At 46.0% G+C, this 144,179-nt stretch overlaps 1 protein-coding gene and 1 pseudogene across 7 annotated transcripts; one reads left to right on the top strand and one right to left on the bottom strand.

Annotated features, from left to right (window-relative positions):
• Positions 1–53,411: 53,411 nt before the first annotated feature.
• STARD8 (StAR related lipid transfer domain containing 8) lies at positions 53,412–137,078 on the bottom strand. Of its 6 annotated transcripts, none has more exons than XM_079765062.1 (15): positions 137,001–137,078; positions 114,259–114,292; positions 66,327–66,398; positions 63,901–63,982; positions 62,868–62,931; positions 60,233–61,623; positions 59,405–59,578; positions 58,271–58,430; positions 57,609–57,807; positions 57,113–57,323; positions 56,705–56,819; positions 56,210–56,434; positions 55,051–55,268; positions 54,774–54,950; positions 53,412–54,623 (listed from the first exon to the last, which is right to left on the bottom strand). In XM_079765062.1, the coding sequence occupies exons 1-15, from the start codon at positions 137,043–137,045 to the stop codon at positions 54,506–54,508; spliced, it is 3,285 nt and encodes a 1,094-aa protein (XP_079621188.1). In that variant the 5' UTR covers positions 137,046–137,078; the 3' UTR covers positions 53,412–54,505. The 6 variants fall into 6 exon arrangements, with proteins under 6 accessions (XP_079621188.1, XP_079621189.1, XP_079621192.1 ...); XM_079765063.1 differs by lacking the exons at positions 114,259–114,292; positions 137,001–137,078 and adding exons at positions 66,929–67,074; positions 86,194–86,218; XM_079765066.1 differs by lacking the exons at positions 114,259–114,292; positions 137,001–137,078 and adding an exon at positions 86,194–86,372.
• LOC307096001 (ribosome production factor 1-like) lies at positions 120,562–128,742 on the top strand (annotated as a pseudogene). The gene is made up of 3 exons: positions 120,562–120,592; positions 127,564–128,157; positions 128,362–128,742. The product of its transcript is annotated as a ribosome production factor 1-like (transcript).
• Positions 137,079–144,179: the final 7,101 nt, after the last annotated feature.

The following is a 144,179-nucleotide window of genomic DNA, read 5'->3' as shown; positions in this document are numbered from 1 at the left end:
ATGCATTCTCACTGAAGTGAATATCACCTAACAAGTGATAAGTAAGCTATTGGGAGCAGCCCATGGGAGGAAAATGGAGACAGGTGTCTTCTATCCCAACAGTATCCCATTTGAGCAGAGATGTAGGTACCTTATCAGCCAGTCCAGAGATCATTCAGGGAAACACCCTTGTTCAAACAGTAGCTGCTGATAGCTGGGAGCTCAGTGGAGAACAATAAAGGTTAATTACCCACAAGGACCAGGGTCCATCCCTTCCAGTTTCTCCCTAGGGAGAAAAAAGACTTCACTACTGAACTGGGGGACCCTCTGGGAACTCCAACCCACTTGTGGCCTTTCTGAGACATGAAATCTGTGCCAGGGTAATACAACTGACATAGACTCACCCATAATTATAACCTAGGGGCAGGAGACCTGGAGTCAAATCTCTCCTCCACTACTTAGTAGCTGTGTGATCTAGGGCACATTACTTAATATTTCTAAGACCCAATTGCCAATTATAAAAAAAGGAGATAATTAGTATCCACCTCACAGTGTTAAGTGTGAACATGAAAGAGCTCTACAAACTGTAAGTCATTACACAAATAGGAAGAAGTTTTATGCCAGGAATTTTCCCTTCTATCTGATCAGCATTTCCATCTCTACCATGGACTCCTCTTGTTGTAGTTTCAGCCCACACCCTCTCGTTAGTCCTCTTTTTCCAGGTGGAGTGAGATGTCCTCCAAACACAACTGCTTTCCTGAATCTTGTGGAGGCCTACTCTCTTTTTACTTAGAAGTAGAAACTCCAGGGGACATGGTCTCTAACTTCAGACCTTGGAGGTATTGTCACAAGCATAGGTTGAAAATGGGATCTGGGTGGTTCCTGGGGCAGGAGACTAAGGCTTTGTGCTCAAAATGTTTTCCTTCTCCCAGCCGCCCCTCTTCCAATAGCAGACAACCAGCCCCATGAAACCACCTCAGAAGTCTGCATTTTTCACATGCATCCAAGATGATTCCAGTGAAGAGTTCCTCAACCCAGGCTTTGGGGGTAGCTGTCTTAATTCATCAACATGGCCAGGGCCAGTAGACTTCTTGGGTTCATTGCAATTTAGCACAAGGCAATAACTTATCCCAAATGGTGGCAGTGAGACACTGTGAGTGACAGGTGAGAGTGACAGTTGGAATCCAGCCTCTCCACTTCTCTCATATGGTACTTCATTTGTGTGACCACAAGGGCCCATAAGTGCCAATATGTTTTAATCTGCTCACAAGTGAGCATCCTTTGCCCCAGCTTCTGCTACAATCTAGCCGGGGAGTGGGCGGGGGGGGGGCGTGAACTGTGACCACCATAAGAACAACACATAGTGGAGAGGCAAAGAGCCAATTTTCTTGAGTCTGAGAAGAAAACACACAGTGGGTTGATGAAGGAAGACAACAGGGAGCTCCTTTCAGAAAGGACACAAGAGGAGGAAAGGAGATGAAGTCATCGAGGGAGATGGTCAGAGGGATTCTGAGCCCTGGAAGCATGTTCAGGGAGGCATCTTTAAGGGGATACCAATGGGAACACTGCAAAGAGGACTATATAGGGGAGGATGATTATAGAGTTTCCAAACAGCCTGAGAGGAAAGTTGCTCAGTTCCTTCCCTCCATGACTATATAAGTGACAGCAGAAATGGGCCCTGCATGGTACCAATGTCACCAGATGCACACCTGAGGAGTAGGCAAGAATCCCAGGTCTGATTACCACCCCATACTATAGATTCACTAGGGGTGAGAAGAGGGGAGGTATCTATGAACAAGTTTCAGCTCTGCTTTTACAATTAGTGCTGGGACCTGCAGAAGGGCTGGATATTACTTGGCAGATATGCTGCACAGAAGACCACAGCACAAAATAAGGGTGGAACCGGAAAACTTTAGAGTATCTCTCATACCTGGGTGTCTGTTTCTGTATCTTTGTTTAATCCAATCAAGTTTGAGAATATTTTTCTGGTGGGAAATAAAAGTAATAAATATAACATTGATTGAATACACTATTACATGCCTCAAACTGCTCTAAATCCCTTATTCCTTATATCCATAGAAGGTTGGGACTTGTATGACCCCAGTTTTACAGATGAGGAAACTGAGGTACAAAGAGGTTAAATAACTTGCCTGTGATTCCTGTTTTAGGCAGCACAGGCCTGGTTATGCTACCATAATAAACATCACCTAAATCTCAGTGAGTTTACTTTTCTCATATTATATGCCCATTGAGGGTCAGCAGAATGGTTCTAGGACCCTGGTTGGGACAGCAGCCACCATCTTATGACAATGACACCACCACCTCACCTTGGGCTTCCATCATCACCAAAACTGTGAAATAGACTGACAAGTCTCAGAGGGAAGGAGGTGGGAAGAGTAATGAAAGAACTCATATACAAAATGCATAATCCATGGACACAGATAATAGTGCAGTGAAGGCCTGGGAAGGGGGTAGGAGCAGGGTGAAGGGAGTCAATGGAGTGGGGGAAAGGAACATCTGTAATACTTTCAACAATAAAGATAAACATTTTTTAAAACTGTGGAAGAGAAAGGTGGAGAGTTGAGGATCTGCAATTAAATGCTTAGGTCCAGATGTGACCCCTGTCACTTCTACCTCACTTCTTTGTCCAGAACTAATCACTAAAGACTGGACACATATAATCCTTTGTGTACCTGGAAGTGCAGAGAGCCTGCATTTGATGAATGTTGGTGGTGCCTACCACAATCCCACAGCTGGCAAAGACTCAGCCCCAGGCTGCCCAGTTCCCAGCCTCTGCTCTCTATCACTGTTTCACTACTCTTTTCCTGTTCCCCATACCCCCTTGTCCCAAGAGGAATGGTAGACACCTCCTCCTGTGAGAGAGCTAGCAATTGGAATGGCTTGGGGAGCTTGTGGTGGTGATGAAAGATTGGGGCCTTTCCCTGCCAAATCAGTGTCGCTCCTATGACTCTTGCGCTTCCGGTGAGCCTCACCTCACATAACCTTCCATTGAGCCTCACCTCACTCTGCCCTTGCCACTAGCTCAGGCTCACATAAATACTTTTCTGGTGAGTTTTGAGTGCTGGTAGATAGAGCAGTAGAGAGAAAAAAGCCAGAGGCAATTGGAAATACTTGGTCCTGGTGAGCAGAGAACATTAGCAGTTCAACCTGATGTCTCATGCTGCTATTACAGCCTGCCAAGGTGATGTCAGGAAAATGAGGGAGGGCTGGTGTAAAAGAGTCTGGGATGACATCATCTTGGATTGCTGCAGGAAAGAGTAAAGTTAGACGGAGGTTAGATTCCTGATGATAAAGTTAGATTCCTGATAATAAAGGTCATTGTTTTCTATGCTTGTCTCCCCAGTCATTGAGGTAAAACTGTCAAATGCATCTACATATCCTTAGCAACCCAGCACAGGCCTGGCACAGAGCAGACAGAAAATATATGAGGGGAAGGAACATTAGAAGCAGATGCTTAAGAACAAGGTGGAGATACCTAGGCTGGCTTATGCACCTTCTAGGTTAAAGAACCTTCCTCTAAGGATTTATAACATGCTGGGTTGCTTGATGAAATGCAGAGCTGGGCAGAGGCTTGGGCAAGTTTGATAGGTTACCACTGTCAATGAATCAAGTAGCTGGTTTTCTCTGCAGAGCCTCACTCTCCTCCTTCAAATGGAACGCACACTCCCTAACCCTTGGGTATCTGGAGGGGGATTAGGAAGGAACAAACCTGCAGAGTAGTTCAATCTCTTTGCCCAGAGTCATATCATTCTCCTTCCAGTTCTTTAAGCATTCGAATCTCTTCTCCATCCTGATGCCCTAACTTGTAATATTCTCTGTATCTGGGACATCTATCCCTTCATTCTCAGCCCCTGCCCTCTGATGCCTAGTTTCCTTTTTCAAACACTGAATTTATTAGGGTGACATTGGTTCACAAAACCATACAGGTTTCAAATGTACAGCTCAACAAAACAACATCTGCACACTGCATCGTGCATCTATCACCCCAAGCAAAGTCCGTTTTTATCCCCATATCCTCCCCTTTGTCCACCTCCACCAATCTCCCAACCCTTTTTCCCACTGGCTATTACCACACTGTTGTCTTTGAATATATATATATATATATATATATATATATATATATATATATATATATAATGAGTGGCCAGATTATTATGATCTCTGAACGCATAATAATCTGACCACTCAGTGTATATCCTATATAATAAAAGGCTAATATGCAAATTGTCCCCTCAACCAGGAGTTCGACCAGCAGGCAGGCAGGCCAACCTCCCATGTGCCCTCCCCCTGGCCAGGCTGGCCAGACCCCAGCCATGCACCGGGCCTCTAATATATATACTGAGTGGCCAGATTATTATGCATTCAGAGACCATAATAATCTGGCCACTCAGTGTGTGTGTGTGTGTGTGTGTGTGTGTGTGTAATTTTTTTTGCTTACTCCCGTCACCTTCTTTTATCTAGTCCCCAACTCCCCTCCCTTCTGACACCTTCTTTTATCTAGCCCCCAACTCCCCTCCCTTCTGAGGCCCTTTCATTCTTGATTTAGCTAACTCATTCTCATTCTTTTAAAAAATATTTTTATTCATTTTTTTAAAAGAAAGAACATCAATCAGCTGCCTCCTGCATGCCCCCTACTGGGGATCAAGCCTGAAACCTGGACATGTGCCCTAACCTAGAATCGAACTGGCGACCAACTGAGAAACACCGGCCAGGGCTCATTCTTATCCTTCAAATATCATTTATGGGCCTTATCCTCATAAAGGATTTTTTTCTTTTTTTTTAAATTACTTTATTGATTAAGGTATCACATATTTGTCATCAACACCCCCCCATTCCCATCCCAACCCCCCCCCCCACGCATGCCCCCATTCCCCTGTTGTCCGTGATCACTGGTTAGGCTCATATGCAAACACACAAGTCCTTTGGTTGATCTATCTCCCTTGTCCCCACACTCCCCTACCTTCCCTCTGAGGTCTGACAGTCTGATCAATGCTGTTCTTGTTCTTCAGTCTATGTTGTTCATCATTTCCCCTAGATAAGTGAGCTCATGTGATACTAGGAATACACTTATAGGAACCGAAAATGAGACAAGCAATAATGGTTATGCTGAGAGGCAAATGAATCAGTCTATAGTGAGTTTCTTTCTGGGCCAACAGTTCTTTTGAGTCCCGATTTCTATGTCCAACAGTTGTTTATGTGTACATAACAGCAATGATATTTCAGTTCTGGATGGTGGACAAATGGTGGTAATGCAGGTCCTACCCTCTCTGGTTTGGTCCTGGGCAATCTGCAGTGACGCACATCTGCTGACTGCTAGTATGGCAAGGCATGGTCAGCGTCTTCCATCTCTGGACTGTTTCTCTTCTGTCTTCATGGCTGGAGCACTCCTGTCAATTCCTCTCTGTTGCAGGAATCCACATGCTCTCGGAGTTGTTTTCTGAAAATATACAAACATATTCTTGACCAAAAGTTAATAAAGGAATATTTTCTATAAATTTGATTTGCGATCCTTAATCATTTTTTTGCCCAAACGATTTTCCTTTGGCTTGTTTTGTCACCATGTATGTTTTACCTGGGTGTCTTGCTGTTATCATTACAAATGAAAGTTAATTTTCTAAAGTAAAAATTTTCTAGATATAATTTATTTACAGGATATTTTTCCTTACATGATATTCTTCTAATACCCCCCCTTTTTTGGTTTAAATATTGGGAGGCTTTTGGAAATTTTATGCTGTAATCTTGATAGCTTTTAAATTTTACTTTTTTGCACTAAAATGTGACTGCTTTAGGTTCATTATATGTTACGCAATTTTACCATGAGATGAACTACCAATAAAAATTTTAGTTAACACTTTAGGAACAGCTTTTTTGTCCAGTACAATTGATTTTTCTAGAGTATTTGCTTATTTTGATTGGCCAATTTAAATTAGTCTGAAAACTTGACTACTATTTTACTGTCAAATTTAATACTCTAACAACCATCTTGTTTTACCCTGTAAATATTAGTGGAGAGGATTATTTGCCTTCTTGAGTAGGCCCTGAGAATTCCTGGTGCTAGGCTGGATTTAGATATCATAGACCCCAGTTCCCCGGATCATGGGTGCAAGACATCTCCATCAAGTCTTGTTGCAGTGAGAGGGCATCTGCTGTCGGCCAAGTCTCTGTTACCTGGGTCCCGATTTGAGCTGGGCATGTGAAGATGAGCAGCCATGGGGGCAGGAGATCTCCCTCAGCAGGGGTGAGGGTGAAGGTCCCTGCAAACTTGGGGGGGTGAAGGTCTATGCCCCACGTCTGTTAACCCCTAAGTTCTCTCCTGATGGCCCCTATGCGACTGTGCCTGTCTTAGGTTGTTCCTTCCCTGAGGAATCTTACCCGTCTCTGGCTAACCAGCCATCCTCCGGGGCCAAGCAGGGTGATGTGAGGTTTAGTTCTGTCTCCTTGGTCGCCTATGCCCCCATGGCATCCACGCCCAGCACCTGCCTTGGGATCCCCTCGCCTGCTGACAGGGTCCCAGCACTGATCACATATCTTGTGGAACCCAGGTTTCTTCTCCAAGGAGGCCCAGCTCACCCCACTGGGCGAGAGACAGATCCATGGTACCAGCCACCACGAGGTTTCAACCTTGGCATGAACAGAAGCTCAGGCAACAGCTGTGGACAGTTGGATTGTGAGAAGCAGGTCCCGCTTGGCCAAAAGGGCAAGAGGGGCCAATTTAGAATGCTCAGGTGCCTTCCCAGGGGGCCCTCTACACAGTGGAAGGGATTAAACACTTTCATGTCCTTTTTAAATTGCTGCCAGACATTCAAAGAATTAGTTTGTAAGTTTTTTTTGGATAATTGTATAATATGCTGTTGTAATTCTAAAATATCTAGAGATGTGTTACGTTTGTCTCCAAGCACCAAACAGATGTGTGTGTTTTTTATCCCCAAGGGTGCAAGGAATTATTATAAGTAATGGGGGTGATCCAAATCTGGGAAAAATTTTAATGACAGTGTAGAATAATATCATGTAAGGATATTCTTTGTTCTAGTCCATGGCAATTCCCTTTCAAACTGGCTGTCTATTTCTTTTTGTATAGACAAGGTCTTAGTTACATTTTCTGCTCCTCTATCGCGGGCAAGTAGTGTTAGTAGTGACACCCTTTCTTTGGTGTCCACACAAGCCAGAAACCTCGCTTTAATTTTACACACAAAGGGGCATTGTTTGATTTTGTGTCATACAAAAAGGAAGCTGGGTGGAGACCCCTGTGTATTTATACTTTCTTGCCCCACCCATGGACCTCCTAGATGACCAAGGTGTTTGGTATTATTGGTAACTACATTAGTCAGGGGATCAGCCCACGTAAGGGGTCTTACCCATGAAGGGTCAGGAGCATAAGTCCAAAATACTTACCCTCTTGTCCCAGGTAAAATTACCGTACATCTGATGATTGCTAGCATGGCTAGAAAGGCGTTCTCGTGCATTCTTGGGTTTCTGGTTACCTCACAATTTCTTCCCTGAGGTTTGACATTCTGATTGATGTTTCTCTGTTTCTGGATCTATTTCCCCCCCCCCCCCCCCCCCATTAGTTTATGTTGTTCATTATATTCCACAAATGAGTGAGATCATGTGATATTTATCTTTCTCTGCCTGGCTTATTTCACTAAGCATAATGTTCTCCATCTCCATCTATATTGTTGCAAATGGTAAGAGCTCCTTCTTTTTTACCACAGCGTAGTATTCCATTGTGTAGATGTACCACAGTTTTTTAATCCACTCATCTGCTGATGGGCACTTAGGCTGTTTCCAAATCTTAGCTATGGTGAATTGTGCTGCTATGAACATAGGGGTGCATATATCCTTTCTGATTGATGTTTCCAGTTTCTTGGGATATATTCCTAGAAGTGGGATCACTGGGTCAAATGGGAGTTCTATTTTTAGTTTTTAAGGAAACTCCATACTGTTCTCCACGGTGGCTGCACCAGTCTGCATTCCCACCAGCAGTGCATGAGGGTTCCTTTTTCTCCACATCCTCGCCAGCACTTGTCATTTGTTGACTTGTTGATAATGGCCATTCTGACAGGTGTGAGATGGTACCGCATTGTTGTTTTGATTTGCATCTCTCTGATGATTAGTGAATAAAGGATTTTCTTGACACTTGCCTCCATTCCCCAAAACTGAACTGGGATCCTGTTGCTATACACTCTCAACACCTCTCTCTCTCTCCCTCACTCTCTCTCTTCTCAGAGCATTTATCATGCCTTGTAATTCGAGATCTACTTGGGAAATGATTAGCTTTATACCTGTCTCTCCCAGTAGGCTGTCTTTTCATGAGGTCAGAGGTAGTGGTTTTTCACTGTTGTATCCCCAGTATCTAGCACAATGCTCTACACATAGTAGGCTCAATACATATTTGTTAAATAAATGGACAAAATTACTCATGAGTGAATATCTAACTCTAAAGTCTTTCCATTAACACATGCTTCCTTTGGCACTTAATAAGGCACCTGGCACATAGGGGAGTTCAAAAAAGGTTTCTCTTCTCTCCCTTCTTCTTTCACTCACTAGGCCATTCCCTGGGAAATTCCTGCATAGATATACATCTTCTAGTTAGGACTTCAGACACCAATACCCTAAATGAGTTAGCAGGAGCAAAGAGCTAAGAGCATAGCTGGGCCACGCCCAAAGTAGATCTGCATTAGGAGGGCAGACAACTTGCTGCTTAATTCCCAGCATCCTTCACCTCCTATAGGATCAACTGTAAGTTTGTGTAGATGCCAAACCTTCAGTATCCAAGGCCCATCCCTCACCTAGCAACTAGGGCTACATTGAGGGTGGGGACTAAAGCTCATGGGACAGGTAAGAAAAATGACAGGAATATCAAGCAGTCTCTCTGAGACCACTCTGCTCCACCCCCCCTCCACTGCAAGCTGGTGATCTGTGCATTACTATATTTATGTATGGGAAATAATTGTTTTGTCATCCATGGAAAACAGCTGGGCAGAGTCTACAAATCCCAGCTGTTAAAACAGGAAAGGGCATGGAAGTCCATCTAGTTCTATTCCACTGCTACTGGCACCTGGTACCCTAAACCCCTCTGCAGCATTCCCAGAAAGTGTTCTCACAGCCTCTGATTGCACATTCCCACCTACATGGAGCTCACTACTCCCAGAGAAGGAAAGCCTGAACCTGAACCCTCTTTGAGATCATTTGGGTGTCCCTTTCCACTTTACTGTGCTGTCAAAGCTCAGATCCCTTCTCAGGGAAATAATATCATCCAGGGGAATGGTCATTCCTCAGTCATAGAACATGGAGGGATGGAGGGCTAGAATCTTTTGTCAAGCCTCCAAAAGTCCTAGGGACCCTGCTTAGCACACTATTATACAGCCCATGCCAGATGCTGGGCAGAACAACCTGTTCAACCTGCCAACCAGATGGGCAAGGTGTCTACAGGCACAAGAACTTCTCTACTTCACCATTCCTGTCATATGACTGTTGTCTGTAAAGAATCAGGATTGAGCTGTATTCATCTTTGTGACCAGCAGAGTGCCTGCTCTTGTTTTCAAATGAATGGATGGATGAATTCTTCTCCTTGGGTAAGTTACTTCACTTCTCCAAGCTTCATTTTCCTTTACTCCATATGAGCACCATAACCCTTTCCCTATCCAGCTTCTGAGGACAGTTGTTGGGATATGGAAGGCAATATCTGTTGGTATACCTTGGAAAGGGTGCGAGAAACCATTGATCTTATGTGTCCTTGTTTCCACCTTTTAGTTTCTTCAATGTCTACCTTCCAGAAGACCATCAACCTCTACTGACTGGTCCTTCTGTCTCTGAATTGACACCTTTCCTCATCAAGACCTCTCTTCCCCCACTTTCCTCTAATAGAAGCTCACAAGAGTGCCCAGCCATGAACAATAGACTCCACAGATTAGGCTAACTGTCTTGAGAGCCTGCTTCCACCATTCTTGCCCCCATAGTCCTTAGCTTAAGCTTCCATTACTCCCTCCCATCCCCATCTCTGGAAGGATCTCGGCTACTCTGGTTGCCTACTGGGCCCTGGAAGGTACCTGTAAAGCTATTCTTGTGGGTCCTTGCAAACACTGTTTCTTGGCAGCTTCCAAATTGGGTAGATAAGCCAGGAATTAGGGTTTGTCACCAAGAAGGCCAATCCATGAACATGGTATATTCTTCCATCTAGCAGCCTGGATTTAGTTAAAAAGCTGCTAGATAACTTGGATGAATAGTATGTCAGCTCAGATAGCAGACAAAAAGAATCCAAATTATTGCTGAAATAAATTTAGCAAGGAGAATAGGAAAGAAAACATTCCCTTGGAGAGGATATTGAGCACAAGTGGAACTTTAAGACTGTGTCTCAAACATTCCCTGGACTCTGTGCTGGGCTACCCGGAAACCATCTCAGAGTAAGGAGACTCTGCACTTTTTAAAACATGGCAGTTTAAGAGAAATTGGAAACCACCTAAACACCCAACAATAGGGAATTGTTTAAATAAATCACAGCTCACCCACAGGATGAAACAATGGACAGCTGTTTTATTTTTTAAATTAAATTTAATTTTGTTGTTTAAGGTATTACAAATAGTAGTACATATGTCTCCTTCCCCGCCCCCCCCCCCCCACATCCCCCAGGCCTCCCCTACCCCCCGGCACTTGCCCTCATCCCCGTGCTACCAGTGTTTTGTGTCTGTTAGTTGTGCTTATATGCATGCATACAAGTCCTTCGGTTGATCTCTTACTCCCCCCCCTACAATCCTCCCCTACCTTCCAGCTGTAGTTTGACAGTCTGTTCAATGCTTCTTTGCCTCTGTCCATTTTTGTTCAACAGTTTGTAATGATCTTTACTATCCATAAATGAGTGAGATCATGAGATCATGTGTGATTTATCTTTCACTGACTGGCTTATTTCACTTAGCATAATGCTCTCCAGATCCATCCATGCTGTTCCAAATGGTAAGAATTCCTTCTTTTTTACAGCAGTGTAGTATTCCATTGTGTAGATGTACCACAGTTTTCTAATCCATTCATGTGCTGACGGGCATTTAGGCTGTTTCCAAATCTTAGCTATGGTGAATTGTGCTGCTGTGAACATAGGGATGCATATATCCTTTCTGATTGGTGTTTCTGTTTTCTTGGGATATGTTCCGAGAAGTGGGATTACTGGGTCAAATGGCAGTTCCATTTTTAATTTTTTGAGGAAACGCCATACTGTTTTCCAAAGTGGCTGCACCAGTCTGCATTCCCACCAGCAGTGAAGAAGGGTGTCATCTTCTCTGCATGCTTGCCAGCACTTGTCATTTGTTGATGATAGCCGTTCTGATAGGTGTGAGATGGTACATCATTGTTTTGATTTGCATCTCTCAGATGATTAGTGACTTTGAGCATGTTTTCATATGTCTCTTGGCTTTCTGAATATCCTCTTTCGAAAAGTTTCTGTTTAGGTCCTTTGCCCATTTTTTTTTAATTGGATTGTTTATCTTCCTTTTGTTAAGTTGTATGAGTTCCTTGTTGGAGATTAATGTTGGAGATTAAACCATTATCAGAGGTAACATTGGCAAATATGTTCTCCTATGCAGTGGGGTTTCTTGTTGTTTTGTTGATGGTTTCTTTTGCTGTGCAGAAGCATTTTATTTTGATGTAGTCCCATCTGTTTATTTTCTCTTTAGTTTCCATTGCCTTAGGAGCTGTATCGGTAAAGATATTGCTACGACAAATGTCTGCTATTTTGTTGCCTATGGCGTCTTCTAAGTTTTTTATGGTTTCCCATCTTATGTTTAAGTCCTTTATCCATTTTGAGTTTTTGTGTGTGGTGTAAATTGGTGGTCTAGTTTCATTTTTTTGCAAGTATCTGTCCAGTTTTCCCAACACCATTAATTGAAGAGACTGTCTTGACTCCATTGTATGTTCATGCCTCCTCTGTCAAATATTAATTGAGCATAGTGGTTTGGGTAATATCTGGGTTCTTTGTTCTGTTCCACTGGTTTATATGTCTGTTCTTTTATCTGTACCAGGCAGTTCTGAGAACAGTGGCTTTGTAATGTAGCTTGATATCTGGTATTGTGATCCCTCCAACTTTATTCTTTCTCAAGATTGCTGCAGCTATTCAGGGTCTGTTTTTTATTCCAGATGAATTTTTGGAGAATTTGTTTAGGTCTTTGAAGTATGCCATTGGTATTTTAATGGGGATTGCATTGAATCTATAGATTGCTTTGGGTAGTATGGACATTTTAACGATGTTGATTCTACCAATCCATGAACATGGTATATTCTTCCATTTGTTCATGTCTTCCTCTATCTCTTTTTTCAGTATTCTGAAATTTTCTGAGTATAGGTCCTTTATCTCCTTGATTAAGTTTATTCCTAGGTATCTTAATTTTTTTGTTGCAATGGTAAATGGGATTGCTTTTTAAATTTCTCTTTCTGTGAGTTCATTATTGGTGTATAGAAAAGCCATAGACTTCTGGGTGTTTACTTTGTATCCTGCTACATTGTCGAATTCATTTATTGAGTCTAGCAGTTTTTTGATGGAGTCTTTGGGGTTTTCTATGTACAATATCATGTCATCTGTGAATAAGGACAGTTTTACTTCTTCTTTTCCAATTTGGATGCTTTTTTTTCTTCTTCTTGTCTGATTACAATGGCTAGTACTTCCAGTACTAGGTTGAACAGGAGGGGTGAGAGTGAGCATTCCTGTCTTATTTCTGTTCTTTGGGGAAATGGTTTTAGTTTTTGTCCATTGAGTATAATGTTGGTTATGGGTTTATCATATATGGCTTTTATTATGTTGAGGTATGATCCTTCTATTCCCACTTTGCTGAGAGTTTTTATCAATAAAGGGTGTTGGATTTTGTCAAATGCTTTTACTGCATCAATGGATATGATTATATGGTTTTTATCTCTCAGTTTGTTTATGAGGTGTATCACAGTTATTGATTTGCAGATGTTGTACCATCCTTGCATCCCTGGAATAAATCCCACTTGGTCATGGTGTATGATTTTTCTAATGTAATGCTGGATTCGATTTGCTAGAATTTTGTTGAGGATATTGGTATCTATGTTCATGAAGGATATTGGCCTGTAATTCTTTCTTTGTATAGTCTTTATCTGGTTTTGGGATTAGGGTAATGCTGGCTTCGTAGAAAGAGCTTGGAAGTGCTCCTCCCTCTTTAATTTTTTGGAATAGTCTGAGGAAGATAGTTTTTATTTCTTCTTTGAATGTTTGATAAAACTCTGCTGTGAAGCTGTCTGGTCCAGAGCTTTTGTTTGTTGGAAGTTTTTTTTTTTTAATTACTGCTTCAATTTCCTCCATAGTTATCAGCGTCTTTAGATTTTTATTCCTCCTGTTTGAGTTTTGGAAGGTCTTATTTTTTTAGGAATATGTCCATTTCTTCTAGGTTGACCATTTTGTTGGAGTAGAGTTGCTCATAGTATTTTTGTACGATTCTTCGTATTTCTGTGCAGTCTGTTGTTATTTCACGTCTTTGGTTTCTGATTTTGTTTGGTTGGGTCCTCTCTCTTTGTTTCTTGGTGAGCCTGGCTAGAGGTTCATCAATCTCGTTTATTCTTTCAAAGAACCAGCTCTTGGTTCCATTGATCTTTTGTATTGTTTTATTTTTTTTGTCTCTATGTCATTTATTTCTGCTCTGATCTTTATTATTTCCTTCCTTTTGATCATACTGGGCTTTTATTGTTGCTCTCTTTCTAATTCTTCAAGTTGAAGAGTTAGATGGTTTATTACCAGATTATTTGTATGTTTTTTTGTTTGTTTGTGTTGTGTGTGTGTGTGTGTGTGTGTGTGTGTGTGTGCGGGCGTGTTTTGTTTTGTTTTTGTTTTTGTTTTTTTTGAGGTAGGCCTATAATGCTATGAACTTCACTCTCAGGACTGCTTTCACTGTGTCCCAAAGATTTTGGATTGTTGTGTTTTCATTGTCATTTGTTTCCAGGATGTGTTTTATTTCTTCTTTGATCTCTTTGGTAACCCCCTTATTGTTTAATAGTGTGCTATTCAGCCTCTAAGTGTTTGAATTTTTGTTATTGTTTTTACTATAGTTGATTTCTAATTTTATGCCATTGTGATCTGAGAAGATGCTTGATATGATTTCAATCCTCTTAAATTTGGAGAGACTTTGACTGTGTCCCAATATGTGGTCTATCTTTTAAAATGTCCCATGTGCGCTTGAGAAGAATTTATATTCTGTAGTTTTGTGGTGGAATGTTCTAAAGATGTCATTTAAGTCCATCTGATCTATTGAGTTATTTAAGATTGATGTTTCTTTGCTAATTTTTTTTTGTCCAGAGGACTCATCCAGTGATGTTAATGGGGTATTAAAGTCTCCCACTATGATAGTGTTGCTGTCAATATCTCCCCTGATATTTTCCAGAAGTTTTTTTTATGTATTTGGGTGCTCCTGCAGTGGGTGCATAAATGTTTACCAGAGTTATAGCCTCTTGTTGTATTGATCCCTTTAGAATTATGAAGTGGACTTTATTGTCTGTTGTTATGGTCTTCACTTTGAGGTCTATTTTGTCAGAGTAAGTATTGCTACCCTAGTTTTTTTTTCTTTTTTTAATTTAATATATCTTTATTGTTCAGATTATTACAATTGTTTCTCCTTTTTCCCCCCATAGCTCCCCTCCACCCGGTTCCCACCCCACCCTCTGCCATTACCTCCTCCCCCACTGTCCTCATCAATACGTGTACGATTTTTGTCTAGTCTCTTCCTGCACCCCCCACACCCCTTCCCCCCTGAGAATTATCAGCCCACTCCCTTTCTATGCCCCTGATTCTATTATATTCACCAGTTTATTCTGTTCCTCAGATTTTTAATTCACTTGAGTTTTAGATTCACTTGTTGATAGATATGTATTTGTTGTTCATAATTTTTATCTTTACTTTTTTCTTCTTCTTCCTCTTCTTAAAGAATACCTTTCAGCATTTCATATAATTCTGGTTTGGTGGTGATGAACTCCTTTAGCTTTTTCTTATCTGTGAAGCTCTTTATCTGACCTTCAATTCTGAATGATAGCTTTGCTGGGTAGAGTAATCTTGGTTGTAGGTTCTTGCTATTCATCACTTTTAGTATTTCTTGTCATTCCCATCTGGCCTGCATAGTTTCTGTTGAGAAATCAGCTGACAATTGTATGGGTGCTCACTTGTAGGTAACTAACTGTTTTTCTCTTTCTGCTTTTAATATTCTCTCTTTGTCTTTTCCTCTTGGCATTTTAATTATGGTGTATCTTGGTGTGGTCCTCTTTGGATTCCTTTTATTTGGGGTTCTGTGCACTTCATGGACTTGTAAGTCTATTTCTTTCACCAGGTGAGGGAAGTTTTCGGTCATTATTTCTTCAAATAGGTTTTCAGTATCTTGCTCTCTCTCTCTTCTTCTGGCACCCCCATAATTCTGATGTTGGTACACTTGAAGTTGTCCCAGAGGCTTCTTACACTATCTTCAACTTTTCGGATTCTTTTTTCTTTTTGCTTTTCTGGTTGAGTGTTTTTTGCTTTTTTGTATTTCAAATCTTTGACTTGATTCTTGCGTTCCTCTAGTCTGCTATTGGGTCTCTGTATAATATTTTTTATTTCAGTCAGTGTATGTTTAATTTCTATTTGGTCCTTTTTCATATCCTCAAGGGTCTCGCTAAATTTATCGGCTTTTTCTAGGAAATTCTTGAAAAACCTTATAACTGTGGTTTTGAACTCTATATCCAGTCATTTGTTTTCCTCTATTTCTTTCGTTTGTGATCTGTTTCTTTGTCTCCGCATTTTCACTGCTTCCCTGAGTTGGTAGGGTAGCTTTGTGTGCTAGGTGTCCTATATATCCCAATGGGTCGGCCTCCCCAGTTACCTGAGGTGGACACTCTTGGTGCACCCCTTTGTGGACTGTGTGTACAGCCTTGTTGTAGTTAAGTCTTGATTGTTGTTGGTATCACTGGAAGGAATTGACCTCCAGGCCCGTTGGCTGTGAGGACCAGCTGTGTCTACACCAGGAGAACTTCTGTGCTGGAGACAGCCTTATGAGACAAGACTTGCAAAATTGCAAAAGCCTCTGTGCTCAGATTGGATGGGGCGGGGTCTTAGGGCTCAACAGACAGTCTTGGCTTCCCGTCAGCCCTGCCCTATGAGGCCCCTGGGTCTCAGTGTTCCTCGGTAATCATTGCAAGCACCTCTGAGAGAAAGCCGCCCTTGAGTTTTGCCCGCTGCCAGACAGTCCAGTTTCTCCCCCAATGAATCTGGATTCCCAGATTCTCACCCGGAAGTGGAGTTCAGTGCAGTCAGGAGCTTCCGGTTCCCTCCAGCTAGAGAAAGCCAGCGGCACACTCAGCAGTCAGTCCTCTCTGTGCGCACTTGTGCACGCGCCTCCAGACCTCTTCCTTTCGCGGCTCCCCTGAGTTTCCGCCTGACAGTCCAGATTCCTCCCGTAAGAGCCTATGTCCCCAGGGGCTTGCCCGGAACTGGGGTTCAGTGTAATCAGGAGCTTCCAACTCCCTCCTGCTAGGGAAAGCCAGTGGCAACCTCAGTAGTCAGTCCTCTCTGCGTGCGCCTCCAGACCCCTGCCTTCCGCGGCTTCCCCGAGTCTCTGTGTGCCTTTCTCTCTACCTGACAGTCCAGACTCCCCCCGTATGAGCCTGGATCCACAGGGTTTCACCCGGAACTGGGGTTCAGTGAAGTCAGAGCTGGGGTTCAGTGCAGTCGGGAGCTTCCTTCTCCCTCCCACCAGAGAAAGCCAGCCAGTCACTCAGCCATACTTACTCTCTGCACGTGTGTCTCCGTACCTCAACCCTTTGCAGCTCCTCTGATTCTCCGTGAGCTTTTCTCTTTCCTTCTAGTTGTAGAATTTCCACTCAGCCAGCTTTCCTGTGGTTCTGGGTGATGTCCACTCAGTCTTTTATTTGTAATTTTGAAATTGCTGTGCGAGGTAGCAGTTTAGCTGCTTACCTATGCCACCATCTTGGTTTCCCCCAGTTGGGTTTTTTTTTTTTAATTTCCATTTGCCTGGTATACATTTTTCCATCCCTTCACTTTCAGTCTGTGTGAGTCCCTGGTTCTGAGGTGGGTCTCCAGTAGACAGCATATATATGGGTCATGTTTTCTTATTCATTCACTCACTCGATGTCTTTTGATTGGAGCATTTAATCCATTTATGTTTAATGTTATTATTGATAGGTACTTGTTTGTAGCCATTTCTGTACTTTATGCCTGTGTTCCTTTCTCCTTTTCTATTTCTTCTTTTTACAGCATTCCCTTTAGCATTTCTTGCATTGCTGGCTTGGTAGTGATAAACTCCCTTAGCCTTCTTTTGTCTGCAAAACTCCTGATGTCCACTTCAATTTTGATTGATAGTCTTGCTGGATAGAGTATTCTTGGACTCAGTCCTTTGGTTTGCAACACTTTGTATACCTCCTTCCATTACCTTCTAGCTTTATGTATTTCTGTTGAGAAATCATTTGATAGTCTGATGGGGGATCCTTTGTAGGTAACTCTCTTTCTCTCTCTAGCTGCCTTTAAGATGCTCTCTTTGTCGTTAATATTTGCCATTGAAATTATGACATGTCTTGGTGTGAGTCTTTTGGGATTCATCTTGCCTGGGACTCTCTGTACTTGTGTCACTTTTTTCTTCCCCATATCTGGGAAGTTTTCTGTTGTTATTTCTTCAAATAGATTTTCTAATCCTTGCTGTTCTTCTTGTCCTTCTGGCAGCCCTATTATAAATATGTTACTTCGTTTTGTGTTGTCCCAAAGCTCCTTTAGCCTCTCCTCCTGCTTTTTAATTTTTTTCTCCAGTTGCTGTTCAGATTGGGCTTGTTTCTATACCTTATCTTCTAACTCACTAATTAGGTCATCTGCTTTTTCTAGTCTACTATTGAAACCTTCCATGGTGTTTTTTATTGTAGCTATATCACTTTTCATTTCTTCCTGATTTTTGCATAGGTTGTTGATTTTCTAATCCATCCAGTATATGAACTGTATGACCATTACTCTGAATTCCTTTTCTGTCATGTAGCATGCTTCTGTTTCACTTATTTCCTTTCTTAGTGATTCCTCATTTTCTTTCCTCTGAGGATTGTGTTGTTGTCTCCCCATTCTGACTATCACCAGAAGGTTCAAACTTTGAGTTGCGTGGGCCTGGGCCGTGTGCAGTGGGAGCTTTGCACCACCCGAGTATCACTGAAAAGCTCCGACACCAAGACCTGTGGCTGCCATAGGTTGGTGGGAGCCACGCTTGCCCAGGATCAGAGTCACTGGCGCTCAGTGTGGCCTGTGTCCGCACGTAGAATGAGGGACCCCACCTGATTCAGTGCCGAGCTGAAAAAGGGACCCTGCTGGTGTGTGTCGAATATCAGAGTCCCCTAGCATGTGCCAGGAGTCAGAGTCCCCCTGTGCCCACACCAAGAACCGAGTATCAGAGTCTCTGTTGCTTGGTGCTGCCTCATGCCAAGAATCAGGGTCCCTGTGTGTACATGTACCAAGAATTGGAGTCACTGGCTCTTACTGTGAATGCACTGGGAATCAGGGATCCCAGGCACACGCGATAAGAAACAGAGTCAAGTCACTCGTGCTCAGCGCTGCCTCTTGCATGGAGAATCAGAGTCCCAGGTCTGCTTTGGGGACCGGGTTGCACAGTTGCACCGTGTTCGCAGGAGGTCCACTCCTGTGCTGTGGAAAACAGACTTCTGTGTGCACTTGCCCAGAATTGAAGTCAGGTGGCACTGCTGCCCTGCGTGGGCATGGGATTTGGTCACCTGATTGCATTGCGGGGAACATATTCCCAGTTTCTGAGCACTCCCAGGCTCAAATTTGTGTAGCTGCACTGTGGGCCGTGCGAGGGGCGGGTCTAGCACTTCCTATGGCACTGCTGTGAGTCTGCAGGGAGGGGGATGGACTCTGTGACTCACAGAAATCTGTGGCCGGGATGTCTGGATTCTTGATGTCTGTGGGTCTGCAACTGTGGTCACAGGTCTCTGTCCTCAGTGGCTGCAGGGTCCCTGTTTGTGTCTGAGACCAGACTGGGTGGTGCTGAAGCCAGGATCCTAGTCTCAAGCAGCTCTGTTTTTCAAGATGGCATGGTCTCTGTGCCTATGCTGGCTGCCCCCTAGTGTCTGTGGTGGTAGTGGGGCTTCGCTGTCTAAGACTGCCTGGTTTGGCAGCCCCTTGGAAGACTTGCAGGATCTAACTGTCCCTAGCTCATACACACACACACCACACGCGTCCACACACGCCTCTATCACTCCCTCACTCTCTCCCTCCCTACCTTCCTGCTGTTCGCCATCTTCCAATCCACCAGCTGTTTTATTTTTAAAATCACAATTTTGGAGCCTCCTTAATAGCACAATATGTGTTTATAATATATTTGTATCATATTATAAAAGTTATACATATCTGGAAAGAAATACATCAAATGTGTACACTAATTACCCTGTGTGGTGGAGTTACATAATATTTTTTATTTTCTTCTCTGTACTGTCTATGCACTAATTTGTATCCATTAAGTACATTAATATTAAAATGCTGATTCAGGCTACAACATGAATATACCTTGAAAATAACATTAGTGGAAGTGGCTTTCCTCACATTACAGAGTAAATATTCAGTAAATCTCGATTAGGTTCTTAGGGCCAAAGTAAATTATGGGTAGAATGGCCCCAATGGAGCTTGGAAGGGGAAGTGGAAGGCTTATTGGGTAGAAAAAAATAAGCCTAGTCTCAGCTCTTCCTTCAACTCAGGGCAAAGCAATTGAAAACCTAAAGCTCTCAGAACTGAAGTAGGCTCTTAAATAAACCTCTAGTCCAAAGAGGGTGAGTGGGTGGTGCATGCACCAGCGCTCCCCTCACTCATCCACAGCAGACATCGCTGATCCATCATGGAACTCCTTTTCCTTTCACCCAGATGTCCTCAGAATCTACCTTCAGGCAGTGCTCCAGATAGTCTGCCTATTGTGTAAAATTTCATCTCTGATGTGATCCAATCCCCTCATTTTACAGTCAAGGAGACAACTTTTCAAGGCCACAGAATAGGTAACTAGCCACACCAGTACTTGCACCTAGAACTCCTGCAGCCATGTCCAGCATGCATTCCATTTATCATCTCCCTCTCACCATATCACTGTGCAATCAGAGTGTGGGGAGGGTTTCAAATAAGATAATTTATGTGAAAAGCACTTTCCAAACTACTAAATGCAGTATGTATATATAGGAGAGGGATGACTGCTATTATCTAGTGCCCAGGCTGTGTGAGGCTTTCTGGAGAAGATAGAAGTACACAGAAGAACAATTATTCTAAGAGAGAAGCTAATGAGCAGAGATGGCCAGTGAGAACAGATTCTAGACATGCAAACAACTACCAGGCACAGTTGCAAGATCTGAAAGAAATCAGGTAGGAAGTGGAAATTTGCTTTTTCTCCAATTGGTTTCTTCTTTGCTTTCTGTCTCAGCTTTTCATGGTCATGGCTGACACAGGCTGGGGCCAATCTGCTATGAAAAAATATAAACTTATACATTATATACAAACTAGAGGCCTGATTCATGCACTGGTTGGGTCCCTTGGCCTGGCCTGTGCCCTCTCGCAATCTTGGACCCCTTGGTTATTGGACTGCTGGTTTCAGCCCAATCCCCACAGGCCAGGCCGAGGGACCCCACTGGGCCTCTAGTATGCATATAAGATCTTTGGTTAATCTCTTCCTGCCTTCCTCCCTCCCCACTTCCCTCTGAGATTCATCAGTCTGTTCCATGTTTCCATGCCTGTGCACTGATTGTCTGCCCCCTGGTGGTCAGTGCACATCATAGCTACTGGTCAAATGGTCTAATGGTCACTTAGGCTTTTGAATATATAGATTAGATGTTGGAGTGTGTTAATAGGGTCAGAGAAATGAATATGAAGCCCGACTATGCTTCCAGACTTGTAGTGGCTCCCACTCTGGGCCCTACACCCAATGCTGGCCTCATTTCTCCTGGGCTGGATATACTACTCCTTAGACAGTAAACTGTTTGGAAACATCTTTATGCTTTGTGAATATTTGTCTGCAGAGGAGCAACAGTGATATTGTGGGTGGTCTTCTCTCGGTAATGCTTGGGAGAAGGCACATGCAGCCTTTAATCCACGTTTCACCAGACACAGGGGTCACAACCACCATGGCTGGAAGAGGGTGGCTCTTCCAAACCAAGACTCTGGAAGGTAGGAGGGATGGCCTTTCTGTGGCAGTAAAATAGCTTCTCCCACAATGCACTGGGGTCTGTCCCCCAGGGTTGGGGTCTGAGGCCTCAGCCTGGCTCCTGTTTTATACCCTCACTTCCTTTTACAAGGCCTTGGTGCATGGGTGCAACTACCCCAGAAGGTAGTTGTCAAGGTTCAGAAGCAAAGGTATCTAGATCACAGAGCACGGGCTCCATGTGGAGGGGCTGCATGGATTGACCACTTCCGTTTCTTTTTTCAGAAACTGAGCCATTCAGAGGTCTTTGTCTCCCCCAAGCTGTAGCCTAACTCTCTGACTAATGGATATGATGGGGAAACAAGCAAGGCAGGGTCAGCTCTTATTCAGGAGACTACTTCCACTATCAAAGGTCTTATTTTTATCTACTGCCTCGCTCCATTTTTCCAGCCACCTTGGAGGCAGATGTCCTCATTAGCTCTATATTAGGGATGAGGAAACTGAGGCAGCTCAGCAAGGTGAAGTGACTTGCCCAAGGTCACAGCCTTCATAGTGAGGTCTGTCTGTCTTGGAAGGCCAAGATTGGTTAATGATGCCACATGGAAGTCACAAGAGAATTCCTGCTCACAGGGCTGCTATGTTCAAAGCGTATGAATGGGAGTGATTAGGGAAGCTTTCCAGTGAGACTTTGGGTGCCAAAGAATTCCAGCTAGGTAAAACAAAGGAAAGGAAGCAAAAAAGGCAGTCCAAAGACGCATGGCATAGTGAATAGAACACTGAATAAAGCATCAGTTGGGGGTGGAGTCTACAACGTCTGGCCCCTATAGCTAAGTAACTATGGAAAATTGACCTCAGTTCTCTGGGCCTCAGTTTCCTTAATTACCAAATGATGATAGTTATAGGACCTTTGTATAAGGATGTTACGAGAATTTGATAAGATAATACGTATAGAGCTCTTAAAATAGTATTCAGCTCATAGTAGACCTCTCAATAAATAGTAATTAGCATCAGTATTTAATAGAAGGTGAGGAGATCAAGTTGGGGAGGTAGATTGGGGCCAGGTCATAGACAATGATGGATGCCAACAAGCTTAATTTGGACTTTCTCCTGTAGATAATGGGGAACTATTGATGGTTCTTGAATCAAGTAGTGTCATGAGCCAGAGCTTTGTTCTAAGAAGATTAGATTAGCATAGTCATAGTATAGACTCTTCTAGAGAGGACTGAGAATTCTGGCATTTTCCTGATGTCTAAAAGAACAATTAGTACTTTGGGGATTTGGTGGAGAGGAAAAAGTAGCCTGATCACCTTAAACCTCTGCTCTGGAATTTGGTCTCCTGAAAATGTGATAGCCTAAAAAAGGAGGCTCCTCTGCACTCTGTGCCCTAACCCTACCACTCCCTCCCTGAGCATCAAACACTCAGGGAAGCTCATTCCTAGGAGACAGGCTGCTGGACATGTCATGTTTGGTTATAGAAAGTTGCAATCAATGACTTAGTCCACCTAAATCAAGCCACCAGCATTCCTTACCTAGACAGAAATACCAGCCTTTTTGTGTCTGTCATTTGCCAGTTTAGACTCAGATTTTGTTTCTGACCTTTCCCCCACTCTGTTCTGTGTTGGGATTGGCCAATGAGAGGCACTGGAGTAAGACTAGAAGGTCAGAGAAAGTGGGTCTCTCTCCACCTCTAGTTATGCCTTGAGTGATGGCTCTGGCAACAGCTGTGTCTTGTCTGTGCTCCATTTCTCACCAGGCAACCCTCTGTGGTTCTGGCTCTCACTGGACTGGCCCAGCTTCTGTCAGTAACACCACCTCTTCCCACTGTTACTACAGCAGTCTCCTGCTGCTGCTAAACTGTGGGTTGCCTCACCATTTACTGTCTGGCTTCCTGGCTCTTCTGTCCCACTGTGTTACCCAGTCTCCATGTTAAACTTCCCCTCTTTGTAAGACATAGGGTAAGTTCTATTTTCTTAAGTGGACTCTGTCTGCTATACCTTCCTTATTGGTCTCTCTGAGTTGGCTCTTGCATTCCTTAAATCCATCCTTCCCACAGAAACCAGAATGATCTTTCTAAGATGCTACTCCCATGGACAAAACCCTCCAATGGCTTGCTATTGCCCTTAGTGTCAAGTGAGCTCTGACCTCTGCTTGCCTCTCCCTTGTCAACCCCTACCACTCTCTTCTACTCTCACTACGCTAACCACATTGGGCTACTCAAACATTCTGAAATGCTGTTTTCACTGTGTGAAACACCCTTCTCCTTCCAGACCCCCTCCTTTGCCTAATTAAATCCTATTCATTCCTCAGATCTCAGTTTAATTGTCACTTCCTCAGGAAAGTTTCCCTGGCCCTCTGTGATACTGTGATTTATAATCTATACTAGAGGCCCAGTGCATGAAAATTCGTGCACTCTGTGGGGGACGGGTCCCTCAGCCCGGCCTGTGCCCTCTCACAATCCGGGAGCCTTGGGGTGATGTCCAACTGATGGCTTGGAGCAGATGCTAAATGCAGGAGCTGCCTGCAGGACCCAATTGCCAATGGGGACTGCCGGCCAACCTCTTAGTCCCTCCCCCTGGCCGGCAGGTCCCGATTGCCTGATTGGGGCCAGGCCCCGGACTGGGACAGGGAACTGGGGGTGAGTGGTGGTGGACGAAGGTTGGGAGGGAAGGAGGAGGGAGAGAGGAGGGAGGGGGGAGGCGAGGAGGCAGGGAGTTGGGGAACCGCATGGTGGTGGTGCATGGGAGGCGAGGGAAGGAGGACGCGGGGAGGCAGGAAGGTGGGGAACCTGATTGGCCCTGATCACTGGCCAGGCTTTGGGACCCCACCTGTGCATGAATTTTGTACACCGGACCTCTAGTAAGAAATATATATTTGGTCTTCTACATCCCCTTTCCTTTTTTTTTCTTTATTAAAATTTAATAAATCTTTATTGTTCAGATTATTACAATTGTTCCTCTTTTTTTCCCCCATAGCTCCCCTCCACCAGGTTCCTACCCTACCCTCTTCCCTTACCTCCCCCTTACTGTCCTCATCCATAAGTGTACTTTTTGTCCAGTCTCTTCCTGCACCCCCAATCCCCTTTTTCCCCAAGAATTGTCAGTCTACTCCCTTTCTATGCCCCTGATTCTATTATATTCACCAGTTTATTCTGTTCATCAGATTTTTTATTCCCTTGGTTTTTAGATTCACTTGTTGATAGATACGTATTTGTTGTTCATAATTTTTATCTTTATCTTTTTCTTCTTCTTCCTCTTCTTAAAGAATACCTTTCAGCATTTCATATAATTCTGGTTTGGTGGTGATGAACTCCTTTAGCTTTTTCTTATCTGTGAAGCTCTTTATCTGACCTTCAATTCTGAATGATAGTTTTGCTGGGTAGAGTAATTCTGGTGGTAGTTTCTTGATATTCACCACTTTGAATATTTCTTGCCATTCCCGTCTGGCCTGCATAGTTTCTGTTGAGAAATTAGCTGACAATCGTATGGGTGCTCCCTTGTAGGTAACTAACTGTTTTTCTCTTGCTGCTTTTAATATTCTCTCTTTGTCTTTTGCTCTTGGCATTTTAATTATGATGTGTCTTGGTGTGATCCTCTTTGGATTCCTTTTGTTTAGGGTTCTGTGCGCTTCCTGAACTTGTAAGTCTATTTCTTTCACCAGGTAGGGGAAGTTTTCGGTCATTATTTCTGGCACCCCCATAATTCGGATGTTTGTATGCTTGAAGTTGTCCCAGAGGCTTCTTACACTATCTTCAACTTTTTGGATTCTTTTTTCTTTTTGCTTTTCTGGTTGAGTGTTTTTTGCTTCTTTGTATTTCAAATCTTTGACTTGGTTCTTGCAATCCTCTAGTCTGCTTTTAGGTCTCTGTATAATATTTTTTTATTTCAGTCAGTGTATGTTTAATTTCTAGTTGATCCTTTTTCATATCTTTGAGGGTCTCATTAAATTTATCGGCCTTTTCTAGGAAATTCTTGAAAAACCTTACAACCGTGGTTTTGAACTCCATATTCATTCGTTTACTTTCCTCCATTTCCTTCATTTGTGGCCTGCCTCTTTGTCTCCGCATTTTGGCTGCTTCCCTGAGTTGATGGAGTGGCTTTGTGTGCTAGATGTCCTAGCAGAGCCCAGTGGCTCAGCCTCCCCAGTTACCTGAGGTGGACACTCTTGGTGTGCCCCTTTGTGGGCTGTGTGTGCAGTCTTATTGCAGTTAAGCCTAGGTTGTTGTTAGTATTACTGGGGGGAGTTGACCTCCAGGCCAATTGGCTGTGAGGATCAGCTGTGTCTCTACTGGGAGAGCTTCTGTGCTCAGCTTGGATGGGGCAGAGTCTCAGGGCTGAGCAGACAGCCTTGGTTTCCCATCAGCCCCGCCCTACGAGGCCCTGCGGCAATGGCTGCATGCACCTCTGAGAGAAGGCTGCCCTGTACCAGAAAAGGGGATGTAAGAGCACTGTACCAGAAAAGGGGATGTAGGAGAAACCAAGATGGCGGCATAGGTAAACACTGCTGCCTCGCACAACAATTTCAAAACTGCAACTGGAAGACCTAGCAGACATCGTTCAGAACCACCGGAAAGCTGGGGATGATTAGAACCAATCATGTGATTAGTTCAGTGTCCTGTGGCAATGGCTGCATGCACCTCTGAGAGAAGGCTGCCCTGAGTTTTGCCTGCTGCCAGTCCAGTTTCTCCCCAAATGAGTCTGGGTATTCAAAGTCTCACCCAGAACTGGATTTCAGTGCAGTCAGGAGGTTTTGTTTCCCTCCTGAACGAGAAAGCTAGCCTCGCACTTGCTGCCCACCTTCTTCGAGCGCTGCGAGTAAGCCAGCCGCGTATTTATCTGCCCGCACCTGTCCTCCACAGCTCCTCTGGGTCTCAGTGTTCTTTTATCTTTCCTTCTAGTTGTAGAATTTCCACTCAGCCAGCTTTCCAGTGGTTCTGAACGATGTCCTCTCGGTCTTCCAGTTGCAGTTTTGAAATAGTTGTGCGAGGCAGCAGTGTAGGTGTTTACCTATGCCGCCATCTTGGTTTCTCCTACATCCCCTTTTCTGGTACAGTGCTCCTAAAATACTTAAAATTTCCTAAGTGAAGGGAGTGATAAAGGTGTCTTTTATTATGTTAATGAGGTGACTTTTGGAACAGTGTTAGATCCCGGAAGGATGGGGGTTGGTCAACAGAGGAACCAATCATGTGATTAGAGGGTTGGAACTTTCTTTTTTAAATTTTTTTATTCATTTCAGGGAGAAAGGGAGAAGTAGAGAGAGATAGAAACATTAATGATGAGAGAGAATCATTAATTGGCTGCCTCCTGCATGCCCCCTACTGGGGATTGAGTCCACAACCCAAGCACGTGCCCCTGATTGGAATCGAACCTGGGACCCTTCAGTTCGCAGGCTGACACTCTATCCAATGAGCCAAATGAGGGTTGGAACTTTTAGTCCCACACTCTGATCCCTGGGAAGGGAGAGGGGCTAGAAGTTAAAGCAATTGGTCAATGGACAATGATTTAATCAATCATTCCTATGTAATGAAGCCTCCATAAAAAACTAAAAGGACTAGGTCTAGAGAGCTTTCAGATTGGTGAGCACGTGTGCAGGTGCTGGGAGAGTAGCACTTAGAGAGGGCATGGAAGCTCCAAGCCCCTTCTTATATACCTTGTCCAGTGTATCAGTTCCATCTGGCCGTTCCTCAGTTATATCCCTTTATAATTTACCAGGAGATCTAGTAAGTAAAATGTTTCTCTGAGTTCTGTGAGCTGCTCTGGAAAATTAATGGAATGCAAAGAGGAGGTCATGGGAACCTCTCATTTATAACCAGTAGTCAGAAAAAAACAGGTGATAACCTGAACTTGTAGCTGGCATCTGAAGTGAGTAGACAAGCTTGTGAAACTGAGCCCTTAACATGTGGACCTGTTGCTCTCTCTTGGTAGATAGTGTCAGAACTGAGTTGACTTGTCCCAGGAATTGCTTGTTGCTATAAGGACTACTCTCCCCATCCCCCACAACACACACACACACACACACACACACACACACACACACACACACACGGAATTGGTCCTAGAACCTATTTATCTTCCAAGATAGGTTAGTTCCCCCTATGTATGCTCTCATTATGCCCTTTACTTTCCCACTGTAGAGAGCTCACAGAAAACCACTGTAATTAATTATTTGTGACATATTCATAGCCCATCTTATCCTCTACTATAAACTTCATGAGGGAGAATAGCCATATCTGTTTTGTTCATTACTCTATCCCCTGAGCCTAGCACATAATAGAGACTCAAAACTTTTTTTTATGAAAAAAATAATCTCCCACCTCCAACTCTCTCAGTAAAGTCAGGATGGGGAGAAGAAGGCCAGGGGTGGCTGGACCAGCAGCATCTCTTCCAGTAGTTTGACTTTGCCTTGCCTGCTGAGGCCTGTGGCAGACAGTAAGTGCCGGGCACCTGACAGCAGGAAAGGCTTGATACCTCTTTCTCTTCTTTCTCCCTCTCAGGGATAACTGCTTCATAACTCTCCAGGAGACAAAGAGTTTACTTAGCCCTGGGGATCAGTAGAGACTGTAGGACCCTAGCCAGGAGAAGCAGCTGGGAATACCCAGGGAAGGACAAAGAAAGCTGGGCTTTCAGAGTAATTCAGACAGGGATGTTGAGGTGTGTGTGTGTGTGTGTGTGTGTGTGTGTGTGTGTGTGAGAGAGAGAGAGAGAGAGAGAGAGAGAGAGAGAGAGAAATACCATGTGAGTGAGTGCATATGTGACTGTATAAAAGCAAGGGGGTTGTGAGGAAAGGAAGCAGAGAGGGGGTGAAGGCAAAAGGGAAGAAAGGAAAGAGAGAGAAAAGAGAGAGTACAGCTTGCCCCAGGCAGTCAAGAAATCTCAGAAATGAGTCAAGTTCCACCAGAGATTTTCTTCTCCCTGTGCTTCAACTCCCAATGACAGCAGCCTGAAGAACATCACCCCTCTCTTCCTAGTCCTCTTCCAAGCCTTTTATCAGTAAGTACCTGCTCGTTGCCCTTCTGCCTTACTTCCCCACCCCCAGAGGAGCAGAGAGGGGATGGTTTCCCCAGCCATTGCCCTCAGAAAGATGGTCCCCAGTGGGAAGATGAGAGGCTTGCCTGTTTGAGTCAGAAGGGATGGTTCTGTCAGAAGGTGCTGCCACATAGGAGATAGAGAAGAAATATCTGGACCTCTCTCTACCCCCCTCCCATTCCCTGTAGGTGTCTCCTATTGACTGAACCCAATGGGAAACCAGAGGTCAAAGAGGCAAGGTGATGCAATCCCTAAGGGTCAGTTGCCCCTTTCCCTCTGGGGTAAAGAGCCAGGTAGAGAAGGGGAAAGAATAAAGCTGGGAGAGTGGGAGGTGAAAATGGAGTTAATTAATGAAGGCTCTCTGAAAGAAGTGAGCTTCAAGGGAGAGGATATGGAGCACAGCCTCTGAGGGCCTAGTCAGGTTGGGTGGGTTGAACAGATGTGGGTCTCTGTTCTAATTCAGGGCAGGGTTACCTAGAGGTCAATAAATGAAAGGGAGAAGTCATATCCTACTTGGGGAAAGATCTGGTTACTTTGAAGAGTGGGTGGCATTTAATAAGGTTGATGGAGCTGTGAAATTGGGTGGGGCAGCTCCTTCCATCAGGGTGGGCTGGGCCTTGACCTTTCCTGAGAAGCAAACATTCTGGAGTCATCATACCAGACCATCTGGGGTGGGGACTATTGTATTTCATAGGGATTTTGCTTTCTCTGAATAAAAACATCCTCTGGGGGGTGATGGCACCTTAACAACCCCCCTGGAATGCCAGCTAGAGAGGAGAACATACAGATAGAACTTGTACATTCAGTTTCTCTTCCATGCCCTGGCACTCAGGTTCTTCAGGACCACCCCCTACCTCTTCCTTGTATATCCTTAGTGAAAATCCAGGGCGTCTCTTGAAATACATCCTCTGAAATCCTAGATATTACGTGGAGAAAGAATCAGAAGAGCTGGGCAATACATGCTAACTGCAGAGACTGAGCTCAGAATTTAGAAAAAGGCAAGTTAGTGAGGACTGTTCAAACACTGAAACAGCTTCCCATGAGAAAATGTAGAAGACTGTTCCTGGAGAAGGTGGCCTGATGCTGTGGAATCCACACAGAACCAGAAGTTTGGAAACCTGGGTTCTAATACTGGTTTAGCCACTAACTCTGACCCTCAGAAAGTATATTCTGGTATTTGAGCTTCAGTTACCCCATTTATACCAGTGAAATCACTAAGTCTGCCTCAAATGGGTTTATAAAGAGGAAAGCATAAAATGAATGAGGAAGCATTTTTAAAATTATAAATCACCACATAAACCTGAAGTATGGTGAGAAATAGTAATAATGCTGACAGGAGTACCCAACTTCTCCTGGGCAAGGGACATATTTGTTGACTAGATTTATGAATGAATGTCTTTATATAGATGCACATTTCCATGTGTACCAAAACCTGAAGTATGCAGAAGCTCCAACACTGTATGGGGAACCTTTTGACCCAGAACAGATGCACATGTCTGAATTCTTGGGTAGAGGGTCCCATTAGGGCTGCAGCATCGGGGCAGGAAACAGCCAGAGGAGAGAGCTGCAGCCTGCTTAGGGCTAGCCCAGGTACACACACACACACACACACACACACACACACACACACACACACGTGCTCCCTCAGGCTTGCTGAAAACCCAGGTCCTGTGCAAAAAGCCGAGCTCCAGGTAGGCCTCCACAGCCAGTTCCATTTTGCTTTGGCTGCTCTTCTAATTTGCCTTTGAGCCTGTCTGGGAAATTCGTTACTCACTATGATTTGAGGCCCTGCCTGAGTTTGGGGTAGAGGGGTTAGATGTGAAACTGAATGAAAGATCGTGTTATAATCAAAAGAGCACTTGAGCCTGGCCAGTGTGACTCAGTGGTTGAGTGTTGACCTATAAACCAGGAGGTCATGGTTTGATTCCCAGTTAGGGCACAGGCCCGGGTTGTGGGATCATGCTCAATGGGGGTCATGCAGGAGGCAGTTGATCAAAGATTCTCTCTCATCATTGATATTTCTCTCTTTCCCCTTCCTTCCTCTCTGAAATCAATAATTTTTTTTAAATAGCACTTGATTGGGAGACAGCAATTACCTTCTACTCCTGGTCTGCCATGTGACTAGGGGAAGTTCTTTGCCCTCTTTGGGCTCCTGCCTCAACCTGGGGGAAGTTGGGGGAATGTGTCTAGAAACCAAGGAAGCTGAGAGCATCTACAGGCTCTGAGATGAGCATTTTACCCAGGCATAGAACATTTTTGAGAAAGAAAAATTGTTGCCAGGGGAAACCAGGAGCTTTTAACCAATTGCCTTATAAACTGCAGATGGTCTGCCTGAAATACATACTTTAGAAGCAGTCGTTGGAGAACAACACTCTGCACAATATGCCCTTCCCTTTCAGAGGCTTGAGGATGACTCAGAGGCCTCCTGGGAGAAGGTATGGGGAAGAGCAGGGAGCGACCTGAAGGTATGAGCCCCAGGCAGTAAAATCCAACAGGCTCCATCTGAGGGGGACAACAGGGTTCAGCTACGTGCTCTGGGCTGCAATTACATAGGAACTGGGATTATGTCCATTTCAGAGATGGGGAGACTGAGACAGAAAGATGAAGAAACGCCCAAGTAGTGTGGTTCCAGAGCTGATGTGCTTGTTTCTATACCTCTCATCATCACACTCTTGGCATGCTGCATTGAGTGGGCTCAGGGCTCTCAACAAATGAATCAAGCTCCTCCTCTGTGCCAGGTACTGCTCTAAACACTGAACAAGATAAAGTTCCTGTCCTAGTGCAAGGAGGTGGATATGTACACATTGTGTTAAGTTGTGATAGCGCTTTTAGGAAAAGTGAAGCAGGGTCATGTGCTGAGAGTGATGGGCATGCTGTTTTCAACAGGATGGTCCCAGATGGCCTGATGAAGAGCTGATTTTTTAATGCTTTTTTTTTTTTTTTTTTTAGGTATAGTTTACACAGAGTACAGGCATACCTTGGAGATATTGCAGGCTCGATTCCAGACCACTGCAATAAAGCAAATATTTCAATAAAGTGAGTCACACACATGTTCTGGTTTCCATGTTTACATATATTGTAGTCTATTAAGTGTGCAATCGCATTATGTCTAAAAAATGTATACACCTGAATTTAAAAAATACTTTGCTGTTAAAAAATGCTAACCATTATCTGATCCTTCAGTGAGTCATAATCTTTTTGCTGGTGGAGAGTCTTACCTTCAGTTTATAAAAAATGAAATATCTGTGAAGTGCCCTAATCCTAAGAGTACTGCTCAATGACTTCTTACATTGATTGACACCATGTAAGCACCATCCAGATTAAGATTTAGGACATGTCCAGTACTGCAGAAGTTTCCTCTTTCCCAGTTTGCACCACAAAGGGAGAAGCCCTACTGAGGCTCACATCTTCCTAAGCATATCTATCACCATCAATTAGTGTTTCCATTATCTGACTTTTTTCACTAAACATAACGTCTATGAGATCCAAGCATGTGTCAGTAGTTCATTCACGTTTATTGCTGTGTAAACCTCCATGGACAGTCCACATATTTTATTCATTTTCCTGTTGGTGAACATGAGGGTTGAACCATGTTTTGGCTATTATGAATAAAGCTGCTATGAACCATGATTTCTAGGAGTTATTTATATATTGTGGATATAAGTCCCTTTACACATCTTTGTATACTCCAAGGTGATGATCAATTCCCCTATTTTTTATGCAGTGTTATATTTTAGCTTTTATAATTATTTCTATGATCCAGCTGCAATGAAGTTTTGTGTATGCAAGGTAGAAGTAAAGGGTCATCATCCCCTTCCGACCATATGGACTGCCAATTGTTCTTGAAAAGGTAACTCTTTCCTCCATTGAATCACAGCTAGGGCTTTTATTGTGACCACATATGTGTGAACCCATTTCTGGGTTTAGGTGATGTTTGAGCTGAAACATGAATGAAGTGAGGGAGCCAACCACAGTGCTAGGAGGAACAGACTATTCTAGGGCCTGGAGTAAGATGAGGTACTTTCCTCCAGCTGAATTATAGAGGTCAGCAAAAGCTCATAATATTGATATATTTTAGCATACTATTTTAAAAATCAGAATGGCTACAAGAAATTTGTGGTAAACAATATAGTCACATTGTACATGAAGGCAGGCTGGGTATAGCTGATATTCCCTTTGTCTCAGGCTCCAGTCTAGCTGAGTACTGGCACTGTTGTTGCATACAGTGCTGAAGGTGGGGCAGGAGAGCAGCCCGAGGGAGTGCCTCAGCAGTTGGGCCTGAAGTGAGGGAGGCAGTATCAGAGAAAGCTTCTTAGAGGAGGTGTTTTCTGACATTGTCATGAAGGAAGATGAGCTCTCCAGGCCAAGTCAGGTACAGGAGTGCACGACAACAGGCAGAGCACAGTAGGAGCAAAGGGATGCTGGCTTGAAAAAAACATGAATTGGAGATAAATTAAGAGGTAATCTGATGTGGCAGCCACAGTGGCGAGGGAGGGACGAAGGGTGCGAGAAGAGGCTAGAAAGATATGCTGAGAGCAGATGGTGAAGGGCCTGAAATTTCAGCCTGAGAAGTACGGGGTTTGTCTTGAAAGTGAAGGGAAACCATGGGTGCATTTTATTGAGGGGGGTTAGATGCAGTGCTTGGGAAGATGTGAGCCTCAGCAGGTCTCCTCTCTCTGCCTGAGTCCTCTTCTGCTAGAGATTGGAAAGCGGATTACTATCAGAGTATGGGTTCCATGAGACTGTGGAAGTCCCAGGGGAAGGAGCCCAGAGCAAAGGACCATCAGATTCCCATACTGGCCTTTTAATCCCTTGGGGATTCCATCCAAGTCACTGACCACTCCAGTCCTTGGGCTTTCAAGCTGGGTATTCAGATTCTGCCTGTGCACAGGCAGGCATTCCTGCTGCCCTCCTCCTCTACCCTCTTGGCAGTTGGCCAGTCATAGTTCAGTGCTCTCTCCACTTCAACACATTCACTGCCTTCACAGAGAGCCCTGCTTGGCTCACCCCACAGTTTCCTCTCCCCTCCAGCAGGAGCTTTATGAGCAGCACAGTGTCCGTGCTGTGGAATTTAGTGGTGAAAGGAGGTTCACAGACCATAGGATGGTGGTTCTCAGTCCAGGCCTGGGTCTCCAGCACTTCTTCAGCCCCACCAGCTTCGGGAGAAGTGGTTCATCCAATGCCCACATTTTGAAGGGCTGTAAGTGCCCATGTGTCTTTTCCCTTACCCCGAGACTGGTGTAACCACCATGGACACCCCATCACACCATATTGGACAACCAATAAATGAGAAGCATAAAAGATGTGTGTTAGAGACTCCTGTGTGTTTGTGCAGGCATGAATGAGTCTTTGTGCCTGGCCTTCTTTTTCTGTGCCACTGTGAGGACATGTGTCCTGTATCTCCATGCATGACCATAATCAGCACATCTTAACACAGAAATTTTGAGGACCATTCTGCTGGAGCCATTGAACACAGCCAGATGGCTGTGCTACCACATAGAATCACCACATTTTTATTGTCAGGTAATTGGCTCCTCCAACATCCCTGAGCCTCCATCACTCCTGAATTCCACCACCAGCCCCCATCAGAGCTGAACCACCAACAGAGTGAGGTGGAGTGGTGAGATGAAGATGTTCTTTTCAAACAGCACTAGATAATACTCTCTTTTTTTTTAAAGCTGAGAATTTAATGGTTTAATTTTAGGCCTTGTAAAAATACTTTTATGAGCAATCAGAACAAAATGTTCCTGGTGTCCCAGTGGATGCATCAAAGCAACCAGATCAAAATGTCATGTAACCGCATGTGCATGTATGTGTACCCATGTGCCTCTGAATAACTACAAGAGTATCACCAGCTATGTGCTACCTTTTGTGTATATTTAGGCCAGCCAGGTACCCTGTTTGGTGTACACAGTGTGTGTCCATGTGGAGAAGGTGCTCATCAGCATTGCCCACAGGAGTAGCCTGTCAGGGTGTTTCCACCTTACCTTGACTCCACACTTGGCCAGGATGAAGCAATGAAGCTGATCCATGGGGAGAAGAGAAGCTATTTACACTCTCCCCCCTCACTTTTTTCATCACTTCCATTAGTCCCCTAGCCTTCCCAACAAAGTCCCCCTAGTGGGAAGTCATGCAATGCTTCACAAAATTGAAGGGATACTGGGGCCAGGCCCACTGAAGCTGAAAATCCCATTAGGGAGAAATGCAATTGAGGCCTGTGGGCCTTGTGGGACCCCAGCTTTTTAAGATTTCAGGATGGAGAGGCCCAGCCTCTTGAATGCCAGCACCTTGGCATCCTGGGTAGTCTGAAAGAACTGGGGCTGGGAGGGTGGAAGGATGCTGGGTGGGGATAGTGTAGACAGACCTAGGGTTGGACTGGGCAGGCTTCATGGTTCAGACTGGGCCCAATTCAAAGATGATACAGGCTCCCATGCCACTTGCCCTCCCTGTTGCACCCTTGCCATGGGCTGGACTCAGTTCTCTTGCCTGGAGGATCTCAGCGGACTCTTTCCTGTTCTCCCTGCGGCTCTTTTCTCCCTCTTCAGTCCACAATCCAAACAGCATCCAGAGTGAGCCTTCTAAAGTATGGGCCCCTCACCCCCAGTACTTATAATAGTTCCTCGCACCCTTGGGGATAAAAAAAAAAATCATCTGTTTGGTGCTTGGAGACAAACTTAACACATCTCTTGATACTTTAGAATTATAACAGCATAATATACAATTATCCCAAGCAAACTTACAAACTAATTCTTTGAATGTCTGGCAGCAATTTAAAAAGGACATGTAAGGATTTAATCCTTTTCATTGTGTAGAGGGCCTCCTGGGAAGGCACCTGATCATTCTATATTGGTCCTTCTTACCCTTTAGGCCAAGTGAGACCCTCTTCTCACAATTCAATTGCTCACAGCTGTTGCATGAGCTCTATGTTCATGTCGAGGTTGAAGTCTCGTGATGACTGGTGCCATGGATCTGTCTCTCACCCAGTGGGGCGAACTGAGCCCTCCTGGAGAAGAAACCTGGGTTCCACAAGATATGTGATCAGTGCTGGGGCCCTGCCAGCAGGCGAGGGGATCCCAAGGCAGGTGCTGGGCATGGAGGCCACAGGGGCATAGGCCACCAAGGAGACAAAACTGAACCTCATGTCACCCTGCTTGGCCCCGGAGGATGGCTGGTTAGCCAGAGATGGGTAAGATTCCTCAAGGAAGGAACAACCTAAGACAGGCACAGTCGCAGAGGGGCCATCAGGAGAGAATTTGGTGATCAACAGAGGTGGGGCACAGACCCTCACACCCCCAACATTGCAGGGGCCTGAACCCTAGCCCCTTCTGAGGGAGGTCTCCTGCCCCCATGGCTGCTTCGTGCTTCCCATGCCCAGCTCAGATCAGGACCCAGGTGACCGACAGAGACTTGGCCGACAACAGCTGCCCTCTCACTCCAACAAGAATTGTTTGAGTTGTCTTGTACCCATGGTGTGGGGAAGTGGGTTTACGATATCTAAATCCAGCCTACCACCAGGAATGCTCAGGACCTACTCAAGAAGGCAAATAATCCCTTCCACCAATATTTACAGGGTAAAATAAGATTGTTGTTAGAGTAATAAATTTGACAGTAAAATAGTAGTCAAGTTTTCAGACAAATTTAAATTGGCTAGTTGAAACAAGCAAATATTCTAGAAAAATTAATTGTACTGGACAAAATGTGTTCCTAAAGTGTTAACTAAAATTTTTATTGGTACTTCATCTCATGATAAAATTGTGCACCATGTAATGAACCTAAAACAGTAATATTATAGTGCAAAAAATTAAAATTTAAAAGCCATTAAGACTACCTTATAAAATTTTCAAAAGCCTCCTAACATTTAAATCAAAAAAGGAAGGGATAGTAGAAGAATGTCATGTAAGGAAAAATATCCTGTAAGTAAATTACATCTAGAAAATTAATACTTTAGAAAATTAATTGTAAGGCTAAAAGCAAGACATCCATGAAAAACACACAAGTTGTCAAAACAAGCCAGAGGAAAATTATTTGGGCAAAAAATGCAATAGGATCCCAAGTCAAATTTATAGAAAATATTCCTTTATTAACTTTTGGTCGAGAATATGTTTGTATATTTTCAGAAAAAAACTCGGAGACCATGTGGATTCCAGCAACAGAGAGGAATCTACAAGACTACTCCAGCCATGAAGACAGAAGAGAAGCAGTCCAGAGATAGAAGACGCTGACGTGGCCTTCCCATACTAGCAGATAGCAGCTGTGCATCACTGCAGGTTGCCCAGGACCAAACCAGAGAGAGCCGGACCTGCATTACCACCATTTGTCCACCATCCAGAACTGTAATGTCAGTGCTGACATGTACACATAAGGAACTGGTGGACATTGAAATTGGGTCTCAAAAGAACTGTTGGCCCAGAAAGAAACTCACTACAGACTTATTCATTTGCCTGTCAGCATAACCATTATTGCTTGTCTCTTTTTCGGTTCTTATAAGTGTATTTCTAATAGCACAAGATCTCACTCATCTAGGGGAGATAATGAACAACATAGACTGATGAACAAGAACAGACCCAGAAACAAGGAGGCATGGATCAGACTGTCGGGCCTCAGAGGGAGAGTAGGGGAGGGTGGGGGTAAAGGGGAGAGATCAACCAAAGGACTTGTGTGCAAGCATATGAGCCTAACCAGAGGTTAAGGACAACAGGGGTGTGGGGGCATGTGTGGGGAGGGGTGTGGGATGGGGATGGGAGGATGAGGACAAATATGTGATACCTTAATCAATAAAGAAATTTTTAAAAAAAGAAGAGGAAATGCAGACACACAAAGAGACACCAGAAATGCACACACTCAAAGAAAAGACAGAGCCAACCAGCAAGAGGCCTCAGAAAAAAATCAAGCCTGCCAACAACTTGAAATGGGACTTCTAGCCTCCTTGGACTTCATGGCCTGACAATGGTGGTGATGGAATTATTTCCTATGTTGGCTGTCTGGTGGTAGATACACTAGCTGTGGATACATGTGACAAACTTTTATAGAACTTAACACACACACACATATACAAATGAATACAGGTAAAACTGGGGAAATCTGAAAAAGATTGATAGAATCAAGGTCAATATCTTGGTTGTGATATTATGCTATAATTTTGCAATACATTACATTTAGGGGAAACTAAGTAAGTGGTACATAGGATCTCTATCATTTCTTACAGCTGCATGTGAATTTAAAATTATACTAATAATCATTTTAATAAAAACTGATATTTTTTTTAAAAATCAAGTATGGACCCCACCTCATCACTCCCAGCCTAAAACCCTTTACTGGTTCCCTAGTGTCTATGGAAGCATTTCCCAAACTATGTAGCAGTGATAAAAGAGGTTCCAAGGGCAAACAGGTGTCCTTAATGCAGAACAGATAAGCAGTTGTACTATGCTAATGTATACTTCTCCACCCCATCTTTTTCACGGGACATAGCATTCAGCAGAACCCAGTTTGGAAGACACTGGCTCAACATGCCATATGCAATTCTCTGGAACCTGATGCCTACATACACCTACAGCCCTATTCTCTTTACTTATGCTGTTCCCTTAACTGGAATGCCTTTCTTGGTCTTCTTCATTGCCTACCTAATTCCTATTTACCTTTCAAGACTTAAACTGTGCCTTCTCTAGGAAGCCTATCCTGGCTTCCCCTACCCACTTCTCATTCCTCACCCTCCAGGCTGTGCCTGTCTCTGACTTGTCAGTTATCAAGTATCAAAACAGTTTGCATATTTGCTGCCCACATGGGTTTTTGAGCCCTTAGTACACAGGTTCTGGGCCTTATTCAACTCTGGGCCCAGACCCCAGCACAGTGCCTGCCAGTTCTCAGTGAATGCTGGATGGAGAGATGGGACAGAAAGAACAGCAGGAAAAAAGGCAAGAGTTTAAGAAAAAGGATAGAAAGAAAGAGGGAGTGACAGAGCAAAAGCAAGTATATGGTGGCTTTGATCAAGAAACCCTCAGAGTGCCCCAGATTCTATGTGTCAAGCTAATGGAATTGAAATTGAACAGTTGTACATTATATAATATATTCTATGTACCTTCAGTAGGAATGGCCAATCACTTTTTTTTCTATTCTATTCTAAAATGTTGTTCATAATCCATTAAGTAGACTTCATGATCAACCATGTGGGCTAAATCCTGCCACTGGCAAGTGGCTGGTGCACGTAGCTCTCTCCCTTTAAGGAAGCTGAAGCTTTGCCTTAGGTTATACATCTCTCAGCCACAAATCTGAGACCAGAATCCAGCCTCACTGATTGCCACACCCTGTACCGACCCTGCCATTGCACCTGAGACTTTGGTAAGAGCCTTTGGGGCCATATGCTGACATGTTCTGTGGTTTTGTGCCCACGTTTTCCGGCTCTCTCTCTTTTTTATTTTTTCACAATTAGCTTCTCGCTTTATTTATTTTTTTAATTTAATAAATCTTTATTGTTCAGATTATTACAATTGTTTCTCCTTTTCCCCCCATAGCTCCCCTGCACCTGGTTCTCACCCCACCCTCTGCCATTACCCCCCCCACTGTCCTCATCAATAGGTGTACGATTTTTGTCCAATCTCTTCCCGCACCCTCACACCCCTTCCCCCCTGAGAATTATCAGTCCACTCCCTTTCTATGCCCCTGATTCTATTATATTCACCAGTTTATTCTGTTCCTCAGATTTTTAATTCACTTGAGTTTTAGATTCACTTGTTGATAGATATGTATTTGTTGTTCATAATTTTTATCTTTACTTTTTTCTTCTTCCTCCTCTTCTTAAAGAATACCTTTCAGCATTTCATATAATACTGGTTTGGTGGTGATGAACTCCTTTAGCTTTTTCTTATCTGTGAAGCTCTTTATCTGACCTTCAATTCTGAATGATAGCTTTGCTGGGTAGAGTAATCTTGGTTGTAGGTTCTTGTTATTCATCACTTTGAATATTTCTTGCCACTCCCATATGGCCTGCATAGTTTCTGTTGAGAAATCAACTGACAATCGTATGGGTGCTCCCGTGTAGGTAATTAACTGTTTTTCTCTTGCTACTTTTAATATTCTCTCTTTGTCTTTTGCTCTTGGCATTTTAATTATGATGTGTCTTGGTGTGGTCCTCTTTGGATTCCTTTTGTTTGGGGTTCTGTGCGCTTCCTGGACTTGTAAGTCTATTTCTTTCACCAGGAGGGGGAAGTTTTCAGTCATTATTTCTTCAAATAGGTTTTCAGTATCTTGCTCTCTCTCTTCTTCTGGCACCCCCATAATTCGGATGTTTGTATGCTTGAAGTTTCCCCAGAGGCTTCTTACACTATCTTCAACTTTTTGGATTCTTTTTTTCTTTTTGCTTTTTTGGTTGAGTATTTTTTGCTTCTTTGTATTTCAAATCTTTGACTTGATTCTTGCGTTCCTCTAGTCTGCTATTGGGTCTCTGTATAATATTTTTTATTTCAGTCAGTGTATGTTTAATTTCTAGTTGATCCTTTTTCATATCCTCAAGGGTCTCATTAAATTTATTGGCTTTTTCTAGGAAATTCTTGAAAAACCTTATAACTGTGGTTTTGAACTCTATATCCAGTCATTTGTTTTCCTCCATTTCTTTCGTTTGTGATCTGTTTCTTTGTCTCCGCATTTTCACTGCTTCCCTGAGTTGGTAGGGTAGCTTTGTGTGCTAGGTGTCTTATATGGCCTAGTGGGTAGGCCTCCCCAGTTACCTGAGGTGGACACTCTTGGTGCACCCCTTTGTGGACTCTGTGTACAGCCTTGTTGTAGTTAAGTCTTGATTGTTGTTGGTATCACTAGGCGGAATTGACCTCCCAGCCAGTTGGCTGTGAGGAGCAGCTGTTTCTATGCCGGGAGAACTTCTGTGCTGGAGACAAGACTTGCAAAATTGCAAAAGCCTCTGTGCTCAGCTTGGATGGGGCGGAGTCTCAGGGCTGAGCAGACAGTCTTGGCTTCCCATCAGCCCTGCCCTATGAAGTCCCTGGGTCTCAGTGTCCCTCGGTAATCACTGCAAGAACCTCTGAGAGAAAGCCGCCCTTGAGTTTCACCCACTGCCACACAGTCCAGTTTCTCCCCCAATGAATCTGGATTCCCAGATTCTCGCCCGGAACTGGAGTTCAGCACAGCAGGGAGCTTCCGGTTCCTTCCAGCTAGAGAAAGCCAGCAGCACACTCAGCAGTCAGTCCTCTCTGTGCGCACTTGCGCGCACCTCCAGACCTCTGCCTTTCACGGCTTCCCTGAGTTTCCGCCTGACAATCCAGATTCCTCCCGTAAGAGCCTGGGTGCACAGGGTCTCGCCCAGAGCTGGGGTTCAGTGCAGTCGGAACTGGGGTTCAGTGCAGTCGGGAACTTCCTTCTCCCTCCCGCCAGAGAAAGCCAGCCAGGCACTCAGCCGCCCTTCCTCTCTGCGCGCGTGTCTCTGTACCTCAGCCCTTTGCAGCTCCTCTGATTCTCCGTGAGCTTTTCTCTTTCCTTCTAGCTGTAGAATTTCCACTCAGCCACCTTTCCTGTGGTTCTGGATGATGTCCGTTCTGTCTTTTAGTTGTAGTTTTGAAATTATTGTGCGAGGTAGCAGTTTAGGTGCTTACCTATGCTGCCATCTTGGTTTCTCTCAGCCAATCACTCTTGGCTTATTGGCATCCACTGAGGCTGCAGCCCACACACAACAGCAAGTTCAGCCCATTGGCTCAGTCCAGACTACTAATTTAGCAGTGCTCACTAATTGGATTTTTTAAAATGTCTATTAAAAAGCTCAGATGGGCCATCCCCAGGTCAGATAGGCCCCATTTGGCCCTCAGGCAGCCTGAATCAGTAGTCGGGTTCTGCCTCCATGGGGGTGAACTGGAGGGAAAGGCCTGAGGACTCACACACCTCTACAGGAGGGTGCTGGTGTGTCCTGGCCCCTGATGATGCACCTGTCTTCTCTGGGTCTGTTTCCCTATCCTTTCTTCTGAGGTTCAGAGTTAGGAAATGGAGAAATAAATAAAAGCTAGAAAGAAAGGCCAAGTTTATGGTTTGGATGAGCTTCCTTGATGGTAGAACCCTGCCACTCCACATAGAACCTGGCATAAAGTATGTGCTTAAGGAATATTTGTTGAATACATGAACCTGGGCCAGGGAGTATGAGCTTGGGGGCTGGAGTGTAACTCAAGTGCCACTTCCAGTCCTACTTATTCCAAAAGAGTAGCTCTCTCCACCAGCTTCAGGCCCAGAATTTCCACCATTGCAGGCTCTTCCTTGGGGTCATCAGGGGACCCCTTTGAAATGTAAACATTTTACTGGGGAGGAGAAACCATTATTTTGATCACCTTATATGTGCCTACCAATTTGCCCTAGTGTCTGTTCATTGAACAAACACTGAACACCCACAAAGTGCTTGACCCTGTATCAGGTGTCCTGTTGAACTCACAGCCCCATGTTAAAGATGTTCTCACCTGAACACCAGCCAGACTTAAGAGGGGTAGGGTTTTTCAGCTTGATTTGAAGGGTTTCACTGCTAATTCACTCAGCATTTATTTTCTGAGTGTATTCTAGGTACTGTCCTGATCCTGGAGATACAGCAGAGAACAGCCTTACTGAAAATTCCAGCTCCTGTGGGGCTCCTGCTAGAGTGAGGAGGGACAGGTAATAAATGAAAATACATAAATGACATAGTATTCCAGCTGGTGATGAAGCAGGAAAATGACATAGGGAGTGTTGGGCCAGGAACAGGGGTGCACATTGCCATCTCAAATAGGTGGTCACAGAAAGCCTCACTGACATTTGAGTAGGAACCCCAAGATGGTGAGAGGGCAGGGCATGCAGATATCTGGAGAAATGGACAGTGTAAGCACCACTCTGAGGCAGGAGTATGCTTGACATGGTTGAGGGAGCCAGTGTGGCTGATGCAGATGGAATGAGAAGAAAGTGGTAGGAGATGCGGTCAGAAAGGTGATGAGGGGCGAAGTTGGGCAGGACCTGGTAGACCATCACTTGGGTGAAGACACTGGAGAGTTTGGAACAGAGGGCCTTTCTGACTTCTATGTTGAAAGTTTGTTGAAGGAGGCAAAGGTACAAGCAGGGAGGAATCCAGAGGTTTCTGCAGTCATCCAGGTGAGAGATGATATTAGCAAGGACTAGGGTGGGAGCAGTGGAAGTGGTAAGGAGTGGGAATATTCTGGATAGATTTTGAAAGAAAAACCAACCAAACTTGGATTGCATGTGGGATATGCAAGAAAGAGTAGTTAAGGATGATTCCAATGCTTTGTGTCTAAGCAATGGAAAGATGCAGTCGCCATTTATTGCTAGTTGCTTCAGACAATCAGACATAATCTGCAGGGCAGATGGAGGTAGACCAAGTGTCTGCAAAGTCCATTCACCCTCCTCAATGCAGGCCCCCAGTGCAGGTCCACTTGACTTGGCAAAGCCCCATGGGTTTTGCTGGAAGGGAGGGAATAAGATTTCGGGCAGGCCCAGGTAAAAACTTGGAACCTGGGATAATCAATGGGGCCAGGGACAACATTCGAAGACCTAGTTCTTCATTTGGATCCTGGGCTTCTCTGGGGCAAAAGAGCATGGTATACTGTGAGACTCCCCAGCCCCTTTCTCTGCTCACAGCTTCCTTTTGACAAGTAAATTCACTCCATCATGCCCAAGGCTTTCAAAGGCTTATCGCAACTGAGAAAGCTGAGAGTGCCAGGTTTCCTGGATGGAGCCTGGGGTGGGTGGTTAAGTAAGGATGGGACTGAGACACTGGGGATTAGAGAAAGTTGGGAGTGCTCAGTTTTGGGGCTGGAGAGGACAGGTTGGGCCATTTACCAGAGAACCAATAGCCATTGGTAGAATAGGCAGTCGGCCCAGAGAGAAACTTGGGTTTGAGGTGGCCTTGGCATTTTCTTTGGAGCCCATGACTGCTGGCCCTGGCTATCAACCTTGGGCAGGGTGAGAGGGAGGCATGTTCATCCCTGAGTTGTAAATTACCCTGTATCCTGGAGTTTTACTTGTCTCTGATCCCAGGGATCACTGGTCAGGCCTGTAGGGATATGTCACTTCTCCTTGTCCCAGACCTTACTAAATCCTTCCTTAACAAAGATGACCAAGGCTTTAGTCTCCACTCTTGATCTAAAGACCAGGACCATATGTTGTGTCTCCAGCAAGTGAATCTGTTGCACAGAACCATCCTCACTCTCTCACCTGCTCACCTGGCAACCCTGGGCACTGGTGAGCTGGCTGGCCCCTTTGGAGAAGCTGTTCTCATAAGGAAGCAATAGAAAGAACACTTAAGGCAAAATGAACCTTTAAAAAAATGAATCTCCTGCAGGACTCACCAGAGAAAGAGGTCTGTGCCTTTCGTAGCTAACTAGAAATTTACCATGTATTTCTCTCTTAGATCAGATTCACACTTCAATACTTGCTTTTTCACTCAAGCTAGCCCTCCTGGGCCCTTCAGTACACTCACTGCCCAGGCCCAGCCCATCCCTTGCCTCAGACTCTGATCTGTCACTAGTGGCCCTGGTGGTGCCCTTCCCTGGCTCTTTCAGGACCTTTCCCTGGAATGGCTCAGTGGCTTCTTTCCTTCTGGGAATGGAAGGAAGATAGAGGGGAGTCGAGAAAAAGCTCTGCGAGTAATGAAAAAGGCAGTCTCCTGAAGTCTTACACACTCCATATCCTCATCCTCTCCCAACCGCTCCCCGCCCCTAGGGCCATTGCCCTGGAATACTGTGCTGGGCTTAAGGTCTCCCTATTCTTGGTTTGATGTGTACTTCTTTGTTCTACTTAAGCATGAATGTCAATGTTCCTTAGGAACACCCCTAGCTTTCTGCACTGCAGTACAAAGTGGGTACCTGAGTCACATGGGGCATTGACTGTGGAACAGATCTGCTGTCCATAGGAGACCAATACACCATAAGGGGCTGGAACTTGTGCACTATCTTTCTCTTCTCTTGTTGTAAGTAACACTATGCCCCTTGAGCCTGGTGTGTGTATGTTTTCTGTTCTCAGTAACCTCAATTCAAGTGCTGGTCTCTTCCCTGAGTGGCACGAACTGCTTTTTTACCTTGGCCACACAGCCTGACCACCCTGTGAACAGTGAAACAGTAAACCAGTTCACGCAGCACTTGCTGTGTCACCCCTTGTGTTTGGACAAACAAGGAAAGCACAAGGCCCAGGGCCTGGTAAGGCCCACCCTCAGAAGGAGACTTTACCTCAAGTGTTCACAAACTTCTTGGCCCCATTGTGGGGGCAACTCAGTTAAGCTCTCCTGGATGTTGTCCAGGGTGAAGACAGCAGTCGGGAACAGGCAGATGGAAACCCCACCTCTAGTTGTGCCCCACCTTGGAGCTAGGCCTCTAGCCTGGGCAGCGGGCCCACCTGCCATACCCCCTTATTGAAGCTCAACACCTTGCAGGATGCTGGAAAGCAATAACCTCACCCTGGGCACCTTCCTGGGGCTGAATCCCTTGAACTTTCTCTAAGGTCTTGATCCTGTCTTCTTTGCAGGGAGCAAAGAATCTGGTGTCTGTGTCTGTGTCTTTGTGTCTGTGACTGTGCATGCATGTGCAAGCGCGCGCGCGCGTGCACGTGTGTGTGTGTGTGTGTGTGTGTGTGTGTGTGTGAGAGAGAGAGAGAGAGAGAGAGAGAGAGAGAGAGAGAGGAAGAGAGAGAATTTGTGTGTTCATACATGAGCATGCATGTGTGATGAATATTTCTGTAGGGACGTGTGTTTATGCACAGGTCTAACTGAACTCAGGAGAGGGACAGGGGCTTCTTCCCAGAGAGCTGTGCATCCCCTGGGATTGGTGGGGGCTGTGGAGAGCAGATCCTGGTTCTGCTCCCCAGACCATATCTCCACTTCCAATTGGTGGGCTTCGAAGAAAAGCTGAGTTTACAGGTCTTGCTCAGGGTCACCTAATTCAGAAGCAACAGAGCTGAGACAAGAACCCATGGTATCTGATTCTAAGAGCAGTGATCTTTTTTCTACTAACCGAGAGCAGAGAGAAGAATCTTCATCCTGCCAATCCCATGCAGCATTCATGAGGCCCACAGGAGCTGGAGGGCAGAGCAGTGCTTATTTGGGTATACTGGTAAATGGCCATGTGGCTGTGTGAAGTGACTCTTAGGCATTGTGTCTCCCTGGGTTGTCCTGCAAAGTATTGAGCCCCTGAAGGATACTCAGTCCATCTACTTTATTGCCAGTATATACTGCTGAAGAATTCTCTTAGCTACATGCCTGCCTCATCTATCTTGACCTGGATGCCTAAGCTGAACTGGCTGTGAGGGCCCTTCTTCAGAGCTCTTGGAGGATGGCTGTGGGGTATATAACCCGTCTTTCCTTCTCCCTTCATCTTCTCATCCTTGATATCCTGGATTTATGGACTTTGGCCACATCATCTTGGCCAGTTAACCCCAATTGCAGCTGGAAGCATTTGAGTTAAACCAGGGTTTCTCAGCCTGGAACTACTGACATTTTGGGTAGGGAAATTCTTTGTTGTAGAGCTTGTCCTGTGTTCTAAGCAGCTGGACCTACAAGCTGGTCTCCAGAGGAAGAACTTTGCCAGACAATATGAATCATTGCATGTACTCCCCAAATTTTGGTTCAATCTCGAGACCTCAGGGAGTCATTTTGGACAGTTCCCTGCCTCCAAGCAAGATGCTTCTCAATAAGTGGGTATTTTCATGACCCACAGACTGAGGAAGGGCTTCCTAATATCCAACCCCAATCTTTCCAGCTGCTCCTTAGACCTGCTTTCTCTCTTTCCTCCATTGACATGGAAACCACTTCTCAAGGCCCTCTGGGTGAAGAACAGGCTTAGTCATTTGTTGCTCTGTCTCCAACTGGGCTCCATTTTCAGGTCCCCTCTCTTTGCTGGGCTTATTTCATTGGGTCTAATGCCCACCACCCTGCCCAACCCTAGCCTTTCTTTGGTCTTTAGAGTCTGACAGACCAAGCTTCAAATCCAGGCTCTGTCATTTGCTAGCCCTGTGTCCTCAGGTAGGTCCCTTTATCTCCCTGGGTTTCAGTTGTTTTTGTGTGTAAAACGAGGCTATTTAATCATAGGATTGTCATGGAAACTGAATGATCTAATGCATGTAAAGTACTCAACACAGTGCCTGGCATGATAGGTACACAAGAAGTGTTAGAGGAGGAAAGGCTTGTGAAATGTGTAAACAGTGCTTGGCATACAGTCTGCACTAAATACATGTTAGCCACTATTATGCTGATACCCACCTCAGGGTCTTTTGGAAACAAATCAAGTGTATTTTATTGGAGGTGGTGCAGAGACAGACTGGCTTCCCAGACATGTAAAACCAGGAGAAAGAGCGCTTTTGCCTGGCTCACCCCCTCACTTCTCAGCCACCACCTCTTACTGACTGAGTTAACCAGGTCCAATTTGTTCAAATCTAGTCCCACCATAAACTAACTGAGTATAATGTTAGCCAAGTATCTCCCTTCACCACCACCTCACTGACTGAGTTAACCAGGTCCAATTTGTTCAAATCTAGTCCCACCATAAACTAACTGAGTATAATGTTAGCCAAGTATCTCCCTTCACCTCTCTAAGCCTGTTTCTGAACCTCTAAAATAGGGATAAAAGTTATATCTTCTTTTGAATCTAGTGAGAATGCAGGCAGGTGAGCTGTGTCAACCACACTAGAGAGGGATTGGTTTTCATTTCTGTAGCTTCTCCTTTCCTTGAGCTCTGGGCACTGCCTCTCTTCTTATAACCTACACTCTTACCCCCCTCCCCCATCTCACTCTCCCTCATGTCCTCTGCTTCCCTTCCACGTGAAGCTGTCACAGGCCAAGACATGGCCATTTCCTCTGCCTACACAAGCAGTACTTGTTTATACTGGTGCTTTTCCGTGACCTGGACAACATGTCCCACACCATGGACAAACTGGAGCCACTGATTCATCTGCCCCCCTTCCCCGGAAGACTGGTTGGGAGTATGCCAGCTCTGGCCCTGCTCTTCCCTCCACCTTTAGAGGAGAGAAGGCTGGGGGCATGGGGTCTCTGCATTCCAGTCAGGAGCTCTGGGCCATAAATTGCTCTCTTTTGACATCAAGGAGCTTGTCTGAGGCTATAAGAGCCAGTTAGAAGTCCTAACAGGAATCTTCTTGCTTCTCTGGACTAAGAAGTATATCTGAGGTGGAGTTGGGAAATGAGTGTCTACACTCCAATAAGGGAGGCAGGAAGCACTGCTGTGATTACATGTGCTAGATGCACCCAAATGTAGAGACAGAAATCCAGCTCCCCGGGGCCTCAGTCAGTACCTCCTCCCCTTCCCCAGCAGCAATGTTTTCACTTTCCTATAGGCTCTGTGCTGCCCTCTGTCAGGGATAACTTATTGTTAGGCATAGTAGGCCAAGCACCTAGGGTTCACAAAAATGTTTTAAATTATTTTAACATCAGAAGAAAAACATGAATATAATAACAATGAATATATAATGATTAGTCCAACCTGGATAATATTAATTTTCATACCAATACAGTTATAAAATATATATTTTAATATTGTTTATGAAGAAAGAGCCCACAAAGGCAGAAGTAGCTAGGGCACATGAAAGTCCAGATGTGGTCTCGGTCTCTGTTCCATCCCAGCCCCTCTCTATTGGCTTGAGATACCATCTGCCTATCTTAGAGGCTGTGGCATCTCAGGACCAACCTAAGGCTCTTGGTGACCATAGCCAGAATCCTGGTGGCAGGGCACAGCAGGCCAACTCCCAGCAGGCTGCGGGGGTGAGCTAGAAGCAGAGGTCAGCCTCTATACCACTGTGTATGCATGCAGCCCTGCCCCTCTTCTCTTCCTCCTGGTCTCACTTCCTTCATTCAGCCAGATTTCCTCAAATGCATTCCCTCCTTTGTTCAACAGCTCTCACAGCTACCGCTATCGGTTCCCTCCCCACTGTGCCCCCTGCCCCCTCCCCACACACACACATACACATGGAAGCCACCAGCTGGAGGTAGCAGTGTCCTCTCCCTTTGCACATGACTATAGTGGAAAGAAGATGGGCTTGGGAGTCTGGTGGAAAGTCCCAGGTCAGCTGCTTATTTGCTGCATACCTCAGGGCAAGTCTCATTGCCTCTTAGACTCTCAGAACTCCATCCAGAAAAAGGTGATGCTAGCACCTCAAAGGGCACTTTGGAGGTTGAAATGATAGCCTATGTGGGAAAATGCATTGCATGGTGCCTGGTTTACAGTAGGAGCTCAGTACCCATGAGTTCCCTGCTGGGCAGCAGAAGAGTTTAATACTGTCCTCACCCACCCTTCCCCAGGTTCCTTTGAGCTCCAGAGTCCTCTCCCATCTCATAGCCCCCACCTCACATACACTCCTGATTTCACAAACAAATATTTAACTGCATTCAGCACATACTCTGAGCCCCCTGAACACTGGCTCTTCTAGATCAGACCCTATGCTGGACATGGGGCCACAGAGATGACTCACCTGGTCCCTGTCCTTGATGTCACAGCCTAAGCAAGGAGAGACTGGCTTGTACATTTGAGAGTATTTTTATGTGAAAAAACTCCACTTGAAAAGTGCTTCAAGAGCTCAGGGGTGGGTTGGTTAGGAAAGGCTGGCTGAGTCAGGAAGGGTGTGAACAGCTAGAGAGGATATGGGGAGGCAAGCCAAATAAGGGGGTATTATAGAGCAATGGCTTGGAGTGAATGAGGTAACACAATACAAGTACCTTAGAGATATTGCAGGTTTGGCCCCAAACCACTGTAATAAAGTGATATCATAGTAAAGTTAGTCACATGAAATTTTTGGTTTCTCAGGCCATATAAAAGTTATGTTTACACTGTGTTGTAGTCTATGAAGTGTGCAATAGCATTATGTCTAAAAAAGAACAGTGTATATACCTTAATTAAAAATACTACTTAATTGCTAAAAAATACTATAGCCATCATCTGAGCCATCAGTCAGTTGTAATGTTTTTGCTAGTGGAGGATCTTGCCTCGATATTGATGAAAATCCATTATCTGTGAAGAGCAATAAAATGTGGTATGCCTGTAAATAGTGATAAAATGCTCCCTTTGTGCCTCTACTCTATTGGGTACTGTGTTGGGACACATGGGCTCCTCTCAACACCCTAGCAAGATAGGCATTCCTATACCTATTTTACAAGTAGGAGAACTGAGGCTCAGAGAGCAAAGTTGTTTGCTCAAGGCCACATTGCTAAGAAATGGCAGAGCCAGGATTTAAACACACCTCTGGGTAGACTTCATCTTCAGATGCCTTTTCTACCTCTCCAAGTGGGACACTATGATGAACTCAGAGAAACCACAGATTAATGGAGGGAGAGAGCAATCGTTGCTGGCAGTTTCAGGGATGACTTCATGGTGTAGATATATCACAATTGAGTGTTGCCAGACTGGTGAGGTTTGAGGGTGATAACATTTTGTGATAATCAACCTACATTGATAAGGAATCCACACATCTCTCTGAGCCTTATTTTATATATGGGGAAACTAGAACCCCAAAAGATTAAGTAACTTGCCACAGCTAAGAACTGGCAGAGCTGAAACTTGAACCTGGGTCCTCCGAGATCAAGGCAGTCCCACATCCACTCCTGGAAGAGGTAACTAAAGGAACATGTCTGGGACATGGCTGGAGAAGGGAAGGAAAAAGGGGGGAAATTTGTTGGATAGAATGAGGCTGCATTGTGGGGTCCTGAATGCCACAGTTTGGTAGTCAATAGGGGAGGAGGCATGGACAGTTTTTGAGCCAGAAAGTCATACAATGATACTTGACTTTAGAAAGATTCACCTGGTACCACAAATAGGTGAAAATGGGCAGGAAGAGAGAAAGGAGATGAGGGACTCTCTTCTAATATCCAGATAGAAGGGTGTGCAATATCACCTGGGGCATTGTATCCAGCATAAGCTGGATATAGGAGATGCTGTGGAGGTAGAGTAGATGGATCATGGCTAATTCCCCTTTACATCCATGCGATCTGGCCCTTATGACCCCATCTCCTCCCACTATCCCTTTGAGCCCTGCACCCCAGCCATGCTGACCATCTGCTCATTTGGAAAAATGGCAACTTTGTCCTCATGCCAGGGTCATTGTACTTGCTTACTATGTCCTCTGCTCAGCACTCTTCACCTTGGATCTTTGTGTATCTGATTCCTTATGCTCCCTCAGGTCTTGGCTTAGATGGTCCCTGAAATATTCACAGAGGCCTTCTCTGACCACCCTATTGAAGTAACTTCTCAGTCACTACCACCCCACTCTGCTTTATTGCCTTCATCACCTTTATCATAGCTAAAGTTAGCTTGTGCATTTGTCTACCATCTACCTCCCTCCACTCACCCATCTAGTAGAATGTGCACTAAAGACATATTCCCAACAAGGTGGAACCTTGTTGGTCTTGTTTACTTCTGTATTTTCTGCACCTCAACAAAGTCTGGCATGTAGCAGATATTCCACAACTACTTGCTGAATGGCAGAATGGATGAGTGTTTGAATGGATGGATGGATGGATGGATGGATGGATGGATGGATGGTGGATGGATGCATGCATGCATGCATTTGGTTGTGAGTGGAGGTGAGAAGGAGAGAGGGGTTATGCCTGAGACAGAGCAGGCAACAGGAAACAGACTGTGTTGGAAGATGATGAGTTTGACGTGGGCCTCCAGGTGAAACAATGAATGTCAGCAAAGTCTCTAAAGAGCAAGGTGGTCCAAGGAGGAAGATAAGAAAGAACTTGGAGGAATGTTTTAGGATGAGGTGGGGCAGAGGAAGGAGACAAGTGGGAGGGTCAAGGAAAGACGGTTAGGAGCTATCATCAAAGAAGTGGGAAGAGAGTTCCTTGCCTGGAGGAAGGTGGGCTCAAGAAGGAAGATGTGGCCATGGGGCCACATTCTCAAGGAGGAAGTATAGTGAAAGCCAACCCGTAGTTAGGATACAAAGAGGTCATTGGAATGTTTTGAGTCTGCCTTGGAGGTAGGTGTGTCGAGAATGGTGGGACCTGAAGCTGTGGTAGTCCCAAAAGGGTAGGTAGGTCCTTGATGCCAAGCAGGAAATGATATGCATACCCAACCCACCCACCCATCCATGCAGACCTAAGCCTTCTCCACAGAGCCTGACTGGCATGGAGGAAGCAGAGCAAAGGAAACTATCACATACTCATGTCCACTATCTGCTAGGCACTGTGCAGCCACATTCACATTAACTCATTTAACATTGCTGACAACCTTGCAAGATATATATGATTATCTTCTGTGAGGAAAGAGGAATCAAAAATGTTAAATGTATCACTAAAGTTCACACAGCCAGGCAATAATATAGGCAATCTGAACCTGGGTATGTCTACCATTGACCCTCAGCCATTCCAGAAATAGAGCACTAGAAAATAATAGATCAAAGCTTGCAGATAGATTGTCCAATTCCCATATGGGCTTCACCCACAGCCTGGTTTCTTTGAGGCACTGGGTCAGTGGAAGCAGAAGAGAAGAAAGTATAGGCAATGGTGTTGGGAATTTGAGGGTGAGAGCTCTCTGGCACCAGGGAAAGGGAAAGGCCAACTCAGGGTGTGTGGAGGTATAAGACTGAAGGCTAGAAAGAAACGGCCATGGGTGATGTTCGCAATGTGTGTGGCAGTGAGGGGCCTGGGCAGCCTCATCATCATGACACCTATTCCCATGTCTATTGGCCATGTCGGTGCATTCATGGACTGCACAGTAATCCAGGCAGAGCTAGGCAAGCATGGAAGCCTCTGCTTTATGTAGGAGGAATGACACTAAAGCACAGAGAAGCTCCCCTGCTTGGCACTGCCTCTCCTAGAGCCAGACATAAGGGAACCACACTGGGCAGCTGGTCCAGAGCAGCAGAGTCCAGGGCTGAATGGTTGGGCAAACCCTTCCAAGAGCCTCCCTCACAAGTCTTTATCTGTCCTTTGCAACAATCACATGGGTGGTAATTTTCATACCACTCATTAACAGACACCCAGGCAGTAACAGTGAGGAAATAACAAAGGTATGCAGGGGCAGCTAAACCCAGGAGAATGGAAGGAGGTGACAGTAAAATGGGAGCTGACAGGCACCCTGACCTGTTCATGCTAGATAGGGGTGCAGACAGGGGCAGGCCAACCTGATCACTTATATGAGGCTGACTTGTGACAAGGTATCCCTGTTTGCCCTACAAGGAAGTAGAGAATGGGGGGATGGAGAAAGGTAGGAATGGAGAGAGGGAGAGGGAGAGGGAGAGGGAGAGGGAGAGGGAGAGGGAGAGGGAGAGGGAGAGGGAGAGGGAGAGGGAGAGGGAGAGGGAGAGAGAGAGAGAGAGAGAGAGAGAGAGAGAGAGAGAGAGAGAGATCCAGGCTACTCTACAGCACTCCAGGGATGCAAACACAGATTTGACTGCAAAGCCTGTACTGTCTCTAGCTGCCCCTTAGAGGTTGGGAATTTTCTGGCTACAGTAACCATGGAGAGGCAAGTTTATTTCTCCAGGGAAGTCAAAATAAGGGGGTCCCTCTAGTCTCCTGGGCTTTTCTGGTCACTGGAACCAGGCCAGGAGTTGCCACACGGGGCTCAGACCTCTTATAACCTGGATTGTGAGTGCAACAGCTTCCCCCAACCTCAAGGGGCTGGGTCTCCACTGTGTCCTTTAGCCCAAGCTGTGTATAGCAGGGGAAAGATGGACAGCATAGCCAGAACATCTCTCTCTATGACTACTGTTAGGACTCTTGAGGTAATGCTCATGCACTGTTCAGATGGGGGACCCTGGCTAAGAAAGGGGATGGGGTCTGCAGCTTCTGCCCAAGCCCTGACTTCTTAGAATCCTGCCTTCCCCCTCCCCCCCCCCCCGCAAATCACCTCCCAAAGACAAGAGCTGAGGCCTTGCCCCCATTCCTCCTATGACCTCCCTGAGTCTTAGGCCAGTAATGCTCACAACCTCTGACCCTAACACCAAGCCCAGTCCCTAACCCATCACCTCAGCAAAGACAGCCACACAGCCAGAGTGTACCTTTAGTAATGCTTTATTGCTTTTATGAGGGGGTCATGTGGCTCCTGCTCTACATCTCCCCTGTCTCATCTTAGGTGCCCTGCTGCCCAACTCTCTCCCAACCATAGATTATAGTACACTTATGATAGAACATATCTGTATGTATATAGATGTGTGTGTGTATATATATATATATATATATATATATATATATATATATATGTATCTACATATACACCAATATATATACATATTATGACTGTACAGTATTTATAGGTACAAGTAAAATAGACTTAAAAATTACAACGTTGGCTAGGAGCCATCCCACTTCATTTTATTCAGCCAAAAGAAAAATAAATCATGAGCTGGCATTTGAATGGCACTTGAATTTCCACATGAACCAAGATAGCCAATGGGTAAGATAGATCAGGTTTGGATCTTTCCCTAACTGGCTGAGATAACACTGGGCCCTTCCATTTGGCTGGCTGACCACCTGAGCTGGAGGCCAGGTCTCTACTTGAAGAAGGGGTTGTTATGTCAGCCTCATACCACAGGCACTAAGAGCAGGAGAAGGGATGCCATCTGCTTCTGCTCGGCCTGTGTGGTGGGACAGATTGTTTACTCTCCAGACATGGCAGTGCAAGGCCAAAGGCTGCACCGAGACCCCACGGAGTGGCAGATCAAATGTGGGGCCCACGCCAGGGGAAACTGGTTCATTGGTCTCTTGAGACTTGAGAAAGGAAGGTCCCTCTTTCACTCTCATGTCCCAAGCTATCCCAAATCATCATGTCCCTGACTAGGGGCCCGTCAGTAACCACTCTTTAAATCAGCCTCATAAAAATCAGCATCGTATTTACACAAATAAAATACTTCTTGGTGGTTGGGGCTGCCCTCTGCTCTACCCCTGTGCCCATCCACTCCCATCCAATTTCTTTGGCAAAGCCAGTTTACGGCCAATGTTGGGCCCAGAGGCAGGACCAGAACCTCCTGCTCAACCTCAAAGACACCCTAGTACCAAACAGGATGGCCTGGCCTCTCTGAAGGGCAGAGAGCTGGGAACACATACTGCCCTCTTCCTCCGTCCCTGCAGGTGAAGAGCCAGTAAAGCTTCAGTTTGACTGGTGACTCTATGGCTTGGAGGGCAGCAGCAGTCTTCTTGGATCCTCTCTCTCAGGAGGGCAGAAAACAGGTTCGTGGATGGAGGTGGAGGTGGAGTGGAGATGGGACACTGAAATTCTTCTTCCCATGTATGTGGAAAGGAACTTCAGGAGATGGGGACAGGCAACTAGGTGTGGGCAATGGCTCTGCCCCTGGAGGCAGCATTTGGGGCTGCTGTGCTCTCATTCCTCCCTTACTCCTTTGGTACCAAGGAGGCTGGGTGGCATCACTCTGGAACCAGGCTAAGGTTCACAGCTTTGTTTCAGGTCCAGCTGCTTGCAGGGCGGGAAAGGAGTCCCGGATCTTTGCCACTTCCATGGCACACAGGTGCCCAAAGACTTTGTTATACCAGTCCGGAGACCGGCCCCTGGGGAGATAGAAGCAGATAGGCATGAGCCATGGGTTCTTACCAGGAGCCCTTTCCAGGGGGAAAGAAGAAAGAACTTGCCCCAGCCTTCAAGGCTCAACAGCATGGGGCAGAGGCAAGAAGGGTGCCAGGACAAAGGGGGCCTGGTACCTTAGATCAGCACGGCAGATATGGGTTAGCCGGGAGCGGCCCAGGCCACAAGGCTCCATGAGGTACTGGGAAGTGAGCATCAGGGCCCGCACCCCAGACTCTGGCACAGGTTGCTCAGGATCCAGGGACTGGGAGACAAGCAAGCAACCCCCGCGGGGCAGGTCAGAACGCCACATCCTGTGGGGAAGGAACATATACATTCAGGTTCCTGAAGCTGGTTCCTACCCCATGTCCCCTGTTCCCTAAGCACAGCAGGGTGGCATCTGGAGTCCCTCACCGAAGCACCACGAAGTCGCGGCAGGGATGGGGTGCCATGCTGTCGGTGACATAGTGGTATAGTTCCACACCCGGCATCAGGGCCTCCAGGACCTGGGCTCGCAGCAGGTCCTCATCCCAGAGGGCCCGTTCCCGCAGAACACGGTGTAGCACCACCGCTGGAGGGGCTGCCACCTCTGTGGATGCCTTCCACACACGCAGGGGGTGCCCGTCTGGTGCCTGCAGGCCATGTGAGCAGGGACAGGAGGCAGCTGTCAGGGCTGGAGAACTCCCATTCACCCACCAGTCCTGGCCTACTCTCACTCCAATCCCTGAGGAGGGAAGGCTGCAAGGCTACTGTGCTAACCCTTGTCACACCCAGACAGGCCATCCCTGTGTTCTCTGTCCTCTCTTTCTTTTCCAGATATCTGATTCTCCACCTGCTCAAGAGCACAGAGATGACAGACACACATTCTCTGAGGCCTGCTAGGTTCTACCATGAAATGGGTACAGTGCTTGGAATTTCTGGAAGCGAACAGGAAGAGAAGATGGTGATGGTCCTCAAGGAACTTAGCACTTAGCACTGTCCCCACGAAGTAGACAGTGGAGAGCAACAAAAGCTGCCCTTTGCTGAGCCTTTTGTATGTGCCAGGCACTGGGACAGCTTCTCACTCCAACCCTGAAAGGGAGGTTTCATTGTGCCTGGTTTATATATGGCAAACCTCAGGTGTGCAGTCTTACTCATAATCAGAATCCAAGAAAGAACATGGATGTCCAAGAGAGGGACAGAAAGAAACCACTTCCATCCCAAGGCATGACAGGAGGCTCTGAATGGAGGAATGGTCATATCAAGTTGGGGCTCACAGTGGCTTGGGAAATGTAATGCTTGGGGCAGGTCACTCCAGGTAGCACAACATCAGGGGCAGAAGCACAGTGTGACTGTGGTGCAGGGTGAGATGGGAGGTGAAGCTCTAAAAGTAGTGACATGTCTGAAGAGGGATTTTGGGAAGGTAATTCTGGCAAAATCATCCCTTAGTCTCATTTGGTTCTTGCTTTGCTGGCTGACATTCTCCACATATCAGGCCAAGGCACAGCAGTACTGACAGGGCAGCTCCTTTCTTTGGGATCCCTGGTTCCCTGGCCTGTATCAAGCCCTCTCCTAACCCCATGGCAGTACTCACTTTCCTGCAAGCCAGCTCTGTGTCCTGGGGCCCTGGCACGTTTATCCAGCCCTTGAAGCGCTCAGCAGCATCACGCAGCAGCTCCTGAATGCTCTCTTCCATGTAGAGGTTCAGGCTCACACCAGTGGCCTGGGCCTGTCGCAGCTCAGCCAGGGCTGGGCCAGGAGGGCTGAGCTCAGCTGCGCTGTAGGAGCCACACAATTGCAGCACCATGTCCTGGGGTACCTGGCAGGACACACACACACTCTGGGCTGGAGCCATGAGGAGCAAGCAGCAGAGGGTCAGGGAGCTTCAGTCCCAGAGCCCACAGAGTCTATCAGATTTATGTTCATGGGTGGGGCAGCCTGGCTACTACAGTGAGGTAGGGGAGAAACCTTGTAGAGAAGAGTTGGAAATAGGAGGTTGAGGGGCACGTGTCCAGTCTTGGATATAAAGGTTGGACCTCATGGTTCCCCCAAGTCTGGGAGGTAGGCATCATGGCCTGGAGTTACTCACCTGGAAAAGTTTCTTACAGTCACTGATCATATGTGATAAGCCCTGGGTGGCCGCCATGTTCTCACTCAGGTCCCTAGGGCCTGGACGGCCAACTAGGCTGCGTTTGCTCTTGATCCTAGAGGGAAGGGACGAGAGGAGAGTATGGAATAAGGAGAGTATGTAATATGGCTAATAGGCTAGTTTCCAGTTCCCAGGAAGCCAGCTTGCGAGTCCAGAACACAAAACAATCTGCTGTCTTTCAAGGCCAGGCTTTACTGCATCTAACCAGTCCCAGGCCCCTGAGGAGGCAGGCTGACCCCTTGTGGTGATGCCTGGGAACTGCAGTGTCAGCCATCAAGGGCCTAAAGTCCAATGGGGTTGGGGGACCAAACCCTCCCTGTCTGGCCAGGACACGTTACCCTGTTTCACCTGGGTGAGGGGCTATCCTTCTTGGAGATGTTGAGGTGGAAGATGGAGGGTGCCAGGCACACTGCCAGGTTGCCAGCTGTCATCTGGTTTTCCTCAGCAGAGGCAATGTCACTTAGGAAATAGAGCAGGGTCTGCAGCACCTCTCGGTTCTCATCAGGAAGCAGTAAAGTGGCAGCTTGCGCTGCTGCCAACCACTGATCCTTGGGGAGGACTGTGGGGAAGGAATGGCAAAGGGCTTCCTTATTACCCTGGAGCCTACTATTTCTAGGAACACAGAGGAAACAGATGTCTCAAGGGAATCTAGTGAGAGAGAAGGGCAAAGATGGGCTCTGGGAGGTCTCTGGGTGCTAGATCAAGCTCTGCTCAAATGCACAGTTTAGCCTTAGGTAAGTCCCTGCCTTTCCTCAGGGCCTTAGTCTAACCTTCCATATAGTATGTTTACTCTGTGATAGTTGAGAATGGGGCAGGTTGTTGGGGATTGGTACAGGCGACTCACGCTGGTAGATCTGCAGGAAAGTGGTGGTGAGCTTGCTGGTGAAGATAGGCTCGGGTAGGTCTCGAAAATACTGCTTCAGCAGGTCAGCCACATCATAGGCAGACTGGCCCTCATAGCAGACATTGTCGGGGGAAGACTCATTCATTTGGCGCAGGTTCTGGATCCTAGACTTCACCCCAGACTTGCGGAATATGCCCACCTAGCCCATGCAGGTCAGGGAGGGACGGAAACATGGAGGGGGGGTGGACTGTGAGGCCAGGAGTCACAAGTGTAGACCATCCCAGAAAATTCCAAGCCCAGCAGGCCTCCTGCTGAGCAGGGTTGGAAAGAAATGGCAAAACTAAAGAAAAGGGTTTTTGTAGCCTCAGGACAAGGAGAAACATGGCTTTAGTAGAAATGGGTAAGAAAAGGAGGACCTAGACTAAGGCAGGCTCTTGGAGTTGGGGATTACATTGCCTGGGCCAGAAAGAGGCTGGCACAGAGCTGGAGAGAAGGGAGCTTTGGTTCCATCCTTGCTGGTCTTCCTGAGGCTAGGAAAGGTCTCTGGTGGGCCGACCAAGGGGGAAGCAGCTTCCCAACCCAATTTCTTAGCTTTGGACTTCTTCCCCATTGCTATCTCTCCACAGGCCCCCTGGGGGAGGACGGGAGGTTGGGAGGCTCACCTGGTCCAGACACTGGCTGCGCAGGTAGCGCATGGCTTGCTGAATGCTCTGTGGCAGTGGCTGGCCTGTGCGTTGCACATGGATGAGAGGTGGCACCCCAAACACGTGCTGGCCCTGGTAATCTGGGGTTTTGTTCCTTTTCATGAACTTGGGCACTGACCTGTTTGAAGGAGTGACAGAGATCAGGAAGGGGCATATGGTAGGCTAGGACACAGCTTGGAGACTGTCTTCAGTCTTAGGGGCTGTGGCTGGAGTGAGTGGGGTAAGAAACACACCACATCCCCAGAATCAACATTCACTAAGCACATTCTCTGGGCCCAGCCCTAGGAAGTCACAGAGGAACACAGAGAGCTCTTGGTCTCAGTTAAGGAAATATCTGCGTCAACAGGCAGTGACAATACATGCGGCCAGTAGTGGGCCAAGAACTAAGGGAAGACCCATGAAGGAGAGGAACCACACCTAGTGGATCAGGAAAGGCTTCAGAGAGGGGTAGAAATTCAATGGGCTCTTGAGAAATAAGTAGGCATTGTCCCAGAGAAGAAATGGGAAAAAGGCATTCCTGACCAAGAGAAAAGTGTGGACAATGGCAAAGAGGCAAGGAAAGGAGCATGGCACATTCAGGGAAGGTTTTCTGTCCTGTACAGTGGTTTTGCTTACTAGTGGCAGGTGAAAGAGCCCAACAGAAGGGGCAGGACCAGAACATGAAAGGATCATGATGGGAAGGAAACTTTGGCAATGCCAAACCACAGAGCCACAGAAGGGTGATTAGGAGAGTGACAACCAAAGCTACATTTTAAGACAACCTCACTGATGGTAGCATGGATGTTGCATTAGAGGGGGTACAACTCAAGGACCTTGTGTTCCCCACCCCCACCCCCACCCCTCCTCACACGTGGTACACGTACTCTCATGCATCTAATGTGCACCCCCCCCCCACACACACACACACATACACAAGCCACCCAGAGCAATGGTGACCTCTCAGGCCACGGCTCCTCCAGCCCCCTGGCACATCCCACCACTCCATTGGCCTATGGGCTCTGCCTATCTACATCTGCTTTTTGGAGCTGATCCTCTCAGGACCTTGGAGTAGGGGCAGGGAGGGAGCCGTGACCATGGACCAGGAGCACTCACCAGCCCCAGCCCTGTTTATGGGGCACAGTGTACTTCTCCATGAAGGCTGTGAGCCGCAGCAGGGAGCCCTTGTGCAGCAGGTGGATCTGGCTGGCAAACTGCCGGTTGATCTCCAGTGACTCCGAGTTGAGGCTGGGCCGATGAGAGTTCTGGAAGCTGTGCCAACGGAGCTTCCTGGTAAGGGATTGGGGTTGGGGGTGGGGGTAGAAAGCCAGAGGAGCAGGGTTGGGTCAACCTTAGAATGGGCTGTGTTCTTCTGGCCCCTTTTTTCTCCCAAAAGAAAGAAAATGCATGGAGATAGGACCATTTTCAACATTGCTGCTAGGCCTCAGGGTGGAAAAAGCTTAGCCTTAGCTTCCAGGGCTGCCCAGTGGCCCAGACACTGTCAGGGAAGTGGCAGCAGAGCTCAGGCTCCACTAGTGCCATCAAGTAGTACCAGCTCCTACCCTTCCAGGACTGCAGTGAATAGGTTGCTCTGAGAAACCCAGTATGGCAAAGCTAGGGATCAGAGCTCATCTCTTCTAATGCCCTGAATTTATACATGGGAAAATCGAGGCCAAAAGAGAATCTAGAATTTGCTCAAGACCACAGCAGAGGCAGATCCTGAACCTAACATTCTGGATTGCTGAGTCCTGTACTCTTGTTGTTTCCCTCCTGTGACTGGGTGCCTAGAGGCAATCAGCCAGCTCCTAAGAACCTACCTACCCCTGGGCCTCATAACCAAGAAATTGGCTGGGGGGGAGGTGTTGAAAATGGAGGGAGGAATTAAGAAGGGAAGAGACAGAGACAGCAGAGCTCCTTGCTCCTTTCCCTACCCTGAACTCCCACCTGCAGGGTCTGGTAAGTGAAGCCCCAACGCCTGAATCTCGTCGTTCACGGGGTGCTGATGCATGGAGTCCAACCGGGGACCCTGAAGCCTCAGCCTCATGCATGGAGTTCCCACTACTGTCCAGTTCGCTGGAGGAGGCCACAGTGTCAGAAATGGAGTGCCCTTCCACAGACAGGCTAGAGGCAGAAGTGGGTTCCCTGCTTGAATTCGCCTCCTGCTCAATATCCTGGGTTGGGCCAAGTGGCTTGGCCTCAGCCTGTGCCTGGAGCTCAGGTGAAGCCTGAGCTGGGACAACTGTCTGGACATCAGCCTGGCCCAGGGCTGAGGACTCTTTGTGGGCCAGAGCCTCTACCTGGCCCAGAGCCTCAGGCTGACCTTCTACCTCAACTGTGGCTATTTCTACTGATGAAGTGGCCTCTTCTTCTTCATCTTCTTCCTCTTCCTTATCTCCAGGCCCCAGGTCTGGGTACATGGCCTGAGACCAAAGTTCTACCCGTTGCTGTAGCCCCCAAACACGCTGGAGGATGTCATCTAGATGGGCAGAGCTGCCGCCACCCTCTTCTTCATCTTCGGCCTCAGCCCCAGCCAGTATAGGCTCAGCTGGGTATAGCTCAGGCATGTTGTCATAAGTGCTGGCATGGCTGCCTGTGGAGCTACAGGAGCCCCGGCGTCCTTCGCAGCCCCAGCGCCTACCTAGCTGCCAATCAGCCAGATGGTGTCCATCTTCAGTACACAGGCTCTCAATGGACAGGGAGCGAGGGAATGTGCCTGGTTTGTGGTCCCCAGGCACATGCACCAGGTAGTCACCCCTGTGTATCCGCTGAGGATGCCGGAGCATGGCCATAGGCCAGACCTCCCAGCCACTCTGAGTCTCAGCACCACTGCCACTGCCTGAGGTGTCTGCCTGGTTCTTAGCCCTATAGAACCCAGCTGAGAGAAAGCCACGGCGGCTCCGGAAAGAGGAACCTTTAGTGGCCTTTTCTGAGGTGACTGGGCTACGCTCAGGCTCAGCTTGCCGGCTGCCACCCTTTTCCTTCCGCCTCAGAGACTCGAGGTGCTTGAGGAAGCTACAGGAATGGCGCTTCTTGGCCTTGTCCTGGGGACCCTCTGGGCCCTGGGTGGGGCTGAGGAGGGGCTGGTCACTTGGGCTGGGGGCACAGCCTAGCAAGGGCAGGTCCACTGGCTTGGATGGTAGGCTCACGGTGATGGCCGGCAGGGAGGTGGCACTAAGCTCAGTGAGGACACTCTCACAGCTGGATGTCACTGGCAGTCCAAGGCTCGGTGGGGCCAGCAGGTCAGAAGAGCCCATGCGAGACCAGCATTTACTTTCTCGCTTCAAGGACCAGGGGTTGCTGATGGTACACTGCTCTTCCTCTTCTGAGTCTTCATTCTGGGAAGGTCACCACAGGGTCAGGTCAAAGAAGTCCACCCACAAGCCCTTTCTTGTGCTCTGCTCTACCTCCAAATGCTTGGGAGACCTTTCAGCAAAGGGCCCTGCTCTTTGGCTGAGGACATGTCCTAGAGGGGGAGCTGGCTCTGGGAGTGCTAGAAGAAGGAAGCCAGGAGTCCTAGATGGAGCCCAGATGGATGGTAAAGGTCATATAATTGATCTAATCCCTCTCCATTTACAGACAGTGAAACCCAGACCCACAAATGAGAAGCCACGTGCCCAAGATCATACAATGTCATTCAAGAAGTCAGTGACAGAGCCAGGCTAGAATCCAGGAATCTTGACCTCCTGTCCTCAACAACCTATCAAGTCTGGGCTAGTCTCAGATCAGAATCACAGAATGCCAGAGCTGGGAGGAGATTTTAGATTTTCTCATTTTCTAATTTGCAAGGTGGGGAAACTAAAGCCCAGAGTGAGGAAGAGACTTGCCTGAGGTCACTGAGCAGTCAGTGGGGACCAGGTCCCAGTGGTTTACTGCTTCTCAGGTAAAGGGTCTGACAATTTGTCTGATACATTTGGCTAAAGGCCTCTGGAAAAGAAAGCCCCAGAGGAAACCCACAAAGCCTGACCCAGGGCAGGATGGGGTCATCAGGTCCACATTCCAGGGCTACATGCAGACCAACAGTCCTCAAGGTTTCTACAATCCCAGATTGGCAGAGTGAGAAAGGCCTTTGGAACCTATAAATCCTCCCCGCAACTAGATTCACTGTAGAGATGGAGGAAATGAGTCTCAGAGGGAAAAGACTTGGTGTGAGTAGAGTTAAGGACCCTGTCTTTAAGACTATATAGGCCATGATTTTTCCATCCCATTATTATGTTTCTACCCCCTAGTCAAGGAATTTTTGTCATCACAGAGCAGGGAGTGGAGGCAGATAGATTTCCTTGAGGAACGGCCATCTCTAGGTCAAGTTATTATTAAACCTAAGAAGTAGAAGTGGGCTGAGGGGGGTGGGAGAGGCCAAGGGCCAGGGTACTTGTTCTCATATTCCAGCCTCTAGACTAGGCTTGCCAAAACCCAGAGGTCTCATTAAGCCTCCTACACCCTACTCCCAGGCTGGAGCAAGGCACTAATCTGGACATCCTGGACTCTGGGGACACTGAAACTAGTTTCAAAAGTGGTTTGTGTATATTTATGTTCCCTATGGTGCCACAAGGTCACAGACCCCACTCCTGCCATGACTCACCTTCTTGGATTGAAAATGAACCTCCAGTTTCATCGAGGCACAATTGTTCAAGGTCATCAGCCTCCTGCAAGGAAACAAAGCAGTGCTCATCCAAGGGTCCCAACCCCCAAAGTCTTCAGGGCACAACCTACCAAGACACTCCCAAGATGCCATCCACTAATTCACATGCCCAGCCAATGAAACTTTGTGAAGGTTTCAGTGCTGGACACAATGCTGGAGAGATTATGGCCTTTGTTCTCTGAGAGCTTATAGATGTGAAAACAAACTGCTACAGAAATGTGAAAGGTTCAAGAACAAAGTAGACAGAAGGCACAGCAGTCACACAAAGGGTGGGACAAGGAACTTCCATGAATGGAAGGGTTGTAATTAGATAAGGCTTCTTGGAAGACAGAAATGGGATTGGAGGGAGAGAGGCAGAGAGACTCCTATCCCTGAATTCAACAAGAGATTGGGAGAAGGTAGAGAGGGAAACAGTAAACAAACCAATGTAGTTATGAGAGGGGACCGAGGCTGATAAGGTTGGTCAAAAGCAGATTGCAAAGGGCCTCATGTGTCATGCTAAAAAGCTTTGGATTTCCCCTTCAGGCAGTGACACATTTTAAACAGAGGAGTGAGTTTACTCCTGGAAACAGACTCTAGTGGCTGTTGGGCCACTGGACCATGGCAAGGAGGGGAATGCAGAGATGTAAGCAGGAAGGCCAGTTAGGAGGCTGTGATGGACCCAAGAAGTCATGGTTTGACCTCAAACCAGGGCCGAGCTGGTGTAAGTAGAGAGGGGACAAATCAGAGGATGATCTGTGGAACCTAACTGAAGGGAGAAAAGAATCAAGGCCTACTATTGGCTTTCCAGCTAGAATGCCTGGGTGGGTGAGGGTGTCACAGACCCAAAAGACAGAGTGAGTGGCATGACTGAAGTAGATGAGCTTTGTTAATAGCTGAGGCTCCTCCTGTGTTAGGGAAACAGGAATTTTTTTAACACGAGGAAGCCTTAAGCTAGACCCCAGACTCCCAGGTCTGGCCCTTAGCCCCCTACCTGCACAGGGCCCCCAAAGAGTCCTCGTCCAGAAAACCGTGGTCCTTCTTCACAGAGCCAATATCCAGGGGAAATGAACCTTCTGTATGGCAGAGAAAAGCCAAGATGAGTTGATGGTGGTTGGTCAGAAATTCTGCCAGTGGCCCTTGAGCTGGAAAAGGGAGGCTGGGGAAGCAGGGAAGCAGGCCAGAAAATATAGAGCAGAAGGAGGATGCCTAGAGGAAAGGAAGAGCCCAGGGAGCTCAGGTTGGCCATCATCAGAAAGGATAAAGAGAGGCCTGGAAGGTAGAGCTGGATGAGAGGGCCCATCAGTCAGTGAGGCAGGTCCATGGGGGACAGCAGGCCTGAGGTGGCTGCCAAGAATCAGTGTGGGCTCCCTCATTTCCCTTTGAATCATGGGCTGCTCAAACAAGGAACCTCCTCCCTGACCCAAGGTGAACTGGGGGACCAGAGACAGTGAGGACAGAAGAAACACTTCCTACTGCTACCCATAGCATGGGCCCAGTCCCTGGGGTTTAAGGAGGATAGGTGAGAAAGGAAGGAAAGGGGAGGACGTGAGAGCAGCCAGAAAATCCCACACCTCTCTGCCTTATTGGTAAAATCAGCCCATTGATTCATTTCCTAACATTCATTGAGCATCTACCGTATTTTCCGACGTATAAAACAACTGGGCGTATAAGATTTTCATGGGTTAAAAAGTCTCTTATATGCCGGAAAATACGGTAGTCCAATATATCTAATCCATTATATCTAATCCATCAATATAGTCCAATATACCGTATTTTCCGGTGTATAAAACGACTTTTTAACCCAGGAAAATCTTATACGCCCAGTCGTCTTATACGCCAGAAAGTACGGTACATTGGGCCAGACACTGGGGACACAACAGCAAATGAGACAGAGAAGGTCCCTGCCTTTATGGGCTTCCCACTCTCCTGGAGGCAAGAGACAATATATGAAACAAACAAGAGAATGCAGTAATAAATGCTACAAAAGACATCAACCAAAGTGTTGGGGTAAAGAGAGGCTGAGTGGGGGCTATTCCTAGAAAGGTGATCTGCAGAGGCCTGCTGGGGCTGTGACTTCTGAGCTGAGTCCTGAAGAACGAGAGGGGCCAGCTGTGCAAAGAGCCCAGGTAGAGAGTTCCTGGCAGGACTAACAATAAGGCTTCAAAGAGGAAAAGGGCCCAGAGTGAATGAGTGATAAAATGAGCCTTGAGTGTGGTGAGCAAAGTGAAGAGGAGTAAAGAAAGGGGAGTTGGCTAATTCAGTCTTGTCAGTGAGGATAAAGCACTTGGGCAAACTTCATTTTGAGTGTATTGGGAGTGACACAGTCAGAGCAGAGGAGTGACATAGTGAGGCCTATGCTCACAGGGTCTCAAGCTGCTTTGCATTCAGAGTAGAGCAGGGAGTACAAGAAGGAGACTGGCACACTAGGTCACATTGATGTGGCAGTGAAGGTGGTAGTAAGTGGATTGATTCCAGAAATATTCTGGAGGGAGAAGGGGCTTGCTGAAGGGGGACAAAGGAAAAGAGGAACTGAGGATGATTCCTAATGTGGAGCTTGAGTGGGTGGCCATGCTCTGGGGAGCTCAGATTGAGACCTGTTAAATCGGAGGCACCTGGCAAACATCTGGGTAGAGGTAGTGATTGGCAGTTGAACAGATAAATCTGGAGCTTGGGAATGAGGCCTGGGCAGAGAGACATTTGGGAGTTACCAGAATATAGATGGTACCTGGACAAGAATCTCTTGGAGAAGAAATGTTGAGAGAGAAGGTTTTGGCTCTGAGACAACCCAACATTCAGCAGAAGCAGAGTCAGCTAAGGAGGTAGAGAGCAGCAGCCAAAGAGACAGTCAGGAGAGGAAGGTTTCTAGAAGCTGAAGTGAGTGGCCAACTGCACTGAATGCCTTTGAAAGATTAAGTAAGGACTGGGAAGTGACCACTGAATTTGACCTCATGAAGGTCACTGGTGAGCTTGAAAAGGACTGTTTTTGGTGAGATGGGGGGAAGCCAGGGTGCAGTGAGGGTGTGGGAAGAAGAGCGGAAGTAGAAACAGCAAGTATGAACAATGCTAAAGAAAAAAGGAAATATGGAGGAAAACAGAGAAATATGAGACCATGGGGAAGATGAAGTGAGAGTTAGGCTGCCAGGATACACCCTCCACACTCCATCTGTGCAGCTGGCATCCTCAGAATGGTACAAAGCAGTGGCCCTGGTCATGACAAGGTATTTTATACATGGACAACAGCAGAGCTTTTGAGAGCTGATAAGAGCCATCCAGTAGAAATGATGATGTAGAGATTGTAACTATAGGAACAGGGCCAGGGTACACAGCTTCTTGTGCAGTCAGAGAAAGGATATGATTTGCCCCATTTTACATATGAAAAAGTGGAGGGATAAAGAGGTTAGGGGAGGGGAACCTTACCTTCAAAAAACTGAGCATACTGAGGAAATCCTGTTGCTCGGAGCCACTCACATGCTTTTTTGGCCTCAGCTTCTAAAACAGAACAGAGGGGGAGAATGAGGCAGAGAAATGGGGTTAGCATGGGTGCTGCCTGCTGCCTCACTTCCAGCAGGCAGGCACCTCTTAGTTCTGGTGATCCAGAAATGACAAGAGAAGCTTGGAGGAGCTGGCACATTTGCTTCATGTCACAGCCAGCTAAGATTTACCCTCTACTCCCCAAGCCCCACTCATTCCTGTATGCTCGGAGACCCCTTTCTTGAATTTCATTTCTTGAGCCTCATTCTTTTTTTTCCTTTTTTTAATTCTTACCCGAGGATATTTTTCCATTGGTTTTTAGAGAGAATGGGAGGGAGAGAGGAGGGGAAGAGAGAGAGAAACATCCATGCGAGAGAGCCACACTGAGTGCTTGCCTCCTGCACTCACCCTGACCTAGGCTCGGGATGGAGCCTACAACCGAGGTACTTTCCCTTGACTGGGAATTGAACTGGAGACCCTTTGGCCCATGGGCCAATGCTCTAACCACTGAGAAAAACCAGCTAGGGCTCTTGAGCCTCATTCTTTACCTGCCCCAATGCTGAAGAACAGAACCTTCCCAGGACTGTCTGGGATCAAGGAGTACTGCTGGAAGGAAGAGGCACAGCTGTGTCTTCAACCCTCTTTTTCTGGGAGCCATCCCCTTCCATGGCCTGGGTAGACCATCCTAGTCTAGCTGGGGAGACAAAATGTTCACCAATCATTAGTCCCTTTCCCTTCATCATACCTAATATCCTCCAGCACTTTGATAACCAAATCTTACTGAACACACACACAGAAGCTGTGAAGTTTTTAGTATCCCCATTTCTTGGATCTCAAAATCAGCTCAGAAAGGAAGGGCTCATCTACAGTTTCCCAGTTGATGGGGTAGCAGTCTCAGGGCTGGAGTCCAAGCTCAGTCTGACTCCAGCTCAGGTTTCCCTCTTCTGACATGGTGGCTGCCCCAGTATTCTTCCTCCCCTACCACTCATCAAGTTCCAGCTCTCTCTCCCCTGGGAGCCTCCCAGGACTGCTCCAACTCTTCCCTGCGACTGGTCTATTTGTGGCATAACCCAGTGCTGACTGTCATGCTGACACAGTGCTGGCCTGTGGGTGTCTTGGAGGGCAAAGGCTGGGTCAGCCTCCTGCCTCTGCTCTGGGAGTTCCTGGCACTGAGCAAGACATCCGTGCCAGCCTCAGTGCAGACATGCTGCTGGAATGCAGCCACAGAGGAGGCCCTCCTGGCCCAGTGTAGGCTGAGTGCCAGCAGTGAAGCCCTGGGACTGCTCAGGCAGTTATTTGTCCCTACCTGGCATTGAGGATGGGGTGGGCTGCTGGCTCAGCAGAGCTGCTCCAGCCACGAGTCCTGTCCCCATTTCCTCCATTTTCTTAGTACCTGTGACCAAAGAACTCCAAGGAGACTGGTAGGGTTTTTCCAAGGCAGCAAGTGCTCTCCTCTGCAGTGCCCTCCCACAAAGAATCCAGGATGAGAACCTTGTAGCCGAGACTGACAATTTAAAGTACAAAACTGTATTTCAGATATGCTGTTTGGGTCGAGGAGGAAAGAAAGAGTGTGGGAAGGTGGAAGTTGGTCAGAAAAACTAACAGGATCCTCAAAGGTCACACACTAATGAAGGGGAGAAAATAAGGCTCTGCAGCCCCTGAGGGCTTTGGGGGCAAAAAGGGATGAGCGGGGTTGCAACTTGTACATTTTCACAAGTGTGTGCACCTGGTCATGCACCCTTGTATCTGTCTCTGCATATAGCTACATCCAAGTTTGCTCATGTCCATGATCCATATGGATTGGTGTGGGCTTATGCGCTTGCATATACACCCCTGCAGGCCCCTTGGTCTGTGCATGCACCTGCATCCATGTGTATGTGCATGTTTCTTTTAAAAAATATATATTTTATTGATTTTTTACAGAGAGGAAGAGAGAGGGATCAGCTGCCTCTTGCACACACCCTACTGGGCATGTGCCCGCAACCAAGGTACATGTCCTTGACCGGAATCGAACCTGGGACCCTTGAGTCCACAGGCCAATGCTCTATCCACTGAGCCAAACCTGTTTCGGCTGTGCATGTTTCTTGTTACTTCAACTCTCTAACCTGTGATAAAGAGCTAGGAATAACCAGGACCTCCAAGAGATTCTGGAAAGCATTTGTTCCCAGCTAGCACTACCTCAGCCCCTCTGGCAGGGGGCAATGCAGGCCTGGGAAAGGCTCCAGCTGGAGTCTCTAGGCAGGTGGTGGTCTGGAGGATGGGGGATGTGGTAAGAGCAATGTGAAGGGACTTCACACCCACCCAGGGAGCATTTGAGGGACAGGGTTTTGCTACTAGGACAGCTGAGCCAACTGCTGTAACCAACCCCTAGTCTCTTACTCCTGCCACACACCCAGGAGAAGGGCCTTCCCTGTCCTCAGAGCCCCTCCCATTAGCCAGCTCTGCTTTCCTGTCATTAAGACAAAGGGGAGTTACCAAAGGAAGGACCAGATCTGAGTTTCCAGAAAGGTGGGCAAAGAAGGAAATAGTGACACCTAAAGGGCCATGAGTCTGGTATGGCGACCCAAGTCAGTGCATGTCACACACTTGAAGTCCACTACAGCCCCTTGTCACTCATGGTTTGAGGCAGAACAAAAAGGAAGAGAAGGGAGGAGAGAGGCATCCACCTGTCCATTATTCCTGTGCTCCTCCCTAAGCCTAAGGGGGGAGGCAGAGGACAGTGATCAAGTCCTATATCTTGCATCATCTGCCTGAGCCATAGGGTCCATGGGAGAGTGGTGGGCTGCCTGCTCCCCTAATGCTAGGCAGTGGCCCTAGCCAGGGCTGGTGGGAAGGGGATCAGCTCACTCAGGTGAGTGCCAAATTGTTTCATTCATAGTTAGGGCCCTCTAGCCCCTGCTATTCAAAGTGTGATCCCTGGACCAGCAGCAGCAGCATCACCTGGGAGCATATTAGACACACAGAGGCCAAGCTCACTGAACTGGATCTCCATTGAACTAGATCCTCAGGTGATTTGCAGCACATTAAATTTTGAGAAGCGCTGACCTTAATCACTTAGCTCAGGGATTCTCATCCTTGGATGCACATTAGAATCAACTAAGACGTTTTAAAAATACCAATTCCCCAAGGTCCCATCTCCAAAGGCTGATTCTATTGGTCTATGGTGGAACTCTCCAAATCAGTATTTTAAAAAAGGTGGAGCATGCTGAGGCCCAGGCAACTTTTCCAAGTCACACAGTGTTAAGTGTCATTACTAAGACTATGACCCTGATTTTCAAATTCCATGTCCATCACTCTTCTCTATGGTATTATGGAAAGGGGAGAAAGCGGCCCAGATAGAGTTCGCTTCTGGGTCTAGAAAATGGCAGCATCCATATCACTGTCAGAATTGGAGCCAAATGGCTCAGGAAAGTGAGATTATGAGGCAGAAGTTTCACAATAGCTCAAAAAGACAAAGGAGCCAAGAAGTCCAAAGCAGGGCTCTAGCCTAAATCCCCAGCAGCCCTCCCTGGCAGGAATCTGGAGAATGTAATAAGTTATTGCCCAATAGGATGTCAGGGACATTGGCTCCCTGACACCATACCACCCCATGGAGAGCTGGGAGGCCCTGAGGCCCCCTCCCAGATGAGCAGTCAGGGATTAAGGGCTGAGCTAAGGTGTTTTGCCTTCATCCCTCCACCTGGCCCAGCCTGCCCAGAATCAATTCACCTGGAGCTGGGACCCAGGTGGCCCAGACTGAGGACTGCCTCATGTGCCTGGCAGGGAGAGTGACACGGGTCAGGCTGATAAGAGTGGTGTAGAAATGTCTGCCTGTGGCTCTTGGTCCTGCCTGTGTCCAGATGTGCAGATTCCAGTAGTTTCAGCCTCCATATCAGGGGTAGAGAACATCCAGCCCCTGGGCCGTATAAGAGCTGAAAAAATCATTTGGTCTGGCCCTGCCAAGGTATTAAGGGTGAGTTAATTAAATGTGTGGCCAAATATAGCAGGCTAATTTTTAAGTTGTTAACTTTGTATGGCCCGAGAATGATATTATAAATATCCAAATGGTCCTTCACAGAAATAAAGTTCCCTACCCCTGCTCTATATCATGCAAGCTGTGCTCTGGCCAAGACTAGGCTGATATGCCAGGATTGGTCAGGGATGGCACCAGTTGGCACAAGCTTGATTCCATCAAGATTTAAGCCCAAACTCTCCCCCTGTGGAGGAGCCCAGCTGAATCGGGCCAAAAAAATTGGGGGAAAGGCATACTAGAGAGCTCTAGAGTCAAATCTGGCCCCAGGGCCACAGTCACACGTCTCCTGAAAGGAGCATCAAAGAAGGACTGGCTGAGCAGAAGCAGATGCTTTTCGAGGTCAATGATGGTATCTGCACCTACACTTTCACAGGACACATACTAGGGTTCCTCTTAGCACAGAGCACTTTTTTTTGCTCAGAGAAGGATGCAATGAGGAGAAAAGCAAGGTTTTTGATCTTGGGCTGCACTCTATGAGGGTAGAGTTTATGCACCCAGGAGAAAGGCAGCAGCATTCCCCTGGAAGAAATACAATAATGCCCAACATGATAATTGAGTTGGAGAAAAAGATTTTTCCAATTAAGCCGCTCCCATACTTGCTATTAAAGTCATCTTAAGCAACTTTCTTCATTCTCTAAGCTTTCATTTTCAAATATACACAGTAAGGGACAATAACTTTCCTGCCTACCTTCCTGGTTAGTCTGGATGTGGTCAGGTTCTATATGGTTTTGAATCTATACGAAAGCTATCATTAGAAAGGGCTTCTTTTGTTAGAACTACTTGAACTTTGTATTCACATGGTCTTAAAGGCTCCATTCTGATTGTGTCCTAGTTGTAAAGAAGTGAGAGAGAAAGCTAGGAGGAAAAGTGAAAGCAGTGGTCAACTAAGCTTTGGGAAGCCACACCTCACCAACTGTACCCTCTTCACACCACTATTGGGAAACTCGTATCCTTACGCCTTGTGGTCACTTAGTGGGCTGTGAGAGAGCTGCCCAGGCCATGGTTCAGCCTGCTCCTCTCCCAACCCAAAGTCCAGCTCAGGTCTAGGGACCAAGCAAGACACAGGGCCCAGGACAAGCAATGGGTGGATGTCATGGGGGCCCAGATCAAAGTGTCTTTGTTACAGCTGGAGCAGTAAACTTTCAACTCAGGCTGAACATTATAAACTTTATTTATTTATTTTATGTGCTCACCTGAAGATATGCTTAGAGATAGGGAGGGAGGGAAAGAGGGAGAGAAACATTTATAAAAGAGATAGATACGGTTGCCTTCTGTACTCGCCCTGACCAGGGCTCGAAATGGCAACCTTATGGTGCACAGGATGACACTCGACCCAACTGAGCCACTCCAGTCATACTAATCTGGCGAGTTTTTAAAAATGCCAGTGCCTGAGCACCAGTCATGGCCAAATAAATTAGAATCTCTGGGGACAGGTTTTGTTTTTTTGTTTTGTTTTGTTTTTGTTTTTGTTTGTTGTTTTTTTTTTTTGAAAGCTCTGCAGGTGATTCTAAAGTGCAACCAAGATAGAGAACTACTACCCTAAACAGATGTGGCCAGCTAAAAAGCTATAGCATAGGTCTCTGGAAAGATTCTAGCCAGAGGCCAGGCTCAGGCCATTCTAATCACTGGCCCTTATTCTCTCGAGGGCTCAGTACAGGAGCAGGAGAGAGCAATGAGCAGTAATGTGAATGCATATGGTAGAACAGGAGCTGGTAGGTCTGTGGGTGTTTGTGAAGGTAATTTATTCAAACAGCTGACCTGCTCCATAAGGCATCTTCCAACCAATGTGTTGGTTTCCTTTACAGTACTTAGCTCCTTATCTGGAAAGGTATCTCCTCCATGGCCCATATGGCAGGATGACCGTCTCCAAAACAAGATCTGTTATCAGCATGGCCTCTCCCACCTTCAGTGAGTGCAGGAGGAAAGCCAGTATTCTAAAGGGCTGAAGAAAAGCCTGTATTGCCACCATCTATGTGGAAACCCAAGTTCTCAAGGTGGGATCTGTGAGGCCAAGCTGGTACCCAAGATAGGCAGAGGGGCTGCCTACCACTCCAGGCCCTGCTGTTGCACCTGGCAATTGCTAGGTCCTGACAAGTAGCTTTTCAGATCATTTATCTTGGTTGATGCAAGGCCTGTTTCCTTTTCCCAACCCCACTCCTAGAGAGGGACCTGCTTAAGGAGATGCTGGACTTTTGGCTGAGGGCTTCCATTCACTTGACCCCAAGTGTGTGTGACTAGCCCCTTTCACCCTCCCATAAAGATACATTAAGGGATCTAAGCCACAAGCAGCATGCCCACTCATCCTCAAGCCTTGGATAGTGCTTCATTTGAATTTGCACAAGGGGCCCTCTAGGATGGCAGTGACCCTGGCAGAGATACTGCAACTTGGCTATGCCACCTCTCTCTTTGGGGGACCAAGGGAGAGAAGCCTTCAAAGGGGCCTATACTAAAAGCTGTCATGGATTCCAAGACTGCCAAGACTTCCCCTCCCAACCCTGGAGTAGACATTCAGAGTGGTTTGCAATACCCTGTCCATGGAAGATTGGGTACACTCTTGTCTCTCCCTGCTTCTACTGCTCTTAGCTAGAATCAAAACTCTAATAGATTCTTACAAGAGAGGGAGATGGAGGGAGAAAGGGAGACAAGACCAAAATAGATCTCATCCCACATTCCAAACCTCACAGGAGGAGCACCACAGCAAGGGCTGCTGGATTTCAAGTGTCCTAGCTTGGCAGTGCTAGACAATGCCCTGCTTCCAGCTTGTTGGGTTGATGGGCAGAACTTGGGGGTCCTACTATACCTGTTCGGATGCCGACCCCATCTCAGATGGAGCTACAGCTAGATGCTAGCTCCTGGGGCCTCACAAACAACACTTCGGAGTATCCCTGTCACAACTGAGGTACCAATGTGTCAAAAGGCTCAAAAGGGTACAGTACTGTGGGACTGGGTAGCAACAAAAGGAAGCCACTGAATCTTCTTGCCCGCCAGCGGCAGGTTCACATGTGTGCCTCTCCATTCTAACATCCCTCTATCCTCAACACTCCATGGCCAAGGCTACAGGGCCACAGAGATTCTCCAAGTAGGGACAATTACCCCCAGGGGACCTTTGACAATATCTGGAGACATTTTTGATCATCACAACTGGGGAAGGATGCAACTAGCATCTATTGAGTAGAGGCCATGGATGTTGCTAAAATTCTACAATGCACAAGACAGCCCCTGCAACCAAAAAATGTTTGCTTCCAAACCTGAAGTATGAGACCTTACCTGGGGGCCTCAGGCACCTCCAGGCAGCCCCACCCCACCTTAGGAATGGCCTGTGGAGTGAGGCAAAGAATGGACTCAATATTCATTGGAGATCCCCTGTCTTTGGACACTATGGGCACCTTGTAGGGTTAGCAAGGGATAGGTAGCAGTTCTAGTTTGAAGTTTTTATAATTATGGAAGTTACATAAGGAACCATCAATTGTGCCCTCCATGAAGCTGTGGCCTGAGCTCCATATGCAGCTGTAGAGAGGGTCATAAGGGAGGGTCACAAGAGCCCTGTAGATAAATCAGACCTCTGGCTTGCTGGGGTTGCTTGAAAATCTGGGTCTAGAGTCAGCCAGGCCTGTGGTCACCAAGGCTAGCACTAGATACAGCAGGGCCAAAGCAGACATCTAAAATTCCTGCCCGGCCCAGGGATTTCCTGTGACAGTGAAGGTCAAAGCTGCCACCTGTTCTGCAGCAGTCTCTCCATTAGCTTTTTTGCCCCCAGGGGATCCTTCCCCCAACACAGTCCCAGGTGTTCTGACAAGGTCATGGCGACAAGGAAAAACAGGTGTTTTAATAAGCCATGTACTATTCCATCACTTTCAGTCCCCAGCCTGGAGACAAGAGATGCCAACCTAACCAGTCTGGGGCAGATGTTAGACCAATGGTAACTGTTCTCCACTGTGGTATGGAAGACTATTGGATTGAAGGTCAGGAGAATTACATTCTGGTTTTAGTTCCACTAGGAACTTCTTGGGTAACCTTGTGAAAGCTACTATCTTTGTCTAAGCCTCAGTTTCCCCATCTAATAATGACCATTCACCAAAATCTAAACCTGGAGCAGAGGTAGATATGATTAATAGTGGCTGGCTCAGTGTGGGGAGCTGTCCTCCCCCTGCACATTCTCTTTTGGGAGAATCAAGTGAGAGTCCTCAGTGGAGACCAAGACTAAATTTGTCTTTCCCTCCTAAGCCAGCTCTTCTGATTTCCTGCTTCCAAAGGCATCAAACATCTAGGCTTAAATGCCCAGTCATCCTGATCTGTTCTCTTTCTGCTCATGTATTTTGTCACCAAGTTCTATCAACTTTTCCATCAAATGGTCACAATTTTCCATACCCAACGGTGCTCTAGGTTCTCATGACTGGATTATGTCAGTCCTCCAAGTTCCTAGGCTCCAGCTTCTCCTTTCAACAGGTCATCCTGCCAGCTTCTTCTTCCAAGAGTCCATCTCTGACCTGGCCACTCTTCTATTCTGCAACCTAACAGGTTCCCTACAGCCCACAGCCCAGGATGGATATATCAGACTGCTTTCTACCTAGCACTTGAGGTTATCCACACTCTGGACCCAGACTGGCTTGAATATGCAAACTCCTACTATTCATCAAGATGGAGGCAAAACATCCCTTGACATGAAGGCTTCAATTAAATTAAGTGGCCCCCAACACATTTACATTACCTTCTCAAAAGCACAAGAGTCTGTCTCTCTGACTCAACCAAAGCTCAACTCCACTGGGTTCTATTGGTCTCAGAATCCTCACTGCAGTGTGGTAAGGGCTACTGAATGTTCTGGCAACATCTAGACAGGAAGTTCTGCTTCCCAACTAAACAGGGTGTGTGGGCCTCTGACTCCACCCTCTTCTCTGGTATCCACATAGCAAGGACACAGAACTAAGCACACACCTGCAACACAGCGCCCTGGGTGACTGGCAGAGCCTTGCCCCAGGGCAGTAACCACAGGGCCAGGAACCAAGGCCCAAAACTTTGAGAGAGAAAAGAAACTGTTCCCGAGGGTGGGGACATTCTGGCCTCAAAGAGCACTGAGCTTTCCCATCCCAAGCTTCGGTAGGACATTGAAGTTCACTTGAGAGAAGGGACATGCACCACCTCCTGCTTCCCTCTCTTGGCCTGCAGTCTTGGTGCTCACCCGTTTTGACCCTGTGCCACCACTTCTACATCCCACTGCCTTGCCTACTTCCCTTTCCTTTTTCTGAGGCCAAATATAAACTCCCGGACAGGAAATGCCTTGAAGAAGCCTGTCCCCACCCTGAGATCCAGAGAAAACTGTCTCTGACACAAAGGAAATGGGCTTGAGAGAGGTAGCCTCCTCAGCCCAGGCCTATTCTCACTCTGAAAGTAATGGACACAACCCTTCCCCTGAACCCTGTGGTCACATAAAAGGAGTGCTGTGATGCTGAGCACAAAGAGAGGACAAGGGCCTAGGGCCTTGGGGGCAGGGGTCACAACATTCAAGCTCAGACCATAGTGGGGTGAAGGGAAACAGAATTCCAAATGGTGGCCAAAAGGCTACCTAAGAGCACTAGCCAGTTTGGCTTGGTGAATGGAGCTTCGGCCTGCGGACTGAAAGGTCCCAAGTTCGATCCCTATCAAGGTTACATGCCCAGGTTGTGGGCTTGGTTCCCAGTGTGGGGTGTGCGGGAGGCAGCCTATCAATGATTTCTCTCTCATTGTTGATGTTTTTATCTCTCTCTCCCTCTCCATTTCTCTCTGAAATCAATAATATATATATATATATATATATATATATATATATATATATATATATATATTTTTTTTTTTTTTTTTTTTTTTTTAAAAAGGCTACCTAAGACCTAAGAGCATAGAGGATTTGGGGTATAGTGGGAAGAATAATAGGCTAGCAATCTGAAGACATGACTTTTTGTCCTGCCTTTGCTACTTCTTAGCTATACCTGTGCTTATTATTGATAACAATATTTATGACACTGAATGTAATTATATATAATTAATAATAGACACTAATATTAATTGAATACTTATTATATGCCAGATTGTATTGGGCAAGACTTAACTTCTCATGCCTCAGTGTCCTCATCTGTAAAATTGTGATATGATCATAGTACCGACAACATGAGGTTTTTGTAAGTATAAAATGAGAGAATAATAACAGCAAAAAGGTCATTGTTATCTCCCAGGCATTTCTTTAGCTACTTTTTATATGGTTTATATAATTGAATCTTCATGACCACCCTGTGAGATAAGCACTCTGATAATCTATTTGACAGATGAGAAAACTGAGGTCTAGAGATAACAATTACTTGTCCAAGATCGGCAGCTAAGAAGTGGTGAAGCAAGATGCAAATCTAGGCAGTCTGGCTCCAGAGTCAGAGCCACCAAGTTAGAATCCTCCTCATTAAACAGGAGAAATGGCCTAAGCCATAGACACAAAAAATATGTACCAGGATTTTTACAGTATGACTCCTTAGCCTGAAGTAAATTCCCATCAGTGGAGAAAGCAGTTGATCATCCCACAACTTATTTAGTCCCTACAATAGCCCTGTCCAAAGCAGGCCTACTACACAAATGGGAAAATTGAAACTATGAAAGGTCAAGTGGCTTTTATTGGACTACAGATGGAGCCAGGAACCCACCTAAATGTTCAGTGCCCTCCTGTTAATCTGTTATCATGTCAGCTTCCCTAGGATCTCCCCTCAAATCTATTCCTCTTTGGCTGTGCATTTACTCAATTAATATTACCTGAGCACCTACTTGGTGCTAGGCCCTATGTTGGCACCAAGATCTGGAACCTAGGGGGAAAAAAGCCAAACTCCCCTGGAGTACTTGGCCAGATCTGCTATCAGGCCCATCCTTCTCAGGGAGCCAGAGGTTAAAATGGGATGTCCTTTGTAGCTGGAACTTGTTTGGATACAAGATAACAAAGAATTAGCACGAAAGCAATGGAGCTGGCAAGTGGTACAGCCTGAAGCTTACAGCACCCAAGGGCCCTGAGGTGGGAACATTGTGGGGAGGGCTGCAGGTTTTGTACAAAAGCCATCCCCCACCCACATACCCAATTCTAGCATGGGCCATACCAGCTGATGGGATTAAAAAAATAATACAGCTAAGCCTCTTGCTTATCTCTTACCACCCATACCTTCTAAATAATGCAACCTGGTTATCAAGACAGCTCATTAAAATGCCTCTTCTTCCCTGGTGCCACTCAGCACCATGCTCTCTACCCTCCAATGCTGGAGGTTACTAATCTAGTGACCCTGCTACTGCTGTCAGAACCATCCCCCATCTCCCTCCTGCACACCCTCTCTCACCCTAATGCAGTTCTGCTTCAAATGCAGCCCTTCGAGTTTTCTTTCTTGTCCATCCATCCACCTGGGGAGAGGGGCAGGCAAAGATCTGGGGACTGTCTGCCTAGGAGTGGCTGATCGCTGGTGGGTATGATAAGTAGTCAGGGGCAGAAGAGAGACTCAAGCTCGGCTCTTGCCTCCTGGCCAAGCATCTAGGAAAGGGAGAGGAGAGGTATGGCATAGTCGCTAAGGGTGTGGGCGGTGGGGTCAGTCTGCCTGGGTCCTGATCCCAGCTCCATCACTCCCTACTTGTATAACCTTGGGCAAGTTCCTCATTTAACTTCTCCTTGTCTCAGTTTCCTCATGTGTAAAATGGGGATGATAAGAGCAGCATCTACCTTACAGCATTGTCATGGGAGCTAAGTAACTTCCAATGTGTCAAGAATCTAGAAGAGTTCACTATTGTTATTGGTGTTCTTATTGGGACTACAGCCTGTTGCAGTGTCACAAATGCCAGTAAAAGAGGCCAGAGGAAGGGAACCCTGTAGGTGAACATGGCCAGGGAAAGCTTTTCTAGGTGGAATCTGAAGTGACAGAAAAGTTCAGAGCCAATGCCCAGGAGGTGGCAGGTTTGAGCACTGCACATCCCAATTTAAGGGAAACACAGCAAAGTGATGTGGCAGAAAGTACTACTAAACAACAACAATAATTCTGTTTATACTATTGGCTTTAATACTGAACAACCCCATGAGGTAGGTACATATCCCCATTTTATAGCTCACAAGCATTAAGTGATTTGCCCAATGTCACACAGTGTTGCATATACCGTTGTACCCACTCTTCCCCACGACACTCTCCTGCCCCAGGGGCCATGTGTACAACTCAGAATGTATTTGCTTTGGCTCCACTCTGGCTCCTTTCCCACATGCCCCTCTTTGTTTTTTCCATTTAGAAGGTCCTACTCAGGTGGGGGCCACTCAAGCCAGATGTCTGGGACAAGGGCTTCCCAAGCTTCCTACTCTTTCCCCAGCCTTGAGCAAAAAAGCTGGCTGCAAGTGCCTATCTCACACTTCACACCACCCAGCCCAGATAAAGAACAGGAAATCCTCAGCCACCTCCCCTGGAGGTGGCTCTCTCAACCATGGGAACAGAGTTACAGCCTGGACAGAGGTTCCGCTGTGGTGGGGAAGCTGCAGAGTCAGCCCCAGCTGCCTCTGCTGTGGGTTGTGTTTTGAGGAAAACAGGGAAGACTAAGCGTCAAGAGACCTGGGTTCCAAATCCTCCCTTCCTGAAGGCTGTGCCCTTCTCCCTTCCTGGATTTCAGGTAGAGATCACCCAGGGTCACACTAGGCCAGTGATGGCGAACCTATGACACACATGTCAGCACTGACACACATAGCCATTTCTGATGACACGTGGCCGCTAAGGCGGCCGCATGCCAAGGATGAAACATTTGCTGCTCCTGAGGATGAAACATTTGCGAAATAATGTTTTTTCCTCAAAGTGACACACTACCCGAGTAATGCTCAGTTTTTTGGCGAAGTTTGACACACCAAGCTCAAAAGGTTGCCCATCACTGCACTAGGGAGATCACACTATCTTACTGGGTTGCTCTGAGAACAGAATGGGATAATGGAAGTGAAAGTGCCTTGGAAACATTAAAAACATGGGAGAATCCATCATTGTCATTGTCACTGACTGCTAGAAGAGGAATAGCTGAGTTGGTGTTTCTACCTGCCTGATTCACCCTTCTAGGCTCCCCTGTGGGCATGGCTCATACTCATTTCTGTCTTCAGTGCTCCTTAAAATATCTCTTTTTCCCCACCCCCACCAGCTCAAGAGACGAAAGCAAGTGGCAGGAAAGCAGTATACACTGGCAGCCCTCACGTAATAAGTACATTGCAGTCAACTCATCAAGGTGGGTGCCTCCTCACACCAGGACTGCCCTCTGCTATGGGGGCATGAGAAGGTGACTGTCCCCTTGAGGGGCTTCCCAGTCATGGGAACTGGCTGGACCTGAATGATGAACAAATCAGAGAGAGCTGTAGGAGGTGCCTGGACCCAGGATTCTGTAGTTCAGGAAAAGATCATGCAGAACTCTTCTGGGAAAATGCAGGCTAGAAATAAAGAGGAGAGTGAGGCACTTCTAGAACCACATTTCCCACCCCAAGGTCCACAAACAGTAGCATGTGCAGAGGACAGTAATGAGGCTGGGAAGGGGACTGATCCCAGGTTCCTGGAGGAGCACGTGTAAGAGCTGAGGCTATTTGGCCTGGAGAAGACGCAGGGGGACTAGGATTCTTTCCTCAGATCTCTGAAGGTCAGAGAGAGCAGACAGGGTCTAGGTGGACTCAGGGAGCAGAGCCAGGGCCCAGGGGTAGAAGTCACAGGGAGACAGAGTTCAGTTCAGCATAAAATAAATCTTTTGGAAATTCCATGTATGAAAGCAACTGCCTTGAAACATTTCACTACTAGGTACTGAAGACGGGTGTACAGGAACTGCACAAGTACTTGGCAGGGAGACCCCAGCTTCAGGACAGTTGGACCAAGTGCCCTCTAAAGGCCCTCTAAAGGAAGTTCTGCTTCCTATCTCTGGAGCACCATGGGAGAAAGCGTAAAGGTGACTGGAGCTCACTAAGCCCTCAGCCAGTTCCCACAGAATCCTGGGATCCCAGCAGCACCTTGGGCTGGTACTACCCAGAGCAAGCAGGTCACTCATTAACTTGCAGCTGAATGGGTCAGAGGGTGGCCAACTGGGACAGACACAAACATGGGGAGGGGCTAGAGCTCAAACTGCAAGAAAGTCCATGCTCAAGGAAAACCCAAGATGTGGCAGCATGAGACTCCGCAAGCCCAAACTAGCAGCCAGATGAGGATATTTAGTGGCTGGACCTGGCAGAATTTGAAACCAGCTCACCTTTGCCTGTGGATAAGAAAAGGGTCTTGACCAGGAACACATACTTGCATACTGAAAGGGAGCCTGAGAGACCACTAAGTCTATGCCACCTGCCCTTCCCATTTTAAAGATGTACTAGTAGACACTGAGGCCCAGGGAAAGCAAAAGTCTTCTCTGAAGTCAATGATGGAGAGGTAGCTATGGAGAGGCATGCCTAGAAGCCAGGTTTCCTGACTCTATGGTGAGGCCCGCAGGGTTCACAAAATGTTGATTCCTTTTCTTCTCACTAAAACTGCAGTAAATGGCTTGTGGTCTAGAGCAGGGGTAGGGAATATCTGGCTCATGGGCCAGCCCACGAAATCATTTGGTCTGGACATGCCAAGGCATTAGGGGTAAGTTAATTAAATGTTTGACCAAATATAGGTAGCAGGCTAATTTTTAAGTTGATAATTTTGTATGACCCTCAAATGATGTTATAAATATCCAAATGGCCCTTGGCAGAAGAAAGGTTCCCTACCCCTGGTCTAGAGCTTTCTAAAATGAACCTGGGACATAGCCTGACCCTTCCCAACTCCTGCTGCTTGTCAAGATACAGGCTCCCTGAGGAAGACCTCTTCTTCCAGCTCGGCAGCAGCAGTGTGGCTGGCAGCACCACATCCAGCCTGATGTGGAGGGACCCACAGCTGTGCTGAAAACAGACACACATATGGCCCCATCTCACCCCAAGTAACGGTAGACCCTTCTTGCCTTTTAGACTTTTAAACTGAGATCAGGGTGTCAACTGCTCCTAGAAACACCCTTACTCCCTCTAACTCTGATGCCTTAAAAAAAAACCCTTACCCCACCACCCATCTGAATCCCTATCAACTCAATTCCCTTACCACCTAAGCTGAATGTGTGTCCTTGACGCAATGTGAATTACTACTTCTGTTTGCCCAAGTGAAGACAGTGGGGCAGAAGTTTAATTGGCCCCAGAAGTTCCCACTGACAGAATGTTTGTTAAAGCTCCCTTGGGGGAAGGTGAGGGTTCAGGATGGTGTCCCTTTAAGGCGAAGGGTGGACAAGGAATTGGTTAATGGCCATCCCCAAGAGGTGACTTTCCAAGGTGGTTATTATGTGGTTCAATCATTAACCAAGCAGTGGCAGGACCCCAGGATTGTTGGAAAGGAGCCACTCCTTTCCCAAGGACAGCCCAAGAGCAGGAGGCTGCAAACAGGGAGAGCACTTGTGGGGTCTTTCAGTCCCTCTCACAGCCTGCTCTGGGGCAATGGAAAGAGAGGCCTGGATGAGAGAAGTTGTCCCTCAGCCCCACATGAGGGTGGAGGAGGGCTGGCCCGGATATGGAGGAAGTCAGCACACCCTTGCTGGGGTGGGAGGGAAAAGCAAGACAGTGAGGGGTTTTATCATGAATGAGAGAGGAAGCTCCAAGCTGGGCCATGGTGATTAGATGACAAGTTGGGAAAGGTGCTCATCCTGAATGCATCCTGTTTTGCTCCAAACTGGCCTCATGGGCCAGGCACAGGGGAGGTGCTGGGAGGAGAGCAGCTTCCCAGGAATTCTCCCAGGCCTGCTGACCTTGAGCTCCTGGATGGCCTGGAACTGGGAAGGCAAGGGAGAGAGTGAAAACTCTCATTTACCAATAGAGAACCAGGTACAGAGTTTCCACAAGAAGCCTCCACAAGCCTCGGAGCTGGAGCCCCAGAGACAGGGAGGATACACTGTAAAATGAGGACTAGAACTCCATAATCCCTCCAGCTCGAACCTTTCCTGAGCTTCTCTTCCAAGGTTCAGCTCAAATATCACTGCCTCTGTCAGTCACCTTCCCCTTAATCAAAGGCACTCGCTCCCTGGTCAGGCCTCCCAGGGCAAAATGTCCTCCTAAACAATTGGAAATAAGAAAACTGCCAGGATACATGGTGGATTAAGAGACTTTTTGTTGTGATAGTGGTACCATAACTGTATTTTCTGAGTCCCTTTCTTTTAGAGCTACATATTGAACTATTTATGGATAAATTGAGAAGGTGTCTAGGATTCATTTCAAAATAACAAGAAAGATGGAGGTGTAATTAGGGCAGGATTGGCCACAGGCTAATGGCTATTGAAGTTGAATGATGAGTACATGGGGTCTTAGTACACTAACAAACATCTCTACTTTTATATTTGTTTGAAATTATATATATATATATATATATATATATATATCCCTAAGCGACCATTATGGCAGAACAACCGAACAACCGGTCGCTATGATGCACACTGACCACCAGGGGGCAGATGCTCAACCAGGAGTTGCCCCCAGCCCACAGGCCCCAATCGCTGATGGGGCCTGCCAGCCAACCTCCCGGTACCCCCCTCCCCTGGCTGGCATGTCCCGATCGCCTGATCAGGACTCAGCCCTGGGCTGGGATGGGGAACCAGGGGTGGGTGGCGGCAGACACAGGCAGTGAGGGAAGGAGGAGGCAGGGAGCTGGGGAGGCAGGGAACCTGATCAGCCCTAATTGCTGGCCAGGTCTAGAGACCCTACCCATGTATGAATTTCATGCACCAGGCCTCTAGTTTATAATAAATTTTAAAAGCCCTCTCCAAGGTAAAGACCTGACATATCATGTATTATTTATGCTACTAACTTCCAAACTAGGTGGTAGATTCTCTGAAGATGGGGTTACATTCTATGTTCTTCAAAAGACTGAGCAATAAGCCTGGACTTAATCATTTGTGCAGCACTTGGTAGTTATGGATCACCTCAGTTAATCTAGTGAAGTAGAAAAAGTGAGGCGAAAACCAAGACTGAGAGGTCAAGCAGAGCGGCAGAGCCTGGATCACCTGTTCTTTGCCGCATACCACCGTGGACCCCCAAGGAACTTAGCATCCAGTTCTATCATTCCTGCCAGTTGAAGTAATAGGTACAGCAACAGTCAGCATGCAAGTTCCCAAGGTGGAGGGCTGGGCAAGAAGATACTCAGAATACAAACACAGCACTTCAGACTATGGCTTTCAATCTACTGATTCAAGTTTACCAGGACCACCCCCCCCCCACACACACACACACCAAGACCCTAAGTCACAGATGAATAGAGCCTTCATAAACACTTGACACAACATCTGTGTGCCCAACCCTATGTTCAATTATTCTGTTTAGGGTTGCAGGGTTGAGGAGTTTACACTTCCCCTCCTAAAACCATTGCATCTCTGAGATTACCAATCTCTATTTTACTTGATAACGGCCTCCCAAAGACCCAGGTTATGACACTCATTCTACCCAAACTGAGAATCCAAGGGAAAAGTTCTCCCTATTCTATTCAAGTCAGAGACAACTCCTTCTTTTAGCCAGAGACTCCTAACTCCACCTTCCCCCAGAACAGTGGTCGGCAAACTCATTAGTCAACAGAGACAAATATCAACAGTACAACGATTGAAATTTCTTTTGAGAGCCAAATTTTTTAAACTTAAACTTCTTCTAATGCCACTTCTTCAAAATAGACTCGCCCGGGCCGTGGTATTTTGTGGAAGAGCCACACTCAAGGGGCCAAAGAGCTGCATGTGGCTCGCGAGCTGCAGTTTGCCGACCACGGCTCCAGAAGGTAGAGGCACAGGCCTGCCTTTGTTAAGCTTACCATCATTGAATCTGAACTTCCCATGGCTGCAACAGAGAGCTCCAGCAGCTGCAATAGCATCCTGATCAGGGACTCTAACCACTCCTCTCTTGGGACCTTCTTGCTTTCCTGTCACTGCTGCTATACCTATACCTAGGCTCCAGGGGTCCTCTGTTCTTTCAGTAGCCTTAAGAATTAAATTTTAAAACTTTAGGAAGAGAGAGAGGGTAAAAGTTTGGGCATCTGTGTGCCACTTTCTTTGCTCCTCTCCTCAAACTCAGAAGGTTTGTGCTTTAACAGGGAAGCCTCATCCTCAACACGCACACAGGGTACATAGCCCCTTTTACATCTTCAGCCCCTCTTCTTGCTCTAAACACCTCCAGATGTCATCTCCCAACAGCCTTTTCTCTCCATATTATGGAGGAAAGCCACAGACACACAGAGAGGGTTAGCATAATTCTTCAAGAGCCACTTAAGGAGTGGTAAGAAAGCAAGCAAATAGGGGAAACCAAACAAACTCTGTCCACATGGTGTTTTCTAGCCCTAATTACAGAGGCCCAGGGAGCAAAAATCTCAAATCCTAAAGCCAGAACACAGTTGGACAAATGCCAAATCCCCAAAACAAAAACCATCCCAGAATGTCCAGCAATATAATAGACTTACCTTTAGGGTGAAAGAGGACCCTGCTCCCAACATCATCAATCCCATCACACCCTTCCCACTTGGTCCATCAACCACTCAGAAACCACCTGCAGCCACCACCTTCTGTGCCCTTGGGCTGCCTGCCTTCTCAATACCCAGATTAGAATTGACTTCCTCCATCCCAAGAAGATGAAAGTGAAGGGGAAATTCAGAAAGCAGTAAGACAGATGGTGGGTGGGGACAGCAACCTCTAGAGTGGGGATGAGAACAGGTCAAACAATAGGAGTCAGGGTTTGAAAATAGCCCTAGGAGTGATTCATCACCCTCTTCTCTGGTCTGAAGACCTGGGTGTTTCTAATGGGAAAGAAACAAGCTAGGACCCTCCAGCCCAACCTCTGGGGCAGGGGTGGGGGTGGGGGGTCTGTGTTGGCTCTACCCTTCTTCACCTTCAGTCTGGCTGTTCACTCTCCCCACCACAGCTAGCTTTCTAGCTGGCTTAGCTACATAATTACCATAAAGCTTTCCATCTGCATATTTCTCTCACCACAAGCATCTCAAAGACAACTTTTTACCTGCCAGTTAGGAGCCTGGACCCATGCACCAAGTCACGAAATTTCAGGGCAGAAGAGACTGGCCCTTTAGATCCCAAAAATCTAACCAATGCACTACCTGAATGGCAGTTGAAAACACTGTGGCACATACAAGTTGCATGACTCTCCTAAGGTCACATGAATTAGTGGTTGAACCCCGGTTTTCTGAGTCATAATTCAGTGCTCAACTTTAAAGAGTCTTGAGAGAAGAGAAATTAGGAGAACACCAGGCTCTCTAATTTGGAAATCCCCAAAACTTCTACTAAAAGGCTCAGGATTTCTCTAATCCAACACCATTTTGAACTTCATGAGGAAAATGAGCCCTGAAAGATGCAATTTATCCAAAGGTTTTCGCTTGATCCCTTCAGCTACCCTAATGCCAGGAAAATCCAGGTCGTTTCTCAGAAGGGAAGGCACTAGCCTAGGGAAAGCCCATATCGCCCGACCAGGGGCTTCCTGGAAATGCCCTCAAAAACAGAGGAAAGAGGAGAGGGTAGGAGAGGCGGCATGACCGGGTTCAGAGACAGGAGTCCCCACCCCCACCTCCCAGCTCCAGCCCCCTCAGAAATCCCAGAGCGATGGCTACAGGCCAGCCCTGGAATAACGGGTGGGCAGCCGTCTTCCACCACCCCACTCGTGGGGCTTCCCTGAGAGAAGCGCGGCCGGCAGGCTCAGAAGGTCCCCCCAATTTCGGCGACTCCGACCCCAAATTCCAGGGGCGAAAGTGGCTTGGCTCACTTCCCCTGCGTGGGTCGCGCCCCAACTCCTACCAGGAGGCCGCGTCCACCGCCTCAGGTCCGAGACCCCGACACAGTCGCCAGTGCCAGGGAGCAGGAAATGAGCGCAGGCGGGACTGCTCCGTCCTGGGCACGCGCAGAGCGTGGGGTCGGGCGCGGGTAAAGGTGCCAGCCAGAGAAGCAGCTGTCTTGGCTGCTTAGCTGTTGTCAACCCGAGGCCACCCTCCTCGCAGGTGGGGTGGGAGCTGCAGCGAGTAGGGCAGTAGGGACGCCCCGCCCAAGTATAGGTCCCTCGACCAATGAGGGTGCAGTCCGGCCTACCAGACTCCTCAGAAAGTCGTACAAATTGTGGTGGGCGGGTCTCTGCCTTCCAGTTCCTCCAATCCCCTCACCCCTGCCTCTTCCTCAGGTCACACCAATGGGGGCCCGGCGGGAGGTGGGGGTTAGGGCGCTAGCGGAGAGCCAGGGACTGAAAGTGAAGAAGCAGGAGCCAGTGGGCCAGGGACACAGCCTAATATTTATTGAGGTCTGTAAGTGTCTGGTACCGTGTGGGGGATTTAAGTACTTATTCCATGTGCAGGGGAAGGTTCAGCAGCTTGCTGAAGATAATTTACCAGTAGTTCAGAAAACACAACTTCCATGAGATCTCAGATTAGTAGAGGCAACCAAGAGAGAACTGGGACGTTAGGTGTTTGAGCAGGAAGTTGCCATTCCCTCCTTGCCAGGCTCCAGCATTCTGCAATGTTCCCGCTACCCCCAGCTCTCTACCCCAAGTACAAACTGGAGGCATCTGCATTAATCATGGCAGGAGAGAGCTCCCAAGAGTAGTGACAGCAAGTGCCACAGAAAGCCTGTTTAAATTCACTAAGGAACAGTGTTAAGATTTGATTTCTCTCTTGCCTTTCCTCACAAGGCTCCAGCACAAGTTCACAACCTTGGTTTTATTATTGAATTGCGGACTCCTATTAGCCAGGGAAGGGAGTACCCAAGAGCCCATACATCCAACCACCATCCTCCACATTTACAAGTACAGAAACCGAGAATAGATGACTCACTCAAGTTTACCCAGCAAATCCATGGCAGGGACAATACCTGCATCGTGGTTATTTTCTCCATACCTAACAGAGGGAAGAAATGAAACTGAGGCACCAAGAAAGCAGGGACTGCATTCATGTAATTTGTTTGCTAGAGTACCCAACACAGATGAGAGCAAAAATTAGTGATTGTTAGGACAGCAACTTTCTTAAAGTCACCAGAAGCAATGGCAGAGCCAAACTTGAATTCTCCTACCTTCCTCCCCTGCTAGCCCTAATGAGAATCGGAAGAAAAATGATGAAGCAAGGCTACCTCCAGTGTGTACCCCTCCTTTCCTCTCAATGGCAAGACTGCAGGTGGCACTTTGTTCAAGGTGAGCCACATCCCTGTGGGTCTTGGATGTGTATGAGGCCTGTATACCAGAACTCACTCATGGATACAAAATCCTACCCAGAGTCAGGAACCCTTATGATGGGTGGGAAGGGAGCTGACTTCCTTTCTGAGTCCAGGCAGTTATATCTGTCAGCATCCCTAAGGCTTTGAGCTGGAGCCAAATTTGTCTTGCTTCTGGGAAGTGCTAGAAGGATATAAGAGTGTGCATCCTGCAATGATCCTATAGCTTCCCTAAGGTCAGGAAACCATGTCAGAACCAATTCCTTCCACCCCAAGGCACCAAGCACAGTGCGTACAGCAGTTTCTCAGTAATGCTTGCTAATAGGTGAATGAATGCCTAAAGATATGGAAGGGACAACCATGAAGAAATTACAATCATATGAATAATGAGCAAACCAAACTTATCTTTTAGTAGATACATTTAACTAAATCAGATATGATGGGCTCTGAGACACCAGTTCTTTTTTTTTTAAGGCAATCAAACCAGAAAACTACAGAAAGTACAAAAGGTACAAAAAGAGCAATTGCTGTAAATAACTAGAACAAGAGCTTCCCAGTGTCTGGCGTAGAGTAGGTACTCAATAAAAACACCTGTTGAACGACTTGAGTGCACACAATTGTCAGAGAAAGTTACAATCCTAATATTTGTCACACACATTGTGACATTTTGAAGTGTCCCAAGTAATGCCTGGGCTATTTCTTTGGGTCTTGTTTGATCTCCTTCCTTTACCCCACAAGCTTCAGAAAGGCACGGTGAACTCAACCCCTTTGGAAAGACAAAGATAGCTCATCTCTTTCAATCCCACCACCACTTTTTGCTCCCCAAGCCACCACCACCTCCCAACCTAAGCCAGAGTCTTGCATATAACCGGTATTCTGTGACGGTGCCTGGAATGTAGGAGAAAATGGTTTCTTTTCACAAGCTCCTTTCTGGGCTGCATCTTGAGTGGCTCTGGAGAAAACTGGAGCCTTTAGTTCCTTAGCATAGTTTTTTTCCACAAGCCCCGACTCTATTTTTTTCTTGCCAGAAGCTCACTTAAAATTAAGCCCCCGCTCTTGAGTGTGTGTCCTATAGTTTTGCTGCTGTCTTGGATGCCTGCTCAGCCACCAGACAAGAAAACGTAGAGTGCATGAGGGCTGGCTGAGAGCAGGTGAAAAAACCTTGGGTGTGTGCATGCATGCATGTTTTTCTATGCCCAAGACATGGGGCTACCCTCATTCTACTACAACCACAGCCCAGCTGTGTCATGCAAAAGGCAGCATAGTAGATTCTGAAGCCAGACAAAGCCCAATTCTGCTGCTAACTAGCTGTGTGACGTTGGGAAAATTACTTTCCAACTTTCAGTGTCTCTGTTTCCTCATCTGTAAAGTGTGGATAATAATCACAACCCTGACCTCACACAGCTGTTAAGCAGATCCACAGGGCTAAATCACACTTTGAATGGTGCCTGGCACATAGAAAGTGCTTCTAAATGTTAGACATGGTGACAGCCCTGGATCAGGAAGTAGGAGAGCTGGGTGCTAGTCTCAAATCTACCATTTTCTGGCTGTGTCACCTAAGGCAAGTCATTGTATGCTCCTACTATCAATCTCTTCACCTGTTAAATGAGGGTAGAGAACAATTCCTAGCAGGCAGAGTTGAGACAATGAACATGAGGGTATACTGTAAAGGGTGGTGACAGTTGGCAGGATGGCACTGAATGTCTTGCAAAGCCAAGCTTTTTCCAGGGCTAATCAGCCCTTTTCTTCTAGGCGGTGGCAGAGAGAAACTCCATATACTATTACCCTGAGCCTCACTCCAAGACACCTGGGTCCTAATAAGTGCCTGAACAATTACAACAGTCCCTACACTCCTCCCTGCCTAGGAATGGGGGTTCCGCAGACTGTTGCAGGCAGACCCTTAGGCCCACTCTGAAATGGATGAGGGTAACATGGGAAGGAACCAAACAGACCCTTCCACTACTCTTTTCCATGGAGCTAAAGGAGCAGCAGCAAATAATTCCAGGAAACTCAGCTGGGAAGGAAGAAGGGAGAAAAGACGTCTGAGGGGAAAATGAATTGCACTCCGACAGGCCCATCTAGCACATGACCTCACACTTGCACACACATCCCTGCATGCCTCATCGAAAGCCCACCAGTCAGGCTTGGGAGGGTAAAACTTGCCTCCTGATTGTTTGGGACCCCCACTCAGCCTCATTAAAGGCGGCTATTGATCAGACACCTACAACGTGGGATAGTTAGTTACAGCTCATAAAAGAAATTCTGAGGAGCCATGGCTGTGGCAGGGGGTTTGCATTAAAAGGGGCAGCCAGAGTAGGGCCAGACATGGGGAGATAGAGAGGCAGTAGTGAGAGGAGGTTGCAAAGGTGAGGGGGACACAGGTATTGCCCACTGAGTGAGCATTGCTAAGTGGAGGTGAGGGATAGAAAACTAGGTCCTGAGAGGAGCACAAAGACTCTTTCTCAGCCCAGGGACCACCATTATGGTGCTCACCCCACACACCAAAGACCCTGGAAGGGAAGGAGGAACTCTGTGCTGGGCTGGCAGCCCTGGGCTGGCTGTGCAGGGAGCTGGAGCATTGGCCGAGTTAGGCACAGGCCAGGAGAGTTTCAGGGATCACATACCCTCTGTGGGCTCCCCTTCCTTAAGCTAGGACCCAGAGGCACTCATTCCCTCCCACCTGCCTCCTATAGCCATTGAGAGGAAAGTGTTGGGATAGCTCATCAGGCCTCCAGGCACCTGAACTAGGCAAATTAGAGGCAGAAAACCAAGGCCCACACAGTGCCTGTCCCTGACTCTTCCCCCAGACACCCAAAAGCCTATCTCCTTTCCCCCAACAAACACCAAAATGTCAGCTTGATGATGGGAGGGCTCCCAGCATCCATGTAACAGACCCACCAAGCCATGACAGTGTGATGAGTCCCATTTCACACCCAGGATGGGCCCCTGACCTGGCTTTACTGGCCCATCTCAAAGGAGCAAGAGGTTCTCTGCTGGAGGCAGATGGAGGACCCCTCTCCCCACTTCCCACAGGGAGGTCTGCCTGCCTTGGCCTAAGCAAATAGGTGAGGTCACCCTGGACAGAGCTCTTGGGAATTGTGGCACAGACACCCAAAGCAGGATATCCACCGCCTCCACAACCTACCTCGGAGGAAGGTCACAGGGTAATGAGGGAAGATGAGTAAAGGCAAACCCACTTCTAACACAAACCCCCTCACACCCTCCCCATGCACACATACAAGCAGCTGAGGTCAGAGGAACCCTCTCTCTACCCTTCCCCAACAGGTTCCCTCTGCCTGATTTAGTTTAGGCCCTCAAGCTTGCTCCCTCCAGGCCAGGCTCCATTTCTTAATCTTAAAAAAAAACAACAAAAAACAATAAGCCAAACAACAACAACAAAAACAAACGAACAAACAAACAAAAAAAAACACAGAGATGGGCCCTGGTTTCCAGGGCCCCTTCTTCCCAGCATATTCTCTGCTCCTGTGAGCTTCTCTGTGTGTTCCTGTGGGGGTGGAGCCCCCAGAAAAACAACATTTATGGAGCTTCTGCAGAGGAAGGGGGTGGTGAGGGCATGAATGTTCTCTGGGGGTGGGGAGTAGCTGAGGGCCAGGCCAGAAAGAACAGAGGAAAATGAGAAAAAAAGGAAGGGGGAGGGCTCAGGTGAAAGGCAGGGAAAAGGAGGGAGCTTGAAGCCACCCAGGCCTAGAAAACTGGGGATCTGACCTCTGCTTCCAGCACTGTCCCCAGTTCACCCTGCAGCAATGGACACCCAGAGTCCCTGAACAGAATTCAGGATCCTTCCCCCTTGCCTGGGACCCTTTGCACATGTCCCTCCGGGGAAGGAGCTCCCAAGACAAAACCTGGGAGGGTGAGGAGGAGATGGAAGAAGAGGAAAGATGAGGCTCTTCCTTCCTATCCACAGGCTCCCGCATCAATCAGCCTGACCCCTGGACACCCACCCACCCTGTGCAACCAAATCTGTTGCCCATGAAGCTGGAGGGCTACTGGGGAGTTGGGGGAGTGTGTAGTTTTACAGGCTATGCCCAAAGCCTGGCCCAGTCCAACCCTGTGATTATGGGTCTCTAGGACTTAACAATCTCAATTCAAGCAGACACAGCCGGACCCCTGGACACCCACCCACCCTGTCTCCTTTCCCTGAAAATAACCACAGAGGCCCCAGGATGACATCAGAGAGGACCTGGGATGTGTGATGAGGCTTGAGGACCACTCAACAAAGTGTCTAGGCTCTTCTTGGTCTTGGAATTCTTGTTCCCTCTCAGTGGGCCCTTCTCTAAGTACAATTCTCCACCCACACTCTCTCTCTGTTCCTCCCTCCCTCCGTCCCTCCCTTCCTCCCTCTCTCATTTACTCTCTAAAAAAAGTTCTGATATAACTCTCAGCCAGGGCCAGGGCTAGGGCTTCCCTATACATATGTATCAACCTGTTATCAACATGGGCACCCAGGCACCAATGTGGGGGGGGGGGAGGGCTGGACTATAGACCAGGACAGATAGTCCCAATAACTGGGGTGTCCCTGTCTTCCTGGAGCTGCTATACCAGTAGAAGAGGCAACAGCAGCCCCAAATGGAGAATGACCAACCCAGGTAGGTGGGCAGCTAGGTCAGGTCCCAGAGGACAGAGAGAGAGGTAGGGCAGCAATGCTCCCAGGTTGGACACCTTATGTCTCTGGATCAACAGACCCCCCTTCCTGCCCTTACGAAACACCAGGAAAGTGGCTCCTGGATCCCACCCCTACCAAGGCTCCTACATCAGGGGCAGGACACTGAAATTCTGGCTTCTGCCCTGCTTCTGTGGAGATGCTGTATGACCTTGCTTAGAGTGTCACCCTCTCTGAGCCTCAATGTCCACATATGTATAATCAGAGGGTCTGATCTGAGCATCTCCACAGGCCCTGTCCTTTAGTGTGTTCATGTTCCATGACAAATCTATGTCAAGAAACCCAACCCAATTTGCTATTTCCTCCCTGCCATTTGGGCAGGGGCAAGGAAGAATTTACTGGGGAAAAGGAACAGGCAGAGCAGAGAAATTTTTTTTAAGTCCTCAAAGAAATATATATTTGTTTAAAAGACAAAGTGCCAGGCACTCTGGGAAACCTGTTTGAGTGAAAACAGGCCTTGGGATAGAGCTTTTAGTCCATTTGAGATGACCAAAAATGTGCTGTCAGGGTAGCTGAGCTGGGTCATGCAACTAGGAGACAAAGCTAGGAAGTAAGGGGCGTGAGGGAGGGGTGTGTAGGGAGCTACGCAATAGGTAGTGAGACCCAAGAATGTGGAGACAAAAAGATAGGGCAGACAGATAAACAATGGAATGAAGAGGTGAAAATACAGACACATAGTGGGACAGGAAGACAAACAGGAGAGTGGGAGTGCAACAACAGAGGTAGAGACAAAGAAAGTGCTGTAGGAATAAGGGGATGGGGACACACTGTTTATTAAATAATATTCTTTTTGAGTGGAGGATGAAGGCAGAGAGAGCTGGGTAGGAACAAAGCGAGGACAGTAGGAATAAAGACAGGACACCTTTGGACAGAACAAGAGCTGGCTAAGAATTAGAAGAAAGCAGGCAAGCTGAGGTGGAAGGTCTGAAAAAGGAGGACTGCTAGCTAGGGGTGGGGTTGAGACAAACGGATGGACATAAGACTAACAGATGAAAACAAGACTGAGACCAAAGACTAAGGGGCTGGGAACTTAGCAGAGCAGCGAGAACCGCAGCACCGAAGCTCTAGGCCAATTGCAGCGGAGCCCTGACCTCCTGTCAGGGTCCTCCCCTCTCCATTCACCTTGTTTCCAGCGGGGCGGGTCGCCCCTGGTGCCGTTCACACCCCATCCCGTCCTTAGAGCCCACGACCCTGGCTTCCGAAGCCCTGTGGCTGACCCCAGCCCTGCGCCTCAGCCATAGGTTGGTGGAGGCTCTGAAGCCTGCAGGCAGCTAGCCGGGTCCCTGGCGCCTCCCTGGTTGCATCCAGACTGAGCCAACAGCCCGGTAAGTGCCGCGGCAGGGCGGGGCTGAGGGAGCCAAGGCCCGGTTGCCCTGCCCTTCATAGCAACTAGAAAGTTCCACGCCCCCACCTTGAGCGGTAACCACCCCCCCCCCCTTCTCTAACCCACACTGGCCTCAAATCATTTAGCTCCTATAATCTGGTTCCCTACCACCCTGGGAGCTCATCTCCAGGGTTGGAGTCACCCACCGACCCCTTCCACCCTGGCCCCCTATTTGAGAGGTGTCTCAACACCAACCCCACTCCTTCCTACTCTTCTACCCCATTGTGAGAGAGTGAGAGTCTTCTTAGTCTCTGGGTCAGCCCCTCCACTGCCTCTCTAGCTCAAATTTCACCAAAACATATAACATGGCCGAAGATCTTATGCAACAGTCAGATGCAGAAGGCTGAAGCAGCAGAACTCAGGAAATAGGGGAGGGACATGGCTCCCACTATCTAGGCACTCAGTCACATCTCATCACCCACTAGGGTTTCTGTCTGACCAGAGCAAGGGGAACTTGGATTCCAACAAGGACACGTTGAAACCCTTCTAGTGCCAAGAATATCCTGAACTCATAGAGAAGCATGCCATATAGACGCTCTTATGTTACAGATGCAAAACTAAGGCCGAAGAATGCAGATGACTTAGCAATTATCTAAGGGGAACAATTATCTCTACGTGGCAGGACTGTTGTGAGGATACAAAGGGGCTGAGCATGATGCCAGAATACAGTGTCTGTAAATAAAGATTTGCTTTTTTTCTCAAAGATATCCACACTGGAGATCTACCACACAAAAAAAGTCTGGACCCAGGACCCTAAATTACATAACTTAAATTCCCTTATTCCTAACCTCCACCCACAGCAAGCAAACTTGCATTATCTGTTCTGTCTTTGTTTACAATGGAAGGAAGACAGAAAGTTGCCAGCTCTCAGATCTGGTCATTTCCACTCCACTTCTGGTGATTGCCAGTAAGGGGAACAAGGTTCTAATAGTGGCTTTGCATGAACTACAGCATAACCTAGGGCATTTTTCCTCTTTCAGCCTCGGTTTCCTCATCTGTAACAAGATAGTAATCCTATGACACAATGGGAATCTTGATAAGAGGATACACAGGTAAAGGTCACAGTCCCTCCCTCTACCAGCTCCATATCTTGTGCCATGAGACTAGAGCTAAGCAACCCCATGTGGGAAGGACAGGCTAGGAAAAGGAAGAGGAGTTTGTGAATCGAGGCGTGCTTATTTGCAAGAGATTTGCACCCACTTTTCCTAGACTCAATGTCAGAGCTGGAAGGGAATAAGAGATTAACATCTTGATCTCCATGCCAGTCATCCTTTTCCCCCAAGGCAGTGGCACACAGTAGGTATTCACAAAAAAACTTATTGAATGAACATATTCTTCACATGGGGCAGAGGACTTGCTCAAGGTCACACAGTGACTCCATTTCAGAATTGAGACAGATCTCTTCTCTACTCCACCTTCCACTAGGCTATGCTGCTTCTTTTTGTCTTTCTTCCACGTGATCATAAACCAGTGGAAGCCCATTCCTCTCACCAGCACTCTCAGGCCTACCAGCAATCCCCATTCTGGACCAGCTCAGTCAGGATGAACAGCCACTGGAAGACACTTCTGTGTGCCCCGCTTGGTGTTGCCAATCTTTTGATGTCTAAGTTTCCAGCAGCCCCTGTATTACCCCTGCAAGTTCCCCTCTGGGGAAAAGGAGGCCTCAGTCAGCTTCCTGTGCACACAGGAGTTTCCCTTTTGCTCACTGGTGAGGCGGAGTATAGGACACAACCCCTCCACAGCAGCAGCCTAGAAGGAAGGGCGGCAGCAGCCATTTCCTACCCTGCTAAGGCATCTCCCTCCCTGGCCAGTCCCTCCCCTATTTCCTGAGTTCTACTGCTTCAGCCCCAGCCAGGACAGTGATGTGAAAAGGCTCAAAAGTTAACTTGAATCACAGAACCTGGAAACTAGAAAGGACCCCAAAGGTCATTTATTCCCACTCCTTCACCTCTGTAGGAATGCCCTATGTTAGCAAATCTGACCTAACCTCTTCTAAGGTCAAGTACCTTTTTTATAAAATCACAGGATGACACCCACCTGACAATGTTGTTGTGTGGTGTGGGAGGAAATGTGAGAAGGGACTTAATAAAAGCTGATGTGTACTGAGTGCTAACTTTGTGCCTGGCATCACTAAAGTAGGTACTATCATTATCATCATCATCATCATCATCATCATCATCCCCATGTTATAGATGGAGAAACTGAGGAATGACAAATGTAACTTGCTCAATTCACACAGCTAATAGTGGCGATGGCAGAATTTGAGCCCTGAAGCTCACTTTTCACCATTGTAAGGGTGGTCATCATCCTTACCCCAAAGAATGATCTATCTTTAAAGTTCTAGGAGTTCATGTGTCTGTGTGCCTAGGACTTTTGTACCCAAGTACCCCTAAAGGCCAAGGGGGAAGAATTCGAAGAAACCCTGGAGAAGAGGGGCTGAAAATGGACCCTGAAACTTCAGCTCCAAGCGGGGCATGTCTTTGAAGTCCCTGCTTTTATTTTAAACACCTGCTTGAATTTCTCAGTGTCTTTGAGGAAAGTTGTCACTCCAGGAAGATGGAACACATTGGTCCTGTGCATTCATATGCTCCAGGCCACTGCCTTTTACCCCAGGAGTACCAGACACTTGGCACATGGTAGGCCCTGCATCACTGAGAAGAGTTAATGTTTATGAAACACGTGATACTCAAGCCAACATTCTAAGTACTTTTCACATATGATTTAATCATCATGACAACTCTATGAGGATGTCAAATTATTATCATCACTCTCATTTTTAGTGGAAAACTGTAGCACTGATAAGTGATTTTCCCACGTCACACAGTTTGGAAGTGACCACTGGGCTTTAAACCCAGACAGATGTCAGCCTTGGCTAGTAACCACTATACATACTGCCCCTCAGGCCACAACAGAGCCTCTCTTACCTGCCCATCTCCACTACTCTACACCAGAATGATTGGTTGATTTTTGGCAGAAGCAGGCCTTATCCCAATTAGGTTAGGAGCTTCTTGAGGGCAGAGATATAGTGCATATACTCCAACTCACCATTCCTCAGATTAATGCTACACCAGGGGCTGGGCCATGTAAAGGGGGACTGTCATTCATATGTGGCAACTGACTGCTTCCTGGCTTATGGCACGCATATGGCTGGTGGATAGAGCATTAAAATTTCAGGCAAGAGTCCTCTGCCACCCTCCATGGCAAAGATTCAGCTTCTGAAATGGCTACCCATCCATCTACAGGGACAAGTCCACATTTCTAAGATTTACATTCTAAGTGTTGCACAAGGTCACCCAGCCAAATCAGCTGGCATTCCTAGAACTTAATTAACTTAACTTCATCACCCGCTAAATGTCTAACATATGCTCTTCTCTCTTATGAAAATGCTAATCCTTATTTCCTTTGACTTATTTCATGAACAATTATTTGGTGCTTTCAATGTGCTGGCACTATTCTAAGCTCTTTGCACATTTTAACTTACAGACTCCTTACAGAAACCCTGTGGGTAATATCCCATTTTACAGCTGAAGAGGCTGAGGCACAGAGAGGTTAAGTTATTTGCCCTATCCCCTGCATCTGACAAAGTCCTACGTAATCTTTCTGGTCCTCCTATGAATAACATAAGTCATTCCCTTTCTGGGGGCTCCCTCAGCTCAGTTTCACCAGCAATCATTCTATACTGAGTTTACTAATAATTATCTAGTATATGTCTTCCTGCCCAATAAGAGTTTAAATTCTCTGAAAGCAAGAACTGTGTTTTATTATTTATAACATATTTATTGCTCAGGAAGGATTTGGCACTTAGGGACTATTTCTTAAAAGACTGAATGAAGAATGAATGAGTGAGTGAGTGAGTGGCCCAAAAGCAGCTTGACCAAACCAAATGGTGGCTGAGAGATTTGGGGTTTTCTTTCCCAAATGTCATTGGAGTAGAGGACTGTAAATATGACTCAATGACTGGGCCTGAAATGCAACCACAGGTAATGAGGAAAAGAGAAAGAAGACTCCTCCCACCCCATCCTGCTGCTCATGTGGCTGGACCAAACTTGACACTCTTACCACAAAGTCATTGGGCTGATGGGGCACATAGTACACCATCAAAGCCAGTGGCTCTGGGGTCTGCTCTGGAGAACTGAGCTCACTGGCTTCTCTGTTGCCCCCTCAAAGGCCCCATGGCTGCCTCTCCAATTCAGAGGGTTATATGAAAGAGAAGGGCTTAAATGTCACCCCAGGGAGTTAGAGTTTGCTCCTTTGGGCCTCAAATATTATGCTTCAGTGAAGTTGCTTGGGCCTTCCCTTGCTGGCCAAATACACTTTGTGAAAAAGTAGAGGGGAATTTGAGCACAACTCTGGTCTTGAGTCCTATTTCCACCATTCAGTAAACAAACAAACAAATAAACAAACACCCTGTGCAGCCTTTGGCAAGTTACTGAACCTCAGTTTCTTCACCTAGAAAATGAAAATAACTTTTTTCTGCCCTACAAACCTCAAGATATTAGAGCTGAGAGCACTTTGTAATTGGAAATGACCAGCTGCAGAGAGCATAGCAGTGTTTTGCAGCTTTCCAATTGAAGGCAGAAAGGTCAAGGACCCGAGCCTCAGCCTTCCCCAGTCTCCACCTGGCTGTGTATGCCTATTGCCCAATCATCAGCTTTTTCTGGACCTTAGTAAAAGAGAAAGGATAATTCCTAGGCCCTTGCAGCCAAATCTTAGCAGGGCTGCTGGATGGACGTGTGGATTTTATCAGCTCTAGAGAAGGGGCCCCTAAGAACTGCAACTCCCAAAGCAGCCTTGGCTGTGAACACCAGCTTTAACACTTACTATATGACATATCACTTCTGTGGTCTTCAGTTTCCTCACTTATTAAAGGATACAATAACACCTACCTCCCTAAATTGTTATGTAGAGCAAATACAAAAGCTTTAATAAGATGCTCTTGTCAGTGGAAAACTTGATCTACTTAGTACTTTACTCTGCCTCATCACTTTTATCCCTATCTTTGTATCATGTAAGCTACTCAGTTCTAAAGTCCACCAATTCTGCCTTTATCTGGGAAGTAGTTACAGCACCTACCTATACTTGGCCCTCTCCCTCAACTCACTGGCCTCAGTACACACACCTTCACCCCTATCAGAACTGGCAAAAGCCCCTCCTCCTCTTCCCATCACCTGGCAGAGTGTAGCACCAACTCAAAGTAACACATACCCTACAGTCTGGCTCAGAGGTCCAGGTCCAGAGCTTTATCCATTTGAGCAACTGGTCTGGCCATGAACGAAATCTGCTTTTATGTCAGTGGACATAGCTTGTGGGGGTGGGTCAGTTATCTGCCTCCTGTATCCCCACCACTTGTGTCTAGCCAGGAGGGCCAGCAAGCTATGACAGTGAGCAGGCTTTGTTTGTATTCATCAGTTGGTACATTTCCCTGGAATTCCAGGCCAGTCATGAGAGAATTCCTGAGTGGCCCAAACCTCAATGGCAGCCCAGCCTGTAGCTGGTTGGTTCCAAGTGAGCATGGGATCCACACCCTCATGTTATAGTTGGAGATCCTGAGGGTCATCCAGGGATGGGTAAGCAACTCAAGGCCCTACACCCAGGCTTTGCCCTCCAGTATTTGTGCCTACCTTGTTCTGCCCTGGAGATTCAGTCTCCCAGAGCCTTCTCTCATAGGCCCTGAGAAGTTCAAGCAATTAGGTCAGAAGAAGGGGTTCCAGAGAAGTCCAAAAAAATTCTCTTATAATTTCTCTTCAGTGTGGCATCCTCAGATAACCCATGCTGAAGTCTAGAAACAAAAGCTGGCAATGCACAGGTTCTTAGATAAACAGCAGCATGTCTTGAACAGATAGGGGCACCCACAACATAGCTGTGAAAGGAGCGGAGAGCCAGGCCAGACCCCTGTACTTCCCCAACAACAATAAGTTGGAAGCCAGGCTGCAGTCCAGGAACCCTGGAGGAGAAAGAGCCCTGTGAAATGCCCACCTGGGTCAGTTGGTAAGCAGGATTTATCCCCAGGTCAGCTGCATCCCCCAGACTGGAGACCTCAGGAATAGGGGACTATATTCCTTGTCAAAAAAGAACCTCAAACACTGTGCAGTGTGAGGCCCCATGAGGACAGGCCTTGTCTTGTTGTCTTGAAGTCTGGGGTGGTTCCAGCAGGATAGGAGGGTACAAAGTGGCTGCTCAAATTCACAGCTCAGGGGCAAGACCTCTAGATCAGCCTCCCCTTTCCTCCTATTCACTCTCCTTTCCTAGCTCTTCTTTTCCTAAACCTGGATGTTCTGTGTTTTAATTTAACCAAAGGGGCTGTTCTCTTTGACTAGTTATTGTCCCCCATGCCTAGTGGTGCCACCGTACCCCTATCTGCCTTTGACTTGCTGTGTAACTTTTCCATTCAGGGTCAATGAGCATAAAAAGGTTAGATGCACTAGATCGTGCTTATGAATTGTGCCTCACAGTGGCAGGAGAGCAGCCTCAAGGCCTACCTTGGGGATATCAAGGGAGGAAAGAAGAAAGGAAGGCTGAGCCTGGGGACTCTAGGCCCCCACCCCTACCCCACCTTTCTAAAAGCAGAGTCATGCTGCTTTTTTTTTTCTGTTTTATATATTGGGGTTCCACATTGGGTTCAGTTTTGGGGGAAAAGGAAAACTTTAAAGCCAATGGACTAGATATGTTCCTCTTGCACCTGGGCCCCAGTTACCTTCTAAGTGATCATTACGTGCCATAATACAAGTAAAATGTTTAGGACAGTGCCCAGCACATAATGTGAGGACAATAATAACTATCATGTATTGAGCTCCAACTATGTGTCAAGTATTGTTCAAAGATTGTACCTGGATCAATTCATTTGATCCTTCCAAATCTTCTCAAGAAGACACTATTATTATCCTGACTAGAGACCCAGTGCACAAAATTCAGGCATGGGTAGGGTCCCTAGGCCTGGCCGGTGATTGGGGCCGATCTGTGGGGTGACTGGCAGGGTGATGGGGGGCCCCCCACTGGCACCCACCTTGGCTGGCCTGGGGCCTGTGAGCTGAGGGCAGCTCCTGCATTGACCGTCTGTCCCCTGGTGGTCAGTGTGCATCATAGTGACCGGTTGTTCCACCAGTCATTCTGGCGTTCAGTTGATTTGCATATTAGGCTTTTATTAATAGGATTTTACAAATGAGGACACTGCAGCACAGAGAGATTACGAAAATTGTCCAAGATCACTGAAAGGTGCAACTGGGATTTGAATACAAGCACTTTGGCTCTAGGACCTTTATTCTTAATCAGTACAACTATTGGTTCGCAATACCTATTTAGTTATTTTTTGTTCCTCTGGTAATCATTATTTTCATTGAAAAATTATGTTACCTTCATCTGTAAAATGGACAGAGTTCACCTTGTATTATGACTGTACCTGAAAATCAGATCATGGCTAGAGAATGGGTATATTCCTGCTTTAGCAGACAGGCCAGGCTGCATGATGCCCTCATGTGCCACATCTGCTGAGATAAAGCCTACAGTTCTCCAAATAGTGGGCAGTGGAAAAATGTTGAATTTGCTAAGATAATAAAGACTGGCTTGTAAGCACAAAGCCTAGAAGAAACCAAGCAGCAGAGTTGCTAGGAACTTATAAAGTGGCTGGATGTCCTGCATGAGACAAGATTACTAATGTCCAGCATTCAGCCCTTACTAACCCTACCACCATGAATGTCCTCCATTCACCTGACTTAGCCTGCCTTTTTTCCATTCTTCTCCTTTTCCAGTACCCTCTATTTTTCTTTTCATCTCTCCTCCCTCTCCTTATTCAGGAAGACCCATAATAACTTGGTAAACCACAACCCTCATATTTCTTGTATTTCCACTTTCCAGGGGAATTTTGCAGTTGGTCCTGATTACTTCACCCAACTGATCCTCTCTGGCCACGTTCATCTTTTCTTGGGCCCCATCCACCTTTCCAGGATACTTCCCTCAACTTCAATGCCCTCAGACCACAGGCTTGTCTCTTCCTGCCTTTACTTGGCCAACAGAGCCACTAACTCTCTGAGTAAGTCCCTTCCCTTTTCTAGGTCTTAGTTTCTCTGTTGAAGATTGAAGGGGAGTGATTGAAGTAAAAGATATCTGAGGAGCTTTCCAGCTCTAATTTCCCACTGTTTTACATCCATTGAGAAAATTGAATATTCTTGTCGACTTCTCTCTCTCTCTCTCTCTCTCTCTCTCTCTCTCTCTCTCTCTCTCCACACACACACACACACACACACACACACACACACACACATTTATGTATGTGTGAGCTTGCCTAGAAAAGTCTGAAAGCATTAGTTGGGGCCAGAATCTGAGGAAATGGGAGCTGAGGGAGGTAGAGGGTAGGAATAGTAATTGCAGAATTTTCAAAGTGGAACAGCATTTTGAAAGCCAAGTAACTTTAGAAAAGTAGTCCTCTCAGTTGGGTTTGGCTCCAAATGAAAGTCAAGGAACTGTGTACCCCAAACCAGGGCAAAAGCAAAGCCCTTGATCCCTCTAGGTGTGGTGCACCCCCTTGGATTCAGCTCATGTCCCCGGCATTCACCATACCTGCCAGTTCCAGACATGTCATCAAGACTAGGGCAATAGAGATCTGGCTCCAGATGGGTCATGTTTCTGTTCTCAAGGTGCTTACAGTCAAGCCACAAAGATAAGCATGGAAATAAATAGAGCACCTCTTACAGTTTCCAAAGCGCTTTCCTTTTTTTTCTCTTTGGTTCTCACAACAACCCTGTGAGATAGCAGGAGAGGAACTGTTATCCCATTTTACAGAGCAGAAGACTGAGAGTCAAAGTGGAGAAAGAATTCACCCAAGCTGATCTGAGCAGCAAGTGGAGAGCTGAGACACAATCCTAAATGTTTACTCTCCAGAGCCAGAACTCTGTCCAAAGCATCATGCTCTTGCATTTTCGTCAGCTTTGACAATAGAAGTTTTCTGAGACACTGTAAAAAAAAAAAAACACCTGCCTAAGGCATTTGTCATAGCAATATCTTTACTGACATAGCTCCTAGGGCAATGGAAACTAAGGAGAAAATAAATAAATGGGACTACATCAAAATAAAAAGCTTCTGCACATCAAAAGAAACCATCAACAAAACAACAAGAAAGCCCACTGCATGGGAGAACATATTTGTCAATGTTATCTCTGATAAGGGTTTAATCTCCAACATTTACAGGAACTAATGCAACTTAACAAAAGGAAGATAAAGAATCTAATTAAAAAAAAATGGGCAAAGGACCTAAATAGACACTTTTTGAAAGAGGACATACAGAAGGCCAAGAGACATATGAAAACATGCTCAAAGTCACTAATCATCTGAGAGATGCAAATCAAACCAACAGTGAGGTACCATCTCAGACCTGTCAGAATGGCTATCATCAACAAATCAACAAATGACAAGTGCTGGCGAGGATGTGGAGAAAAAGGAACCCTCTTGCACTGATGGTGGGAATGCACACTGGTACAGCCACTGTGGAAAACAGTATGGCATTTCCTCAAAAAATTCAGAATGGAACTTCCATTTGACCTAGTAATCCCACTTCTAGGAATATATCCTAAGAAAACAGAAACACCAATCAGAAAGGATACATACTGAGTGGCCAGATAATTATGCTCTCTGAACGCATAATAATCTGGCCACTCAGTGTGTATCCTATATAATAAAAAGCTAATATGGAAATTGTCCCCTCGACCAGTAGTTCGACCAGCAGGCAGGCTGGCCAACCGCCCATGTCCCCTCCCCAAGGCCAGGCTGGGCAGACCCCACCCATGCACGAATTCATGCACCAGGCCTCTAATAAAATATATATATACTGAGTGGCCAGATTATTATGCGTTCAGAGATCATAATAATCTGGCCACTCAGTGTATGCACTCCTATGTTCATAGCAGCACAATTTACAATAGCTAAGATTTGGAAACAGCCTAAGTGCCCATCAGCAGATGAGTGGATTAGAAAATTGTGGTACATCTACACAATGGAATACTATGCTGCTGTGAAGAAGAAGGGACTCTCACCATTTGCAACAGCATGGACAGCTTTCTTTCAGATGGAGGTGCTCACAGCAGTCATTGTTCCTGCTCTGGGAACTCTCTGGTGCAGGGCTGAGTGGCAGGGTGTTTGCTCCACCCTGGTGATTCCCTGAGCCCCCGCCCCACTCAATTTACAAACCCACCCTAGATGTGTGCAGCGGCTTTTGCATATGAATGGCCTGTCCTTTCTCAGCCTAAAACCTGTCAAACAGGCAGTAGCTGGGTCAGGGAGCCCCAAAGATATCAAAAGAAGGCACAAGGCCGGCAGCAGAAGCCTGCCTTGCTTCACAGCTGTCCCTCATCTTGGCACCTCCAAACCCCAAACAAGGAGGAGGAATCTGCAGATCTCTCTGTAGCTCCTGCTGGGTGGCCTCAGGCAATAGTTGACTTTGCACCTCCTTGGACGTCCAAGAGCTAGTGTACCCAGTGGTCAGTGTGAGACCATACCAGATTACAACTCTTCACATCCATAAGTGACACACTCAAGAGGCAGACTCAGTGATCACTGAAGTAAGTCCTGCCCCATAAGGGTGTCTATTGCACAGCAGCTCTTCCATTGTAGACACAGCTGGTCCTCACAGCCAACTGGCCTGGAGGTCAGTTCCTCCCAGTGATACCAACAGCAATCAAGGCTTAACTACAACAAGACTGTGCACACAGCCCACAGAGGGGGGCACCAAGAGTGCCCACCTCAGATGATTGGGGAGGCTGAGGCACTGGGCCCTATAGGACACCTACCACACAAGGTCACTCTATCAACTCAAGGAGACTTAGCAGCTACCTAATACATAGAAACAAACACAGGGAAGCAGCCAAAATGCAGAGACAAAGAAACATGTCACAAATGAAAGAAATGGAAGAAAGCAAAATACTGGATATAGAGTTCAAAACCACTGTTATAAGGTTACTCAACCATCTTCTCAAAACCCCTGAGGAACTTAGTAGACCTTCAAGTATCTTAGTGAAAATGCTAAAAAATATATATATATAGAAAAGCACCAGTCAGAAATTAAACATACACTGACTGAAATAAAGAATAATATACAGAGATTCAACAGTAGACTAGAGGATCCAGAGAATCAAGTCAAAGAATTGAAATATGAGAAATCAAAAAACACCCAACCAGAAGAGCAAAAAGAAAAAAGAATCCAAAAATATGAAGATATTGTAAGGAGCCTCTGGGACAACTTCAAGTGTACCAACATCCAAATTATGGGAGTGCCAGAAGAAGAGAGAGAGCAAGATATTGAAAACCTATTTGAAGAAATAATGACAGAAAATTTCCCCTACCTGGTGAAAGAAATAGACTTATAAGTCCAGGAAGTGCAGAGAACCCCAAACAAGAGGAGTCCAAAGAAGACCACACCAAGACACATCATAATTAAAATGCCAAGGGCAAAAGACAAAGAGAGAATATTAAAAGCAGCAAGAGGTAGTTACCTACAAGGGAGTACCCATACGACTGTCAGCTGATTTATCAACAGAAACTATGCAGGCCAGAAGGGAGTGGCAAGAAATATTCAAAGTGATGAATAGCAAGAAACTACAACCAAGAATACTCTGCTCAGCAAAGCTATCATTTAGAACTGAAGGTCAGATAAAGAGCTTCACAGACAAGAAAGAGCTAAAGAAGCTCATCACCACCAAACCAGTATTATATGAAATGCTAAAGGGTATTCTTTAAGAAGAAGAAGAAGAAAAAGGTAAAGATAAAAAATTATGAACAACAAAGTGACAACAAATACATATCTATCAACAAGTGAATCTAAAAATCAAATGAATAAAAAATCTGATGAACAGAATAAACTGGTGAATGTAATAGAATCAGGGGCATGGAAAGGGAGCGGACTAACAATTCTCGGGGGCAAGGGGGTGTGGTGGGTGCGGGAAGAGATTGGACAAAGATCTTACACCTATGGATGAGGACAGTGTGGGGGGAGTGAGGGCCTGGGGTGGGATGGGAACCAGGTGGAGGGGAGCTATTGGGGGGAAAAGGAGGAACAACTGTAATAATCTGAACAATAAAGATTTAAAAAATAAAATACAATAAAAATAAACAGACAAAAAACAATAAAGAATTAAAAAAAAATAAAAAATACTAATGGCATTAAAAAAAAACAAAAACCTGCCTAACAGTGGCTAATTCTGAAATGTTGGAGTTAGGGGTTATGAAACTTAGGCTCTTCATTTTATATCCATACACACAAGTAGACATGTTTCTTTGGAAAATGTATTTTATTTCTAATCTATATGTGAAAGGAAATAGATTCAATACAAGGCACCACATGATCCATGCTGTAAGACAGATACACAGTATGCTTGGGACTTGAAGAGGGTAGGGGAGAGTATTTGAATTGAGCTTCATAGAATGGGAAAGGTCTAATCAGACTGAGATGGGTAGGGCAGTCCCATAATCCCAGAGAGTGGAGCAGCTTATCAACTCCACAGCTGTTGCTGGCTTCTGAGGCAACAGACCTGCCTTGAATGAATTCTTCTTGAACAATTAGGTACATACTATATTGGGCAGGATTTCCTGTTTTCTTTCTTTTCCTCATTTTATATTGTGAGCTACCTGGGTCACAGCCTGGGGCTTGGGAAACACCTGCATCATCCACCCATCCCTCACCTGGACTGTGATCATGGATTGATCTGGAAATGCCCAGCTGGGCCAGTCCAGCCAGGCAGGGGCAGAAGGAGCCATAGAAACCAGCAGACTTACAAACAGAAGGCAGGCCCAGACAGACCTCCCCACACTGCTTTTAACTGTTTGTTTGTGTTTTTTTGTTGTTGTTGTTGTTTTTACTAGGGTTCAAGATTAAATATTATTAAACAATCAGATGACCAGATTGATCACATTTTTTAAAAATCACATTTTTGGGAAATCAGGATCAAATCCCTTTCCAATTAAGGGTCACATAACCATCATGTGTAGGAGCTTAAAGGGCCTTAGAGACTATCCTATCCAATCCCCCATTTGATGATGGGCAAGTTCGGGCCCAGATGGAGAAGGTACTTACCCAAGGTCATGGAGTTCGCTAGCATCCAAGTCATCATGTCTGGTTATACTTTAGCCCTCACTGACAAATGACCCTTTCTATGAGCCTGGCTTCCAAGGGGCTCCTTGGCACACACAAGAAGGCAAGCATATCTGGTCTTTGAAGACCTCAGGTGTATGAAACATATCTATTATTTCCATCACTCAATCCAAAGTTGCCCTCTGGCCTGCACACAGCCTCCCTGGAGTGGGGGTGGGACTCCATACCCATGATTCAACATGGGCCCTTCCTGTCCCATAGGCCCAGGGGCTCATTCCTGAGACCCCCGCTCCTGCCTTCTTAATCTAAAATCAGACTTTTGGATTGGAAAAAACATCTTCACCTTCCCTCATCCTGTTTCCTGGGCTAGTCATGGTGATCATTTTATAATCATTTAATAACTATAATTTGTGTATTACCTGGGAGCTTATAGAACACTCTCTCTCCTACTATCACACTTAGTTCCCACAACAACCCAAGAGTTGGGTATTTGGATCCTCATTTTAAAATTGAGAAAACTGAGGCTCAGAGAGGTGATTATACAGTTAATAAGTGACAGAATTCAGACCCAGAGCTGTCTGAATTCTCCAGAAACAGCTCTTTCTGACAGTTTAGGGCTACCTTTTTTGCTTGTTTCTTGGCAAGGATGGATGGCCAGATCTTTGGGTAGAGGGATGGACCAAATAGTTTCTAGCTTTCTCTCTAGGGCTGGCTCTGTATTAAACATGAGGATACAGAGAGGAATGAGACATAGTTTGTACCTCAGGAAGCCCAATGTGTCATTGAGTGCTTCTCAAACTTTTGCACCAAAGTACTCCCAATGGCTGAACATTCTACACACAGCCCGAAGGAGCTACAGAAGCCAATGCAGCTAGCCACAAATGAGAAATTCTTTTGAAGTCTCCACTTTCAGCTTACAATTCATGTAAATTTAGCATGCTATTTCATACCATATATCTATGCTTGTTTTAATATAAAAACGATATTTTCCCCAGATCTTTTAGGGAAAATGGACCATTCCTAGTAGGTAATTTTGAAAATATCTTCCTGGAAGATGTTCTGATTACTTCTGGCCCAGGGGAGACAAATAGCCCTCTTTGAGAAGCAAGAGACAGTAGTAAGATTTTGTGTGGTGAAGATGTTTTTACCCTGTAAAACTAAGAGTTTGGTAAAGAGGCTATGAACTTGCACATATGTGACACATGTATATGTGTGCCTATTAGAAGCTCCAGAGGTGGCCAGAGCTGTTTTCTTCAGGACCACATTCCTTTGGCACCCAAATAATACACACTTCTACTCTGCCAACTAGTTGTGAACTAGCCATGTACTGCAGCCCCAAAACCAGGACTAGAAGGGAACAATGAAGTTCTGGAGTGATTTTTTTTTTTCTAAAATACCTTCGCATTGGTTCTTTTAGTAACTTCGGTTGGAAAACAAGATGACATCCACTTCCTAGTGACAGGGAGCTGAGAGGAGAGAAAGCCAGGCAAACTTACAGCAGGTCATGCGAGGTGATGAAGTAGTTGCCCTGAGAGATATTTGAGGACCGGCAAAGAGCTTTCCTGCTTTTACTGGCTTTCTTAAAACAAAAAACACGCACTTTATAAAGTCTAAATGTTGTTCTGCCATTTGCTTGTTCTGTACTTAATTTATATCTGTTTTCTTCCTGATTTTATCTTTTTTATTTTAAAGGCAGGTTCTGAGTCCCAGTCTGGGCCATAGGTTAAAGGGATCAGGGCATCTCTGGGGGGGGTGGGCAGATGTGGTGATAACAGCAGTGAGATCAGAGGATGACAGCCACAGTGGGGCATGGTGGGGAAGGGTTGGAGATTCTGAACACAACTGCCCTTCCCTCCTTGAGAATCTCCTTTTTAGCCTTTTTCTCTTTCCAAACCTTGGAGGGCTTTGTGTTTTGTTTTTAATAACAAGGCTGTTCCCTTCCCCTGTGGAATGTCCTCCCTGTAATATCATGCTCCAGGAGCACGTGGACACAGAGTTGGAAGCCTCTGTTCTCAGGAGCTCTACTTCCTATGTTTTCATTTTTCTTCTCAAAAAAACCAAACCAAACCAGCTCTTCCTGTTTCTGAGTTTGGGATGTAGAAGATCACACAGCAGGAACTCTCTAGCTAACAGGTCAGAAGGGGCTTTGAAAGCTGCCCCTTGGCTGCCCTGCATGGAGGAGGGCTGCTTGAATGGAATTTAGTCTTATGGAAAGAGGAGGATGATAAGAAGAAAGGTTGTGTGTGTGGGGGGGGGGGGAGCAGCTCTAGTTCTGACAGTTTGCTCTCCTTTACCTTTTCACTTACCCCTACCACCCACCCCCACTAAAGCCTGGGTACAAGGGGGCTTCCACCAGCTGAGATGCTAATCTTTAGCCAATGGTGACTGCCAACTAGGAGTAAATTTAGGGAAAAGTCATCATGACTGTGAGTGATCAATTTAGGACCTGGAACGGTTCACTCTAGGGAAGAACAATTCTGGGGAGGACATTATAAATGAGTGGGGATTTGGGTTCTAGTCTAAGTTTCACCACCAACAAGCTGTCTGCTGTTGTTCAGATAGATCACCTACTTTTTCTTGACTTCAAATTCCCCAACTGCAATGAGAGCATTGTACTGTATGAGCTATCAGGTCCCTTCCATCTCTAAATACTAGCAGTTTAGTCATAGAGAAGAAGGAACATATGACTTTCATGAGACACCAAGGGGTGAAAATAGGACTGTTTAGTGGAAGTTGTGAGGCAGATTTTGGCTCAATATAAAAAAGAACTTTTGACTGAGTATAGAATGGAAAGGGATGCTTGACCATACCTGGAAAGTTTAGTGCGGGCCCCAGAGGGCAATTAGGAATGGTATAAAAAGGAGCCTGTTAGCCTGGAAGTTGGAAGTTGAACACTGGACTACAAAAGTGATCTCCAACATCCACTTTTATATGGGCTAACTACAGTCTCCAAATGAAAACTTCATGGGATCTCAAAAAGATAAAATAGATGTGGTTGAATAAAGGACCCCTCAACTCAGTTGTGCCCTCACTTCCTGCAAAGAATCTCGAGGATCTCAATATTAAACAGTTTTGAAACCCACTGCTTAATATCATCCTTGAATGCCCTTTCTGTCTTGAGATGTACGGCAACCTCCAAGTTTCAAAGGTTTGGCGGAAATGTGTTTTAACTGGATCTGCACCATTGGCTGAAACTACTGGACTCTCAAGACTCTATCGCAAAACAATTTGTCATCTGGAACAAATGGGAACTCTATGCCAATTTGTAATAGCTAGTTCAGAGCTGAAATTATAAGGAAGAAAGGCTGCTGAGAGGAAGAAGGCACTAATATGATTATCAAAAGCTCTTTTGCTATGCCATCATAAATAAAGGACAATCTTTGGCAGAGTCATTATTTATTTGAAGCCCTGTGCTTAGTTCTGTGAATACAGGGGTCAATCAGATGTAGCTCTTGTACACAAAGAGCTCATGTTCTATGGGAGATAAAGAAAAGAGGCAAATTCAGATGAGTGTGATCTGTTATAATAGAAATATGGACAAGATGGGAAGGGATGCCAGAGGACAGCTTGACAGGCCAAGTAGAGGGGCAAAGACACACCCAGTAGAGAGCCCAATATGGTAATTCATTATACATAAAGAAAATAGTGAGTTGTCCCATGGGACTCAGAAATGTGGAAATATGGTGAGAGATGAAGCAATAAAGATAGGCTGTTTAAGTTGTAAAGGACCTTGAATGCTAATGCAAAAGGTTGGAATTTTTTACCTTTTCATTTTAAAGAGAGAACTCTGGCAGCAATATGGGAGGAGGACTGGAAGGGAGGGCATGATGGCAGGAAGACCAGCTTGGAAGACGTAGCAAACATCCATGCCAGAGCTGCTAAGGACTGAGATGGAGGGCTATGGTAGTGTTGGTGGAAAAGAAGGGCAGATTTAGGAAACATTGCAGAGAAGTTTCATGGGCATGATTTGGTGACTGGATGGCAGCAAATGAGAGATGAAGGAATCCAGGTGATTCTCATGATTCTTGCTTGAGTGACTGGGTGGATGATAATGCATTAGCCAAGAAAGAGAGTCTTGGAGAAGAAGTTTTCCAGAAGAATGATAAAGAATTATGATCTTTAGTGTTGAGTGTGAAGTATCTGTTAGATCTTGTGGTTGAAGTGTCTGATAGCACTTCCCAGGTCCTTTCTAGACCTGTCATTCCACCTGCAACTTCCATTCCTTCCTGAGTACCTGCGTAGACATCCCATGCCAGGCAGCCCTTGCTCTGATCTTCTGGATTGGCCCAGGCTGTGAAAATGGCCAATGAGACTGTCTCAGAACATTTGCCCGATGTGATCTGCGTTTGTAAGCCGGCGCCTGACTTTGTGTTTTGCATTACTGCACCAGGAACCTGGGCTTCCAAGCGCCTTTTGACCACAAAAACAAAAAACAAACAAACAAAAAAAAGCTGTTACACTCCTCCAAAAAAAGCTGTTACACTCCTCCACAGATCTAGAAATCTTTCACCCATCCCAAAGAACATCTTGCAATTGGCCTTTGCACTGACCTTATCCCTGCCTCTCCTTCCTTTCAGTCTGACTCTGGCATGGTGGGGGTAAGGGGGTGCAGTGGAGGATGACTTAGAGTCAGAGTGCAGAAGACCTTGGGACCTTCTAGTTTAACCTCATTTTTCAGACAAGGAAACTGAGGCCCAGAGAAGGGAGACAACTAACTGAAGGTCACATAAGTTAATGTCAAATCTGGGACTAGATCTTAGAATTTTCAATTCACAGCCCACTGTTTTTGTCTTGGCGGAATTCACTATAGACCATGGTTGAAATATTTCCTATCTCAAATGATAATCAATTCCAGATATCCCCCTAACCAACTAGATCTTTCTACTATTCCAACTTGCCATGTAAAATAACTGTCAAATGATAGATAAGTTATGCCCTGCAAATGTTCTTCATACAATAGCAAATGCTAATTGACCAGATCTGTCAAGAATTAGTTACAAGAATTGTTTAATCATTTTCAAAAGAAAGAAAATCAACTGAATTATTATTCTGGTGATTTTCATCGGCTCAGCATTTCAGTCTACTGCCCTCCTGAATCTTGGAAGTGATGCCCAATAACAACTTAAATAAATGTATTTATTTTTATATTTTCTCTCTTTTTAAACTTGTCTCCATGTCCCCTCAGAGACAGAGGGAGGGGTTTGGGGTAGCTTATGGATGGAGTCTGGTACTGAAGCCAAGCCTGCGGCCAGGCTGGAGCCAGTTTGGTTGGGGACCCAGACCTCTTGTTACAAGCCAACTATTACCCGCCCCCCACCCTCCAGGTTGCCTCATCAGGAGCCTAGAGAGAAGCCCTGAATGGCTCCAGACAACAAAAGGAACTTTGTGTTTTGCATTACTTCTGGAAGCAAGAAGCCTCAGGGAAAATTTAGTGCAAGGAAGGGGGAAGGAACGTCAGCAGCCTCCTCACTTCTGCAGTTGCTAGGAAGGGGAGATAATGGGTTAAGCAAAAGTGTGAGGTTTGGAAGTCAAGAAGTCATTGAGCCCTGTCCAGTGTTGCCAATCAGTTAGAGTGTCGGCTCACACACCGAAGGGTCATGGGTTCAATGCCTGGTCAAGGGCACATACCTGAGTTACAGATTCGATCCCCAGCCTGGGTCCCGGTGTGTGCAGGATGCAACCAATCGATATGTCTCTCTCACCTTGATATCTCTCTCTCTCTCTCTCTCTCTCTCTCTCTCTCTCTCTCTCTTTCTCTCATTCTTCTCTCTCTCTCTCTCTCTCTCTCTCTCTCTGCCTTCCCTCACTCCCTTCCATAGCCACATCCACAAATCTCATAATTTGTGCCAGACTGTCCTCGGATCAGCCTGAACCAGTGTTCACTTTTGCCCTTAAATAGACATTTTCAAACTTTAACCTGAAGAATTAGCACAACCAGTCTCAGCTCAGCTCTGTAAGTGGCAACCTTTTCTGCTTGGCCCCACATTAAACCACATTCCTCTGTCCTCTGGAAGCCATAGACCACTCAATCGCCTGGTGCCCACCTTCCAGGATTCAGCACTGGCGACTTAGCCTGGCAGAGATATTCTAATGAGGCAACTTGGCAGCTGCAAATGCATTTGTCTGGAGGAGGAGGTCACTATTTCAGGGCCTGAGGGGTTCCCTTTTAGCCTTTGCAGCTGGTGTCTCTCAAATGGAGAAGTTCATCCTTCCCCAAGTATGGGCAGGCCACAGATCTTGTGCCTCCACAAGTCTCTGTTGCAAAGCAGGAACTGTACTCAGCAAGAAGCCCTGGTATGAAGAGGGAGGAGGCGGGGGTGGGGGTGGAGGCTGGGGAGTGGGGTGGAGAAGCAGATGTATGCTGTGTGCTGATCAAAGCAGTGTTCCTGCTTCTCATCTGTTGTCATGGCAATGCTAATAAATACCTCATCCTGCTGGCTCTTCGTCCTTTTTAGCAGCCACCACCCAAGAACTCAACGTCTTAAGGTGGAAAAGTCCTTAGGAGGTTACCAGATGCCCTCTCTGCCTCCTAGTAAGACTGTGCCCAAACCAACTGCAACTACTTGGGGAAGTCTTCAGGACTTCAAACACGGGTCCTTAGCATGTCACTTGTTAATTGGTGTTTTTCTGTTCCACACAAGTCCCCAATCCTTATTGCCACCTAGAAGCCATGCTCACTCAAGTCACAAGCTCATCCTGATTAATTGGAGACAATGGGAATGGCTGAAGTAGGTATGGAGCAAGGAGGATGACCTAGATGACTTCAGCAAAGCCAGGATGATGCCAGTTCAGGCTCTGGCAATAAATGCATTCCTGGCCAGTATCATTCTTTCTCTTCTTCCCCAAAGCAGTCATCTTCCCCTAGATGACTGTGTCCCCCTCAACAAAAGGGAGTTGCTCTCAGAATGACACCCACTTGTCCACACCCAAGTAGGATACCAGAGGCAGAAGGCAGATAGGCAGTCAGGCAGTTAAGCAGTCAGGCTAAAAGAAACTTGTTAGAGAGAAAAAGGAGGGAATTTTTTCCCCTCAAGGCTACATATATGCCCCAAGTCCTAACTAAACTTCTTGGTAATCTTCCAGATAAATCAAATGGTTGAAATACCAAAGACACTGACTTAAATGTCAAGTCTCTTTCCTTCACCCTCCACTTACCTGTTCCCTTTCCCAGCATACCTCCCAACTCTAATATACGTCCTAGTGGACAAAAGGACTCTGAGAACAAGGGAAGCATATGTGTGGCTGCCACTTGCTGGTAGCTCTTCAGAGAAATCCTTCCTTGGCTCCCTAACCAGAGAAAACCCTCCATCTGAGAAATGAAGAAGCTCTGCATGCTCACTCACCTCCAAAAGGCCAGGCCTGAGTAGTCCAGGAAATGCCCACTGGAGGGAGACAGAGAGGATGTCTCCAGATTTTACACCTAGGCTATTGGCTGTACTGCCCAGGAACCTAACTAATCAGCCAGCTCATTAGGAGCACTGAGAAACTAAGTCCCATTGCATGCCACTTGTGAGCCCCACCTCACACACTTACCAGCATTCTTCCTCCCCTGCTGCATCGGGAAGCACTGTAAAAGAAACAGAGAAGAAATCAAAGCATTGCAGATATCCATGCAAGTCAGAACTAGAAGGGATCTTTGCAGGCAGCAAGTTCAATCTCCCCATTTTACAGAAAGCTACACTAAGGCCCACAGAAAAGGAAATGATGTATGAGTGGAGCAAAATGGAACCTAGAAACCCAGACTCCTGGCTGCCCACACCATAATACTTTCTCCTACTCCACTGGCTGACTCCTCTGGTTCACTCTCATCACATAGGAAGCAGCCCCAAGTCAGGGGATTGGAGACAATCTTCACAGTTCATAGTACTGTTCCAAAGTCTGAAAATAAGGATTATCAAAGGAGCAGTTAGCATTGACTTGACACATACCATCCTTGGTATAGCAAAGTGTATTGGTAGAAAGAGTAGTATTTAGAATTGGCAAGCCCAAGTACAGGGCCACTTTCCTCTACTTATTGATTATGTGTCATTGGATACACAATCCCTCTTGAGTTTCAGTTTCTGAATCCACAATACTAGGATAGTAATAATACTGACCTCACAGGTTTTGTGAGAAATTAATGTACCTGAAAGCACTTTTTAAAATGATAAAGCACATTATAAATTCATTCATTCAATAAATGTTATAGAGTGCCAATGGCCTTCAAAGCACTGTGCTAGATGTTAAGGATATAGCAGTGATCTAGGCAGGTAAGGTCCCTGTCCTTGTGGAGGAGGGACAAACAATAAACAGGGAAACCAATAAATAAATAAGGAATTTCTGACATCACTAAGAACCAAGAAGGATAAACTTTAAAAAACAGGATGAAGCCCCGGCCAGCATGGCTCAGTGGTTGAGTGTCAACCTATGAACCAGGAGGTCATAGTTCAATTCCTGGTCATAGCACATGCCCGGATTGCATTGCAGGCTCTATCCCCAGTGTGGGGCATGCAGGAGGCAGCTGATCAATGATTCTCTCTCATCATCAATGTCTCTATCTCTCTATCCTTCTCCCTTCCTCTATGAAATTAATAAATGTATATATATATTAGTGCCCCAGTGCATGGATTCATATACAGTGAAAGGAAATTAATTAGAAGGTGGCCAGCAGGGTGGGACTGGGCAAGGCAGGCCCAACATGCCCTTGAGCCAACCTCCTGCGGTCCCTCCCTAGCCAGCTGCACCTGGGGCGGTGCTGCAGCTCAAAGGGCATCTGTGGAGTGAGCAGGGTCCCTCTGGCAGGTGGGGTCCCTTGGCCTGGCCTGTGGGGATCTGGCTGAAACTAGCTCTCCGACATCCCCAGAGGGGTCCCGGATTGCAAGGGGGTGGTTCTCAGGTGACACACCCTGGAATCAGACTCTCTCCCCTCTAGTTCCGTGGTGCATCACTGGAGAACTGCCACTGCCAAGTCACCACAGCTCAGCAGCTCCTGCTTTGAGTGTCTGCCCCCTGGTGGTCAGTGCATGTCATAGCTACCGGTCAGAGCATTTTCCCCCCTGGTGGTCATTGTATGTCATAGCTACCGGTCCGATGGTCGGACAGTCGCTTAGCCTTTTATAGATATAGATAAATATAGATGTAGATGTAGATGTAGATATAGATATAGATATAGATATAGATATAGATATAGATATAGATATAGATATAGATATAGATATAGATATAGACATAGACATAGACATAGACATAGACATAGACATAGACATAAATATACAGGATAAGTTAGAGAGTGACAGGGCAGGAGGAATAAAAGGAATGCTTTACTTTAGAAATGGTGGTCAGAGGAGATAAACTTTGAGCAGAGGCCTGAATGATAAGAAGGAGCCAGCAATCTGACAATCTGAGTACAGAAGATTTCAGGCAGCAGTTGAAGAGAACAGTGGGAACCAAATTATGCAAGGCTTTGAGGCCAAGGTGAGGATTTTGGCTTTGATTAAAATAACAGTAGGTAGCCATTGGAGGGTGTAGAGCTGGAGAACAACAAGATGTGATTTCTGCGTTAAAATGATCATTCTGGCTGCTGTGTGGGGAATGGATTGTGGAATGAGAATGAAAGCAGGGGGATCTTTTAGGAGGCTTTTGCAATAGTTAGATAAGCAATTTCAGTGGCTTTGTCTAAAAAAATAGTGGTAGAAATGTTAATTCAATAGTTAAGAAGGAAAGGAAAAAGGGTTTCCCTTATAGATAGAAGATCTTCTTGCCTCTTCTGCTTTTGTGCAGCCAGCCTCTAAACCAAACAAAGGTTATCAGAAAAGAGTTTGCCACAGTATTTTTCATCTCTCTTATCCTCTGAACAATGATTACTATACCAGGTGCAGGCAACAATGATCTCTAATCCTTGGAGATTTAGAGCACCCTAAAATGACTAAAGGTCAGACCCATCCTGGTAGACCACCAGACAACCTGGTGAATCTTCAACCCACAATTGGCCACAGGAGAGAGCAGAGATAGGAGGCAACTCCCACCCCATGTTCATTGACAAGGCCCTTGAGGGATGTTAGTGTGAAGGAAATAAAAAATTCTGGAATGAGGTAAGTGTCAAAAGAGGAGTAAGACCAATCAAAAGAGGCAAATATGAAATTTCCCTACAAAGCTACAAATTACACCTATTTAGGATTCAGCAAGTCAATATAATTCTCACTAGTGGACAAAGGCTAGTAAAAAGAAAAGATGAAGGGAGTCCTAAATGTGACAATTCTAGGAAATTAGGGGAAGAATTGACAGGAGGGACAGACTGTTCTGAGGTCCTATTCATATTAAATTCCCTTCTCTTCAACCCTGCCTCAACCTATCATACGTATAACAGAATTAAAGATAGTTCAGGAGCTAACTTGGTTTTAAATTTACAGGATACAAATAAGTGACCTTGTTCAACTGTTACAATAATCTGCATGGTAGGCTTTATTATCATCATGTGACACATGAGAAAAAAAAACAAGGCCCAGAGGAAGTGAAATGACTTACCCAAGGTCACATAGTTAGTAAATGTCAGAACCGAGCTTACACTAATTTAGGCCTATGAGGCTGCCAATTTTATGTTATCCTATTTTTTTCTCTCTGCAGTCAGAATAACCAGGACTGGGCCAGAACTATGAGTCCCACTCTACTTTGGACCCTGATCCTGGCACTATTTTGGTAGCTCAGAGACTTACAGGAAAAAATGAGGCATGCACTTTTGTACCAGAAAGTTCTGCTACCAAGTAAAATCTCTTTTTGTTTTCTGCTTGTAGACAGCCATTCTGGAAGAAGACCAGGATTAGTGGTGACAGTATTTCCATTCATTCACTCATTATGAGACTCCTCATGGCCAAGCCCTGTCCTGGGTACTCAGAGATTCAACTATACCTGGCATGTTCCCTGCCTTTGAGGAATTCATAGCCAAGTTGGGGGGACGGTTGTAGGGCACGTGCACAAATCATCACAGTTGCATGTGAGTGCTGTTGGAAAGTATGAAGCCTTGTGGAACTGAGCAGAGGGAGTAATTAGTTGCTGAGAGTGCAAGTACATTGTCATGAGGACATTTGGGAAGAAAGCAGCATTTAGAACAGGTCTCAAAGGATGAATAGTAATGAGGCAGACAAAGAGGCAAAGAATATGGCAGGCAGAAGGAAGAGCATAGCAAAGGGCAAGGAGATGTGGAAGCATGTGGTTTGAGGAACTATATATAGTCTGGCTGGAGAGCAGAGTGCCAAAGAGAGAGTGAGAAATAAGTCTGGAGCAGTACATGGGGGTCAGATTGTGAAGAACCTTCTAAGTCACATGAAGAAACTTGAACTTTATGGTGAGCCCATTGGGGAGCCATTGAAGAAGTCTAAACAGGGGATTGACATAGTCAGATTTATAGAATGTCACTCTATATGTTGAGTAAAGAATAGATTAGGAATGGGAGTGGGGGAAGTTAGACAAAACTAGAGATAGGGACACCAGAGCAGATCAGGCCAGTGGCCTGTGGGATAGAAAGGAGGGAACCAAGATATGAACTATTTATACATTAGACCCAAAGCCAATGATAGAATGTGGGAGGATAGAGAGGAGTCAAGGATGAATTCACACTTCATAACCTGGGCAACTAGGATGGATGATGGGGCTGTTAACTGATGTAAGGAATAGATGAAAAGGTGTGGTTGGGGGCAGGGGGTCTTTCTCTTGTAATGAATCTCATTTGGACCTGTTGGATTTGAGGGGTCTGTGGAGCACCTGCTCAAAATTGCCCAGTAGGTGCTATGGTCGACCTGCAAATGCAAAGTTGCTCAGAAGCAGATATGGTCCCTGCCCTTGAGAAGCTTGCAGTCTAGTGGCAGGTAGAGTGGCCAGACATAAAAAGACAGATCAGGAGTTTTTGAGAGATTAAGGTAATCATGTTGAAAGAATGGAAAAGAGAAAGAGACAAAAGGGGGATGGGGCAGAAGCTGGTTGCTGCAGAAGAAGCTGGGAGGTCTGAGAGGGGTGGCTTGGAGACAAGCTGCAAATGCTACTGACAGGCTTTGTCCAGACTATGGAGTTCTCAGCTATCCTCTCTGCTAAACCTGTGGGCTTTATGACCAGCCCTCATCTTGTTGAGGGCAAGCCTAAAGACATTTTTTGTCCTTTCTTTGTCTGGTTTCTCTGCTTCCCCACAGTTCCTGGCCGGCTCTATGCCACAGGCCCAAGCCTGAGGCCAGTCATGAGAGCACGTTCTTCACATTCCAGCCTCCCCCAGCCCTCTCAGCTGAGCCATACAGAGCCCTATTCACAGCACCCTCCCTTCCTCCAGAGTGAGTTCTCACCATCCCCAGGCTGAGTCTGTGTTCTGCCAACACAGACTATGGCCACTGTGGGAACCAGGCTCCCCAGACTCCTCAGGAGCTAACTTTTCTGTCTCTTGGGGTCTCTCCACTGGGAAGGGGTGCAGTGAGTTTGGCCACTTGTGTGTGCATGAGTGTATGTGTGTGCTCTATGCACTCAGCCAATTCCTACAGGGTAGGCCTAGAATAGGGGCTGTATTGGACTGAACACAGGTGTAGATAAAGGCTGGGTCCTCAGAGGTACTCAGAGTCCTGGGTAGAGACAGCTGGGTATGTGGAGAGTGGTGTATGAACTGGGGCTAGATTGAGTGTACCACCAGGTCCTAAATTAGAGTATTAGTGCCATGGAGCCACTTTTAAATTCCATCCCAGTGGCCTGGGATCATGCATTACTGTTCAGGCTGTGATGTCTATTGGGAGTGGGGTGCTACAGCCCTGAAAGATGCCAATCTCTTCCCTGGAAAGGACGGAGGAGACCTGGCTCAGAGTAAAAATGATCAACACAGGCATTTGGCCTGACCATGTGACTTTGACCAATTCTTTGCTGGGCTTCAGACTTGTTGCCTATATTGATAGGTGGGTCTCTGACAAATCTTACCCTTCTATCACAAGAGGATGAGGAACAATCCAGGCCAGGAAATGGCAATGGAAGAAATGTCTTCTAGAACTCAGGGTCTAGGATCACCTTTTTGAGAAATCCCCAGACAGTATATCTCCCCTTTATTTCCTCTCTGAGGGTATGAGTTATCCCTACTAGTTTGGAGTTAGGGGCCTCTCAGAAGGCCTGACTCCCCTTGCCTACCCACCAGGACTACTGTGGTCTAACACCCACTCACTCACCCCCAAAAGAGTGCCTGACCTACAGCCTCAAAAATGTTGATCTGCATATCATTTTATAACCCTGTGACAGAAATCCCTGCTGCCTTGGACTCTTTTCACCTTAATTTCCTCCTGCCAGTCCTGGCAGGGCCTCTTTTCCATCTTCCCCACTCCTCATTTCCTCACCTGACCCACAGGGCTTCTCCAGGTCTAGTTTCTAACATCCCCACCACCCCGCCCCGCTTTTTACTGTCCTCCCCGCTTCCACAGCAAGCAAGAGCTGGGCCAGGAAGAATGAGCTAGCAGCTACAACCCCCCAGAGGTTCTCTGGATAATCTCAGGAATGTCATATCCCAAAGATTTGACTTTCCCACTAGTCAACAGGGACTCTCCTTCCTGCCCAAAGCTTGGGAGTCCTTCCAGGAGAGGGGCCTTATACAGGGTGAATGCAGGAAGGGACTGGAGGGGAGAGATGCAGTGGTTCCATGGTGGAATGGAGTCTCTTTTCCAGACTCTGAACTAGTTAAACCAGGTGTGAGGATAGGAGGAGTTGTGAATTACCTAAACCACCCACTTTCTTAGCCTCCAGGTCCTAATATCAGTGTTTCCTACTGTCTTTCACTTGCATAGGATGTTCCCAATTTTAGGCTCTTCCCAGGAAAGTACAATTTCTCTTATGTTATAGACAAGGACAATGAGGGTACAAGCCATGGGCCCAGGATCAGGTAGGGCAGCCAATCAACTTTCCTCAAATTGAACCCGGATTTGCTGAGCACCTGCAAGTGGCAGGTCCTTCCCAAATATATCATTATTGCAATCAATTATAAAGTAGGAAATCTTCTGCCCATGTTGTTGATAAGGAAACTGAGGCTAAGAGAAAGAAGAGGCCTAAGCTGGGCTAGCACATTAGTGTCCTATTTCCAACAGCTACTGCATGATATTATATCACATTCTTCTCTCAAGTTCCCAGGGTGATCCAGCCCAGGGTAAAGGGAAGGCCATAGAAAGTCAGCCCACGCCCATTTCTAGGGCCTCAAGCCCTGTTTCCAAGTGCAGGACTTCCTTTCCTCTGCCCCTTGGCAGTCTCAGCCTTTGAACTACAGGTGCAATTGGACTCTAAGATCCCTGGTGACAGCCTACAGCCACAGAAGCTCAGAGGTGGGGTCAAAGAACTCCACTCCCCTACCCCATTGTGAAACCTCTCACCCCACATCCCAACCCAGATGGAGTGAACTGCTGCTCCTTATTATTGTTACTGGTGACTTGGAAATGCAGACCAGGTCCTGGACCTGGCTCCCAGAATTTCCCAAACCTCCAGCTGTTCTCAGGACCTAGGGGCCACTGGGAGGACTGGCCTCCAGTGCAGGCTCATTTCCATGACCTAGGCTTCCCTCTCCTCCCCAGGGAATTTGAGTGGAAATCACTGACATTTGGGAGCAGTTTTTTTTTTCACTCGGCCTGGAAGTTTAGAGAAGTATATATGAAATATAATGAGAGTGCCAGACAGCAAAGGAAACCATCAACAAAATGAAAAGACAACCCAGTGTATGGGAGAACATATTCACCAAAGATATATCTGATAAGGAGTTAATATCCCAAACGTATAAAGAACTTATATGAAAGTCAACACCAAAAAAACAAACAATCCAATTTTAAAATAGACAAAGGACCTGAATAGACACTTCTCCAAAGAGGACATACAGATGGCCAATAGACATATGAAGAGATACTCAAAGTCACTAACCATCAGAGAAATTAAAATTAAAACTACAATGAGATATCATATCACATGACACATGTCAGAATGTCTACCATCAATAAACAACAAGTATTGGCAAGGATGTGGAGAAAAGGGAAACCTTATGAATTGTTAGTGGGAATGCAGATGGGTACAGCCACTGTGTGAAAGAGTGTGGAGTTACCTCAAAAAATTAAAAATGGAACTGCCTTATGATCTAATGATTCCACTTCTGGGAATATTTCCAAAGAAACTTGAAACACTTATTTAAAAGAATATATGCATCCTATGATCATTGCAGAGTTATTTACAAAAACCAAGATTTGGAAGAAGCCCAAGTGCCCATCAGTAGATGAGTGGATAAAACAGCTGTGATACATTTACACAATGGAATACTGTACAGCTGTAAAAAAAAAAAAAGGAAATCTTACCCTTTGGAACTGCATGGATAGAGCTGGAGAGCATTATGCTAAGCGAAATAAGCCAGTCATATAAATACAAGTATCACATGATCTCACTTATATTTGGAATCTAATGAACAAAATAAACTAAGAAACAAAATAGAAACAGACTCATAGATACAGAGAACAGACTGACAGGTGTCAGAGGGCAGGGGCATTGTGGGGCTGGGTGAAAAAGGTGACGGGAATAAACAAAAAATACAAAACTCATAGACACAGAGAACAGAATGGTAATTTCCAGAGGGAAAGGGGGATGGGAGGAGGTATAAGAAGGTAAAGGGAATATAAATGATGATGAAAGGAGACTTGACTTGAGGTGGTGAACACACACTACAATATGCAGATGATATATTATTGAATTGTACACCTAAAACCTATATAATTTTATTAACTTTTGTCACCCCAAATAAATCCAATTTTAAGAAGTAAAAAATAATAATAATGAGAGTGCCAGAGCCCGAAGGACTCTGAGAGAGAAACCAATCTAACGCCCTCATTTTATAGGTAGAGAAACTGAGGCACAGATTACATAAACATAGTGGATATAACATGGACTTCAGACCTAGATTACCTGGGTTTAAAATTCCAAGTTTATCATTTAAGAGCTCTATGACTTTGGATAAATTACTGAACTTTTCTGTGTTTCACTAAAATGAGGATGACAAAAATAATAGCACTTGCTTTGGTGAGTTATTGTGATAGTGAAATAAGTTAATATATGCCAAGGGCTTGGAATAGTGCCTGCCACATAGTATGTGCTCTATGAATGTTAGCTAATATTAGTTCTAACTTTCTCTAGTGATTTGGGGAGAGGGGGGGAACAAACCTAGCAATACCGATCTGCAGCCTTTTCCACAAGCCATATTGTCAGGTATGGTCTTTCAACCCACCCATACCCAGAAACCCCCCTGATATTTCTTTTGGCACCAAAGAAGCTGAACTCAAAGTAAGAATTTGTGTCCAACATATAGAACAATGGAATAGAATAGAGAACCCAGAAATCGACCCAAACCACTATGTTCAATTAATATTTGACAAAGGAGGCAAGAGCATACAAAGGAGTTAAGACAGTCTCTTCAATAAATGGTGCTGGGAAATTGGACAGATATGTACAAACAAATGAAACTAGACCACCAACTTACACCATACACAAAAATAAACTCAAAATGGATAAAGGACTTAAATGTAAGACAGGAAACCATAAAAATATTAGAGGAATCCACAGGCAGCAAAATCTCAGACATATGCCAAAGCAATATCTTCACCAATACAGCTCCTAGGGCAATGGAAACTAAAGAGTAAATAAACAAATGGGACTACATCAAAATAAAAGGCTTCTGCACAGCAAAAGAAACCATCAACAAAACAACAAGAAAGCCCACTGCACGGAAGAACATATTTGTCAATGTTATCACCGGTAAGGGTTTACTTTCCAAAATTTACAGGGAACTCATACAACTTAACAAAGGAAGATAAAAAGCCCAGTCAAAAAATGGACAATGGACCTAAATAGATATTTTTCAAAAGAGGACATACAAAAGGCCAAGAGACATTTGAAAACATGCTTAAAGTCACTAATCATCTGAGAAATGCAAATCAAAACGACAATGAGGTACCATCTCACACCTGTCAGAATGGCTATCATCAACAAATCAACAAATGACAAGTGCTGGCAAGGATGCAGAGAAAAACAAACCCTCATGTACTGCTGGTGGGAATACAGACTGGTGCAGCCACTGTGGAGAACAGTATGGAGTTTCCTCAAAAATCTAAAAATGGAACTCTCATTTGACCCAGTAATCCCACTTCTAAGAATATATCCCAAGAAACTAGAAACACCTATCAGAAAGGATATATGCACCCCTATGTTCATAGCAGCACAATTTACAATAGCTAAGATTTGGAAACAGCCTCAGATGAGTGGATTAAAAAACTGTGGTACATCTACACAATGGAATACTATGCTGCTGTAAAAAGGAAGGAACTCCTACCATTTGCAACAGCATGGATGGACCTGGAGAACATTATGCTAAGCAAAATAAGTCAGTTGGAGAAAGAAAAGTATCACATGATCTCACTCATTTGTGGAATATAATGAACAACATAAACTGATGAACAAAAACAGATCCAGAGACAGAGAAGCATCGATCAGACCGTCAAACCTCAGAGGGAAGGCAGGGGAGGGTGTGGTAATGGGTAGAGATCAACCAAAGGACTTGTATGCATGCATATAAGAATAACCAATAAACATAGATACCAGGGGGATGAGGGCATGAGTGAGGGGGTGGGGAGGGAATGGGGTGATAAGGACACATATGTAATACCTTAATCAATAAAGAAAAAAAATGAAGTGCCTGGAAATTTAGCTGGTGGGTTCTGGGGAAAACAATGTAGGCATATTTTTAAAAATAGCTTTATTGAGATTTAATTCAAATATCAGACAAATGGCCCACTGAAAGTGTAAAATTCAATGATTTTTAGTATATTCATAGAATGTGTAACCACCATCACAATTTTAACACATTTTGCATTATCTCAAAAAGAAAGGCAATGTCCGTTAGCAGTAACCCCTAATTTCCTCCCAACCTACCCAATTCTCAGGCAACCTCTACTTTCTGTCTCCAGAAATTTGACTATTTTAGAAATTTAATATAAGTGGAATCATGCAATATGTGGTATTTTGTAACTGGCTTTTTTCACTTGGCATGTTTCCAGGGTTCACCCATGTTGTAGCATGTATCATTACTTCATTCCTCTTTATAGCTGAATAATATTCCATTGCTTATATATACCCCTTTTGTTTATCCACTCATCTGGGTTTTTCCTACTTTTCTACTATAATGAATAATGATGCTCTGATCATTCATGTACAAGTTTTTGTGTAGACATTTGTTGTAAGGACATTTTAAAGTAAAAACTGTGTGAAAAGTTAAATGAATAAGATAAATATTTTATAAGCATAAAGAATTATATAAATAGAAAGTATCTTAGCATTTTTATTATTTTATGTCTTTCTATTTTGTTTCTCTATACAATTAGTTATTTATAATCAACAAATATAAAAAATAAATTATAGATACATAATCATGGAAGAAAAACCCAAACAATAAAAAAAGATATATAGTGAATTATATATTTTTTAAAAAAGAATTTGTGTCCAATACATTTCAGAGTCAAAGCTTTGCTCCCTACTTCCCATCTTACCTACCCAGGGCTCATCCCCATCTCTCCCACTGCTCAAAACAAACATTGTCCAATCTCAGATGACTCTTGAGCAAACTACACCCATTTTGCTGAGATGGACAACTGGGGAAGGGGGGCAAGCATTAGGAGTGAACTCCCCATACCCATACCCAGGCTGTGCTGATGCAGGAAGTACACTGGACCCCAGTATTGCCATCCCTTTACCTTGTCAACCAGGTGGGATTGCCACACACTGGTGCTAGAGAGATTACAATTGTTAACTAATCAGAAAGTTTCATACCTGACATTTTCTAGAATAAATTAGTCATACCCACCTACAGAGTACTTGGGGGTTGTGAATGAGGAAGAACTCTCATGTTTAATCTACTAGACAGAAAGCTCCATGGGTAGGGACCTACAACAATTTTGCTAACCATTATAGATCTGCCCAGAGCCTGCCATATAGTAGGGCCTGAATCCATATTGCTCAGTATATAAATAATAACAATGCTTAATGCTTGCAGGCCAGGTACTTTTCTAAGCTGTTTATACATCTGAACTCACTTAAGCCTCATAACAATCTATGAGCTGGGTGCTATTATTAGCTCCATTTTGCAGAGAAGAAACTAAAGCTCGGAGGATGAAGTAATTTCCTCAAAGGCACACAGCTAGCAAGTTGTGGCTCATATGTAAAGGGATTGACGTCATGTCTTCTTACTCTAGGGGTTCCTGGTCTTTTCACTGCATGAACACCAAGTTCGAGCTCCCACACACAAATTTGCAAGTATCTCATTTTGGCCCCTTCTCCCATGACCATTCACACTCAATGCTTACATCCAGGGCAAGTCTCCTGACTCTGTGCCTCCTCCCTCTCCTATCTCTAATTTCACTCTTCCTTGAAGAACTTTCCCTTCTTTCCTTTATGGATCATCCCTCCATATTCCATTCCGATTGCCCATCTATCATGTGCCAGGCTTGTAGTAGTGGCAAATCCTCTGAGTTTTATCCACTGAAGAGAGGTGGCTTGCTCAAGACTACTCAGCCTAGATGTGGCAAAGGTGGACATTACATCCAGGTCAGTCTGACTCCTTGTTCAATGCTCTTTATGCCACACCAAGCTGCCTTCTGTTCTGAACCGGGAAACTACTGAGAAAGCTTCCTAGATCGCCCAGAAATGAACTCACAGCTCTCTTTAAGTCCATCTATGCCAATGGCCTATTCTTTCCCCTCAGCTCATGGACCTGTGCTTCACAGATACATAGCATATGTCAGCATCTATATGATTTATAATTAGCCACACAGGAACAAGCCCCAGTGCGGATATTTTACACATGTCGGGAGCCAGTACCCAACACTCAACTGACACATTATTTGATTGGGCTGTGGAACCGCAGAGAGGGGTTCTGGGGGTGAAACCTCCTTCTTTGGGGTATATAGCCCTATGCTACTCTTGCTAAGTGGTTTTGCCATGACTTGAGAGTCTATGTCAAAACTCCTTTCTTTGGACCCAGTAATTGAGAGGTGGCCCTTTGTACAAGTCTCAGATATACACACCCAAACTCAGGCTGGTTAAGGTACCTGTGGTAGTATCCTAAGATGAAACAAGCTATCTGAATAGGTGGTGAGCTCCACATCATTGGAGGTATGCAACAGTGGCTGGCCATCCACTTGGTAAAGAGGATGTCTACATGGAATGTGGGAATGGTATTCAGAAGTATTTAAGAGTTTCTATGCATTCATATGCTCTTCTAAAGTCTCTACACTCCCTCCTGCGCCTCCTACAGCAAATATGCACTGCATGTGGCAAATTGATCTTGCTTGGGATGACAAGGGCAAAGATCTGGAAAAGTAGAGACGTCCTGCGAACTGGGAGCAGAACTGCTGAATCACCAGTCATTGTCACATTCTCACCTTATATCCTGCCATGCTGATTCCAGGCAAAGACTGGGAATCTACAAGCTGGTCTGGGACAGTGAGGGCCCAGGGTGTGAACAACTGCACTTGAAGACATGTATTTATATGAGCATATGTATGTGCATGAAGATGAGCCTGTGGAGGGGGTGTAAAAGCACACACCCATGTGAACAGGTGCCCAGGCAGCCACCTGAAAGTCCCATGCACACTGTGGGAGCTCATGAATAGGAGAGGATACTTGAGAATGTGTCCTTGGGTGAATACAGAAGAGCCCTCATATACATATGCACTCAGATGTGTGACTAAGTGTGTGAGACCAGTTTTCCATACAGACTCCAAGGAGCAAACACCAAAGAGAACGCTGGCAGCAGCAGAAAAAAATGCAAAGGTGCTACCTAAGAACCTCAGGAGGCTGCAGTCATTGAGGATGGGGCAACAGAAAGTGGGTTCCAACTCCTGAAAGCCTCTGCCTTTCCTCCAGGCTTCAGCATTTTGGAGATTAAGAATAAACAGTGGTGACACGTAATGTTCATGTGGTGAAAACATCCACAGCAGAAAGAAAAGTTGGCAGTTAAGAAAAAAAAAAACTTTAAAAAGAGAGTGAGGCTCTTGGTAATAAGGCTCCACCAATGCCTATACCCAAGAAAATCAACAACCCGTGAGTATATGATGAAACCACAGTAGACCCTTAATGATGAAGAGGTGGCTTATAATGAAGCTACAGATGAACTTGCTTCTAACTGCAACTTCTCCCAAGGTTGTCATTACAACATCAGCTAGACCTCATGGGAGAATAGTACGACTCTGTGAACAGTTCTCCACAGTTATACCAAACTCACATGTTTGTTACAGAAGACTGGCTCTGAAAAAAAATATCCCACAGTGCATCTCAGGAGATTTCACAGGTCTGATCAATATTAATGAAGATCGTAAAACACCAAGTGGATCAATTCTTAGTCACTTGCCAAATGGACCAAATGAGCAGTTTTCATCTGTATAAAGAAATTTAGAGCCCTGACTAGTTTGACTCAGTGGATAGAGCATCGGCCTGCGGACTCAAGGGTCCCAGGTTCGATTCTGGTCAAGGGCATGTACCTTGGTTGTGGGCACATACCCAGTAGGGGGTGTGCAGGAGGCAGCTGATCAATGTTTCTAACTTTCTATCTCTCTCCCTTCCTCTCTGTAAAAAAATCAATAAAATATATTTTTTTTAAAAAAAGGAACTAAGAGAAGAGGCAAGGACCCCACAGAACACATACCTAAAATAATTCTGAATAATTTTACAAAACGGCTGGATCATTCAGTTGGATGGGTGTTTGCATCTCTCTTTCCCCATGATTCTCAATTTATCAGAAGGAAGGATGCCACATACCACAATCAATGGGATTATATCTTCCTCAGATTTCATAGATACATATTGAAGAGTGAAAAGAAAGTGGAAATTCAAGGATTTGGGCACTGTTTTACCTTAAAATTAAGATCTTTTCAGAAAGGAACTTTTGATTCTAAATATGGAAAATATGAATGGGTCCATAAGCCCCCAGAAATAGATACAAGTAGAAGAAAATTCCATTTATAAAGTACTGAAGGAATAGTATTAGATTTGGCTGAGCAGGCCTATATTAAATTTGTGACAGAAGACTCTTCAAAGTGGCATTTATTTATTTCATACACCTTTTGTGTCTAGACAAATTACCAAGTGCTATGAATCACCAATCACTGTTTCTATAGTAAATACAAATAAAACTCATTTTGGTGAGAGGTGTTTTTTTTTTAAGTATGTGAGGACAATGACTCAGGAAAAGCATAGTGTCCCTTGTTGGACCATGATTGGGAAACTAACCTCTATAAGGCTTCCTTGTTTATCAGGGACTTTACTGCCCATGATTTGCTTTGCCTCCCATAGAAGCCCTATGGGTAGGTGAGACAGCATTATTACCATGTATGTAGATGTATGCATGTGTGTGTGTGTGGCATCTGTCTAGATGCCCTGCCTGTGATTGCTGTTAGATACTACCAGAGACAGGTTATGTTTAGATTTTGCCACAGAATAAGGGGAGATTACAGTCTATTACATAGACCATGTATAGATCCAGTTGTGTCCTGACCCCCTGTATGGCCTTGAGCACATCCCCTCCCTGCTTGAGCTTCAGTTTCCTCATCAGTAGTTTGGAGGGAAGAACAGATGACTTCTACAGGCCTTTCCATCTTTGATATTGTGTGACTATTTACTTACCTTATAAGAGAAAAGAACTGAAGGCCAGCAGCTAGTATTGCTCTCTCAAAGTCACCCAGAAGTCATGGCTGAGATGGATCTCTAGCCAGATTCTCTACCTCCTAGGCCAGTCCTCTCCAGGAAATGATATGCCCATTTGATACAAGAGAGTAACATGAGAGAGGATCCATGTTCTGGTTACTTGCTATATACATAACACCATACTAGGTGCTGGAAGAGGAAAAAAGGACACATCAAATAAACAGTTATGTGTGTGTATGTGTGAAAGTGTGAGGATGGGATGGGGACACTGATATGTGTGCTTAGTTGTTCTGAGTGACCAGAGATAACTTCTGGGCCTACAGATCTCCAGGGAAGACACATCAGACACATATGGAACTATTTATACTGGGTTCATCTCACACCCAAGCATCTTGTCCCTTGGCTGCCTCTAAACCTCAATGCAGCTCAAAGCAGTCCTGGGCCCTAGCTTGACTTCTTGCCACCTTCCAGTATCCTTGGCTTCTAAGGTGTCATCCTTCAGCTCCCAAATTGATCGCTTCTCATCCTAGACTCAGGCAGGTCCAGAGTAGAGAGCTGGGGGTGGAGGCTGTAGCAAAAGAGCAGATATGACCTGAGACCTTAACCCTGGAGTTTCCAAATATGGAATAATCCTTGTTATTTGCTCTGGTGCTCTGTGTACAGTTCAGAAATCTGCTTCTAACAAGTCATGTGTGTTGACCACCCACTTCATGCCAGTTACTTTAAAGACAACTTCCCCAAATCCTTGTGACATCTCTGTGAGGCAGGCATTGATTTTACAGAGTAGGAAACTGAGAGGACTTGCTCAAAGGCACACAGCTAGTGTGTGTGTGTGGGGGGGGGGTGTTGAGTGGGGGTAGGGATGTGGAATTCAAACCCAAGTTTCTCTGTTTCTCCACTCCTCATGGCTTCCCAGCTGAGGGAGAGCTCCATATGGTGTGGGATGCCAGGGCCTCAGTTTCCCCATCAGAACTCCAAGAAGGTTGAATTAGATTATCTAAAAGGTCCCTTTCAGCTATGGCAGACTCTGACACAGCCATGACCCTCTTTGCCATGCAATTGCTCACAAGGGGGCCTGGCTCAGAGAGGGAAGGGAACTCAGAGCAGCCCATGCCTCAACTGGGCTCACAAGCCCAGAAGGCCTGCCTATCTGACTGGGGCCTCAAAGCAGTGGCATTGGAAAAGGAAACACAAATTTCAAGTGTGTGTGGTGGTCTGGCAGGCTGCCTCCTTTCCCTGAGATCTAACCAAGTGTTGATTGGCATCTGCCACAGCCCTGTGTGTACATGTGCATGTACATATGTCTTTACACTGGGTGCATGCTTCTGTATGTCTACATAATTTTGTGTATGTTCCTGGGTCCATGTGTGTCTGCATGCTGTGCTTGTACATGGGAAGGCATGTGTTAGTGTGCAAGTGTGCCTACTTCTGTATGTGCATACAGGCATTTGTATGTGGGTTTACATGCTTATGGCTGTGCACTATGTGTGCATGTGCATTTGCATGTGTTTGTCTCTATGTGGCTGTGTATGCACGCTTGAATGGCATGTGTATGTGTAGCTGAGAGTGTGCACAAACATATGTGTACATTCTGTTTGTGTATATACACATGAGTGAATGTGTGCGTGAGTGCTAGTGTCTAGAACCTGGGCTAGAGGTCCCTGGCCTTTCTTGGGGTTTTCTTACCCCAACAATTTCTAAGAGGTTAGCACGGGCTGGGAATGTTTTCTGGGAGTCTAAAAAGATTGGGGTAATGAGCATAAAGGGATTTAAATCTATGTCAAGAACCCAAAATGGTTGGCCAGAGTGGTGGTAGTGCCATTCGAGCATCAAACCTCTCAAGCACTTTCACTTTCCCTTTGCCCTATCCTTATCATTAGACCTATCTCTCATATCCTCCATACCCATCCTCACTGCCATCGTAGCTACCTTACTGGACTCCATATCACCATGTGGGCCCTTCCACATTGTCGCTACCTGAGACTGCTAGAACACTTTTCTTAGAACCATCCATTTAATTATATCCATACTTTATTAAAATTTCCCTGGCCCCTAATACAACAGTCTCCAGACTTTGGAATTTCATGGATGGGGAAGACAATCTATATATATATATAAAATTTCAGCGACTGCAATGCCATCACGACCGGAATGACCAGAGACCAGAACACCGTGGCCCCTTGCCCAGGCCGGCCTCGCCCCCCAGTGGGGACCCCCACCTTGATGGAGGTGTGGCCAGCCTGCAAACTGCTTGCGGCCCCTCACCCCGGCTGGCCCCGCCCCCCAGCGGAGACCCCCACCCGGATACAGGGCCCCCATCAGGGCAGGCCAGTTGGTCCCCACCCGTGCACCAGGCCTCTATTTCTATATAATAAAAGGGTAATATGCAAATTGACCCTAAAGGTGGAATGACCAGAACGACCACTGGACCAGTCACTATGAGGTGCACTGACCATCTCTCAGTCCCTTTCCCCAGCCAGCAGGCTCTGATCACCTGATGGCGAATGGGGAACCAGAGGTGGGTGGTGGGGGATGCAGGTGGTGCCAGGTCAAGACCCCTGCCCTGCCGGTCGCCCCACACATAGAGGGCAACCCGTGGCAGGGGTGGGGCCAGTGAGCAGGCAGGAACAGCTGACCTCTCAGTCCCTTCCCCTGGCCGTCAGGCACCGATCACCCAATGGCAAAAGGGGAATGGGGGGTGGGTGGCAGCGGGGGGTGAGGCTGGCTGTGGGCAGCTGGGGAAGATGGCTCTGATCACAGTCCAGGCCTAAGGACTGTACCCACGCACGAATTTCATGCACCAGGCCTCTAGTGTTTAAATAATTAAATAGGGGAACAGTCAGAAGTCACAAATATTTTCATTTTTCTTAGATCAGAGAATTTTAAAAATCTCTTACTCCTATTTCATTAAAGAAAGATCATTTGAACCCCATACTGCACTACATTATCTCCACTTTTCTCTCATTTTGCTGCAGATTAGTGAAAATCTCATTTGGGACCCCCTCTAGGTTAGGATCACAAACCCATGAATCAATTCCAAACCCTATGGGAGGCAGCCCCTGGCTCCCCCTCTCTAGCTTTTCTCCCCTCAAACCCTGCACTTGAGGCACATCATGAAACCAGCCCTTTCCCCAACCCACCACCACTTGACTGCCTCCAGACTCTTGCTCACGAAGTTCCCTCTGCCAGGCATGCCTGGAATGCCTTTCTCCTTTTTGGACCGACAAATTCTTCTCTTACTTCAAGCCTCAGTCTCAGTCCAAATGTGACCTCTTATGAAACCTTTCCAAGTCCTTTCCGCTGGAAGTGATCTTTACTTCCAAAGGTACCAGACTTACATTCATCCTCTCATAGTCAAGCTAGTTGTTTGAAGGTCTTCCTACTAGGTTGAAATGTAAAAAGCCATACAGTGTCAAGAAAAGTGTGGACTTAGAAGTTCAGACCCCAACTCTATCAGTCATACCTGAGTGACCTTGTAAACATTTCTCAGTAGCTCCTAAGGTCCTTTCTCCACCTATAAATGCAGGAAAACAATGGTTTGCGGTGAAGATTACCACCACAATTAATAAATTGGTGGGATCATTGTTTAGTCCTCACTTGGAGCATCATCCTTTCTACCTTATAGACCTCAAAGGCTTTCAGTTACCAAGTTGGCACCTCCCAAATCATAGATTATCTTGGAAGGGAGCAGAGGAGCAGCACTGACCCCAAATGCTCAGCCACTGTCCAGCCAGCAAATGTTTGATGGCTTGACTTCCCCTTCTGTCTGGAGGCATGTTTAGCAGCTGCCCACTGGTCTTACTGCCTGAGAGCTATCAGCTGGCCCTCTGAAGGACAGATAACCATAGCCTTGGAGCTCATTCACTGCCAGTGAGACCTTCTTGATAAAACCATTTGGTAATCATATCCAGGGCCATAAAAAATTGGTCATACCCTTTTAGCTTAGAAATTCAATCTTTGGGAATCACTACAAAAAAAGGACTCAAATGATGTTTACTGTAATATTATTCAAAACCATGATTAAAAAAATAAAAATTAATTTTAAAATATTAAGGCAATGATTAACTGAATTGCAGCAAATTAACTTGATGACATATTACACAAACTTTAAAATATGCCTTAGGGGAAATTTTAGCTAAAGGAATTTCAAATCAGAATAAAAATAACATATGTAATCAAAACAGCCTGGTACTGGCACGAGAACAGGCATATAGACCAATGGAATAGAACAGAGACACCAGAAATTGACCCACACCATTATGGTCAATTAATATTTAACAAAGAAGGCAAGAGCATACAATGGAGTAAAGATAGTCTCTTCAAGAAATGGTGCTGGGAAAACTGAACAGACACATGCAAAAAGATGAAACTAGACCACCAACTTACACCATACACAAGAATAAACTGAAAATGGATAAAGGATTCAAATGTAAGCCAGGAAACCATAAAAATCCCAGAAGAAAACATAGGCAGTAAAATCTAGCAGACTTTTTGCTGATACATCTCCTAGGGCAAGAGAACCAAAGAAAAAATAAACAAATGGGACTACATCAAAATAGCTTTTGCACAGCAAAAGAAACCACCATCAAAATGAAAAGGGCACCCACTGTATGGGAGAACATATTTGCCAATGATACATCTGATAAGGAGTTAATCTCCAAAATATATAAGGAGCTCATACAACTCAACAAGAGGAAGACAAGCAATCCAATTAAAAAATGAGCAAAAGACCTAAATAGATACTTCTCCAAAGAGGACATACAAATCACCAAGAGACATATAAAAAATGCTCAAAACCACTAATCATCAGAGAGATGCAAATTAAAACCACATTGAGATATCAGCTCACACCTGTCAGAATGGTTACCATCAATAAATTAAGTTAACAAATAACAAGTGCTGGCGAGGATGTGGAGAAAAGGGAACCCTAGTACACTGTTGGTGGGAATACAGATTGGTGCAGCCACTATGGAAAACAGTATGGAGTTTCCTCAAAAAATTAAAAATGGAACTGCCTTTTGACCCAGCAATCCCACTTCTGGGAATATATCCTATAAACCCTGAAACACCAATCAGAAAATATATGAACCCCTTTATTTATGTCAGCGTTATTTACAATAGCTAAGATTTGGAAACAGCCCAAGTGCCCATCAGTAGATGAATGGATACAAAAGCTGTGGGACATTTACACAATGGAATACTATGCATCTATAAAAAAGAGGGATCGCTTACCCTTTAGGGCAACATGGATGAACCAGGAGACTATTATGCTAAGTGAAATAAGCCAATCTGAGAAAGACAAATATCACATGATCTCACTTATTTGTGGAATCTAATGAACAAAATAAATTGGCCAACAAAATAAGACCCGAAGCATGGAGGCATGGGACAGAATGACATACCTCGATGTAGGGGTGGGCGGATGAGGAGAGATAAACCAAAGAATTTATATACTTATGTGCATAGCCCATGGACATGGGCAATAGGGTGGTGAAGACCTAGAGGTGGGGGGGTAGAGGCTGGGTGGAAAGAAGTAAAGAGGGGAAAATGGGAGATATCTCTAATTCTGTCTACAATAAATATACATATAAAGAAAAAGAAAATTTCGGTGGGAAACAACTGATTCTCAATAAACCCTTGTCATGACAAGTGGATGTGTGGTTAAGCCGAATTATGAAAGATTTGGGTTCAAATTCCTACTCTTCTGGGATGTGTCTGGGACTCTCATGACTCAGTTTCCTAACCTGTCATAGGATTGTTGTGTGAGGTAAAATGAAATGGCACACACAGATCATTTAGCACAGTGTGTGGCATATAGAGGGCCCCAAATAATCGTTGTTCTCCCCATCCAGTCTTCTAGCAATTCTATTTCTGGTAATGAAGCTTCTGATAATAAAATGAGTTACAGAATACAAAAAAATGTTTTTTTTCATTTTATCACTTCCCAGTATTGCTCCTTGTCCAAAGTCTACTCTGTAGTTTAATACATTCATTATGTCTATTTTATAATGTTTAAAATTAAAATTTGCCTTCAAAATACACTGAGTGGCCAGATTATTATGATCTCTGAACACATAATAATCTGGCCACTCAGTGGATATCCTATATAATAAATGGCTAATATGCAAATTGTCCCTTTGACCAAGAGTTCAACCAGTAGGCAGGCCGGCCAACCACCCATGTCCCCTCCCCCTGGCCAGGCTGGCCGGACCCCACCCATGCATGAATTCATGCACCAGGCCTCCAATATATATATACTGAATGGCCAGATTATTATGCGTTCAGAGATCATAATAATCTAGCCACTCAGTGTAATATATGCATAGTGGAGAATCACAGCTTTGAAAGATGAAGAAAGAACTGTGGATGAAAAAAAAAACTGGAAAGAAATACACTAAAATGTTAATAGTAATTTTCTTGGGTATTGAAAATAATGATGGTAGTTCTTTTTTTCCCCTCTAGTTCTCTATTTTCAAAGTTGTCTCAGTAAGAAGATGCAACTATTTTTTTAATTTTTAATTGATTTTAGAGAAAGGGAGAGGGGAGAGAGAGAGAGAGAGAGAGAGAGAGAGAGAGAGAGAGAGAGAGAAAAGAGATACGAGAGAGAAACATAGATCGGTTGCCTCTTCCACATGCCCCAACCGGGGTTCAAACTCAAAACCTCTGTGCCTTGACCAGGAATCAAACCCACCACCTTTTGGTGTATGGGATGATGCTCCAACCAACTAAGCCAGGGCGATACAATTATTTTAATGAAAAAATCATTTTAAAGAACCAATCCCCAAAAATGGAGAGAAAAAAAGTGCCTATGTCTGGTACATAGAGGATACTAAATAAATATCAGTTCCTTGGTTCTTGAGAGCAGAAATCATGCCCTACACAGCCTGTGGGTCCTGATGTGCTCCTTGTACTCCCTGAGTCCAGGATATAGCAGTACTCAGCAAATATTTAACTGACTATCTAGCATAGAGTCTGGCATATAGTAGATGCTTGATAAATATTTGTCACTTTTCCTACCTTCTCTTTGGACAGAAGTTATGTCCCTTTGTGCCTTTAGGTAACTCCTATGGTGCCAAACACAGAGAAGGTGCTTGATAAATGTTGATGCAAATTAGTAATAATCATAATCATAATAGTTACCATTATGGATGCCACATACCAGTCATCACATTAGGAACCTTACACACATTACCGCTTATATTTGTAAACATTTAATATACCAATAATAACACCAATCTCTTCACCCTATAAAGTTGGTATTGCTATTGTCTTCATTTTAAAACTGAGGAAACTGGGGGTGGGGGACTCAAAGAGGTTAATAATGTTGCCTTAAGTGGTAAGGCCAGGGAAGCAAAAAGACAAGTTTTATGAAAAAGAGCCAGCTAGCTTACTCATTTTCCTGGGAAAGCTGCAGAAGATCACAGAGCTGGTTAAATGACAATGGTGAGACTTGAACCCAAGTCTTTCTAGTGCCAAGGTAGTCTCAGAAGCCCATCTGCCTTCCAGCCAGCATGCAGTTGTCCCCAACTGCCTCCTTCTCCCCAGAGCAGTGCGTGGGCTGGGGCTGGGAAGCCACTTACCATCACTTTCCTGAAACAAGCCCAGAAAACATCCAGCAGAGGCATGGTGGGGCGCGGGAAGCTGGCAGGGCCCCGGTAGAGTTCTGCTGGGAACAGGCCTCTCCCTCTCTGGGGACTAGGCTACAGGGGACCAGGGGTTTGGTGAGAGTCAGCCCTGACCCAGTGCTCCATCAGCTAGCACTGCACAGAGAGGGGAGAGAAGTGGAGAGCAGCGGCTATCCTGAGCTCAGTTTGCCTCCACTCCAAGCGCCTCCCAGAGGGCTGGCTGAGGGAGGGAGGGAGGAAAGAAAGGAGGGAGAGAAGAGGATAGCTAAGGAGGAGGGACCAGGAGGCGGGTCACTGATTCAAACTGGGCACTGTTAACCAGTTGGCTGGGACTGGACAGCAATGACAACTGAAATTCCCTGAACATTACAGTTTCCAAGCTTGGAATGTCCAGCCCGCCTGCGTGCTCACCAGCCAGTCCCAACACCTGCATTCAGGCATGCAAGCTTGCTTTTCTCCTACCCAGTGATACACCAGTTCTCCTTGGGGGACTCTGGTTACAACCAAGACCACACAGGGGCTGTGAAAAAAAGTGCCAAGGAAAAGGCCCAGGGAGGAGAGCCCCAGGTAGATGTGAAGGCAGTTGGTGGATGGGGAAAAGCTGTAGCCTTAGGAAACCTTCTCAAACTGGAAGTTCTGGGCCCTGGGTTAAGGGGTCATTCTCCAGCCCTGCACTAAAGTCAGGAATCACAATTTACTTTGGCACCTCCAGGATTCCCCTTCCTTTCTGGGCCTCAGCTTTCCTGGCTATATAATGAGAAGTGGGGTCACAAGTCTCTAAGTCTCAAGTCTATTATTGTGTGACTCCTGTTTGGGGTTAAGAACAGTGTAAGTCTGGAAAAATCTCCATTCTGGCCAATAATCACAGCTCCACTCAGAACTCCTGTGCTGTCCTGGGAATCCATAGGAAGTCAGGTAATGCCCCAATGAGAATCTGAGTTTTCAAAGGCCATTTCTTCCATCCCCCTGACTCAGGGCATCACAGCACTCTCCTAGCTCAAATAACCTAGGTGTATGTCCTTTTTTGAACATCTTCTGAGGAGATGATGCCTTACCTCCTTTAGTCACTCCCATCCTCAAACCTCTCCAGATCCAGAAGTGTAGCCTGCTATCTGAACCTGACACTCTGACAGGATGCACTGAACTCTGTTCTTTCAGTAGAGTTAGCAGCAAGCAGTTCTAGAGACCTTCTGGGCAGGAAGCCATTAAGCAGTGATTCCTCCTCTCCCAAGGCTCCGCAGGCAGAGTGCCATGGCTGGCAGCCAGAAGGCTCCCAGAGACCCCATGGCAAAAGGCCAGGCTTGGGTCTCTGGAGGCATATGTCATCACAGGGCCCAGAATAACTTACTCCCCCTGGCCTCACTTCCATTTCAGAGACCCGAGATGATCAAAGGGTCAAATGCTGGGACCCTAGAAGGTCTGAAGCCTGCTTTGAACATGCCTGTACCTGTCTTTGAGGACTTTCCTCATCAGTGCTTCAGAGATTTGTCCGGAGGTGGGTGGATCTGTAAGGATCCCTCCAGTTCAACTTAAAAGTTATTATGTGGCCCTCAGTTTTCCCATTTGTATCCTGGGGAGGTTGCTATAGCTGATCTCTCTCCTTTTATCTAGCCCATTCTGTGGCACCATCAGGATGGTAGTCAGCCAGCGGCAAGGCAATGGTTCCTTTTCACCCACTTCCAACTGGCTCCAGGCTTATAAGGGGAAGCCTCCTGCATGTGACAGGAGAGTAATATAAAGAGTCAGAGCAGAGCAGTGTTCCCTCTTTTGAGCATATGCCCTCTTCCCCCACAGCCAGATAATCATAGCATCTACCTTGGTGGGAGGTTTAAATTAAACAAGTTAAAGCATTTAGTGCAGTGCGTGGTGGAAATTATTCTCAATAAATGTTATTTGTTGTTATTGAAGAAGCTGATGCTATGGGACCAGACAGACTTAGATTTGAATGTTTGTTCTGCTACCTTCTAACCTTGTGTCCTTAGGAAAGCCACTTCACTTCTCCAAGCTTGTTTCTTCATCTTTAAAGTGTGGTTTCGCTGCCTACATAAGGTGACTACTGCTAAGAGTCAATGAGATGACACATTCATACTTGCCATGCTTGGCACATAGTCAGTGTTCAATGTTAGTTCCCCTACTTCCTCTTCCTGTCCTGGATGCTCCCAACTCTCCCTGCTGGTGGTAAATTAGGAACAGCATTAACTTGGCATCATCTTGACCTGAGTTCAAATCCAAGTCCATGTACTTTTTGGTTGTGTAACCACCTTAGGCAAGGTTCTTTTTCTCTAGCACCCACCCTCAGTTTCCCTGGTTGTAACATAAGGATGAAGATAAAGATCCCTACTCACCTCCCAGGCTTGTCATTAAGGAAGAAGGGACATGAAGAATCTGAGATATAGTGGGTTCTTTCAGTGAACACAAATCCTTCCTCCTTTCCTTTTTTTTAAAACATATTTTTATTGATTTCAGAGAGTAAGGGAGAGGAAGAGAGAGAGACAGAAACATCAGTGATGAGAGAGAATCATTGATCAGCTGCCTCCTGCATGTCCCCTACTGGGGATCGAGCCTGCAACCCAGACATGTGCCCTTGACTGGAATCGAACCCAGGACTTTTCAGTCTGCAGGCTGACACTCTATCCACTTAGCCAAACAGGCTAGGGCCTTCCTCCTTACTTTTCTCCTTCCATCCCCCACACCCATGGAGGCTTGGAATCTGGAGGGCCCCTCTCGCCTCACACCTCAGGCCTCCCATAAACAGCAGAGTATATATGAAGCCTGATTTTTCTGGTGGTGGGGGTCAGGGAGGGTCTGTGGGGTTGGAGGGTTGGGGGTATAGAATGTATACCAATTAGGGTAGATGAAGCCAGAGGGGCTGGGTAGACAAGCAGAAAGGCTATCACATTAATGCACATTGGACCAGTGTTTTATTTCCCCACCTGGAAGCTGGCACTGCCTGAGGTGGTGTGTTCTAAGGTCCGAGTCACAGTCTATGCCAAGGAACCAGGTGAAAGAGAGGAGAAGCCTGGTATGGCTGAGTTAGAAAGAATGCCCTCCCTCCCAAGGTCATTGTGTTCATCCCTCTGTCACATATTGAACATATTTCATTTGGGACCATTGGAGGAACAAGGCTGTACAGAATGAGACAGGAAGATAGAGATCTATAGAACAGCAGTTCTCAAACTTTTTGCTCTCAGGACGCCTTTACAGTATTAAAAGTTGTTAAAAATCAAAGAGGGTTTTGTGTGGGTTATATCTATGGTAATTTATCATCTATATCATAAAAGGCCTGTGGTCGTGATGCTGTTACAGCATCACAACCAAAGGAGCAGTGGCAGGTGGGGCAGGGCGCGAGCTACAAGTGGTGATGGGCAGGGTGGCCAGCTGAGGCAAGCAGAAGCAAGCTACTCATGCACAATTTCATGCGCGCTGGGCCTTTAGTATTAGATATTAAGGCAAACATTTAAAGGGTGTTGATTCATTCCTTCATTTATTTCTTAAATGCTTATAAAATTTGACATGTTAACATAAGTGACATATTTTATAGCATATTTTTAATATATTTTATAAAGAATAATCTTTTCTATAATAAAAATAAATTTACTGAGAAGAATGACATAATTTTACATTTTTTTGCAATTCTCTTTAATGTCTGGCTTAATAGAAGCTGAACTCTGATAGCTGCTTCTGCATTCAGTCTCTTGTGATATGAAGAAAATCCTGCCTTCCACAGATATGTAGTTTGAGAAAGGTCTAAAGGGACTCTTAGAAATTCTTGGGTCAAACTTGAACCATGAACCTCTGTATTACAAGATCTTAATTAGCTCTCACTAGAGAATCCTGGAACAGATGAACTAGAAGAGTCTTGCAGTTTGAATCCCCTCATTGTGCAAAAAAAGAACATAATGAAAGGGGTTACCCAATTTGACACAGCAAGTCAATGACAGAACTCAGACTTGCACCCAGGTCTCCTGCTTCTTAGGAAAGTTCTTCTTCCACCATCTTTCAATAAATATAGCTTCATAGTCCCAAGGTCAGTGCAGTGGAGAGTACTCTTCTCTGGGTTATAGAGAGGTTTGGGTTCTTGTACCAGATCTGTCATTGATGTAGTAGTAAGAGCTTTTCAGAGCCTTCAAAGATCATAGCATAGACAAAAAGCATAACAAAGATTATAAAGTAGTGATCTTCCTGTCACTAGATATATACAAGGTAAAAGTTGGCCTAACTGCTCATCCTATCTAATAAAGAGGGAATATTCAAATTGACCCTCAGGCCGTCACAAAGATGACGGCGCCCATAGCCACAAGATGGCGGCACACAGTCTCCTCAGGCCCTCTGGAGTCCCCCAGTCCTTTCAGCCCCGCCACTGAGAGTGGACAGTGGGGTGTGGGGACTTTATCGCCGCCACGGCAGCGAAGTCCCCAGACCCCGCAGACAGAGAGTGGACAGCAAGGCATGGGGGCTTTGTCGCTGCCGCAGCGGCAACGCAGCCAGGTCCCGCAGAGAGCAGAGAACCACGGGAAGTGGGCCTAAGCCATCAGTAGGACATCCCCTGATGGATTGGAGAGGGTGCAGGTTGGGCTGTGGGACACTGCCCCCCCCCAATGCATGAATTTTGTGCACCAGGCCTCTAGTGTTTCTATAAGCCTCAAGAGCCAAACAGAGGTGATTATAAATGGTACTTGCAACAAATTTCAGAGTTCTTGTGGCAGGCCCTAATCAGTCAGTTTTCCAGGTTTGACCAGGAATATGATAGGCAGAAAGAAGGGGTAGAAGATGTATTCCACATTTATTTTATTAAAAAACAATTTATGGCCCTTTCCAGAGTGGTTCAGTGATAGAGCATCAGTCCCCACACCGAAGGGTCACAGGTTTGATTCCTGGTCAAGGGCACATACCTAGGTTGCAGGTTTGTTCCTGGCCCTGGTCAGGGCGCTTGTGGGAGGCAACCAATCAATGTGTCTCACATCAATGTTTCTTTCTCTCTTCTCCTCCTCATTCCCTTCCCTCCCTTCCACTCTCTCCAAAAATCAATGGAAAAAATATTCTTGGGTGAGGATTAACAACAAACAAAACAAACACACAAGCTATATATGTATGTATTTATTATACTCTGCCTTTCATTCAACAATGCCATTCATTCATTCAACAAATATTTGATAGCTACTATATAGCAGGCAATATGCTGGGTGTATTGCTTCAATAAAAGCATAAGTGATTTCAGATGAGAATAACACATTTCATTGTTCTACAAAACCACCTGTCTCACTTCCTTTTCTTTCAATTTACCTGTTCATTTTATGCTCATTTTGATGAATGCCATGGACACAACAAACCCTCGACTACTGTATCTGTTGGGCAGGAAGGAACAGGAGGTAATAGTGAGGAATCAGAAAAATAAACCTGAACAGAACTTTGCATTTGTATTTCATTTTGTTCTTTCTTTTCATTGGGTTAACATTGGTTAATAACATTATAATTCAATATCTGTATATGCTATAGTATGATCACCACCAAAAGTCTACTTTCCGTCCCTCACTATACATTTGACCCCTTTTAGCTATTGTGGCAGAATGCATGGGAGAATGATCAGCCAGCACTCTGAGGGAGGAAGTTTAACCTTTATTTCGCAGATCTGCTAGTCCAGGGGAATTCCTGATCCAAAGCCTGAATTGGACTTGTGGGGAAGCTCTGACCTATATACCTCCTCCTGTGGCGTGCCCCTGAGTGTCCCCACAGCTCCACCCAAGTCAGTTGTGGTGGGGCCCTGGGGTTAGGCTCTGCAGCTCCACCCAAGTTAGTCAAAGTGGGGAAGTAAGACTACAGTTTTAACCAGATACTGAACTAGGTTGCAAGCCCCCCCCCCATTTTCCTTTTCATTCCCCCCTCTTGTTCTACAAGGTATTCTTAGCCTTGGGGATTACAAAAGACTCAGGAATTGGGGGTAAGGTCGACAACTGCTCTCTCTACTTTCTGCTGAAGGGGGGCGATGAAAAAGGGGGTTCAGTAGCCTAAGTCGTCACCATCTTCCCCAAGGGGGTCATCAGAGTAGCAAGGCCAGAGAAGTTCTCCTCCCAGTACCAGTCTGGGGTTCCAACGACACTTCTATGAAGACAGAATAAAACTGTTAGAAAAAAAAAATAATAATTATCCAGATAGGAGGGGATAAGGAGATTCAGGTAGGTCAGCCAGATCCGCCGTCTTCTTGAAGATGATCTGCAGGGGGTGGTTCAGGTCAGAGGTCATCTTCCACTCTGGATGTTGATTGTCCAGCTGGTGGGCTGCTTTTACCTGGGAGTGGTGGATCCAGGTGTTCAGTCCTGCAACTTTGAGAGCTGAGGGGGTGGTTAGTATGACTGGATAAGGTTAGTACTACTTCTAGATAAGCTTAAGGGGTTCCCTTTTCCAATATTTTACCCAAACCTGGTCCACAGGCTTGTGAGGGTACACAGCTCTTCCTAGAGAAATGGGCAATCAATCAGTAACCCATCTGTGGATTTCAAGGATAGTTTTCCAAGTCCTTGTAGCTGTTTCTGAATTTCTAAAGTTCCCTATTTCCCCCAAATCTCCCTTTGGCCAAATTAAGGGAGGGGGTCTGCCATGTAGAATTTCAAATGGTGAGAACCCTACTCTGGCTCTCGGGGAACACCGCACCCACAGGAGCACAAGTGGTAAGGTATCTGTCCAGGGTAAGTTCATCTCCTGGCATAGCTTAGCCATAGCCTGCTTGAGAGTCTGGTTCATGCGTTCTACTTTCCCTGAACTCTAGGGAATTCTGGACCCAAAGCTTGTATGTAAGTTCCACTTAATTCCTAAGGCCTTAGCTACCTTCTGTACTACCTCAGCTGTAAAGTCTGGTCCATTATCTGATTCTATGTTTAATGGCATTCTATACCGAGGAATTATGTCCTTCGGTCTCACCTTCTCCGTGTGGGTAGGATATGCCTCAACCCAGCCTGAAAAGGTGCAGACAAAAACTAAAAGATATTTATTTCCTCTACTAGGCCCTATATCTGTAAAGTCTACTTCTAGATCTTCAAAGGGAGCCTGCCCACAGTGCGGAATTCCTATTGGTCCTACAGGACCTTGCCTTGCATTGTTCTGTGCACAGAGGAGGCAGCGCTGAGAGACTTGGGTTCA

The sequence above is a fragment of the Cnephaeus nilssonii genome (assembly GCF_951640355.1).
Source record: "Cnephaeus nilssonii genome assembly, chromosome: X".
Taxonomy (NCBI): Eukaryota; Metazoa; Chordata; class Mammalia; order Chiroptera; family Vespertilionidae; genus Cnephaeus; species Cnephaeus nilssonii.
This window is presented reverse-complemented; position numbering and strand designations above follow the sequence as displayed.

Bases quoted from the DNA above. Each gene is read 5' to 3' on its own strand.
- STARD8 (XM_079765062.1), bottom strand. From the start codon at position 137,045: ATGCCTCTGCTGGATGTTTTCTGGGCTTGTTTCAGGAAAGTGATG. The intron at 66,399-114,258 runs GTAAGTGTGTGA...GTTCTGTTTTAG, and splicing joins GCAGGGGAGGAAGAATGCTG to AAGCTGAGGCCAAAAAAGCA. The intron at 58,431-59,404 runs GTGAGTGCTCCT...TCCTTCAAACAG, and splicing joins CATAAACAGGGCTGGGGCTG to GTCAGTGCCCAAGTTCATGA.